The 144,179-nt window shown below is 43.8% G+C and overlaps 1 protein-coding gene and 1 long non-coding RNA gene across 5 annotated transcripts; one reads left to right on the forward strand and one right to left on the reverse strand.

Annotated features, from left to right (window-relative positions):
* Positions 1 to 12,653: 12,653 nt before the first annotated feature.
* On the reverse strand, positions 12,654 to 43,839 carry HAO2 (hydroxyacid oxidase 2). Of its 4 annotated transcripts, XM_027535616.1 has the most exons (9): positions 43,728 to 43,837; positions 38,437 to 38,643; positions 28,702 to 28,840; positions 26,601 to 26,752; positions 24,459 to 24,742; positions 22,824 to 23,033; positions 18,360 to 18,518; positions 17,722 to 17,791; positions 12,654 to 13,981 (listed from the first exon to the last, which is right to left on the reverse strand). In XM_027535616.1, exons 3-9 carry the CDS (start codon positions 28,830 to 28,832, stop codon positions 13,926 to 13,928), a joined length of 1,062 nt encoding a protein of 353 aa, XP_027391417.1. In that variant the 5' UTR covers positions 28,833 to 28,840; positions 38,437 to 38,643; positions 43,728 to 43,837; the 3' UTR covers positions 12,654 to 13,925. The 4 variants fall into 4 exon arrangements, with proteins under 4 accessions (XP_027391417.1, XP_027391413.1, XP_027391428.1 ...); XM_027535612.1 differs by lacking the exon at positions 38,437 to 38,643 and having other exon boundaries at positions 43,728 to 43,839; XM_027535627.1 differs by lacking the exons at positions 28,702 to 28,840; positions 38,437 to 38,643 and having other exon boundaries at positions 26,601 to 26,757; positions 43,728 to 43,835.
* On the forward strand, positions 28,847 to 90,547 carry LOC113888571. The gene is made up of 3 exons (XR_003510015.1): positions 28,847 to 32,744; positions 57,545 to 57,744; positions 90,284 to 90,547. It is a non-coding gene; the product is annotated as an uncharacterized LOC113888571 (long non-coding RNA).
* The last annotated feature ends 53,632 nt before the right edge of the window (positions 90,548 to 144,179 follow it).

Raw genomic sequence — 144,179 nt, forward strand, 5'->3', positions numbered from 1 at the left:
GAGTACTGAAGCAGGTAGCCTTTCCCGTCTCCAGGGGATCTTCCCAACCCAGGGACTGAATGTCTCTCACATTGCAGGTGAATTCTTTACCCCAGCTGCAGACACCCTTTAATTAACTTTCTGACTCTATAGATTTGCCTTTTCTGAACACCCTATAGGTAGAGTCATACAGTGAGTGCATGGTCTTTTGTGTCTGGCTTCTTTTTCTTACCACGACACACTTTTGAGGCTCATCAATGTTGCAGCATGTATCAGTATTTCTTTCCTTTTAGGTGTCGAGTACTATTTCATTGTATTGATCTCCCATATTCTGTTTATTCTTTCACCAATTGATAGTTGGGGTGTTTCCACTTTTTGTACTATTATGGATAAAGCTGTTAGGAACATTCCCATACAAGTGTTTGTGGGGATGTATGTTTTCATTTCTTTTGGGTGGATAGCTAGGAGTGAAGTTGTTGGGTCATATGGTAAATTTATCTTTAACTTAAGACATTGCCTAACTGTTTTCCAAAGTGGTTGTGCTCTCTACCAGTACTGGGTGAATATTTCAGTTTTTCCACATTATTGTTTCTTCATATTCTTCAACTGATATTCTCTATTTTTTAAAAAAATTATTTACTTCCGGTTGCGCTGGGTCTTCACTGCCTTGCACAGGCCTTGTCTAGTGGTGGCAGTGGGGGTTACTCCTGTGGTGCATGGGCTTCTCCTTGCGGTGACTTCTCTTGTTGGCGAGCATAAGCTCTAGGCGCACAGGCTTCGGTAGTTGTAGCACGTGGGCTCCGAAGCTGCGGCTCACGGGTTCTAGAGCGTGGGCTGGGTAGTTGCAGACATGCGTTTAGTTGCTCCGCAGCATGTGGAATCTTCCTAGACCAGGGATTGAACCCAGGTTCCCTGCATTGGCAGATGGGCTTTTATCCACGGTGCCACCAACGAAGTCCAGCGTTGTCTATTTTTAAAATCATAGCCATTCTTGTGGGTAAGAAGTGGTATCTCATCTTGGTTTTGATTTGTATTTCACTAATAATGAGTGATGCTAAGCATGTTTTCATATGCTTATTAAACATTCCTATAGCTTTTCGGTGAAAAATCTATGTGATTCTTTGACCATTTTAAAATTGGGTTATTTATCTTTTTGTTTTGATTTGTAAAATATTTTATATTCTATATCAAGTTCTTTCATAGATACACGATTTGAAAATATTTTTCCAAGTCTATAATTTATCTTATCATGTTATTGATAATGTCTTTTGTTTTAATACTTAAAGCATTTTTTTTTTTTACAATTTTGTGTTGGTTCCTGCCATATAACAGTGCAAATCATGCATAATGACACATACACCCCTTCCCTCCCTAGTCTCCCCCCTCCCCCGATCCCATCCCTCCAGGTCGTCACAGAGTGTCAGACTGTGCTCCCTGTGCTCTACAGAAACTTCTCACCAGTTGTCTGTCTTACACCTGATAGTGTGTATGTTGATGCTGCTTTCTCCGCTCTTGTCGCTCTCTCCCTCCCAACTGTGTCCACAGTCCATTCTCTACATCTAAGTCTCCTTTCCTTCCCTGCAAATGCTGGAGAGAATATGGGGAAAACGGAACCCTTCTACACTGTCAGTGGAAATGTAAACTGAGACAGCCATTATGGAGAAATGTATGGAGATTCCTTAAAAAACTAGGAATAAATCTACCGTATGACACAGCAACTCCACTACTGGGCATATACTCTGAGAAAACCATAATCCAAAAAGACACATGTGCCCCAGTGTTTATAGCAGCACTGTTTACAATAGCCAGGACACAGAAGCAACCTAGATGTCCATTGACTGATGAATGGATAAGGAAGATGTGGTACATATATACAATGGAATATTACTCAGCCATAAAAAAGAATGAATTTGAGTCAGTTCTAGTGAGGTGGGTGAACCTAGAACCTGTAATTCAGAGTGAAGTCAGAAAGAGAAAAGCAAATATAGTATATTAATGCATATGTATGGAATCTAGAAAAATGATATTGATAATGTCTTTTGAAGAATAAATATTTTTAATTTTGATTAAGTCCCATTTTTCCATTTTTTTTCTTTTACCACTCGTGTTTTTGTCTAACTCAATGTCGGGAGGTCATGAAGATTTTTAATCTATTTTTTCTTCTAAGAAGTGTATGGTTTTAGCCTTTACATTTATGTCTATGATCGATTTTGAGGGGGTTTTTGCATGTGGTGTGAGTTAATGGTCTAGTTCAGATGGTCAGTTGAAAAGATGTCGAGTAACTTCAGTGGGAGAAAATGATAGCCTTTAAACAAATGACTCTGGGACAACTGGACTGTCCTCCATCCCCTTCAAGACTGAGATTTGTACCTGTTCAGGGAAGGTCAGAGCCTGTTAAGTAAGGCCAGGCCCATCTGGGTTACCCCCAGTTGGCATTGGAGTTTGGGAAGAACTCCTCAATATGACGCAGCATGGGTTGAATAATATGCTGTATCAGGGACACTCACAAAGGCCTAAGGTCAGCAAAGGAACAGAGGGCATGAGTCCCCCATCCTTCTACCCTACACTGATTGATGCATGAATGTTCAGGAAACTGCCAGGCCTGCAGTATGGGTCTGTATTCTAGTGTGGGGACACAAGCTTCCTTTATTCGATTTTTTTTTTTTTGATATCCCATTAGCACAAGAAAGCAGGCTAATCAGTAGAGGAAAATACATCCTGTTGGTGCCAAGCAGTCTGAATTTGGAGTGCCAGCTATTTATAAGTTATATGAGGGGACTTCCCTGATGGTCCAGTGGCTAAGACCCTGTGCTCCCAATACAGGGGGCCTGGGTTCGGTCCCTGATCAGGAAACTAGATCCCACATGCTGCAACTAAAGATCCTGCCTGCCACAAGGAAGACAGAAGATCCCATATGCAGCAACTAAGATATGGTGTAGACAAATAAAATAAATAAATAAATATTTAAAAAATAAAAAAATACCAATTAAAAATAATAAATTTTGAAAAAGAGTTGTATGGGAAAGACAACTGCCCAGCACCTGGAGTCCGTGGGGCTCATAGGAAGTGTTTCTCTCTCTTTGGGAAGAAGTCACTGTTTCCAAGGGATCTATTCATGGTACAGTCTCTCATGCTGGGAAGAGGGAATTCCTTTACCTGGATAAGTTGTGAAAGTCCTGGGCCACTTAGGACAATTAAGTTCCTTGTGCCACAGTTCTAGAGAGGCAAATTTGGAAAGAGAAAGCATATGATAATTTTTTAAGCCACAGGGTTAGGTGAGATACTATACGGAAAGAATGCTTGTGGATACAAGGAAAAGCCTCAGAACTGAAACCCGGGAAAAACTTAACAACATATAGAGGTTGAACAGAGGAGGACGAGCCAGCTAAGGTGATGGAGCAGGAGTGGAGTAAGGCAGGAGGAAAATCAGGAGAGTATGACATTAGGAAAATGACATGAGGGAAGTACTTAAAGAAGGAAAATGTGGTCGACTGTGTTGGATGTTGCTGAAGCATCAAGTGCAATGAAGAAAACAATTGACCATTGGTTTTGACAACGTGGAGTTCATAAGTAAGTTGGTAAGATCAATTTCCATGGATTTCGAAATTCTAATTGGAGTATGTTGCAAAACAGATGACGTCAATAGAGCGACTACAAAAAAACACTGGGTCTTGTTTTTAGATCCACTCTGACAGTCTCTGTTTTTTAAATCTTATTTGGTGTATTTAGACCATTGATGCTTAAAGGAAGTATTTATATAGCTGGGTTAATATCTATCATATCATAAGAAATAACAAGTGTTGGTAAGGATATGGAGAACAGGGAACCCTCCACTGTGTATTATTTGTGGGCATGTAAATTGCACCCACTACAGAAAACAGTATGGAGGCTCCTTGAAAAACTAAAAATAGAACTACCATATGATCCATCAGTTCCACTTTTGGGTGTTTATCCAAAGAAAATGAAAACACTAACTTGAAAAGATTTATGCATTCCCCCATGTTCATTGCACCATTATCTACAATAAACAAGATACGCAAATAATCTAAATGTCCATCAGTGGGTAAATAGAAAAAGGAATGGAGAGTTAGTATATATGGAGAGTTAGTTCAAGGAACTGAACAATACAAGTGTGTGTCTGAAACACAAGAATCTGGGAGAGGGTGGAATTAGATGAGGTTGTCAAGGTGAGCTGGGCCTTGACATGCATAGTCTTGAAGTCGTGATAATGATTTTGGCTTTCTCCTAAGAGCAATGTGAAGTCAAAAAAGAAATCTGAGTCATGCAGTGGCATGATGAGAATTACATTTTTAAAAGGTCACTTTGGCTCCTGTGTGTAGAACAGATTAGTGTAAGCTAAGAAGACTCAGAGAAATCCATTGGGAAAGGAGTTTGGAAGTGTAAGACAAAGGATGGTAACTCACTCTCAAGTAGTGATATGGAGACAGAGAAAAGGTGACAGGCGCATTAGCAATAGAAGGAAACATTGCAGTCCTTCTAAACCACATGCCAGGTACACATGTTATGGTCTGTCTGAGTATAGCCACTGGCTGGTGTGTGATACTCCCTGGAAATCCACGATTTTAAGTAGAATGTGCTAGTTCAGATTCATACCCCATGTTCTATGCTGTGTTGGTTGATTTTGTAAGAGGCAGGAGATGGACAGTTTGTAATAATGTCGCAAGGTATGTGTTTTGCCTCCTGGAGCCAGCAGAGGGTAGGCAGCGTAAGGAGTGTAAACAGGTCAAGAGTGCAGAGGAAAGGCTCACCCACTCCCTGCAGGCCCATTGATTTAAAAGGTTAAGCGTCTGCCAAACCTGTAGCCTTATCTAGTCTAGCTGAGCCACTCTTTCTAGACACTTGACAGGACTGTTAACAATCATTAAACATATTTGATTAGTGAAAACTTTCCTCTAAACAGTCCCATGAAATGTACCACATCATTGAAAAAATGCATTAACCCTTCTAAATTCAGTACCAATAGCTCAACACAGAACCCAGTGTAAATATACCCTAAGTATATGATAACAAGGAGGGGTACCAGATAGGCAAAGGGAGAAGGAGTATGAGAACAGTTTGTCTGCTCTACTTAATATCCGATACTTGTAGCTTTCATGCTATGACATCAGACTTAAGTAGATGCAACAGACTGTATGGTCTGCAGTGCTTAAATTTTACCATCTGGCCCTTTAGAGAGAAAAGCGGTCTGTCTCTAAATAGAACCTGTTCAAGAGAGTAGTAGGCTTCTTTTTTATTATTCGTTTATTTACTTCTGGCTGTGCTGGGTCTTCGTTCCTGCGCGGGCTTCTCATTGCAGTGGCTTCTGTTGTTGTGGAGCACAGGCTCTAGGGCACCTGGGCTTCTGTAGTTGTAGGCACATGGGCTCAGTAGCTTTGGCTCTCAGGCTCTAGAGCACAGGCTTGGTAGTTGTGGCATATGGGCTTAGTTGCTCCGAGGCATGTGGAACCTTCCCGAACCAGGCATCAAACTGGCATCCCTTGCACTGCAAGGGAGATTCTTATCCATTGGACCACCAATGGGAAGCCCTGCCAGTTCTTGATGTCCATGCATATATGTAGTTACTCCTGTTTACAGAAACCTTTGAATTTGGCATTAGTGACAAATGGAAATGGAATTGTTCATTGTTATTCAAGAGTAAAGCCAGACATGATGTACTGGGTAAGAGGAACTCCAGTCAATAGGCCTATAGTGATGTGCTGGTAAGGTCTGTGATAGGGAAAGTGTTTTCTAGTCCTATGGTTAGTCTTAGTCTTTTGGTGAGCCTGTAACCATGGACTGTGAATTTCACCAGTGCTTCTTGGTCCCTCCTTGCCCCCTTAAGTGGGACCGGGTGGCTAGAGGGGGCTGGAGTTGGGTATTTCCCATCTCCCAAATTGGTTTCAAAAAACTAAGATCATGGCATCCGGTCCTATCACTTCATGGCAAATATATAAGGAAACAGTGGAAACAGTGACACACTTTATTTTCTTGGGCTCCAAAATCACTGCAGATGGTGACTGCAGCCATGAAATTAAAAGACACTTGCTCCTCGGAAGAAAAGCTATGGCAAACCTAGATAGCATATTAAAAAGCAGAGACATTACTTTGCCAATAAAGGTCCACCTAGTCAAAGCTACGGTTTTTCCAGTAATCCTGTATGGGTGTGAGAGTTGGACCATAAAGAAGACTGAGTGCCAAAGAATTGATGCTTTTGAGTTGTGTTGTTGGAGAAGACTCTTGAGAGTCCCTTGGACTGCAAGGAGATCAAACCAGTTCGTCCTAAAGGAAATCATCCCTGAATATTCATTGGAAGGACTGATGCTGAAGCTGAAGTGCCAATACTTTGGCCACCTGATGCGAAGAGCTGACTCATTAGAAAAGACTCTGGTGCTGGGAAAGGTTGAAGGCAGGAGGAGAAGGGGACGACAGAGAATGAGATGGTTGGATGGCATCACCAACTCAATGGACATGAGTTTGAGCAAGCTCTGAGAGATGGTGTTGGACAGGGAAGTCTGGTGTGCTGCAGTCCATGAGGTCACCAAGAGTCAGACATGACTGAGAGATTGAACAACAACAACAATTTGGTTAGGTTGTGATAAAATCCTAGTCCGTGAGGGTCTGGTAAAGTGGTTTCTCTTGAGGGCATGCTCATGTTCAGTCACCCAGTCATGTCCAACTCTTTGCGACCCCCATGGACTATAGTCTGCCAGGCTCCTCTGTCTGTGGGATTAAATCAGCAAGAATACTGGAGTGTTTTGCCATTTCTTCCTCCAGGGTATCTTCCTGACCTAGGGATCCAGCCGCATCTCCTGGGCTCCTCCATTGGCAGGTTCTTTACCACTGCGCCATCTGGGAAGTCCCTCTTGAGGGCAGGCCTAGATAAGAACAGAACATACTATTGGGACTTCCCTGGTGGTCTAGTGGCTAAGACTCCAGGCTCCCAATGAAAGGGGCCCAGGTTTGATCCCTGGTCAGGGAACTAGATCCTACATGCCGCAACTACGACCCACTGCAGCCAAATAAATAAATAATAAATATTAAAAAAAAAAAAAAAAAGAACAGAATTCACCGGAGTACTTCAAAATGGTTACTCCCCCCTCCCAGTGGAAGCTCTGTGGGATTTTTCTCTGGTATTCACTGTGAGAACCTAGTAGAGCTCCTGTTGGTAAAACAAAAGTATGGGGCAGAGTCTCCCCTGACTGTTTCCGCCTGGATTTTGAATTCTCAGATTTGTCCACTATGAGCCTCCAGCTATTCATCAGTTACAGTTCAGGTTTTCTAATGTCAGGGCTGGTTTTCATGGAGGCTTCTGCTCATGGATTTCTGCTCAGACAAATTATAGTTCTCTGTATCTGTTAGTTCTTCCAATCTGAGGGGCAGTGGTGTGCCCTGTGACTTCATTTTTCTGAAGGAACTAGAGGAGCTGTCGATGTTTCAGTTTGTTCAACATTTTGCTTGTTTTTGGGATGGACTAGCAACTTCCAAGCTCCCTATATCTTATATTGGGAATCAGAAGTCCCCTATAGTGTTTAATTTTCACAGTGAGAATCCAAGGAGATTGGTATTATTATTTAGTAGAAGAAGCAAAAGATGTTTTGGGTCTTGCTAAGAGTCTTGAAGATAGTAGAGTCAGAATCTGAATCCAGATAGCCTGACCTTGGAGTGACTCAAAAGCTTATCCTCTTTATCAGAACACATTTCTTTTACATACTCAGTGTTCTGTTCAATTGTTGAAACTTTCTAGTGGGGAGGATTTCTCTGCCTTCTTTACAAATGCATTCTAGTGTGTGACATCTTTGGGCTTCCCAAGTAGCGCTCATGGGAAAGAACCCACCTGCAATGCAGGAAACATAAGAGATGCAGATTCAGTCCTTGGGTTGGGAAGATCCACTGAAGGAGGGCATGGCAACCCACTCCAGTATTCTTGCCTGGAGAATTCCATGGACAGAGGAGTCTGGTGGGCTACGTCTGTAGGGTCGCAAAGAGTTGGACACAACTGAAGAGAGTGAATACGCAGGCACATGGGACATCTTTAGAGGCCAAGAAGTGCCTTCTGATGTTTCATATGTATCCCTCCATGTAACTGAGGCCATTCTGTTGTCCACACTTCTGGTTCATTGGACACTCTCTTTATAACATCTTTGCCCATATCCCTTTGAATCTTAGATCCATCCCTCTGAGTCCAGAAGGAAAAGCAACTCAAAAAATAACACATACATGTGTCCAGGACCAAAAAAGAGTACAGTTATCACCCAAGTAGAAGTGCCCAGGGAGAACTTACATCAGATTCTCTCATAAAGTAAGCTAACTCCATTATCTGCACACCAAATTACCTTCATGCCATATGCTATTATGATTTATTTCTCTCTTACCCCAAACTGGATGACTCAGTCAAGATCCCAGCGGTGATTTCAGGACAGAAGAGACTTCCTGGCCATCATGCCTACTTAGAAGGGGTAGTAGACAGCATACCCTGTAATAAGTACAGTTATTACAGAGAAACTTGGCTAATTTTACTGCATGTTCATCAGCCAGCAAGATAATCTTAGCATGAAAATAAAAAATTTGATTTATGAGATTGTGGTGAGGTGGCTAGGGAAGTGGATGTTCTCTTACCAGTGATTTCTCTGGTGTCAAACCTTACTGTCAAGGCTGCCTATTTATTCTTTTAGACCACAAAGGACAGTGTGGTACTGTGATATTCTCATTTGGTTTCTGACATAAGAGAATCATGAGACCAGAGTCACAGACTTAACACAAATTGGAAGAGACTTCAACAAGTGGTATCTGAGGCATAGTTCTGTGATCTATAAGTGGAATTCTAGAGAGTGAATTTCTAGAAAGTGCACTAAGCCCCAGGGGATGCGATGCCGAGTCGTAATGGGCAACAGGGATATGAGGGCTGAGGAACAGGGCAGAGAAGAGCAAAGTCCATCTAGACATGATGTGGCTGGGCTGTCCAGTTCTCTCAGGAGTCTGTCCAAAGCCTATCTACTGTCAGAGTCCATGTTCTTCGGGACCCTTGTGTAAGAAATTATTTTTTAGACTTTAATCTCTTTAGTTGGTTGAGCACTTAATGGAGAAAGCCTACATCTATCTAGTAAAACTAAAATATGAGTGCAGTAAAGGCCTCTCCTTTCTCATTTATTGGTCAAGAACTGATGCCTATGAGCATGCTTGGTTTCTCAGTCACGTTCAACACTTTGCAACCCCAGGTTCCTCTGTCCATGGGATTATCCCGGCAAGAATACTGGAGTGGGTTGCCATTTCCCCCTCCTGGGGATATTCCCAAACCAGGGATAGAACGCTCATCTCCTGCATTGGCAGGTGGATTCTTTACAACTGAGCCACCCGGGAAGCCCCGCAAGGACTGATACAGTCAATTTTAATTTGTGTTCAGAGTCCCCGAAGCTCTTGACTGAAAACTCTCTCTTTACTACCTGTCCTGGAGGTCAGTGTGCTACACAGAACAGGCATACTTAATGGGCCATTAGGTCCTGTAGCATCCTAGGTCACAAGCACAAATGTTTTACGCTTTCTCTTGCTTTTCTGTTCTCTCATGTCTTTGGTCTTGGCTCTGTGAACTAAAGTAAAAAAAATTCCGGAAGATTCCCACAGCAGTGTGTGAATTAGTCTACACTGTGACCACCCCTGCACCATAAAACCCTTTTAGGTCCTGTGAACCTTCCACATGTTTCTTCTCCAATCTGTGTGTTGAGGGCCTTCTTCAAACCCATGGTCATTTAGGCCTCCTGTCCCACCGCTGTGCAACGGTGATTGCTGTGTCAGCCAGGCAGGTGCCCTTGGACATGGACTTTACTTGGTATGTCCCTAAACTTTGAGCACAAGCACCTATTCTTGCTGCCAAATTAAGACCCCTCCTTGGCCTCAAACTGACCATGAGCCTGACAGTGTAGGAGCCAATTTTAACTTTTAATTGAATAAAAAGATAGGGTCTAGCACAAGGGTCACAGTCAATTACCTTTTTCCTTTTAAAACCCATTAACAATGCCATCTAACTCACTCTCCTGGGCCTCTTTTCAAAGACCACAATTCTATAAAGAGGTTACTGCTCTTTCAGTATTCTAACTACAGTAACTTTCCTTTCCTTCTTTATTCTGGTTCATCTGTTCTGCCCTGTCTGATAGATAGGGAGTATGATTTTTGTTGGGGAATATTTTATGTGGATAGCTCTCTGTCCAGAGTCCAAATTTCCACAGTTATGTCATAAAGATATAGCAGATGTACAAAAAATAGAGCTATTTCAGTCATTGCTGATCTGCCCTTTAAAGATCTTTTATTCAGAGAAGAATCAAAGGAATCGATGATTTGGGAGTCTGGGTGTTCACATCTCCTGTATTCTGGGTTCTAAATAAACCCCAGTATAAGCAAACAAGATTCTCTAATGCCACCATAGTTTAATTTCTCTTTACAAATATGTAGGTGGCATATACTCCATACCTTTGGGTAGGCAGATGGTTAGGGCATCAAGAGTTATGATCAGGGAGGCTACCACAGGACTGCTTTCTCTTTCTGTGTTTTCCATGCTATCTAATGTTCCCTTGATCTTGCTTATATGCAATAAGCTGGGCAACAGAGGACTTTTATTAAGGCAGGAGTTCATGCAGAAAAGTGTCAGCCTAGGAATGATAGGAGACTTTCCGAGTCTGTTGGCTTAGATTGTGATTGATTCAGCTTCTTTCTGTTGCTAACTAACTGTGTTCCCTCTGGGACCACTATATTTCTCCGTATGTGGCAACGCAATTTGATCCAGCTTTTTCTTTTTGGATTAATTCATTTAACACATATTTACTGAAAGCTTTCCATGGAGCTGGGCCTGGTTCATGCTCTGGGAATGAAGAGGTGACCACAGCTGATAAGGGTGCTGTGGTAGTGCAGATGAGCAATAAACAAAGGATAAGTTAATTGCCAATGGTATTAAGTGCTGGGAGGGGAAAACACAGGGTGATGTGATGAGTAAAGGAGAGACTATTCTAGATGGGATTGTCAGGGAACTCTCATCTGATTGGGGTGGTGACACTTAAGTGTAGTTAGTCGCTCAGTCTTGTCTGACTCTTTACAACCCCATGGACTGTAGCCTACCAGACTTCTCAGTCCATGGGATTCTCCAGGCAAGAGTACTGGAGTGGGTTGCCATTCACTTCTTCAGGGAAATCTTCCCAACTTGAATCTTGCCAACCCAAGGATTGAACTCAGATCTCCTGGACTGAAGGCAGATTACCGTCTGAGCTAAGCTGAGATCTAACTATAGGGAAAGAGCCATTCATGGGAAGAGGATGGGGAAGGACATTTTATGTAGAGGGAATAATAAGGATGAAAGTCCAGAGTTTTACTTATTTAAGAAACAGAGATGCAGATGTAGAGAACGGACTTGTGGGCACAGAGGGGGAAGAAGGTGGGATGAACTGAGAGAGCAGCACTGAAATATATACATTACCATGTGTAAAATAGACAGCTAGTGGGAAGTTGCTATATAGCACAGGGAGCTCAGCCTTGTGCTCAGTGATGACCTAGATGAGTGGGATGGGGTGGGAGTGGGTGGGAGGGAGATTCAAGAGGGAGGGGATATGAGTATATTTATAGCTGATTCACTTTGTCATAGAGCAGAAACCAACCATTGTAAAGTGATTATCCTCCAATTAGAAATAATAAAAAGAAAGGAATAGAAAGGACGCATTTTGGCTAAGGCATGATGAGGGAAGGGGAGAGTGAAGGCTGAGGGAAGAACCAGATCATGCAATCTCCTGGAGAGCTGATGCTCAGTGTAGAATTGATACTGAATGGAATAGGAAGCCATAGAAAAGCCTTAAGCAGGTGAGGTATAGCATTTGCCTATTAGAGATCATGGCATCCAGTCCCATCATTTCATGACAGATAGATAGGGAAACAATGGAAACAGTGACACACTTTATTTTCTTGGGCTCCAAAATCACTGCAGGTGGTGACTGCAGCCATGAAATTAAAAGACACTTGCTCCTTGAAAGAAAAGCTATGACAAACCTAGACGGTGTATTAAAAAGCAGAGACATTACTTTGCCAACAAAGTTTTGTCTAGTCAAAGCTATGGTTTTTCCAGTAGTCACGTATGGGTATGAGAGTTGGGCCATAAAGAAACCTGAGCACCAAAGAACTGATGCTTTCAAACTATGTTGTTGGAGAAAACTCTTGAGTGTCCCTTGGACTGCAAGGAAATCAAACCAGTCATTCCTAAAGGAAATCAGTCCTGAATAATCATTAGAGGGACTGATGCTGAGGCTGAAGCTCCAATACTTTGGCCACCTGATACGAAGAGCCCATTCATTAGAAAAGACCCCGATGCTGGGAAAGATTGAAAGCATGAGAAGGGGACAACAGAGAATGAGATGGTTGGATGGCATCACCAACTTAATGGACACCAACTCAATGGACACAAACTTAATGGACATCATCAACTCAATGGACTCCAACTCAATGGAGTTTGAGCAAGCTCTGGGAGTTGGTGATGGACAAGGAAGGCTGGGATGCTGCAGTCCATGGGGTTGCAAAGAGTAAGGCATGACTGAGCGACTGAATTAGGCTCTAAACTAGCAGGATTTGCTTGTACTTAAAAAAGTCAATGACTGTTGTATAGAAAACAGTCTATAACAAGGACCAAGATAGAACATGAACACCAGTTATGAAATTATCAATATTTATTTAGGATATCGGGAATTTATCCTTAACTTCCTTAATGTCTTCAAGTGTCAGATCTTATTTAGCCAAGCGCCCCTGCTCTAGAAGTCTATTCTTGCTGACTGCTGGTCTGGGGAGTTTTTACTCTGATAGGGCATTTATTCATTTTCCCATCTCTCCTTTCACCCTTTTCAGTCCATCCACTCATCTATCCATCCTACAAATGTTTATTGAGATGCTGCTATATGCCAAACCCAGTACCAAGCATATAGTTTCTTGCTCAGAGACATGTAAAGTCTATTTATGGAGAGAGACCAATAAACATAACACATTATAATAAGGATTGTAATAGTATAATGTGCAAAGCACAATAGGAAACCTTTAGCAAGTAGCCAGGTAAGAATAGGTGATATTTGAACAAGATCTTAAAAGATAAATAGGAATTTGCCCAATAATAATCATAAAAGCTAATAGCTCTTTATTTTTTAAGAGGGATTTTTTCAAGTTTTATTTATGTATTTTAATTTTTGGCCACATCCTGCAGCATGTGGGAACTTAATTCCCCCACCATAGCTTGAATCCACACCCCCTATATTAGAAGGTGAAGTCTTAACCACTGGACCACCATGGAAGTCCAAAAACTACTCTTTCTTAAACTTAGGGGCTAAGCATTGTGCTCTGAACTTTATGTATGGTATCTCCCTCAATCTTTCTCCCAACCTAATAGGGTAGGTATTATAAACCTCATTTTATACACAAAGACATGGAAGAACAGAGATCAAAAAACATTCCCAAGTCTCACAGCTTGTCAGTAACAGACCTGGCAATCCTGTGTCTGTATGACTCCAAAGCTTATGTTTTTAACTATATTATTTCTCTGTTGTCTACAGATAGGAGTATGATTTTTGTTGAGGAATATTTTATAGGTATAGCTCTTCTGTTCTTGGGTACAGATTTCCATAGTTATTTCATAGAAACATAGTATATTCAAATAGTTGTAATCACTAGTTATTTCAGCCATTGCTGATCTGCTCTTTTAAGATCTCTGCTTTCAGAGGAGGATTTCAGGCAAGACAGCAACATATACAAGGCGGTGAGGCAAAGAAGGGCATTGGCATATTTGAGGAAGATGAGGGATTTGGGGTGGAGTGGTTGAGGGTGCAGGGATAAACTGCTGGCCAGGATGGGACTGAGGCAAGAGGGCATCACACACCCTATGATTTTGTCTTCCTCCTATGGGCAAACTCTGCAGTCAGGCCATCGGCTGTCTTTCTTTACAACCTGGAGAACTGGATCAGGTCCTGATTGATCTCAGCAACCGATCGGCAACCTAAAAAAAACAAAAAAAACAAAATGTAGTTTAAAAGCTCATTTCTCTGAAACCCCAGTCACCACCCCACCATGGGGATAGAAACAAGCCTTGACCCTTGCCCTCACCCTGATAAAATGTTATATATACAGAACATATCACGTAATTCTGATTACATTGGGAATTGTTTTGTGAGCCTGTGCTTGTGTCCTCTTTGAAAACAGCCATGGCAAAATGGGATGGTAAAAAACATAAAAGCAGTATTTCAGCCTTTTGAAAAGTCAGTTTGTGTGCAGTGAATACCCCTGACTACTGAACCACCAGGGAAGCCCCTGGTGTTGATGATAGGTGACAGGAACGGCAGGTGAGGGATGCGTAAATAACTCATAAAATGAACTAAGTCAGCAGAAGCAGGAATTTGGAGCCAGAGGTGCTCTCATCAGAAGTGACAATGATTTTGACAGCTCTGGGTTTCCACGGGGCAGACAGAATTGTGCAGCTTTGGAGAGGGTAGACTTCCTCAAGGAGTGCAGAGATGCCAGAATAGAAACTGCTGATACACTGTAGTAGAAATAAATATTTAAACTATGCAAAAATGTCTCAGTAGTTGCATCGAAGTGTGTGATACCATTTTGAGACACTTTGAAGCATCCCATGTAAGCCCTTGTTCTACTTATCAGCATGAGCTCAGCAGATGGAGTCTTGGTCCACATGGTACCAGGGACACTGCCTTGTTCTTGGTAGAGGTTCACTAAAGGTTTAACAATGAATTCATAATTACAAGGTACTCATGTTTTTTTCATTACTGTAAATTAGGAGGATATTCACACTAAAACACTTTGGCTAAATTAAAACAGAGTGGGTAGTTTCGAGCAATAAAACTCAAGAAGATTCAGCCCCTATTGAATCTTCTGTTTCAGCCCCTGTCCCTTACAAGAGATGAGACCTAAGTGAGGTCTGTGTACACATGATTTATATGTGCACAGTTTTGTTTTCCAAGACAAATTGGGATTGTAACGTTCCTATATGTACAGTTTTGGCATGTGGTCTCACAATTAGGAAAAGATGATTTCTAAGCTTATTTTGATTTCACATGCAAATAGGGTTCTCTTCTCAGGGCTGAGATGTCACAAGGTTACAGAGGAAAAATGTCACACATCTCCACGAGGTTTAGGAGAGAGAAGTCATATTGACTGATCACCTCCTGGGTGCTGGTTTTGTGTCAAGCATCTTACATGCATTGTGCAGGGAAGGGCTGATCTTGGACTGCAAGGAGATCCAACCAGTCCATCCTAAAGGAGATCAGTCCTGGGTGTTCATTGGAAGGACTGATGTTGAAGCTGAAACTCCAATACTTTGGCCACCTGATGTGAAGAGCTGACTCATTTGAAAAGACCCTGATACTGGGGAAGATTGAGGGCAGGAGGAGAAGGGGACAGCAGAGGATAAGATGGTTGGATGGTATCACTGACTCAATGGACATGGGTGTGGGTGGACTGTGGGAGTTGGTGATGGACAGGGAGGCCTGGCATGCTGTGGTTCATGGGGTCGCAAAGAGTCGGATGCGACTGAGCGACTGAACTGAACTGAATGTGAAACTCTATGGAGTTTCACATTATGATTTTCTATTTGAGTGAGTTCCACTGAAAACACAGCCCTCCTCACCTGAGACCCCCTTCTCCCCAGGGATCAGCTTGGGGAGTCTTTCCTGCGGGACCGATACCCACAGAGAATGCTGAGGGATGTCCTTCAGCCTAGATTTTCTCTTCTTTCCCTTCTTCCCCAAACCCTCCTGCCTATCCCACATTTAGTTGTTGATTAGTCATTTTTCTCTGCATTTAAACAATACATTCTCATTGGAGAACAATTAGAAGGAAAGAAATATAAAAAGTTAGGCATAAAAGTATTCATCATCCTGTTTTCTCTTTCTTTTTTTCCTGACCCCATTTAAGAAGAGGGCTCTCTACCCTTTATTTCAGAAAAAGATTTTCCAGTCTCTATTTCCATCCCAGTGGTTGTTAAGTATAAACTTTTGGTGGAATAAAAAAGCTTTGTTATTGTGAATTCCCCCTCCAGGCTTCTGTTTTAAAAGGTCAGACATAATGTCACAAAGACAGGAGAAAATATTTGGGGGAGCAACAGAAGTCACCTCAATCTCTCGGAACCTGCAGAAACTCATAGATCTTTCCATCTCTCTCTCCCTCCCAAGGGCAAAAGACATCAACATGATATCTGTTCACACTTGTGCCCTCCTCGCCCTCATGGGAGAGACTTGGTAACCTTGGGTTATTTATTGACTTATCTTCATAGGCTTTGGCCCCAGATGGAGAGTCCTGGTCCATGATGCCTTAATCCACTCCCCCAGTTTTTTTTCCTATTAATCTACTCAGTTGAAAGGGACTGGCATTAATGCTGGTCTAAGTTTTCTAGCTTAAACTACTTAAGCCCAAAAGGCTGAGTTCACAGCCCCAGTGAACACTATGTAGCTTGGATGCTAAGTACAAGATACTTGTCTAGATAGCTGATGAAAACCAGACTAGAAAAGACCTGGACACCTTGCCTTGTGCCTGGCAGATGGCAGACACTTGGTAGCATCATCTGTGGAAATAAGTCAATGGCACAAAAACGACTCCACTTCAGATCTCTGGATTCATTATTTTGTTACTTCTGGAGGAAGTTCCTATTATCACCAAATTTTAGAATTGAGGCATGAATGGAGGTCTTATTTGGGTTTATCTTGTCTGCCTCTCACATTACAATCTATTACCATCTACAGCAGACAAAGACAGTCAGAGACAGAGCTACCGATGACTGGCATTTGGGCAGGCTAATTTTCTATGAGACAGCTCCAAGCATTTTAGAACATTTAGCATCCTTGATCCCTGAGTACTGAACACCTCCAACACCAACCCTGCATCATTGTGCCAGTGAGAAAAAAGGATAAGCCACCCCCCACCCCCAAACTAAATGATTCTGAAGAAGGAAGTTACCATCATTATCTGAGAACCACTATTTCACAGGATCACTGGATTCCAGTGATCACATGGATTTGCTGAACACATGTAAGTTTTTATGAACACTGCTTTATAGTTACCTCGTTTATGCCTGATACCTGCCTGTGTGTAACTCTGAGACGTTCAAGTTTGTCTTGTTGCCTGTGGTTACTCAGGATGATGTTTTTCCTTCTCTCTGTTCTGTCATCCTGCTTGCTTCCACCTTTACAGTTCCTCCATGCTTTCCCTGTGACTTAATTTCCCTACTCTTAACAATCCATGAATCTTACTTAAAGATCACCCCAAGAACTACATCTGACAAGTTTGATGGGATCTGAGCAGGCCAAAGTGAGATGGGACCCTCTTTACCACAATCTGAAATTGCACTTGCTTTTGTGGCAGAGGTATCACATTCTGAATTTGTGCTTAACTGGCTCAGATGGTAGAGAGTCCGCCTGTAATGCAGGAGACCCAGGTTCAATCCCTGGGTCGGGAAGATCCCCTGGAGAAGGAAATAGCTGCCCACTCCAACGTTCTTGCCTGGGAAATCCCACGGACAGAGGAACCTGGCAGGTTTACAGTCCCCAGGGTCACAAAGAGTCAGACACGACTGAGAGACTAACACTTTCATTTCACTTTGTCTCAGGGATTTCCTCTGTGCTCTCTCTGGGTTTGGGAGAGGCAAATGAGAAGGAAGGGCCCGAGCTTCTGTTCTTTAGACAGCCTGCTTTTAGCTCTGAGTTAGGAAAAGCATGGTAAAAAACTTACCTGTCAGGGTCATGGAAGTGTGGAATTCATTTTTTAAAATGTCCAAAACTTCCTTAACACCATGTTCACCCTGCTCACAAGACAGAGAAAAGAGGAGACTCAAAGTGGCATGAAGGAACATCCTGACCACAGGCTGAGTTTCAATACTAAGTGAGGGGACTTCCCTGGCGGTCCATGCTGTCAATGCAGGGGGCCTGGGTTTCATCCTTGGTCAGGAAACTCGATCCCATACACCTTGACTAAGAGTTCGTGTGCCTCCTCTAAAGAACCCATATGTCGCAACAAAACTGAGGATCCTGCGTGATGCAACTAAGGCCTGGTGCAGCAAAGTAAATAAACATTAAAAAATACTTCTAAGTGAGCTCAGAGCTGTGGTGGGGCGGATGGGGGCTATCTGTGAAATTTGAACTATGTTGGGAATAAAGGAAAGCAAAGAGTAAAAAGGTGGGGCTGAGAGCTCTTGAAAATTTACAACATGCTGTGGAAGAAGTGTGGAGGGGCAGGTGAGGTGTCACTGTCCTTCAGGATCTGTGGCACCTCCAAAAACTGGTTAAACTTGGGGGTTAAACCACAGAAGCACGTGGAAACAAATAAGAAGTGGGGTGCCTTCCGGTTGGTTTTCATTTTACCACTCTCACCTTGTAGGCAAGACCCCACAGAATGGGTCTCCCCACAAAAACGCACTTAGCCCCGAGGGCTAGAGCCTTCAGCACATCGTTGCCAGTCCGGATCCCACCATCCAGGTACACTTCAACCTTCCCTTTCACAGCGGCCACCACTTCTGTCAGGGCATCGATCTGAAAACAAGAGACAAGTGTGGCTCAGAGACTTCCTTTTGGACTCTCAGGGTGTCACGGGACAGCACTGCCCCCCAGGTTTGGCTGGCTCCAGGAGGTCTAAGCTGGGGCAATGCCTCAGGCTTCTATGCTTGAGGCTGCAGATGCTGTCAAAGCAGGGTAGCTACATTCCCAAGGCCCAGGGACTCTTTCTAGGCTACCCGCTCCTGCCCTTTCCTGCTCCACCAGAGTTCAGGTGTTTACAGCTTGGAAGAAATTCTTGGTATTTCTTAACATCCCCAAGGGGGCATTTTTCCATTTGTAGTGTTCGCTTTTGTGTGCTGAGTCACTCAGTCGTGTCTGACTCTTTACTGCCCCGTGACTGTAGCCCTCCAGGCTCCTCTGTCCATGGGATTTTCCAGGCAAGAATACTGGAGCAGGTTGCCATGCCCTCCTCCAAGGGATGTTCCCAACCCAGGGACTGAACCCAGGTTCCTTGTTTTTCCTGCATTGGCAGGGAGATTCTTTAGCAGTAGTGCCACCTGTTCTTTTTATTTCATTTTATTTTTTACAAACATTTATATTGGGGTATAGCCAGGTAGCAATGTGGTAGTTTCAAGTAGACAGCAGAAGGATTCAGGCATACATATACATGTATCCACTCACCCCCAAACTCCCCTCCCATCCAGGCTGCACACAATGTTTTAATCTTCTTCTTTTTAAAGGACATTTTGACTTTTGATTCTCTTCCACTTTCTCTGCTTCTAAGGTGGCACAATTAGAAATGTTCTCCATTGCTAAGGCCCTAAGTCTTTTTGGCAAAATAAATGCGATTAACCGTGACCCTAGTGTCTGAACCACAGCCTGTTCCATGTAACTGGGCTGTAACTTATTCCTGACACAACACATCTGAGCAACTTGTTCCTGACTCCCTTACGGGGTATCTGAGACACGGGAGAGAAAGGCAGTGGTAACATTGTAAGAGCTTGGTTGAAGCCTTAGAAAGACAAAACAAAAACACCTGATCACTCTGGCTGCCTCTCTCAACTGGATCTTTTCTCCCACCTTTTTTTCTCTTTCATTCCCAGCTGTGTGGTCAACAGCCCTGTCGAAATAAGGTGCCCCAGACTGAGCTATGTTCCTGGGCACCTCCAAGTCTGTAAGGAGGGGTGATGGCAGAGTCTGGGGGGAGGGTCCTGAAGGAAAAGTTTCTGGAACTGCCTCAGGGCTCCTGTTCTGTCTCTTTGAGGAATAACTGAAGAGGAGGAGTAGAATCTGCAGCGGAAGGAGTCGATTGAATTCTGCCTGAATGAGATCCTTTGGTGAGACCAAGCAGAGTATGAAATCAGGGAGGAAAGAGCTTTGTACTTTCCAAGTGGGTGGGGGAGAATTGAACATTTTGTTAACCTACATGTAAAGACTGGAGAGAATGTGCATCAAAATCGGTATTTTTACAGTCCCACCATGGTACTATGTGAAACATTTCTACAGAAGGCTCAATAGCTGTGGCACTCGGGCTTAGTTGCTTTGTGGCCTGTGGGATCTTCCTGATCCAGGGATCAAACCCACGTCTCCTGAATGGGCATGCTGTGAGAAAGAAAGAAATGTACTCATGCAAACTCTTCTGCCCTGTGCACTCAGTTGCTCAGTTGTGTCCAGCTCTTTGCAACCCCATAAATCGCACCCTGCCAGCCTCCTCTGTCCATGGGGATTCTCCAAGCAAGTATACTGGAATGGGTAGCCATGCCCTTCTCCAGGGGATTTTCCCAACCCAGGGATTCAACCCAGGTCCCCCGCATTGCAGGGGGATTCTTTACTGTCTGGGCTACCAGGAAAGCCCTTCTAGTGAGCCACATTGGACAATGGAACTGAGAGTAGTTTAAGAAGCACAGTAGGGGGTGAATTTCAGCCTGCGGTTCACTCAGTATGGCTTGAGAGTTAACTTTTGATAAGCCACAATAGGGCATTCATTAGAGTCTTCTGGGGCCAAAGCTAGCTTTCCCCTGGTTCTGGAAGGAAGCACAGGAGTGTTAGATATGAAACATTACAGAGATGGACTATCACTGAGACAGTCACACCCCTCACAAGGAGGGACTGGGTTGAGAAGAGTGAGCAACTTACCCCAGGCACAAAATTTAAAGGGTGTCAAAAATATAAATAATATTTGAATACAATGTTTATAAAAATCAAATGGCAAACTTTGACCTGCAAGCTGGGGGCTTGTTTTTATAAATAAAACTTTATTGGAACCAGGGCCAGGTTACAGTGAAATGAGTGAGGCAACATTATGCAAGTGCAGGATCAGATCCTATCTCTGTTAAAACTGTTGCTATTCACTGTGGATTTTTTCTGCATTAATTTTCATCTTTCAAATGGTGCATGAAACTATTATTCCTAATTCAGTTTTTTTTGGCATCTTCTTGAATTTTGAGCCAAGGGTGGGTCTCTCACTAGCCTCCCACTAATCTTGGTACTGTCCCTGGATGATCTTGGGTTTGGCTGTTAGGTCAGATGGCCTGGGAGAACAGCATGTTGATCAGTGTGATGGGGCAGAAGAAACTCTTTTTGTTCTGGCACCTTCCTTCCTCACTGCTCATTCTTTTTTGAGGAAGTGCAGTGTGAAAATTAGTGGGCCATTTATCCCCACTCCTCTCTCAGAACTCCCTGAGGGAGCAAGACTAGCTAAACTGATTAATGAGAGACAGCCAATTATGTAATGTTTTATTAGAGTTATTTCAAAAGTCAGTATTCTACCCTGTTTGCTGCTGGTTGGTGAGGGGCTCTTTGCTTTCTGTTCTTATTGTCAGCACAGTTGGGTCAGCTCAGAACCTGCTATGCTCTGCACACTCTATTTTGTCAATTACTGGATACGTGAGAGATGGCTTTATGGGTATCCTTGATGGAGTTGGGTGAGAGAGCTCAGCGCATGTTCTGAAGACCTACATTCTCCTAAAGTCTTAGGTCAAGAGTTGGGATGGGAAGTAGAAGGCTTGACCATTCCCTGTAGTTCAACCCATGCTTGTTTGCTATGAGGTAGAACCTGGTAGAGAGGAGGAGGCCAGTGATTGGCATTTGAAACCTCCAAGTTTCATAAACCTTGAAATGTATAAACTGGCTGGTTAGCTTTTTCTATTTCCTGTAATTCTTTTTAAAGGAGAAATTGAGAATGTGCTAAAGATTTCAGGATGGTCACTGATGTATTGTTTAAAAGAGTGAACCCTTGGAAGCAATCCAGATGTTAAACAATAGGAAGGTGGTCATATAAATTGTCCATTCATACTATACACCATTAAAAACAAAAGCGAATTTATTGAAGTAAAATGATGCTCTTGATATATTGATAAATGAAGAGAAGAAAATTGCACAATATCATATATAGTTTTCAAACCTAAAATGTTACATTTACATTAAGTTGATTACCAAACTATTGTCATTAATAATAATGATTTTTATCTTAATTCTTTTTGTTTAGATATATTTTACAATTTACTTGCAGTGAATATGTCCTACTTAAAAGACCAAAAAAAAAAAAAAAAAAAACCCTTAAGAGGAAAAAAACTCACTTCCATTTCTCAGAATGAGTCAAGCAGCATAGAAGAATCCCTTGAAAAATACAAGCTATCAGTCTCCATGAAATCAATGAACTTCCTTTAAAAATTCTTTCTCTGCCTCCCTCCTTTTCATTTTCTTTCCCCAGACTCCATCTCTAATGGACAAATTCATAAGCTAGGGGAAAATTTAGACTGTCTTGGATTTTTAGCAAAAGATTCATAGAGCATTTTAAGTTTTACTGTGAAAGTTATTTATTAGCTTAAGTGAGGCACCATTTCTTCCTGGGATGTGTCATATGAGAAAATATGAGGTTCCAATCCATGCAGACAGGCAAGCTTCCAGCTGAATGCTTCTTCCAGAAGGCAGGTGACCACTATGCCTTGGGAACAACTCTTCTATCAAATTTCACCTTAACCACTTATTAACTGTGTAAACTCACAAGTTACTTAACGTCTCTACATCTTACAGTATCCTCATCTGTTAAGTAGGGATAATAATGCAGGACTGTTGTGCGCTTTAGAGATGACATATGTTGAGTTTGTAAGAATAGCCTGGCACACACTAGACTATTATTAATGATTAAAAGTCCTTCATATATATATACACGCATATAACCTTCATATATATATACACACATATAACCAACATAGTCGGTTAGGGAGAGGGGAACGAGCACCAAATATCACAGAGTGCCTTGCTGTGGACACACATACAAATGCATGTGCACACACACAGCACTTACAGACACACCCACTCTGAAGTCATTCTACTTACTGAAGCAGGAACCTCATCAAGCTGCCTCCCACCATGGTTGGAAACAATGATGCCATGGACATTGTGCTTCACAGCTAACTCTGCGTCCTCTTTTGTCAAGATCCCCTTAAGGATGATGGGCAATCGAGTCATGCTTTGAAACCAGGAGAGATCTTCCCAGCAGATGGATGGGTCAATTGGGGACATTTGGAAATAAGGCATTACATTTCCCTGTGGGGAATAAGAGAACCTTAGCCTTGAATTCCTTTGAGACTCTCATTCCAAAGACGAGGCACATTTGAAAAGCCGCCATTTGTAAGCTTGAAAAGAGGAACCATAAAAGCCAACACTACGTCTAGCTCCTTTCCAAACAAAACTTTTGTTAAAGAATTTCTACTCCCATTGCTTATTTGTTAACCATTACTTGTGTCCCTGCTCAATAATTTTTCTAAGACCTGGGAACACAAAAACAAATGAGACACAGTCCTTACTTTCAACCCCCCCCCCCCCCACATCTCAGAGTTTATTAAGTGAGATAGATAAGCAAAAACATTTATAGGCCAATGTGATTGTTGTGACTGAGATATGTACAAGGTAACAATAACTAAGCAAGACTTCAATAATCTTAAGTCAGTATTGCGTGCCTGCTCAGTCATGTCAATTCTTTGTGACCCTCTGAACTGTAGCCTGCCAGGCTCCTCTCTCCATGGAATTTCCCAGGCAAGAATACTGGAGTGGGTTGTCATTCCCTTTTCCAGTGGCTCTTCCCCATCCAAGTATCAAACTCATATCTCCTGTGTCTCCTGCATTGGCAGGCAGATTCTTTACCACTGAGTCATTTGGGAAGCCCATATTTATCTTTGCTCACCATGTGAATCAAATATCTATAGGCCCCAAGGTATCCCTGGAATCTGAGCTAAGATACCAGAAACCCTCAAGGCCAATTTGTGGCTAAAGGGTAGAACTATTGAGTCACTTGGCTGGATATCGCAGCTGCTCATTGGCTGAAAAGGCTGGTATCATTATTTCTAATGCAGTCAAGGGATTCCAACTTTACCACAGCTTTCTCTCTCTGGGACACTTCATCCCATTGGACTAAAGGATTTTAATGGAGGAAGTGCCTTTGTAGTCACCTTGTTCAAAAAACTACACTGTAGCTCTCTGGTGCCCCATGGATGAGTTCCAGGTGTGCAGAGATACTGCTGCCCAGTTTTCAAGGCAGTCCTGCTCCATAGGCATTCACCTTGAATAGGAGCATCTTTTTCACATGGTCCATTTATCTATGTATGATCGTTTTCTAAGTGTGCCATAAAGTAGAAAATGTTGGAAGAAACTTTTACTCTTCTGTCTCATGAAAAAAAAAACCAAAAAACTTCTTTCCCTAGCTTTCTTATTTCCTAACATCCAGACCTGCCCAGAACACTTCTGGGGACAGGCTGGCCAGCTCCAGAGGTGAGAACAATTTGTCTTATATTCTGCTTATCTGGAAGTTCTGAGCAGCAGGAACTCCATCTGCTTTTTGAACTGCTGCATCCTTAGTGCCTGGCACAGAACAGGTACAGAACAATGACTTCTTGAGGAAAGAAAGAAGAGAGGAAAGAGGGATGGAAATCTGCCTCGTTACACCTGCCCTCCCGGCTCTGGTATCTTTCCTACCATCTCAGGTGATCCGAGATCTTTCAACAATAACTTCTTCATCAAGTCCACTTGGTTCGTAATGTCATTTCGTCTGTTGCCAACTTTGGGTACATCCACAGTGATGACCAGAGCTTTGAAACCCAGGGATTCCACCTTTTGGATCATCTGTTTGTTTATCTGCCGGTTCGGGTGCACATACAGTTGGAACCACCTCAGGCCCCTGGGGGCAGCAGCAACGATATCTTCAAGGCTACAGCTGGCATATGTGCTGGTGATGTAGCAGATACTGGCTGCCTGTGCAGCTGTAAAGCAAATGATACAGCTCAGGTTGGAGGGCAGTGACATTCTGAACTGGGGTGAAATGCCCTATAGGTCTGTGTTCCCTCTGGCCAGCTTGCCTGTGAGTGAAGATAAAGCTTGACCTCATTCTTCTTCCCTATCGGGCAGGCATCAGAGGTGTTTGATCAGACTGCCTGGGTCCTCCACTGTATAACTGGTCTTATAAACTCTGTATTCCATTAAAATATTTCAGGCTAGAAATGACATTGAGTCCCCAAAACCATTTCCCAAAACCATTTGAACATGTTGCAGCTTTCAGATAGGAAATGGACATCTTATGAATCCATTAATGAAGCAGAAAGAAACTAAAGAAGGTGAAGGTTGAGAACATAATTCCAAGGAGAAGACAGCTTTGCAGTAGAAAAAGCATGCTATCTGGAGGTAGAAGAAAACTAGTTCTACAACTTCTTAGCTGTGTGGCCTTGAGTCTCTTTTTCTTTATCTGTAAAGGGGGAAAATGATAATATCACTCTTATAGGGTTGTTGCAAGATTAAATAGGATACCAGCTATGGTATCCTTTTTTTTTTTTAAAGCTATGAAGTGAGGTACTGTACAAATGCTGGTAATAATGTTGTTGATGATGGTGACGATGCTGACGATGGTGACAATGATGTGCCAATTGCACCTTTCTCATTTCTCATTTTAATCATTTTCAGGGAGGGGATTCCCCAAGAGGTTAATGTCACTACCATTCTACAACTCACAGGTAGAGACTTTGACCTAATCACAATTAATATTTCAGTTCCTAACATCAACAGGAGATAATGCTTTCTCCTGCCTAAAACAACCCAACACCCTCAACCATGAAGATTTAGTAGAGCAGTCATATTCATACAGGGTATTCATATTTTAACTCAGCCAAATTTGTTCCTAACCAGATGGATGTCACTTTAGCTCTAGTATCCTTGGATTCATCACTTCCTATATCACAGAGTCAAAGGAAAAGACCCCAGGGAACCCTTGGGCAACTTGAGAAAAAAAGATTTGGTTTCAGTTGAAGATGACAAATGAATCCCAGGAATATTTTTGCCCCCTGCTCTTCCCTTCTCCTCCCTTCTTGTTTTTTGGTGGTGGCAAATGAGGGAAGAGACTGAGATGGGACTAGGAAGAAGACAAAAGCCAATGGAAAACTTTTTCTCAAATAAGATGATCAAATCAACTGTGGTTTTTCGGTCATTAAGTTGTGTCCAGTTCTTTGCAACCCATGGACTGCAGCACACCAGGTTTCCCTGTTCTTCACTATCATCCTGAGTTTGCTCAAACTCATGTCCACTGAGTCAGTGATACCATCCAACCATCTCATCCTCTGTCATTCCCTTCTCCTCCTGCCTTCAACCTTTCCCAGAGGATAAGAGAAATGGAACATTTGGACGAGAGCACCTGCTAGGACCTCATGTTAGGAGCAAGGTCATGACTTTCTCCTCGTCCTGAATTAAGAGACTCGGCATTTAGCCCCAGCCCTGGCCCACGAGGGCTCAAAGAAAGGCCTCCCCCTGCTGGCCACACTAAGCAGCCCTTACCCCACAGGGCCAGTGCCCCTTTCTTGGCATGGCTTGGTGGGGTTTTCATACTCTCCTATTCATCTGTAGCTCCCTCCCACCCTAACCATTCTTTATAATGGAAAACTGGTATTTCCTCAATCTTAGGTGAAATGATAGGCAAATGTAGCTTTAACTGTTCCTTTTCCTATCCTTGATTCCAACCAGGTTCATGTCCATAAGCGTCTTCCATAGAGAAGCTGGTTGCCCCTGCCCTGAAGGACATGTCTGCACACCTAAAGGGCCTTGGGAGGGGAGCCTCAAGGTGGGGGCAGCTCATACCTCTGGCTGTGCTCATTTCTCCATCAGGCCAGGCGAGGCGGTGGAAACCTGTGGGTGCAATACAAATGGGAGCGCTGATCTCTGCTCCTTGGATGGTGGTCCGCATGTCCACCTTAGACACATCTTTCAGGTACCGGGGACGGAGGCGGATTCTGTGCTGGACAACAAAGAGATGTTCTGTTGGTGGGATCATTCTCCAGCATGAAGGTGCTGCTGGGACCTCTAGATTCCTGGCACAGGTCTAGGACCTCATTGGGTCCCAAGAAATCACTTGTGGGGTCAGTTGGCTGGTGAGGCAGTATAGACAAGCAGGAGGCGCCTTTCTTCTGGAAAGCCTCTCCCAACCCCCTATTCCACATTGACCTGGCCTTCCCTGAACTCCCACTGCACATATAGTCTTTCTGTTCTCTGCCTGCTCAATCAGAGTCTGTGTCTTGGAGCCATGCCTCCATGACCAGACTCTCAGCATGTGGAGGCTTTGATTGATGCATCATAACAAGAACTAGAATGGATATAAATGAGCAGGGCATAGGCTCTTCTCTCTTAGGTTAAACACAAATCTGTGTGTGTGTGTGTGTGTTGCTCAGTAATGTCCAACTCTGTGTGACCCCATGGATATAGCATGCCAAGCTCCTCTGGAAATCTTGCCAAGATTTCCCAGGCAGGAATACTCTGGGGTGGGGGGGTTGCCATTTCCTCCTCCAGGGATCATCATGACCCAGGAAACAAACCCAGGTCTCCTGCATTATAGGCAGATTCTTTACTACCTGAGCCACTAGGGAAGCCCAGACACAAGTCTCTTTAAGGCAAGAAAAGGTCATTGCAAGAGGACAAATCCCAGAGAATTATCACTTTTTTTTTTTTTTGGTTAGAGGCTAATTCATTGAAGATCTGACTTAAACACTACTTTATAAGAAGGTAGGGAAATTAACAAGTGTTAATTATATGAAACACATTTGTAAGTCCCAACAGAGACTTAGTTAGCTTCGGGGTCCAAAAGTGCTTGTTTTCCACAAAATACTATTATTCCTGTACATAAACTGAGAAAAATTTTTCTGGAAATGCTGATTGTGCGAACTTCCGTCAGAGAGCCTCAGTTACTTTATCTGTGAAATAGGAGTAATAATTCGACTTTCCTAATAGTCTTGTGAAGACACATGAGAGGAAGCAATTAAAGTGCTTAATATAGTGCTCAATAAATATGAAAACACAGAAGATAGGGTTCACCTTGTGTCCCATTTTCCAGTTTTTTTCTGGCCTCAGTATCACAGAGGTCAGCAAACATTTTCTGTAAAGGGTTAGATGGTATATATTTTAGGCTTAGTGCCATGAGGTCTTTGTCACAATTACTTGGCTCTGCTGTTGTAACATCACAGCAACCACTGATAAGATGTAGATGACTGAGCATGGCTGTGTTCTAATAAAATTTTATTTATGGACATTGAAATGGAAATTTCTTATAATTTTGACATTTTGTAATTCCTCTTTTGGTTTTTGTCAATGATTTAAAAATGAAAAAAAGCACAGCCTTAGCTTGTGGACCATCCAGAAGCAGTGGGCCCGACCTGACCATCCAGAAATAGGCAGTGGGCCTGGCCTGACCTGTTTACTGACCCCTACTTTACCACTGTTGTGGCAGCCCAGCCCTTCTCTCTTGAATCAATCTCCTGCTCTCCCCAAGACTCCTTGGGTCTCCATATTTCCTCCAGCATTGAGCCCTCTCTCCTGTTATACCGCCAAGCTGGAAGTTCAGGCATTCAGGAGGTTTAGGCTTACCCAGCTGGCTTCTCCTCCCCGCCCTGGGGGCTGGAGACCCGGAGACTGTTGCGCTATCTTTTCAAGTGGCAGAGTCAGCATGATCGGCAGAGGGTGGCTAGCTTGTGCTAGTTGTGCAGAGATTAAAGGTCTCTCCACCCATCCTATCCTCAGTTACCCACTCACCTGTGGAGAGAACCCCCCAAATCCCCACCACCAACAAAAGCCCATTACGATGTTTTGAATACTCTGTTCTTTGGAGGCAGAAACCAGGACTGCTACCTTCCAAGGAGCTTTCAACCTGGGCACCTTAGCTTAGCAATAGAAAGGATACGGAAGACCAGACTTTTTAAACGCTGCCATGTTTTCATCCCGCGTGCAGCAGTCATCAGCTCCTCCTTCGATAAAATCCCAGGTGGACTTAGATAGGTGCTCCCGAGCATGCTCCCGAAAGTCTGTCAAACACACCAAGGGCATTTCTGGACCTTTAAAGGAAAAACCAAAACCAACCAAACAAAACTCAATGCGAATTCTTCAGATAGTTGAGGCGGGTGAAGGGGTAGGTGTGGACTATAGCACAGAGCTGTTTGGATTCAACGTGAACCCCCGTGTAATCTTCATCCACAAGGAGGGGCTGCCAGACAGGCTGATTCCCAGACTGAGAGCAGGGAGTCGTGCTGCCCTCCTCTGCTCTCCCAGCCCCGGCTCCCACTCCTGGTTGTTGGGTCTCCTCACTATCCCTCAGGTCTGTCCCCTTGTTTCTAGGCCTGCTGCCTCAGATCTTATTGAGGCCCCACCACCTCTTATAAGAATATTATGAAAATTTCTTATCTCTTAGTTTCCATCTGGTCTCCCTCCAGCTGCCGGGGACCTTTCTAAAATGCAAGTCTGGCCATGGCTGTTGGCTTTCGAGTGCCCAGAGCGTGGCATTTGCACCTTTCTAGGACCTGGCTCCTGACACCAGCTTAATTTCTTGGTGGCTTTTTCTCATCAGCTGAGTCACTATAAACAATTTCTGAACATTCTGGAAGGCTATTTCGTATCTCTGCCTTTTGGGAAGGAGATCCATCAGGCCAAGAAAACTGGGTCTGAACAGAAATCAATATCTGGGAGTTCCTAGGAACCTCTGGGTATATGAATACATGAGGCAGTTAGTTCATTATCTGGTAGGAAGTTGACTTTTTGCAACTCTTTGGCTGGGTCATTGAGCATGGTGCTAATTTTGAGCCAAAGAAAATGATACATGCTCTCTCCATTCATTCCTATCCCCTTATTTGAACCTCATAAATACGTGGAGCTTGGTACTTCTGCTATGACCATACCTGAAAGAGGAAAAAGGGCAGGATTAGGTGGCAAATTTCTCTAGTAGGAGCAAGTATCTACAGAAATTCTGAAGGCACCGGTTACGGTCAGTCTCAGCATGTAGAGCTTCTGCATAAGAAGGTTCTACTATGAAGGGTGATGAAATCTGTAGTACGTAGCTCAGCACATCTCCCCAGCAGTTGGCCATGGGGTGAGTTACCCAAAGCCTGTGGGTAGAAACTAAGTGCCTACCAAGTTATCATCTGAAGGATGCAGATAAGACCCAGGGACTAGGGCTTCTAATGAGGCAGCTCCCTTAATGAATGATGGGACCAGAGAGGCCAGATGAAATGTGGGGTGTTGGGAATCTTGGTGGAGGTGAGGCTGTGCCAGAATCCAGTTAAGTCAGAGGAAAGTAGCCTAAACACCCGCTTGAAGGGCTAAGCAGAAAGAAGTTATACAACAGACAGGAAGCACCCCTGGGATGTGCCATGAGTTCTGCAAGGAGGCCTGGAGGTGGAGTTTGGAGCACAATCACAGAGCTTTTTGTGGACAGCACAACCTGTCATGGGCAGAGAGCAATTGGGGTGCTAAGTTGAGTTTGGCAAAGTGCAGGAACAATGTCTAATTTATCTCATTCCTATCTGACCCTTAAAGGCTCAGTGACTTTCAGTGAATGAATTCATCATTGTATTTATCCAGCTGTATTGCAATCAATTATTTAAACCTCTCTGTGCATAAAAGGGTTAATAAAGCAGACCTGAGAATGCTAGACCTCGGAAAGCTTGCATAAAGTTTGGACCTTGGCTGAAGTCTGGGAACTTGGATTTCAAGCGGGTTCCCACCATCTCCTGATAAGAATGTCTCTCTGTGTCTAAATTATTTGTGCAAACAATGTGCTCTATGCTGAACATCTGCTTTCTCTCTGAGAGTCCAGAATTTTGGTACGGGCTAGGCAGACAGTGTCCCTGTGACCAGCTCCCAGCAAAAAACCTTGGGCATCAACTTTCTAAAACAAGCTTCTCGGGTAGACAGCATCTCACAAAGTGCCGTCACAGCTCATTTTGGGAGGAATTAACTGCATCGTCTGTGATTCTACTGGGAGAGGGCTCTTGGGAGCTTATGCCTGTTTTCCTCTAGATTTTGCCCTTTGTCCCTTGCTGATTTTGCTTTGCATTCTTTCACTGTAATGAATCATAGCCTCAACTGTCTACTGTGTCCTGTAGATCTTCCTCGTGAATCACTGAACCTGAGACCCCCAACACACTTTGCCTCCCCAAGCAGTGGGACGTTATGTGACACTGAGCTGCTGTTCATAAGTGTTCGTTCCTTGAATTTACCATTCCCCTGTGTATCATCTCTCTGCTTTGTGGGCTGAGAATTCATCATCAAGTTTCAGCTCCCAGTGTCTCAACAAATCCCCATATCCTAAACATTACCCGCTCACAGAAATGTTCTTCTGCAGACTTTTAGCATAAAAACTTAACAGTATTTGCTTCTAATCTAAAGGAAATGGTACAGCCTCACTCAGAATCACTCACCTGGGATAATGTGAATAAAGCTGCTTGGAAATAAATAACGCACCATCTTTACGTATAGCAAACACAATTTTATCTAATGTCTGTCTACTATTTCCTTTTTCACCTACTATTTCCTTTTTCTTCCTAGTGAAGGAGATGGAGAAGGTGTTAGTTTCCTCTGAAGAGAATGGAGCCTGGGAAACAAATACTTTATGAAGGATTAGACAGTCAATTATTACAGGGGAAAGCTCAGACTCATGTCTTCTAGTAGTTTCTAAAGGTAGACAGTTTCCATTTTCAATTTCATGGTACAGAGCAAAGTAGTTGGTTTACCTAAATTACTTGTTATACTGAGTTTAAAAGAATTTTGTAGGGGGAAAGTATAATGATGATGCTTCTTTATTTTCTTTTCATAGCATATGTAAAATTTAGTAGAGTCCTGAGCCCATAATTTTTACTAGAGGTCTAACATAAGGTTCATAATTGAAGAGAAGGACAATTGTGTTGTTTCAAGTTTTCCCTATTTGGGAAGGAAACTAAGGACTATATGTTTTTATGTATTTCAGTTTGACCCATATTGGCTTTAAAGCCCCAGAAATTAAAGGGAGGGTCCAAGTTGTCTAACGGGTATGTTTTGTATTCCCATTTCATTTGACCTTCATTCCAGCATTTTTTTTTTCTTCTTTTCTCCTCTACCCCAGTTATGCAAGAGGAAGAGAAAAGGGAGAAAAGGATGAAAGTCTTTTGCTCGCTGATCAACAGCTTAGCTCATTTTAGCTCATTTCATCTGTTTAGCTTTTTTTTTTGTCTAGGGTAAAAAAAAAGATAAGGTGCAACTTACATACCAGTAATAAGGAAACTAAAACCTAAGTGTAAAGACACTCAGTGGTACCTGTTGCTAACGACCTGAAGTTCAAATCTTCCCGAGTGAGGGAAAGGGGAAGTTCATAGACTGGGGCTGGTTAGCATTTCAAGGCAGATTTTGCTTTCTTCAAAATTGCTAAGTACCTACCAAATTAGGCTAGATAACAACCTGTCTTCCACTGGGGTTTCATATGGCTCATATGTTGATGTCTCTTTAGGAATGCTTTGACTTGTATGCACTCTGTAATAAATCTCGGGGTGAGGGGACATCATGGTGCAGGTGGCTGAGATTCAAGGGAGAATCTCAGGGCTATCTCAGATGACCTGCCTCCAGGATCAAATGCTTGGTGTCCTTTAAGTCCATGCGGCCTTGTCCCCTGGGAGCTTATGCCAAGTTTCCCAATGGAGTGGTAGAGATAACATCAAGGCTACATGTTGGCAGCCTTGTTTGAGACATTACTCTGTTCAAGGTTGGCTGACAGTGCTTTAATCTCTTTGTGAGTGACTATCTTAAGGACAGTGGCTGCAAAGCCTGGAGCCATTGCCATAGCAACAGTGGCCTTGGAACCAGAGAAGCTGTAGCAGGAGGAGGCCCTGGGAGTGGAAGGTGTAGACAGGGGAAGGAGGGGTCCTGGTATTGCTGGAGCCACAGGCAGTGTCAGGACCAGGAGATGGGAGTCAACAACACCCATAACTGAGGCAGGTGAGCCCCCAGGGAATCCTGAAATGAGGAGGGAAGGTCAAGGTCAGGGACTTGGATTCCTCTGTTGATGGACATCAGATGAATGGATAAGTGAATTGTGGTACATTTAACACAATGGAATATTACTTGTCACAAAAAAAAAAAAAAGGAACGGAACTGGGTCATTTGCAGAGATGTGGGTGGACCTTGGGATTATCATACCTAGTGAAGTAAGTCAGAAAGAGAAAAACAAATACCATAAATTAACGCATGTATGTGGAATCTAGAAATATGGTATAGATGATATTATTTGCAAAACAGAAATAGAGACATAGACATCTCTATGTCTCTCTAGCAAACATATGGATGCCAAGGGGGAAAGTGGGGGTGGGATGAATTGGGAGATTGGGATTAACATGTATACTCTATTAATACTATGTATAAAATAGATAACTGGAGAGAACCTACTGTATAGCTCGGGGAACCCTATTCAGTGCTCTGCGGTAACCTAAATGGAAGGGAAATCCAAAAAGGAGAGGATATGTGTACGCGAATAGCAGACTCTGCTGGACACCAGAAATTAACACCATGCTGTAAAGCAACTAAACTCCAATAAAACGTAAAAACAGAGACAGGACTTGGACTCTCGGGAACATAAGGTCAGATGTCAGTAAAGATGGGATGGGAGTGTCCCTAACACTGGTGTGCCCTGAGGAACCACGGATGGCATTTATATGGGGGCCTGGAGGCAGAGGGCCCAGGGTGGGTCTGACAGGTGCCGGTAGTCTAATGCTGCAAGAATGTACCCAGGGCTCTATCAGCCCAGGGTCAGCTCTGGCCTTTTCCCTGAGGCTTCCCACACTGAGCCGAGGACTCAGGACCCCTTCCAGGACAAGAGGGCCGTGGTTTTGTTTTATTCTGTTTGTGCAATAATAATCTGTCCTCTCCAGCCACCACCCCACCATCCTTTCTCATGAGCTGGTTTTTCTCCCCAGTCATTAAAATTCCCCTCTTGAGCTGTGGGCACATCTTCCTATGAAGAGTAGTACATGTGGGCTCTTCAGAACCTATTCTGCCACTAACTATGGAGACTGTCTTTGTCTTACTCTAGGAGCTCTGTTTAAGGAGAGTGTGAGGTTGTGAGGGGAGGTACATTTATATTAATGCTCATTCTGGAGCTGTTGTGACCTAACTAGGTTATTAGTGACCCAGTGTTCCACCTCTGCGGATGGTAATGATTGCAAATCCTGCCTGGTGAGAATGAGAAGACAGAGCGGCTGTGCTTGATGGAGCTGAGAGGGACTTTAGAGAGATGGAGAGATGTCCACAAGTTCACAGCACAGCGGAATTAAAAAATGAGCCTAGGTCTCCTGTCTGCATGCTCAGTGCTCTTTCTGATGCAGTATGTGACTCAGAATTTCTCTGAAGAGCCTGGCGAAATTACCTGGAATTTGTTTATCCTTACGTGGGCATTAGTTTCTAGTGTAGACCTGAGGTTTCTAGAGACTGAACTTATCTACACTGGATTTTATCACTCCAACTCCTCCTGACCCTGCTTGGTTAGCCAATATTAGCAAAAAGGGGCTGAAGCTGGAGGAACAGACTAGATTCTTGCCTGTGTAGTCAGTGGACCCACACTTGTGGGGGATGGAGAAGCAGTCTGCTTCAGAGGAGGTTACTGACACTTAGCCCTATGAGCAGAGACACGTTACTTCCGCTCTTTGGACCTCAGTTCCTCATTGGAGAAACTATGGTTTTACATATTTAGGTGTAATCTCCACCAGATTTGGGGGGCTTTCCAGATGGCACTGGGGCTTCCCAGGTGGTACTAGTGGTAAAGAACCCTGCCAATACAGGTGGCATAAGAGACGCAGGTTCCATCCCTGGTTTGGGAAGATTCCCTGGAGTAGGAAACGGCAACCCACTCCAGTACTCTTGCCTGGACAATCCCACGGACAGAAGAGCCTGGCAGGCTACAGTCCATGGGGTTGCAAAGAGTCAGACACGACTGGGTGACTAAACAACAACAATACCAGATTCGAAGCCACTAGAGAAATTAAAGGTTGGGCTGATGTTTTATGAGGTCCTCATTCTATGCTTCCTTTGCCCATAAAAATGCAAAGACCTCTGTTTAGATGGATCACATTAGCATTCTTGTTCAGCACTTACTTCACGGTGATAAAGTGCAGAGCAGGGAACAAGCCCCTTATCTAGGCTGGTTCCTGACACCAATCAGCTGGGAGCTCACAGACATCCTTTGCTCTTCCTCACCAACCTTGAGGCTGGTTTTTACAATCTCTTCTGACCCTGTGGTGCAACCAAAGGCTTCAGCAGGGAACACTTCCACCAGTCAGGGCACTGTTTCCCTTTTACAGGTGGGTTCTCACCCCACCTGGGTTCCCAGATGGCCCACCAGCTAATTCATCATCCTACACACGTATTCTCTTCTTTCCCTGATTTCTCCAAACTATTGGTTGATTTTTCTTTCAGGAAACCTTTCTCACTTTTTCCCTTTCCCTAGTTTCTCCCATATCCTTCCCTTTTCCATTTGCAAACCAAAAATAACCCCCTTGTGGTGGATGAGACTGGTGTTGTGGAGTTCCTTGGATTATGAACAAAGTGAAAAAGTTCTGAAGTCACGTTGCTGCTGCTGCTGCTAAGTCAGTCGTGTCCGACTCTGTGCGACCCCGTACATGGCAGCCCAACAGGCTCCTCTGTCCCTGGGATTCACCAGGCAAGAATACTGGAGTGGGTTGCCATTTCCTTCTCCAATGCATGCATACATGTTAAGTCGCTTCAGTCATGTCCGACTCTGTGCCACCCCATAGAGGGCAGCCCACCAGGCTCCTCTGTCCACAGGATTCTCCAGGCAAGAATACTGGAGTGGGTTGCCATTTAGACTTGGTTAAAGAAAACCTCCAAAGCCTTTGAATACACCCTCAGGGGCACAAGACTTCTACCCTCTGTCACCACAGAATTCTTTCTTTGTCTAATTAAGCCTGCTTGTCCTCTTCATCAGCATTTATAAAAACAAAAGAAACTATTTAGTAAGCAACTTCTTCGTTTTCAGTTTTAGCCTATTTCTAGCGTACAGGACTCTATACTCATTTGCATTGCAAATATGCTAATTTTCTGCTACTCTGGAAATCAAGTGGGTATTTTCAGTAACCTAGGAATCCAGCCACTATCTTAATAGCTTTCTTTCTATGGGAAAATATGCGCTGAGTTCCCAACAAATGACCTCCTAGTAGAGCTTTGGAGCACAAGCCTCGTTGTGAATAGTGTGCTTTCCATGGGCTGTTGGCTATCGTTTAGGACGTACTGGGAGACCTTGATCCAAGGGTTCACAGGGTGTTTGCAGAGACTGGGAATTTTCTTCTCTTGAGCAGTGGAATCATTTGATTACACAAAGGCCCTTGGAGACAGCGTGGTGGCTCCTTAATAACAAGAATAGTGACGATAAATTCGCAACCATTTATGGAATGCTTCGTGACGTGTCACGTAGCTTATTTTAGGTGCATTAATGTGCAATCTCCAAACACAAATATCATTATCCTCATTTTGCAGATGAGAAACCGCAGGTTCAGAGAGATTAAAATATTTTGCCCAGCATCACATATCTAGTCATATACTCTGACTCCTGTGGCTTGGCTCTTAAGCATCACGAAAAGAAGCAATAATCTGAAGCCAAGTGTGGTTTGTAGGGTGAGAGCTGGCATCGAAAATGGTGAGAGTCCCATTTTATAAATGAAAAAATTAAAACTCAGAAAATTCAAATAAGTCGTCTCTATTCACATGATGAGGATGGCAGGGCCTGCCTAGGAATTTTCTGGTTTGCTCTGAATATTGTTTAGTCGGCCAGTACATGGTCTTAGTGGTTTGCTAGGCTTCCCAGATGGCACTAGTGGCAGAGAACCCGTCTGCCAATGCAGGAGACATGAGACGTGGATTCAATCAGGAAGATTCCCTGGTGGAGGGAATGGCAACCCACTCCAGTATTCTTGCCTGGAGAATCCCATGGATAGCGGAGCCTGATGGGCTACAGTCCACGGGGTGGCAAAAGAGTTGGACACGGCTGAAGCGAATTAGCACACACACGTACAAGATCAGTTCAGGTCTCTGCTCTATAGGGTCAGAAGAGTTGCACAGGGACTTGCCTGGTGATCCAGTGGTTAAGACTCTGAGCTTCCAACACACGGGTTGTGGGTTCAATCCCTGGTCAGGGAATTAAGATCCCACATGCCTTGTGGCATGGCAGAAAATAAAAGAGCTGCACAAAGTGAGCTTGATCAGTTCCCACAAGATCTAGGCCACTGGGAAAGGTGTCCTGTGTGGAGATCACAGCCCTGCACCTTCGTTTGCTCAGAAAGGGTGAAGTGCACTAAACAGATCTCAGAAACTACACAAAGGTTCAGAACAAGCTCTGAACTCTACTATTTTCACTCCTGACTTGAGGTCTCATAGGCATAGCTCTACGCAGGAGTGGCAGCTCCTGAGAGGCAGCAGGAGAGGAGTGAGAAGACAGAGAAGCTGCTCACGATGCTCCATGAGACATCAGTAGCTGAGGGAGTGCATGGAGCCAGGAGGACAGGATCTCATAAGTATTATGTCTTGGGAAACATGGGCTCAAACTCAGCTCTGCTGCTTGTTCACCAGGTGCCATGAACAGGTTATTTGTAAAAGAAGATTATTAATGCCTGTCCCACAGGGCCTCATGAGGACTAAACACTGCTGCTGCTGCTAAGTCGCTTCAGTCGTGTCCGACTCTGTGCGACCCCATAGACGGCAGCCCACCAGGCTCCACCGTCCCTGGCATTCTCAACACTACAGTTCACATAATGTTCCTAGAGCAGTGCCTTATATAGATTAAAGTGCCAGTGGAAGTGTTAGTCGCTCAGCCACATCTGACTCTGTGACTTCATGGACTGTGATCCATCCTTCAGAGGACCAGGCTCCTCTGTCCATGGGATTCTCCAGGCAAGAATACTGGAGTGGGTTGCCATTCTCTTCTCCAGGGGATCTTCCTGATTGAATCCACGTCTCTTATGTCTCCTGCATTGGCAGACGGGTTCTCTGCCACTAGCGCCATCTGGGAAGCCTAGCAAACCAGGGATTGAACCCAGGCCCCTGCTTTGCAGGCAGATTTTTTTACTGTCTGAGCCTCCAGGGAAGCTCTTGTATAGACTAGACTATCCTTAAACGGTAGAACCATTGGCATTCTTTCTCTTGTTGATGACATTCTCCTCTGAGGCTCTGGAGGTTGAAAGTGGATTTCACCTTCGAGTAATTCTGTGATGGTAGAATTTATTTTTTTTCCTTTTTTATTGGAATATAATTGCCTTACAATGTTATGTTAGTTTCTGCTGTACAAGAAAGTGAATCAGCTGTATGCATACAAATATCCCCTCCCTCTTGGACCTCTTCCCCCTACCCCTCACCATCCCACCCCTCTAGGTCATCACAGAGCACCGAGCTGAGCTTCCTGTGCTAAACAGTAGCTTCCCACCAGCTAGCTATTTTACAAATGGTAGTTTATATTTGTCAGTCCTAATTTCCTATTTATCCCAACCTCCTCTTCCCCTCCTATGTCTGCATGTCCATTCTCTAAGTCTGCCTCTCTATTCCTGCCTTGGAAATAGGTTCATCTGTACCATTTTTCTAGATTCCATGTATATGCATTAACATACAATATTTGTTTTTCTTTCTGACTTACTTTACTCTGTATGACAGACTCCAGGTCCTGGTGATGGTATAATTCAAACTGTGTCGGATTTACTCGTTGGTTAATCCCACAAGGCTTGTCTAGTGCACACTCTCAGCCAGGACGAGCAGAGGCAGTCACTGTTCCGCACGTGCTCCTCGATGGTTCCCAGCTGCTTATAGGTAGGCAGGCTTTATATGACTAGTTCTGGTCAATGGGCTAGAAGTGGAAGTGACTTGTGTTCATTTTGGGCCAAGAATTTAAGAGCTTCTATGTGACTCTCTTTTTTTCCCTCCTGTTACAACATCCAGGGGCCATGTCCATCAGGAGGCATTGCTATAGGATAAAGGTAGCTTAGATCCCTGAATCATCACCTGAAAAGGAGGAGCCCTGGGGATCAGCTGGTTTTTTTGAATAAGAAATAGATGTTTGAATGTTAAACCACGAAGAATTCAGGGTTTATTCCTTACCACAGCAAAGCCAAACCCAACCTATTATATCTAGGCATCATGCCAAACACTACAGGTTAAAAAAAGAGCTACATGATGTTAGTCTCTATTCCCAAGAAGCTTACAGTCAAAAGAGAAGGTGGATTTCAACAGCTGACTCTCCTTTAGTCGATATGATGTTGCCTATAACAGAAATCCTTTTCTAGGAAGGGTTACCCAGAAATGTGGGAATATTCCCATTGCTTCTCAAATGGTAGCCCATAAGTGATGTTCCACTCCATCTAGTCTAGACAAGCTCCAATTCTCATCTACCTATAAAGTTAGGTTATGGCTGTCTGTCCCACAGAGCTCTTATGAGAATCAAAGGATCTTGTCAAATGCAGAATAGCCTAATGATAATAGTAAGTTATCATTTAAATAATAGTAATGATCATAGTAAATTATCATAATAAATTATTACTATTACTTCAATAGTAAAGGCTTTGGAGTTTTGCTTCCTGTTAGGAGGTAGGATATCACAAAAAGCCATTTCTCCCTTGATCCTGTTTCCAGACTGTCTATTACAATCCACTGATCTGGGTATCTTTCTACTAATACCACCCTGACTGATCACTGTTGGGGGAAGTTCTTCCCGGACTGATCCATAGATTCAACTTGAGTGCATGCATGCTCAGTCTTTGGGAACTTACAAATTATAGCCTGCCAGGCTTCTCTGTCTATGGGATTCTTCAAGCAAGAATACTGGAGTGGGTTGCCATGCTCTTCTCCAGGGGATCTTCCTGACCCAGGGGTCGAACCTGTGCCCCCTGCATTGCAGGCAGATTTTTTTTACTGCTGAGCCACTGGGGAAGCCAGATTCAGCTTGACCCAATTATAATTTCAGGAGGCTATACACCAGAAGGAATTGTTACCCGGATCCAAGTAAACGTACTCCCCAAAGAAACTACACCAGCCTGACTGTCTGACAACATTAACTTTTTTGCTTTTTAGGAGCAGTCGCTGCATCACTGTTATCCTCTGTGGCCACGAAGCAGTGGTCAAGTGACAAAGTAGATCCCCGGGGGCAGGAACTGTGACTTTTAGATTTTCCAGAACCCTTTCAAGTGGACATCTTTTAAGCTATCTCCCCTCCTAAGGACATCCATAAATACTCCCTCGGGGCTATTCCTTGGTGGCCTAGCAGTTAGGATTTCAGGCTTTCATTGCTAGGGCCAGGGTTCAATCCCAGGCCTGAGAACTGAGATCCTGCAGGTTGCTTGATATGGCTCACCCCAACCCTCCAAAAAAAAAAAAAAAAATTACTCCCTCAGGTGGTTCTAAAACTTAACTTCCCTAGACATAGCCTCTCTATCTATAGTTTTTTTTTTTTTTTTTTGAGTATGATTGTATCACAATGTTGTGTCAGTTTCTGTTGTACAGCATAGTGAATCAGCTATTTATGTACATATATCCCCTCTTTTTTGATTTTCTTCCCATTTAGGTCATCACACAGCGTTGGGTAGATTTCTCTTGTTATACAGTAGGTTCTCATGAGTTACCTACTTTATATATACTACTATGTATAAAATGGGACTTCCCTGGTGGCTCAGATAGTAAAGAATCTGCCTGCAATGCAGGAGACATGAGTTGGATCCCTGGGTCAGGAAGATCCCCTGCAGAAGGGAATGGCTACCTCCTCCAGTATTCTTGCCTGGAGAATTCCATGGACAGAGGAGCCTGGTGGGCTAAAGCCCATGGGGTTGCAAAGACTTGGACACGACTAAATGACTAACACTTTCACTTTTTAACTTTTTTGTATATAATAGATAACTCATGGGAACCATCGGAGTGACTCTGCGGCAAAGCCTTCCTTTGCCAGGCCCCTCAGTGTCCTACTCCCTGTGTCCACATGGTGTCTTTCTGCCGAGACTCTTTCTTTGAAGACTCACATTTGAGCACCTCCAGTGCCTCCAAGGCAAATTGGAAGTGGTCAGACAAGAGATGGCAAACTGAATGTCGACATTCTAGGAATCAGCGAACTGAAATGGACTGGAATGGGTGAATTTAACTCAGATGACCACTATATCTATTACTGCGGGCAGGAATCCCTCAGAAGGAATGGAGTGGCCATCATGGTCAACAAAAGAGTCCGAAATGCAGCACTTGGATGCAATCTCAAACACGACAGAATAATCTCTCTTCGTTTCCAAGGCAAACCATTCAATATCACAGTAATCCAAGTCTATGCCCCAACCAGTAACATTGAAGAAGCTGAAGTTGAATGGTTCTATGAAGACCTACAAGACCTTTTAGAACTAACACCCCAAAAAGATGTCCTTCTCATTATAGGGGACTGGAATGCAAAAGTAGGAAGTCAAGAAACACCTGGAGTAACAGGCAAATTTGGCCTTGGAATACGGAATGAAGCAGGGCAAAGACTAATAGAGTTTTGCCAAGAAAATGCACTGGTCATGACAAACACCCTCTTCCAACAACACAAGAGAAGACTCTATACATGGACATCACCAGATGGTCAACACTGAAATCAGATTGATTATATTCTTTGCAGCCAAAGGTGGAGAAGCTCTATACAGTCAGCAAAAACAAGACCAGGAGCTGACTGTGGCTCAGACCATGAACTCTTTATTGCCAAATTCAGACTTAAATTGAAGAAAGTAGGGAAAACCACTAGACCATTCAGGGATGACCTAAATCAAATCCCTTATGATTATACAGTGGAAGTGAGGAATAGATTTAAGGGCCTAGATCTGATAGATAGAGTGCCTGATGAACTATGGACTGAGGTTCGTGACATTGTACAGGAGACAGGGATCAAGACCATTCCCATAGAAAAGAAATGCAAAAAAGCAAAATGGCTGTCTGGGGAGGCCTTACAAATAGCTGTGAAAAGAAAAGAAGCGAAAAGCAAAGGAGAAAAGGAAAGATATAAACATCTGAATGCAGAGTTCCAAAGAATAGCAAGAAGAGATAAGAAAGCCTTCTTCAGCGATCAATGCAAAGAAATAGAGGAAAACAACAGAATGGGAAAGACTAGAGATCTCTTCAAGAAAATCAGAGATACCAAAGGAACATTTCATGCAAAGATGGGCTCGATAAAGGACAGAAATGGTATGGACCTAACAGAAGCAGAAGATATTAAGAAGAAATGGCAAGAATACACAGAAGAACTGTACAAAAAAGATCTTCACAACCCAGATAATCACTATGGTGTGATCACTGACCTAGAGCCAGACATCCTGGAATGTGAAGTCAAGTGGGCCTTAGAAAGCATCACTATGAACAAAGCTAGTGGAGATGATGGAATTCCAGTTGAACTATTCCAAATCCTGAAAGATGATGCTGTGAAAGTGCTGCACTCAACATGCCAGCAAATTTGGAAAACTCAGCAGTGGCCACAGGACTGGAAAAGGTCAGTTTTCATTCCAATCCCAAAGAAAGGCAATGCCAAAGAATGCTCAAACTACTGCACAATTGCACTCATCTCACAGGCTAGTAAAGTAATGCTCAAAATTCTCCAAGCCAGGCTTCAGCAATATGTGAACTGTAAAATTCCTGATGTTCAAGCTGGTTTTAAAAAAGGCAGAGGAACCAGAGATCAAATTGCCAACATCCGCTGGATCATAGAAAAAGCAAGAGCGTTCCAGAAAAACATCTATTTCTGCTTTATTGACTATGCCAAAGCCTTTGACTGTGTGGATCACAATAAACTGTGGAAAATTCTGAAAGAGATGGGAATACCAGACCACCTGATCTGCCTCTTGAGAAATTTGTATGCAGGTCAGGAAGCAACAGTTAGAACTGGACATGGAACAACAGACTGGTTCCAAATAGGAAAAGGAGTTCGTCAAGGCTGTATATTGTCACCCTGTTTATTTAACTTATATGCAGAGTACATCATGAGAAACGCTGGACTGGAAGAAACACAAGCTGGAATCAAGATTGCCGGGAGAAATATCAATAACCTCAGATATGCAGATGACACCACCCTTATGGCAGAAAGTGAAGAGGAACTCAAAAGCCTCTTGATAAAAGTGAAAGTGGAGAGTGAAAAAGTTGGCTTAAAGCTCAACATTCAGAAAACGAAGATCATGGCATCTGGTCCCACCACTTCATGGGAAATAGATGGGGAAACAGTGGAAACAGTGTCAGACTTTATTTTTCTGGGCTCCAAAATCACTACAGATGGTGACTGCAGTCATGAAATTAAAAGACGCTTACTCCTTGGAAGGAAGGTTATGACCAACCTAGATAGCATATTGAAAAGCAGAGACATTACTTTGCCAACAAAGGTTCGTCTAGTCAAGGCTATGGTTTTTCCAGTGATCATGTATGGATGTGAGAGTTGGACTGTGAAGAAGGCTGAGTGCTGAAGAATTGATGCTTTTGAACTGTGGTGTTGGAGAAGACTCTTGAGAGTCCCTTGAACTGCAAGGAGATCCAACCAGTCCATTCTGAAGGAGATCAGCCCTGGGATTTCTTTGGAAGGAATGATGCTAAAGCTGAAACTCCAGTACTTTGGCCACCTCATGTGAAGAGTTGACTCATTGGAAAAGACTCTGATGCTTGGAGGGATTGGGGGCAGGAGGAGAAGGGGATGACAGAGGATGAGATGGCTGGATGGCATCACTGACTCGATGGACGTGAGTCTGAGTGAACTCCGGGAGTTGGTGATGGACAGGGAGGCCTGGTGTGCTGGGATTCATGGGGTCGCAAAGAGTCGGACACGACTGAGCAACTGATCTGATCTGATCTGATCTGAGTGCCTCCTGAAGTCTCTAGCCTCTCTTCTCGTCCCACCTGCCACCTGCTCTCCCACCCCAGTTCCAAATACACGGTAGACAACCATCAACACACCTGGTATTAGCCTCTTCCAGTGCCTGGGGATAGTGGTGTCCGGCAGCAGCCACCCCGATCTTGGCTCACAGCTGGCTGTGGTGGGAATGGCAGGTCTCTATCCACAGCCCACTGAAGACAGAAGAGGTTCAAAGTTACAAGTTAATCTTTAATGGGAACAGCATGTAGCTTGGAAGCCAGTGAGCAAGTGGGCCAAAGCATGTTAACCATGAAATGAACTTTGCCAAGTTACATCACATTCAAGTGACATTCATTACCAAATTCAACCTCAAAATAAAATAGCTGTTAATTTGCTCAAGCCATATATTTCTCCCCTTGGGCAGCAAGGAGATCAAACCAGTCAATCCTAAAGGAAATCAACCCTGAATATTAATTGGAAGGACTAGGGCTGAAGCTGAAGCTCCAATACTTAGGCCACCTGATGTGAAGAGCTAACTCACTGGAAGAGAGTTGTCTGGGAAAGATTGAGGGCAGGAGGAGAAGGGGGTGACAGAGGATGAGATAGTTGGATGGTATCACTGACTCAGTGGACGTGAGTTTGAGCAAACTCCTGGAGATGGTGAAGGACAGGGAAGCTTGGTGTGCTGCAGTCCATGGGGTTGCAAAGAGTCGGACATGGCTTAGTGACTGAACAACAATTTATTTTCCCAATCCTTCAAAGATGGCTAAAGGAAGAGAATCAGTGATTTCAGTGGAGAATTACAAAAACCCCCATGTTGTAAAGGAAAGGCTTGTCTGGGGAAGTGCTGAGGGGATGGGTACGGAGCAGTCACACCTGGGAACTGGAACACAGGCAGCAGTGACCCAGCCAGGTTGTTCTGAGGGCTGTGCTATGTCAAGTCCTCCAGGCCTGACCAGAGACGAATAAGGGAAGCAGGGGGAACCACTAACACTTCTGAGTGGGAGAATGACTCAGTAATCAGGTGTAAGTCTGAGGAAGCCAATGCAAATGTTATTGTTGTTGTTCAGTCGCTCAGACTCTGCAACCCCATGGATTGCTGCATGCCAGGCTTCCCTGTCCTTCACCATCTCCCAGAGCTTCCTCAAACCCATGTCCATTGAGTCGATGATGCCATCCAACCATCTCATTCTCTGTCACCTCCTTCTCCTCCTACCTTCAATCTTTCCCAGCATCAGGGTCTTTTCCAATGCGTTGGCTCTTCGAATCAGGTGGCCAATGTATTTCACAATAGTACATGTTAAGAAAAAAAAAAAAAGAATTCCCCAAGAGCAGTCCTGTGGGGCTCACTAATGTCACTAATTAATGTCTAATTTGTCCAGGCCCTTCCCGCTGTGCTCCTGAGCCAGCCCCTCATTCTGCACCAACCACGTTATGAGTTGCTGACAATAGGCCTGACATGTGACACACATTATTTCACTTGATTTTCACAGCAACCATATGGGGCAATATTATTTTCCCATTTTTCAGAAAAGAAAATGAAGTTAGCTGGCTCAAGCTTTCCATCAGTAATGAGAAGAGTTGGGATTTGCATCTAGCCTGTAGCCCATTCAATGGCAGGTGAAAATTCTAGGCTATTTCAAGGACCATGGCAGCGGGATTTCCCTATCGTTTAGAATCTGCAGCTGAACTGAAAAACAACTTTGCTGCTGATGTATTTACCTTCCCCATTCAAGGCTCATTCTACATTCACTTGAGGGTAATTGCTACCTGCTGTTTTACCACTAGATGGCAGGCTTACCTCAGAAATACTTTCAAAGTGACCCTCCGGCAGGATCTGAAAAGTCCTTTGCCACGGTGATTTTTACCCCTCCATAATCAGCCTCCAGGGCATGCCCACAGTCAGCTCTCACACCACCGGACCTCCTAGCTATCCAGGAGACATTATGTTATGGTCAGGAACACAGACCCTGGAGCCTTGTGAGCGCCTGAGTGCCCGTCTGTTGCCACTTCTAACTTCTGAGTTCTGCAGTTTCTCCCAATGTCTCCTACACTTTAATGAGAATTAAAGAGTTAATACTTACAACGTTCAGGTAGTCGGTGGAACAGTGGAGGTTCTATAGCTCTTATAGCTAGATTCATAGTTTGAATCAACTTCAAATTAGGTTCTCAAGTTTGAATCTAATGTGAAGTCCTGGGGATCTTTCAAATCTGGTCACTGAGCTAAGGAACATTTTCTCTTCTTTAGTATCAGCCTTCACTGCTGTAGCCTAAGTGAATTAATCCCCACAGGGGCACAGAGGGACACAAGCAGAGCTCTCTTGAGGTGGTTTGTAGCATCTCTTGAATTCCAGAGACTGGAACCATCTGGTGTTCATGATGGGTTCAGCTTTGGATTTGACATTGGGTTGGACAGGACAGCACCAGTGTGCTGGGAGCATGTTTCAGGGAGGCTGTAAAGAGATGTTGTTTTTCAGGTAGCCCTGGGGCTTCCCAGGTAGTGCTAGTGGTAAAGAACCTGTCTGCCAATGCAGGAGAGAAAGGAGAAGTGTATTTGATCCCTGGATGGGGAAGATCCCCTGGAGGAGGTCATGGCAGCCCACTCCAGTATTCTTGTCTGGAGAATCCTATGGACAGAGGAGCCTGGTGGGCTACAGTCCGTAGGGTCACTAAGAGTCGGACTTGACTAAAAAGTGACCTAGCATGCATGCACGCATGGGGTACCTATTAATCATTGTATGTGTATGTGCTAAGTCACTTCAGTCATGTGGCTATAGTCCCTGAGGTTCATCTGTCCATGGGATTCTCCAGGCAAGAATACTGGAGTGGGTTGCCATTTCCTTCTCCAGGGGATCTTCCCTACCCAAGAATTGAACCCATGTTTTTTATGTCTCCTGCATTGGCAGGCGGGTTCTTTACCACTAGCACCACCTGGGAATGTGCCTGCTTAATTTGGGTGAAGGGAAATGATAGGTTATTCTTGGGCAGTCATGGCCCAGCTCTTAGAGAACAAACGTAGTTCTGCAAGCATAAAGGCACCCCCCAATCCCCTATGATGGGGGGCACCTAGGCCCTCCTGGTCCCAGCTGTGCCATGCAGCCATCTGTCTTGCTTAAGCTGATTCCAGAAATCAGACGAACCTGGAACTTTGAGGTCTGGGCTCAAGCCCACCACATGCCTGACCCTAAGGAGGTGCAGGCAAGTTAATATTGAATTATTGAAGCCTGAAGCCAACCAGTTGTGGATGGGGTCAAACGAGGGACAGTTTGATCTTTCTGCAGCTACTGAACCTCTCAGAGGCTAAGAGGCCAGCAGTGTGGTTGTTCCCCTGGGTGGGAGCAATTGTGCAGTGAGTCACAGGGAAGGATGGGGACACAGCCTGAAGAAGGGCTTTTGGGGGAATATGGTTATATGCCAGTGATGTTTGTCACAGGGCTGCATTGTCTGTCCTTGTTTTACAGGGTCTGAAGGGGGAAGGAAAATTCTTTCTCCATTTGCTAAGTTTGCTACATAGATCAGGTCTGATAGGAAGTAGAGAGAGCTTCTGAATATGAAGGTGAGCTAGGTAGCAAGAGCTGGGATTATAAAGCTTCCCAAGATCTTGGAGAAATTTGGGTGCGGGGTGCAGACAAGAGTTCAGGATCTCAGATTCTGCCGGGTGTCTGGGGTCACGGGCACGGCTATCCCCATGGGAGACAATGAGGGAGCCGCCATCAACAGCCCATTGATATGAGAGCCGCTGGCATCTTGGAGATGATTTGTATCCTTCAGAAGGTTTATGCTGATTCAGGATCAAGCATAGCTTATATATGAGTTAGGTGACAGGGAAGGACAGTTGGTACAGGAGAGGAAGCAGTGGTTTCCTCCCTAAAGACACCTCATTTGTGACTTGGTCTTGCTCAGACACCAGGGGGTCTCACAGCTGCCCCATGATGAGGTGTGTAAAAGTCCTCACACTGTGCTCATAGTAAGTGAGTGCTCAATAAATGGTAGTGTTATCCTTAACAATAGTCAATAACACTTAAAGGACATTTACAATGTGCCAGGCAGTGTTCTAAGGGCTTTGCATGTATTAATTCATAGGGATCAACTTTATCCCCATTTTACAGATAAGGAAATTGAAGCACACAGCAGAAAGTAACTTTTTCCAGATCACACAGCTGGCAAACACAGAGCTGGGATTCAAAGCCAGAAAATCTGGCTCCAGAGTCGACGCTGTTAGACAAAGTGACAAAGTGTTAGTTGCTTAGTCTTGTCTGACTCTTTGTGACCCCATGGATTGTAGCCCACCAGGCTCCTCTGTCCATAGAATTCTCCAGGCAAGAATACTGGAGTGGGTTGCCATGCCCTCCTCCAGGGGATCTTCCTGACCCAGGGATTGAATCCTGGTTGCCCACATTGCAGGCAGATTTTTTACTGTCTGAGCCACTAGGGAAGCCTGACACTGTTAACTATTATGCTATTAATTCATATTTCAGAGTAGCTTATGGGAGACCAGAGGAGGAAGAGGTTGCTTCTGGCTGGGGTGACCAAGGAAGTGGGGGACCTGAACTAACAGATGTTCATCTGGCGCTTTCACATAAATTTAATTCTATTTCCTGTTTTCAATCCCAGTCCGTGGGTCTGAAGTTGAGCCTACAAGTCTTGCTCCTATGTGGACGGAGCTAGGGTGTTCAGCTGAGGCCCCAGACCTGCTGAACCCAGAGCCAGTGGGCCAGTTAAGGAAGGACTCCTAGAGATCAGGAACTCCGGAAGACTCAGCGAGGGCCTTTGAGGCTCGCTGGCTGACTTTTGTCCCCGCTTGCAACCAAAACATGATGTTTCCATGTCTCTGCCTGTACTTGCTATTCCTTCTTCCTCAAATTTTCCCTTTTTTTTTTTTTAGTTTTTAAAATTAAACTTAAAAAAATTTTTTTGAGATAATTGTAGATTCACATGCATGCTTCCTGGAATATTCTTACACTCCTACTTGTCCTTATGATCCAGTCGATGTGTCTTCCCAACCGTGAAGGCCTCCCCAGGGCTGTCAGGCAGAGCTGGCACTCTGTCTGTGTGTATGTGAGTGAGTGAGTGTGTGTGAAACATGTCACACTGTATTCCAATTGGTCCATTATGGCTTTGCAGGATTTGGAGTTCCTTGAGGCCAGGAACCCTGTTGTATTCATTCTTGAAACTGAGCCCACCAGAGCCTGACATGTGACGAGTATTTGTTGTAGAATTAGAGAATAGGTGAAGAAGCAAGCATAGATGCTGTCAGCATCTTCCCTTTACATTTCTACCCAACCTCTCCCTCCTCTCTCCTTTCCATCATCTGTCTTACTGGAAGAGCACAGCCAGCTTAATGCAAAGGTCAGGATAACTTTGGTTCGTGAACTGTTGACTGATGTTCACATTTCTGAACGTGCAATGACCTCAGCAGATCTAGGGCCAAACTCCATGTAAACACGCTGGGTTATGTAGGGACAATCAGCTTCGTGAGGTGGTAGCTTTATTAAAGTCTTTAGATTCTGATCAGCCCCAGCCCTTTGCCCACAAACATCGCCATTGACTCCCACTGGAGCCCAGCCCTGTGGTTGTTGCATAAGCTGCACCAGGCCCCAGTGGGCTAACTAGCCTGCGATGTCACTATGGATAAGAGGAGGCCCTAGAGTCTCCGAAAGCAGATGCTAGAATCTGCCTTCTCCTTCCCTCTTCATGCACTGACTTTGCATGGTCTCCTTCCCTGAAAGTCTCCTGCATGTGCTCAGGGCTCATTCCTTGAACAAGGCGTATTCAGGACAGGCATATTCAAGTCGCATGAACAGGCTACCTGGCTATTCTTGTATTTTGCAGGGAGGTGACTGCAAGCATTTAATGTGCTTCAAAAATATTTGATATTTGAATTGATAAAGAAGATGGGGTACATACATACAATGGAATATTACTCAGCCATATAAAAGACTGAAATAATGCCATTTGAAGCAACATGGAGGCAACTAGAGATTATCATACTAAGTGAAATAAATAAGAAAAAGACAAATATCATATGATATCACTTAAATGTAGAATCTAAAAAAATGATACAAACAAACATATTTACAAAAAAGAAAAAGACTCCCAGACATGAAAAACAAACTTGTGATTGATTACCAAAGGGGAAATTTGGGGGAGGGATAAATTAGGAGTTTGGGATTAACATATACACACTACTATATATAAAATGGTGGCTTAGATGATAATGAATCTGCCTGCAATGTGGGAGACCCAGGTTCAATCCCCGGGTCAGGAAGATCCCCTAGAGGAGGGCATGGCAACCTGCTCCAGTATTCTTGCCTGGAGAATCCCATAGACAGAGGATCCTGGTGGGCTACAGTCCATAGAGTCGCAAGGAGTTGGACATGACTGAGCAACTAATATATATAAAATAGATAACCAATAAAGACCTACTGTATAGCACTATACTCAATATTTTATAATAACCTATAAGGGAAAAGAATCTGAAAAAGAATATTATACATAATATAAAAGGATATTATATATGTGTGTGTGCTGCTGTTGCTGCTTCTTAGTCACTTCAGTGGTATCAGACTCTGTACAACCCTATGGACTGTAGCCCACCAGGCTCCTCTGTCTATGGAATTCCCCATGCAAGAGTAGTGGAGTGAGTTGCCATGCTCTCTCCCAGGGGATCTTCCCAACTCAGGGCTCAAACCCAGGTCTCTTGCATTGCAGGCAAATTCTTTACCACTGAGCTACCAGGGAAGCTATATATATATATATATATATATATATATGGAAGCCATATTCCAATATATATTGAAATATATATATTCAGATATATATATGAATCACTCTGTTGAAACTAACACCTGAAACTAACACAACATTATAAATCAACTATACTCTAATAAAAAATCTGGGGACTTCCCAGATGGTGGGCCAATGGTTAAGACTCTGCACTCCCAATGCAGGAAACCCAGGTTGGATCCCTGGTCAGGGAACTAGATCCTGCATACCATAACCAACAACCAACTGAGTGCAAAAAAAAAAATGATCCATAAGCTGCTGAATCTAATTCCTAGAACCATGGGTTGACTATCATTTAACTACTAGACTACAATGGATCCCACTGTCCCAGCCCCCAACTCACAGTTATTTCCACTAAGGATTGACTGTATGATTCCTGACGGTTTAAGGCCTAAGGCATGGAAAACAAAGTGGAAGAGAAGGCAGAAATAGAAACAGAACACAGTTATGTTCCCCCAGTAGCTGAAACAATCTTAGGTTTCATTTTAAAAATTAGAATGTAATTTTTACACAATAAAACAAACTCACTCTAAGTGTACAGTCTGATGAATTTTGGCATAAATGGTATAACCACTGCCAGTGTCAAGATACTGAACATTTTCCTTGCCACAGAAAATATCCTTGTTTCTTTCCAGTCAGTGGCTTCCCACCCACAGCAGAGATCACTGTTCTGATTCCTATCACTATAACTTAGTTCTGCCTGTCCTAGAACTTTACATTATTGGAGTCAATTAGATGGTTATTTATGTATGGATAGGTCCTTTTACTCAACAAATGCTATAGAGATACATTTCTGTTGTTACTTGTATGAGTGAAAGTGAAGCCGCTCAGTCGTGTCTCACTCTTTGCAACCCCGTGGACTGCTTCTTAGTCACTTCAGTGGTGTCAGACTCTGTGCAAACTCTATGAATTGTAGCCCACCATGCTCCTCCATCCATGGGATTCTCCAGGCAAGAATACTGGAGTGGGTTGCCATTTCCTTCTCCAGGGGATCTTCCCAACCCAGGGATCGAACCCAGGTCTCCCGCATTGCAGGCAGATGCTTTTAACCTCTGAGCCGACAGGGAAGCCTTGTATGAGTAGTTTATTTCTTTTTTTAACTGTTGAGTATTGCTCTATGGAAGAAGAGTAAGACGGTTGGATAGCATCACTGATTCAATGGACATGAAATTGGGCAAACTCTGGGATATAGTGAGGGACAGGGAGGCCTGGCATGCTGAGCCCATAGGGTCGCAAAGAGTCGGACATGACTTAGCGACTGAACAACAACAACATCATTGCTCTATTATATTAATATAACACAAATATGTTTCTCCATTCACCTGTTGGTAGGCATTCAAGTTGCTCCCAGTTTGGGGGGTTATTATGAAAGTTTATTATGAAGCTTGGAGAAGCATTTCATAATTTCTGTGAAATTTCTTTTACAATTCTTTTTGTGAATGTGTTTTTTGTTTTTTGTTTTCTCTTGGATAGATGCCCAGGAGTAAAGTTGCTGAGTAACAGAGTGAGAACATTTTTAACTTTGTAAGAAAAGTTCTCCAGAACTTTGAAATAATTGTGCCATCTCACACTCCCAACCATCAGAGTACTCCCACCATTCTCGGAGTAGGAGAATTTGGTTACCACCTAGGCTTCATTGTATTATCTCATAGTTGCTACTTAGAGAAACAGGTCAAAGAACCTTAACATTGGTTCTTATAGATTTCAGAGAGCGGTCTGTCCCTATGAAATGCCTCATTCTTGTGTATCCTTGATAGGAAAAAGATTTTCCATTCCTTGGGACCTAAGACCCAGCATGCAAACTTAGGAAGGATGCTTGAGGATTGGTGAAGGGGGACGGCACTATAGCTCAGCCCACCATGCAGGATCAAACCCAGCTATCAATTTGATGACAGATGTTCAAGCCAGATCACCCTCATCTCCAAGAGTGGCTTTGTAACAAGTCACTATCCCAGGCCTAAGTAATCAGAGAATTTATTTGCAGTCTGTTAGCTAATTGTTCCCATACTGAGCACAGATCTTAACTAAATGCCAAAGTGACATTTACATTTCTGGTCTCCATTATGAAACAGCTGATAAATTACCATGCTTATATCCTGCCAGTAGAGTTTAATTTGCTTAAGATCACAGCTGATTTCTGAGATCCCTAAACAAGATAGGATAAATATCCCAGGATATGATGGAAAAGTTAGAGAAGACACAGATTTGCAGCCAGGACAAGGACATTACACTCCAGCTGTAAGACATTTAGCAAGTCACATCACTTCTCTCGGCTTCAGGTCCCTCAAAAGCAAAGTGGAAACAATTCCTATTTCTATCCACCTACCTGCTAGGGTGGGTATGAAATTCAAATCAGATGCAGCTGCATTCAAATCTTGGCTCTGCCAATTTCTACCAAAAGTTTGACTGTGTTACTTATTTAATTTCCCAAATCTGGGGTTTCACCTCTGTTAATGAAGATCATAAATGAATGCTTTGTGTGTGTGTTAGTAGCTCAGTTGTGTTCGACTCTGTGTGACCCCATGGACTATAGCTCACCAGGCTCCTCTGTCCATGGGGCTTCTCCAGGCAAGAATACTGGAGTGCCATTCCCTCCTCCAGGGGACCTTCCTGACCTAGGGACTGAACCTGAGTCTCCAAGATTGCAGGTAGATTCTTTACTGTCTGAACTGCCAGGGAAGCACAAATGAATTCCTCGCACAGTTATAAGAATTAAGTAATGTACATAAAGTGCCTACTGGTAATGAAAGCCTCAATTTTAAGCAGACTACTTGAGTTATACATCAATCAGATGGCAGTTTTCTCAATCAAATGGCATTTACTCACTTGCCAACCAACCTTTGTTGAACTAGGCACCATGTCCTGCTGATAAAGCTCATACAGTGACAGCAACACTGCCTGGGGGGTGTTTTGCAACCCAAATTTCAACTGTTTTTCTTGTTTTTATTCTTCATTGGCCCAAATGTAAAACACATCTTTCCTCTTTCAGTAAGGTCATTTCCTCTTTTCTCCTATCATGTACTAATAATTAGGGTGCTCTGTTATTAATTATTCAAATAAAAGGATTTATTCTAGCCCCTACCCATATTTCTCCTCTTTTATTTTCCTGCACTTCTTGTATAGAATGGCTTCTGACAGTTATACTTTTCTTAAATTCACACTTAATCATTTTGTGTAAGTGCAAACATGTGACCCAATTGCCTGTCCTAATTTGTTCATGTGTGAATATCTACATATTGAAACACATTAAAAAAAAAACATATGCTACTATATTTTCACCTTTGTATTATATTAATCATTATGACATTACATTAATTTTCATAATAATGCGCATAACTGATTTTATTGTCAATGAATTTAATTTTAGAGTAGTAGAGGAGACAAAAGGCTTCCCAGATGGTGCTAGTGGTAAAGAAACTGCATGTAAGCTGTAAGAGATGCAGGCTTGATCCCTGGGTTGGGAAGATACCCTGGAAGAGGGCATGGCAACCCACTCCAGTTTTCTTGTCTGGAGAATCCCATGGATGTAGGAGCCTGGTGGGCTACAGTCCGTAGGGTCGCAGAGTTGGACATGACTGAAGCGTCTTAGCACAGCGTGACACAAAGGGGACAAAAACTAAGGATACACAGTACAAAGAGGGTGTTGGGTCTGATGGTGTTGAGAACGGTCCTTGCGGGTGAATTGGAGCGGCATCTTTCCATTCCTTTGGCTCCTCGTTTTGCTAGTACCACTCTTGCTAGAGCACGGGCTGTTGAATGTAAACCTGCAGTAGAGGATGGAGTCTCCTTGGGACCCTCCTTTGTCTGTGAGTGCTGTGTCTGTATGCCATCTGCCCCCCTGTCTTTCCACTAGATGCCAGCAACGTCCCAGGAGACTGCCTGGCTGTGCTGGGCCTCCCCGATGGTAATGGTTATGGTTTAGTCGCTAAGTCATGTTCAATTTTTGTGACCTCGTGGCCTGTAGCCTGCCAGACTCCTCTGTCCTTGGGATTTCCCAGGCAAGAATACTGGAGTGGGTTGCCGTTTCCTTCTCCAGGAGATCTTCCTGACCCAGGGATCGAACCCATGTCTCCCGTGTCTCCTGCATTGCAGGTGGATTCTTTACCCACTGAGTCATCAGGGAAGACCTGGGAATTTTCAGAACAACACAAGGGCAGTTGTTCCAGCTCCAAGCATACAGCAGTGCTCCTGGAGTTGCTGATGGTATCTTAAGTGTGTGGTTTCCTACCTGCCCTGGTGTCAGAACAACAAAAGGGTCAAGTTTAGGCACACAGCGAAGTATCGGGTGAGATCCATGGCATAACCACGGGTGAGATCCCAGCTTCTGTGCTGATGCCCTCACTGACCCACTCACTCACCCACTGACCCACCCACCCACCGAGTACATCTGCTGGAGACTGACCATAAATATTTACCTTTCATTAAACATGTCATCACTGCCGTTCACCCAGAGTCTCAAGAGTACCAGCACAGAAGCCAGGGGGGACTGGAGCTCAAGGCGGCCAAGAGTGAACCTGTGATTTTTCCAATCCCTGGAAAACAGTGCTCTGCATTCTGCCCTGGTCCAGGAGCCTAGGATAAGGCTCTGCCTGTGCTGACAACTATCTAGCTCTTAGATTTTGCTGAACAGAATTGAAAATGAATGAAAGGCCTCTCAAAGGAAAACTATATCTTCTCTGGATGATTTTATAAAGCTGAATTTTTGGTTAATTTTCTTTCAGCCAATAGGTTTTTGCGAATTTCCTTTTGGCAAGCTGGTTTTGCTTCTGGGTTCCTAACAGTTTTCCTCTTCCCTTAAAAATCTCCTTGCTTCCCCTCAACCTAACCATCCCCCTACCCCTTATGCCACCACCAGAAATGAGCTGTATCTGGAAATATGCATTCCTTGTTCTTCTCCAGGGACACCCCTTCCGGCCTGAGGAGGAAGCATTTCATTGTCAGACTAGCTGTCTGGGACTGTGACAGTGGTGGGCTGTCACTGGTGTCATCCTGGTGAGGCTGGACCAAAGATTTGGCTTCAGTTCTGATTGGCTGGGGCTTGTATCATAATATCTATCAAATATTTTGAGTATCATCTCTGGCAACCATTATGTGGGTAGCACATCCGTTTTAAAGAGATAATCCCTGATGTTGGTAAAGGGATACTATGTCCAGAAGCTTCCTACATTTTGCTCTCGTCAGCCTATGAGAGCCTTAGGGCAAACCCCATGTCTGTATTTTCCTTGTTTGCATCTCTAATGACTGACCTGTGTCAGACACTCAGAGGCCTAGTGGTTAAAAGCGAATGAGGACTGGTCTGGATTCAGAGCCCGTGAGATATGTGACGCTGGTGAATCCTTCCACCTCTCGGAGGTGTCTGTCCACTGGGGAAAATGACAACAGCCTTCTGTCTCATCAGGATGCAGGGAGGAAGGGGTGTCAAGGGCTTTGAACAGAGTGTGACACGTAGTGAGCACCCAGGAAGTGCTAAGGATCGCTGATGAATGAATGAGAGAGAGCTGGTTTGATCCTCACAGCTATCCCGCCAGTTCGGCATTATTATATGCAGATAACCCACATGTCCCTTGGGCCTCCATGCCCTTTGGGGAGGCGCTAGTGGTAAAGAACCCACTTGCCAATGCAGGAGACGTGAGAGATGAGGGTTCGATCCCTAGGTCGGGAAGATCTCCTGGAGAAGGGCATGGCAACCCACTCCAGTATTCTTGCCCGGAAAATTCCACAGACAGAGGAGCCTGGCAGGTTACAGTCCATAGAGTCACAAAAAGTCAGACATGACTGAAGCAACTCAGTACACACAGGCCCTTTGGAGATTTAAGTGAAATGTACTCACACCTCAATTCCAGGACTGAGTAAGCCTGATTTCTCCATAGAAATCCTTGCTTCTTACCCTTATGTTCTTACTGTTTTCTCTTCCTGACCCTCTTGATTCTCCTCCAAGAACCTCATATCAGATCCATATTTCCACAAGAATCCAACCATACTTAGCCTTTTCTGAAGTGGGTCATTTTACTGAAATTTTTACAGCAGGTCAATAGCACCCATTCATCTCCCCCCACCCCCACCCCGCCCCTCCCCAACAAGTCTCCACATGCTCTCTGGACTTTTTGGGCTCTAATACTTTCTCCGTTTGACCTTCTGCCTGACCCCACAGCCCTGGAAAGTGCTGTCCAGTTCTGGTTCTCCGGCTGTGCCATTTCTCATGAGGAGAGGTCTTGCTGGGCCAATTTGCTACTCCTCAGCCTTCCTCTCCCCAGTGTCTTACCTTCCACCCAGAATTCTGGTCAAAAACATCCTCAATATCAAGTACATCTTGTTTTGAGAAAAAGGTTTCTAGCTTGTTTCAAATCATGCAGACAATCTCCTCATGCAGACCTTAGTGAGAAGAAAGTATCTGGCTTTATCGTGTCTGTTAGTTTTTAATTTTTTATTGAAGTATAGTTGATTTATTGGGTTGGCCAAAAAGTTTGTTCAAGTTTTTCCATAAGATCTTATGAATCTTTTGGCCAACCCAATAAAATGTTGTATTAGTTTCTGCTGTACAGCAATGTGAGTCAGTTACACATATACATCTATCCATTCTTTTTAGATTCTTTGTGCATACAGGTCATTACAGAGTATTGGATAGAGTTCCCTGTGCTACACAGTAGATCCAGTCAGTTATCTATTTTATAGTATATACGTGTGTGTGTGCTCAGTCACTTCAGTTTTGTCCAGCTCTTTGCAACCCTATGGACTGAAGCCCACCAGGTTCCTCTGTCCATGGGATTCCCCAGAAAAGAATATCAGAGTGAGTAGCCATGCCCTCCTCCAGCTTCCTGATCTAGGGACTGAACCCATGTCTCCTGGGTCTCCTGCATTGCAGGAGCCACTAGGGAAGCCCTTATAATATATATAGTAATGTGTGTATGTTCTCTCCAATCTCTCAATTTATCCCTGCCCCACACTCTCCCTGCCACCCCTGCCCTGGGTGGGTAAGTTTGTTTTCTACATCTGTGATGCTATTTCTGTGTTGTAAATAAGTTCATTCATACCATTATTTTAGATTCCACGTATAAATGATATCATATGATATTTGTCTTTCTCAGTATCTGTTTACTTGTGGCATCCAGCTTGTCAACCCATTCCTCCACAGAGGTTGCTGATATGGAGAGGGTCCCTTTCACTGCTGGCTAAGCCGACCTCATTCCCCACTGGCTTCATCCATCCCAATGAAGCAGCCATCCCAGGAGGATCAAAAGTGGAAGCATAGAGGTGAAAGGTGACCTGGATGGTGGGCAGAATTCTCAGCCACATCTGCTGCTCGTCTTGTCTCCCCATGGGGAACCCAAGTAGGTAGGGTGGCATGTTCTCTCTTCCCCACTTCTAAGGTTTTCTGTATTTTGTAGAGAAGAGAAATGGTACATTTTCAAGTTGTTTTGCTCTAGGCTCGGACAGTCCCTCACTCTGGCTTATTTTCCACCTGGAACTTGGGAAGGCTCCTGGAGGCAGGCAGTCAGTCACAAGGAGCCCATCTTACTGCAATTAAAACCAATGGGTAGACATTTCCATCTCAGAGTTTTGAGCAATTCTTTGCTTTTCTGGAATCCACCCACCTCTACCGGGGCTAGGTAGTGAGGCTGGGTGGTGGGTGGGCCTATTTGAATGGTCACATGCAGACTGAGGGCTCTCCCAGCCAGAGTTGAGCAACCTGGGTAGACCCCAGGTCAGATAGACTTTGAGGAGGAGAGGGAAGACAACATGGAGGAAAGCCTACTGGGACCCCCAGAACTCAGTCTCTGGAGGCTGAGCCCTGCAGGCCACCAGCTGTTGAGTCTTCCCTGGCTCCTCTGGACTCCAATCATTCTCATACTGACAACTTCTCCTTTCTTCTAGTCTCTGGTGAAGACTGAACCACTTCCAGAAGCTCACACCCCACTAGATCTTGCTCCAGTAGGCCCAATTTTCCAAGGTGATCTCTCGTACCATGGCTTACTCTTTTAGCTCGTTCATGAAAATCTTCTCTTCTTTCTAGTATTGCTTCTGTTCTGCATTTTCTCCTTTTCTGAAGTTGGGTCTGGGTGAGGAGGCTGCTCTCGCTCTTTGCCCCATGAAGTCATAGGCCAGTTAGCAGTGAGGTGAAGGGGAGCTTTCCAGGATCTTCCCCAGCCTCGCTGACTTGCAGAAGTCTGCTTTGTATCAGCACAGATCTCTTGTGATTACAACCCTAACCTGTGTCCCCCTTCTCTGCCATTGGACGTACCTCAGTAGAAACATTTGAGAAGCACTGGCTCTGGACAAAGGGGCTCAACTGGGCTGCTTTTCTCCTAAGCCTTAGGCTAGAAGCCTGAACAAGCCTTTGGGGCTCACACATGGTCTACCTCACCAGGAAACTTCACAGACATGTGGGTTCCAAAGCCTCAGATCATAACAAGGTATTTGCTCACCTGGGGCTCTGTCCCTATAAATCCCTTGGAGACTTGAGCCTTGTGGGAAGGTAGTCACAAGCCAAGGAACCCATGACAAGTTACCCAAGTTCTCTGAGCCTTGATTGATTTATCTGTAATAGGAGAGCTATAGTTTGTATTTTATGAAGGACTTTGATGAGAATTAAATAGGATGATGTGTGTGGGAACCTAATATGATGCTTCCTATGTGGTGGGTCTTCTGGATTGGCTTCTTGTTCATCCCTTGTTAGACGTCATACTGCATTGTAGGCAGCAGGGCAATGCCTCATGCTCCCAATTTCTACATGTTCCCTTCCCTTTCATCATCAGAGTCTGTCTGACCTTAGTCCTATCCCCTCACCGCTTTGTTTGCAGAACTGATGAAATAAGTCAAGCTAGGGTGGGATGAAATTCAGTAGACATCACTATCATGCGTTATTTGATCAGACACTGTAGGCTGCATTCACCAAATTGATCCTCACACCTCCCCCACTCCCAACTTCTTTCTTGCTAGTAGAATCTGATTTTTTTCCAGGTGTATACACTCTTCCATGTAGCAATGTCCCCAGAAAACTCCATCCAATTTCCAACTCAAGGGTTAAAGCTGATGGGAAGTCCATTCTCTAAGCCAGTACTTAGTTTGGAAGTGGGCATATAACCCTGTTTCTGTCAAGGATGGGGAGGAAATGTTTGCTCTGGGAGCTTTCGATAAAGGTTTCCTCATTTTTTTCAGAGTTGCCACTGGAAGCTGCCATGTCTGTGAGTGTCATGTACAGCTTCTGTGCATGCTTGTCACCTTGAGGAGGGTATGTGTCTGTGAGTAATAGCATGCCTGTCACCTTGAGGAGGGTCAACCCAGGTTGTGAGCCAACATGCTGAGGCTGGCAGAGGACAAAGACAGAGAGACCTTGGGACATTGCTGATGTCCTTGAGCTGTGTCATTCCTCAGCCCTGAGACATTCTAACTTCTTGTTATGGGAAGATAACAAACTGTCCATTAGTTTAGATCTATTTGAGTGTTTTTCTGTTACTTTAGCTGAGACATTCTGAATGATACAGTGAGATACCAGATATGGGTGTGGAAGATGGAGAGAGGAACATGGCAGAATGTTAATTCCCAGGGAGTGTAAAATCTACCGGGAAAGGCAGTGTGTGTGTGTGTGTGCCTAGTTGCTCAGTGGTCTCCTACTCTGCGACCCATGGACTGTAGCCTGCCAGGCTCCTCTGTCCATGGGGATTCTCCAGGCAAGAATACTGGAGTGGATTGCCATGCCCTCCTCCAGGGCATTTTCCCAAGCCAGGGACTGAACCCAGGTCTCCCACATTGCAGGCGGATTCTTTACTGTCTGAGCCACCAGGGAAGCCCATGGACACTGGAGTAGGTAGCCTATCCCTTCTCCAGGGGATCTTCCCAACCCAGGAGTCAAACCAAGGTCTCCTGCATTGCAGGCGGATTCTTTACCAGCTGAGCTATCAGAGAAGTCCCAGGGAAGGCAGAGGAGGACACAAAAATTTCTGAGAAGGGCTTAAGTAAAGGCATGGAAAACAGAGTGGGAAGAGAAAGGAGGGCTGGTTGTAATTCAACCACAAAACAATCTGTAGATCCACAGTCCTCTTTCTCAAAGTGAGACAGCTTGGCTTGTTTTTCTGACTAGCTAAGCAGTGGCCTGATAACATGAATCTTTAAGTGTTTTTGTTTGTTTGTTTGTTTTTCCGCTGTGCTGGGTCTCCGTTGCTGCGTGAGGGCTTTCTCTAGTTGTGGTGAGCGGGCTCCTCTCTAGCTGCAGGGCACGGGCTTCTCATTGTGGTGGCTTCTCTTGTTGTGGAGCACAGGCTCTAGGGTGCATGGGCTTCAGGAGCTGTGGTGTGTGGGCTTAGTTGCTCTTCAGACTGTGGGATCCTAGTTCTCAGACCAGGGATTGAACCTGTGTCCTCTGGATTGGCAGGCAGATTCCTAACCACTAGACCACCAGGGAAGTCCCGGTATTGAAGCTCTTAAACATGCAGGTGGTCAGTGGTGGGGCAGGTGGAGCAGGATGAAGGTAAGACAAACTTTTCTAGAGGGGTTTTTCTAGCCAGTTCTTGCTAGGCAGAACCCACTCCATGCTCTCAAAGACCTTCCCTGACCCCAAGACCTAGGTCTTCTTTTCCTGGTTCAGTTTTATCCTGGGGCAGGTAAAGCAGGAAGAGCAGGAGGAATAGTGGCCTTGGAGCCTAGATCCAGTTCCAACAAAGGGCTTTGTTGCTAGAAACATGAGGCTCAAGGGACATTGCCCGTTTTCTTCCAGCAGCCTGACTCCGCCTCAGGCCTTCCCAGGCTCCTCTTACCTTGCCCACTACCATCACTCCAGCTTTCCACCCATCACAGGTGGTGGTGGCTGTGGTCTAGGAAGTTCAGTAGAAGAGACAGACAGCAGGAGACCAAGGTGTGAGATTCCTGAATGCTGAGGGCACGGTAAAGTGGGGCTCTGGCCAGCTTCCTGTTCCCTCTGTCCTGGAATGCTGAGTGCTGGAATTGAGTGGTGGCCAGCAAAACAAGAACTGGAAGAAAGAGCCCAGGGTTTCAAATTCTGGTGCTACCCAAGGACCGAGTCTGGCAACAGGGTAATACATGGGCTACAGCTTGGGCAGGTCCAGCTGTATTGAGTTCTAGGTCCACCTCTTCCCAGCCATACTGTTTTTGCTGACCTACTGAAGCTCTCTGTGCTCCCATTTCCTCATCTGTGTAAGGCTTTACTGATTAGCAGTTACTTAAACAAAAGGGTGTCAACTGAAAAAAGATGCCCAATGTGAGAGTTGTGAGTTAAGTTTTATTTGGAGCAAAATGAGGACTGCAGCCCGGGAGACAGCATCTTAGATAGCTCTGAGAGACTGCTCCAAAGAGGTGGTGGTGGGAGGTCAATATATAAAATTTGGTGAAGGGGGAGTTCAGTGCAATCAAGCACTTATTTTATGAAAGGTTTTCTGCTACTCATGAGAAGCTGATGCCACCATGCAAGGATATACTGCTTTTCAAGATATGAAGAGATGCAAGGATTGGGGTCATGAAATCAGTGTCTGAGAATGTTTAACTATGTAAAGACCTGTTCCATCAGTTTCCCTGGAGCACGGGCTGCCTCACGCTCCACCCTGAACTCTCTTCAGGGTGGGTTAAGGGTCAATAGCTGTGGCAGCACAGGGTTCAATCTCCACAGAGGTAGATGGCAAATGCCCTTGGCAAGTGCCAATTTGTAGTTGACAAGGGCTAGAAGGATTCAATAAATGAAAAAAATGTGTATACAAGGTTATAAGGGTGCCTGGCCCTGAGCTGAAGTGCAACCAATGTTAACCACTGTTGTTCTAGAAAACTGCAAACCTATAGGCCTGGAGGGAGGCGATTATTCTGTGGCATTAAAATGATCAGGTAATTGAGAACTTAACCTTTCAAACAATGAATGTCTTCTTTATGTTCAAAGGTTTCTTTTCAAAAGGGATGTCTATAATCATTGTCTTTACTTTCTTTTATTTTCCAGTCAGGCTTTGGTTTCTTGCCTTAACAATTGAATCCAAGCTTGATTCTCAGGTCTCCTCTTGAGCTGTCAGCGCCATTAAAGTGGTGGTGGTTTAGTCATTCAGCCCTGTCCGACTTTTGTGACCCTGGGGACTGTAACCCACCAGGCTCCTCTGTCCATGGGATTTCCTAGGTTAAAACACTGGAGTGCTCTGCTGTTTCCTTCTCCAGGAGATCTGCCTGACCCAGGGATTGAACCTCTATCTCCTGCATTGCAGGTTGCCTCCTGCCTTGTGGGTAGATTCTTTACTGACTGAGCCACCAGGGAAGCTGGCATTAAGCTAGGAGGTCACTATTTCTTTTAACTCTTTCTTCCTTTGGCCTTTAGGACATAATTATATCACATATTTCCTCTTACCTCTTGCTGGTTCATCCCCATTTTCCTGATTTTTTCATGTTGAAGCATCCCAGGACTCAACCTCACAAATTTCTTCATCCCAGAGATGGAAACTCCATGTTTCTAGCTTCTCAGGTCACTTTCATCAGGTCTCTCCCAACACTCAGTCCAAACAAGAGGAAGTGATCACTGACCATGCCCACACACCCTCCAGATCTGTGGGGAGTTTTTGTGGCTCTTCATTCTGATAGTGCTTCATCTGGCTACAGTGCTAAAAGAGAAATAGCTAGGAATTATGACAACCTGTGAAGAAAGAGTCAACTAAACCAAAGACAATGAGATCAACATCACAAAGTTTAGTTCAGTTCAGTCACTCAGTCGTGTCTGACTCCTTGCGACCCCACAAACTGCAGCCCGCCAGGCCTTGCTGTCCATCACCAACTGCCGGAGTCCACCCAAACCCATGTCCATTGAGTCGGTGATGCCATCCAACCATTTCATCCTCTGTCATCCCCTTATCCTCCTGCCCTCAATCTTTCCCAGCATCAGGGTCTTTTCAAATGAGTCAGCTCTTCGCATGAGGTGACCCAAGTATTGGAGCTTCAGCTTCAACATCAATCCTTCCAACGAACACCCAAGACTGATCTGCTTTAAGATGGACTGGTTGGATCTCCTTGTAGTCCAATGGACTCTCAAGAGTCTTCTCCAACACCATAGTTCAAAAGCATCAATTCTTTGGTGCTCAGCTTTCTTTAGAGTCCAACTCTCACATCCATACATGACTACTGGAAAAACTATAGCCTTGACTAGACAGATCTTTGTGGACAAAGTAACATCACAAAAAGGCATGTTTAATCTCCCTTCTTCTCCCACCTTTTCTACTTCTTTTTCTGTTTCATATTTGTCCATATAGTCAAAGCTATGGTTTTTCCAGTAGTCATGTACAGATGTAAGAGGTGGATCATAAAGAAGGCTGAGCACCAAAGAACTGGTGCTTTCAAATTGTGATGCTGGAGAAGACTCTTGAGAGTCCACTGGACAAGAAGGAGATCAAACCAGTAAATCCTAAAGGAAATCAACCCTGAATATTCATTGGAAGGACTGATGCTAAAGCTTAAGTTGCAATACTTTGGCCACCTGATGCAAAGAGCTGACTCATTGAAAAAGATCTTGATACTGGGAAAGATTGTGGGTGAGAAGAGAAGGGGATGACAGAGGATGAGATAGTTGATTGCTCACTGACTCAATGGACATGAGTTTGAGCAAACAAGTGGAGGACAGAGGAGCCTGCATGTTGCAGTCCATGGGGTCACAAAGAGTTGGACACGACTTAGTGACTGAACAACAACAATCTGTCCTTTCCTGTCTTGTGGATGGACACCTTACATATGCACTGTGAGCCCATCCTTGAATCCCTACAACACTCTCACTCACTGCCTTGAGCAGAACAGTGTCTGCTGAATAAATAGGTGGAGAATTTTCTTCAAGGATCCATTCTTACCTAGGGAATCCAGCCTGAAAGTTTTATTTTGGTGGGAATAAAAAAAGAGGTTTGGGTAGAATGACTAAACCACATTGGTTGTCTTTCAAGAAGGCATACATGGTGGCTTGGTGGTAAAGAATCCGTTTGCCAGGGCAGATGACATGCGTTCAATCTCTGGTCTGGGAAGATCCCACATGCCACAGAGCAACTAAGCCCATGAGCCACAACTTCTGAGGCTGTGCTCTAGAGCCCGGGAGCAGCAACCCCTGAGTCCACATGTTCTAGAGCCTATGCTCCATAACAAGAGAAATCTGTGCACCAAAACTAGAGAGGAGCCCCTCCTTGCCGAAACTAGAGGAAAAAAATCCCATACAGCATCAACGACCCAGCACAGCCAAATATAAAATAATAATTTTTTTTTTAAAAAAGAAGGCATACCTGTGAAATGGAAAGGAGATTTGAGAAGGAAGACATATGGCTTCTCTTCCTGACTCTCTTAGGTTCCACATTCTGGAAAATAACCCCAAAGTTCCCTGCCTTTATTTTTGTTTATCATGAAAAATGAGACTGAGTTTAAGTGGGTCAGGACCTCACATACCAAGAAAATGGGGAATCAGAAATGCTTGGCATCTGGGGGGAGCGGGGTGGTGGAGGGGTAGAGTAAGAGATTTAATGCTTACCTTGTTTTTCTTTTTCATTATGAAAATCACAAAGTCAGATAAAAATCCTTGCTTCTGTTTTCCCGAGGACTTATGGCTGCTTGCTTGAGCTCTGCAGAGAGAAAGAAGTCTTATAAACAGATACAATGCCCACTATTCTATATGAAAATGAATTTAAGGACCAACCAGGACAGGTCCCAACCTGTACAGAGCCCAGTGAATGAATAGAACCACATTATAAGGTTCTCCAGAGAGTGGGGTAAAAGGAACCGATTGTCTTCCTAAAATATACCAGCAAGAATGCAAGCCTTAATTAACAAAGCCCAAGGTTGATTTTTCTTGCTGCCTTTTTCTCTGAGAGACAAATCATAAGAAATGAATGAGGCTGAAAACAAATGAGAACCATATTTGGAAAGCAAAGCATAGTCTAACTCTTGGCTGAGCTGGTTGCAAAGAGCTAAAGTTCTTTAATCATCTCACTGGAGATGTAGCCAAAAAATGCAATTTGAAACACACACACACACACACACACACATACACACACGCACACACACACATTTCCACACCATGCCCTCCTCCTTTTTCACTGTAGATGAATCAAGATGGTGGAGACAGGATATGATCAGAACCATTCCTGCTCTCCATGACTTTATAAAAGGCTTTGGCAATAGGTAATCTTTGCTGCCATGGTCTGGGGAATTCATCTATCAATTCCTATTCTTTAAATGTTCACTGTGCGTGGTGCATTAGCTGCAAGGAGCAAACAAGCAGTTGGAATAGGTAACGGATTGTGAATATGCTAAGATGGCAACCTGTTTAAGATTCAGATTCTTCTAACAGATGATTTTTTTCTAGAAGAAGATGAATTAGTTTGGCTTAAAAGAAGAACATTACTACATCTGAAGGTGGGGATGGGGTGGGAGGGGAAATGACAACTTTATGAGAATTAAAATAGTCTCTTATTAGCTAATAAATTGAGGAAGCACAGAAGGTTTTCCTTGCATCTGGGTTAGCCACGTCAACTTCGCACAGAGGCAGAACTGGTGGCTGAATATGGTGGTGTGATTTCAAGATGGTTCAGTATACAGTCCATTTCACTCCACCCCACAGTACCTGACAGTTTGCTTAAGGCTTGAAAAATTACTGTCTTTGTTAACATAGAGACAGAAGACATATCTATCTTGCTCTATGGAAGTGGGTTAAATTAAATATGGGCTTTTCTAATGAAGCCTAACTTAAAATGATATTAAATAAATCTAGCTTATTGTAGGAGAAGGCAATGGCACCCCACTCCAGTACTGTTGCCTGGAAAATCCCATGGACGGAGGAGCCTGGTAGGCTGCAGTCCATGGGGTCGCTAAGAGTTAGACACGACTGAGTGACTTCACTTTCATTTTCCACTTTCATGCATTGGAGAAGGAAATGGCAACCCACTCCAGTGTTCTTGCCTGGAGAATCCCAGGGACGGAGAAGCCTGGTAGGCTGCAGTCCATGGGGTCGCACAGAGTCGGACATGACTGAAGCAACTTGGCAGCAGCAGCAGGCAGCTTATTGTAGGAACATTTTTACCCAACTCATGATGTTTCTGTTTGTTAAAGGGAGCTCATTTAGTCTAACTCCTGGCCCCCATTCTCTCTATTACTCTCATTTCCCTAGGGGAGGATGGAGTATCTTAACTGACTGAAATATCTGGGTGTGCTCAGCTCTGCTCCACCCTTCTTCCTCTTGGGAGAAGCAGCTCAGAGAGAGGAAGGATTCTATCCTGCTCTTCTGGGGGAGGGATCTTTCTCCTCAGTGGGGTCCAGTGTTGGCAGATCTACTTGGCTGACAGACAACCATATCCCCCATCCTGGTCTCTGTTACAAACGAAGGAGATTTATGTCTCGACTTGACCAGGCTTTTGTTTTACTGTCAGTTTGTACAGAACACGGGCACAAAAGAGGAGTGTTATATACTGGGCTCCTTCAGACGCCCCAGCATGGTTTAAATATAAAGAAATCTGAATAGAGAACTTGAAAATGTTAGTTCTGATCCTGTCCTGGCTCTGTCTTACTTTCAGTTCAGTTCAGTCGCTCAGTCGTGTCCGACTCCTTGCAACCCCATGGACTGCAGCACACCAGGCCTCCCTGTCCATCACCAACTCCCGGAGTTCACCCAAACTCATGTCCATCGAGTCGGTGATGCCATCCCGCCATCTCATCCTCTGTCACCCCCTTCTCCTCCTGCCCCCAACCCCTCCCAGAATCAGGGTCTTTTCCAATGAGTCAACTCTTCACATGAGGTGGCCAAAGTATTGGAGTTTCAGCTTCAGCATCAGTCTTTCCAAAGAACACCCAGGACTGATCTCCTTTGGGATGGACTGGTTGGATCTCCTTGCAGTCCAAGGGACTCTCAAGAGTCTTATCCAACACCACAGTTCAAAAGCATCAATTCTTCGGCGCTCAGCCTCCTTCACAGTCCAACTCTCACATCCATACATGACCACTGGAAAAACGATAGCCTTGACTAGATGGACCTTTGTTGGCAAAGTAATGTCTCTGCTTTTGAATATGCTATCTAGGTTGGTCATAACTTTCCTTCCAAGGAGTAAGCGTCTTTTAATTTCACAGCTGTAATCACCATCTGCAGTGATTTTGGAGCCCAAAAAACGTAAAATCTGACACTGTTTCCACTGTTTCCCCATTTATTTCCCATGAAGTGATGGGATCAGATGCCATGATCTTAGCTTTCTGAATGTTGAGCTTTAAGCCAACTTTTTCACTCTCCTCTTTCATTTTCATCAAGAGGCATTTTAGTTCCTCTTCACTTTCTGCCATAAGGGTGGTGTCATCTGCATATCTGAGGTTACTGATATTTCTCCCGGCAGTCTTGATTCCAGCTTGTGCTTCTTCCAGCCCAGTGTTTCTCATGATGTACTCCGCATATAAATTAAATAAGCAAGTTGACAATATACAGCCTTGACGTACTCCTTTTCCTATTTGGAACCAGTCTGTTGTTCCATGTCCAGTTCTAACTGTTGCTCCCTGACCTGCATATAGGTTTCTCAAGAGTCAGGTCAGGTGGTCTGGTATTCCTATCTCTTTCAGAATTTTCCACAGTTTATTGTAATCGACACACTTAAAGGCATTGGCATAGTCAATAAAGCAGAAATAGATGTTTTTCTGGAACTCTCTTGCTTTTTCCATGATCCAGCAGATGTTGGCAATTTGATCTCTGGTTCCTCTGCCTTTTCTAAAACCAGCTTGAACATCTGGAAGTTCACAGTTCACATATTGCTGAAGCCTGGCTTGGAGAATTTTGAGCATTACTTTACTAGCGTAAGATGAGTGCAATTTTGCGGTAGTTTGAGCATTCTTTGGCATTGCCTTCTTTGGGATTGGAACGAAAACTGACCTTTTCCAGTCCAGTGGCCACTGCTGAGTTTTCCAAATTTGCTGGCATATTGATTGAGTGAAGCACTTTCACAGCATCATCTTCCAGGATTTGAAATAGCTCAACTGGAATTCCATCACCTCCACTAGCTTTGTTCATAGTGATGCTTTCTAAGGCCCACTTGACTTCACATTCCAGGATGTCTGGCTCTAGGTGAGTGATCACAAATCATGATTATCTGGGTCATGAAGATTTTTTTTGTACAGTTCTCCTGTGTATTCTTTCCACCTCTTCTTAATATCTTCTGCTTCTGTTAGGTCCATACCATTTCTGTCCTTTATCGAGCCCATCTTTGCATGAAATATTCCCTTGGTATCTCTAATTTTCTTGAAGAGATCTCTAGTCTTTCCCATTCCGTTGTTTTCCTCTATTACTTTAGGTGTTTAAAATTAGGGGGAAAGCAACTTCTCAAGGGGCTTCCCTCGCAGTTCAGTTGGTAAAGAGTCTGTCTGCAATGCAGGACAGAGGAGACCCGGGTTCGATTCCTGGGTTGGGAAGATCCCCTGGAGAAGGAAATGGCAACCCACTCCAGTATCGTTGCCTGGAGAATCCCATGGATAGTGGAACCTGGCAGGCTACAGTCTTAGGGTCTCAAGAGTCGGACACGACTGAGCAACTAAGCACACACACACAACTTGTCAATATTTCAGTTTTCTTGAATGTAAAAGTAGTTCCTAAGATCATTACCTTATAATTATACATGTAATAGAATGTCACCCCAAGACTTATGTTTATATAATAATGTGTTCTGTTAGAGACCTTTTCCCAGCCAGAGAAGATTTCAGGGCTTTGTAAAGACAGAGCCCGAGGAGTCTCTATTATTTACATAAGAGTTTGCGGATCAAGTTGTAATTTTCCAGAGAAGAATATAATTGGACCTTCTAGGTTTTGAGCCTTTGTAAAACTGACTACCTCCTTGAGAAGGGGAAGTCTTGCAAGAGGTTAAGAATTATTCGCAAAAGGATCCCCAGTGTCTTCTGGGAAAACAGGGTCTGAGATCTCAACCTTGTGTCCCAATAATCAAAGTTATGATGATACACTGGAGGTGGATGAGGCTAACCCTAAGCAAGACCAGGGATGTGGAAGATTGATGAAGTCCCTGAAAATGAAATTATCTTGAGAAAGGGGGGGAATTGAAGTTGATAGCTGGAGCTCAACACAGAGCTGATGGCACACAGATCAGTTAACAATGAGCACACTAGTACTGCCTAAAAAACAACCACATAACACATATGGGTTGTTGGCAAATTAATAGAAATACAGCTGTAAATGTGCCCCAAGTTGATGACACAAGTAATTTCACATACAAATGGAAACCATTCACACGTGGATCTCTGACACTCTCCTCTTCTTCCCTTCACTTTCCTGTTTATTCTTAGTTTTCCTGAGTTTATAGTTATAGATACTGAGGAAGGGGAAATCTTGATTCCTATGGGAAATGGTCAGTGTTGTGGACCAGAGGAATAAGTATCATTCTGTTTCTTCTCTTCCTGAAAATCAGTTTTGGAATAATCCTTTCACACCCATTTCCAACAACTGAGTGTGTGATGTAAATTTAGCCTCCAAGACTTCACTCAACCAGGGCAATAATTTCATGTTCCCTGTCTCTTGTTCTGGAGAAGGCGATGGCACCTCACTCTAGTACTCTTGCCTGGAAAATCCCATGGACGGAAGAGCCTGGTGGGCTGCTGTCCATGGGGTCGCTAAGAGTCGGACATGACTGAGCGACTTCACTTTCACTTTTCACTTTCATGCATTGGAGAAGGAAATGGCAACCCACTCCAGTGTTCTTGCCTGGAGAATCCCAGGGACGGCAGAGCCTGATGGGCTGCCGTCTATGGGGTCGCACAGAGTCCGACATGACTGAAGTGACTTAGTAGTAGTAGTCTCTTGTTCAGAGGAAGAATCCTTTCTTCCAACAAGGCCATGGGTCCTCTGACAAGAGACCACTGGTTCTGGCTGCTACATGTTTATAAAAGAGCAGAGGTTTGAGATCAGAGGATACTATTCTGCCTGCACTGGCCCCTCCTCCCTTGGTCTGTGGGACCTTCCAGCATATCCTTCCTGTGGTACCACGCTGTCCAAATAGGGAGTCACGCAGATTAATGAGCAAACATTTTAAATGAACAAATAAAAATTACAGATCTTGTCTGCTGACCAGGGCCTGAGGCCATCTCAGTCTACACTGCCTATTTACAGCTTTTAAAGGAAAGGACAGGTCTGCTGCTCAGTTGAAGTCTGGTTCTCTGCGGTCAGTGCTTCACGGACATTTACAAAGAAGAAATGGGAAAAGAATTAAATGGTTTGTGAATGTCAATGTACTTTTGTATGGGGAGGATATGAAGACTGGGATAAGGTATTGTAAAAACATTAGCTTTATATGGACACAGAGGAATGACTTGTGGTTGCCAATGGGGGAGGGGTTGGGGAAGGGTTGGGGTTAGCAGATGTAAGTTATTATATATATAGAATCGATATACAATCAGGTCCTACTGTATAGCACAGGGAACTATATTCAATCTCCTGTGATAAACCATAATGGAAAAGAATATAAAAAAAGAATGTACACATGCATAATTAAATCACTTAGCTGTACAGCAGAAATTAACACAGCATTTTGTAAAACAACTATATACTTCAATTAAAAAATCATTGAAAGACAACAGCTTTTGCTTTTTTGTTTCAATTATATTTATTGTTACAAACCCTGGAGGAAGGCATGGCAAGCTACTCCAGTATGCTTGCCTGGAGAATGCCATGGACCGAGGAGCCTGGTGGGCTACAGTCCATGGGGTTGCAAAAAGTCGGACATGACTGAAGCAACTTAGCAGCAGCAGCAGCACTGTTATAAAGGTTAACAATATATAGTTACATGATTTAAAATTCAAAGGTACAGATGTTATCCTTGATAAATTCTTCCCTCTAATCCCAAGAATGTATGTTTTCAAGTGATCAATACAGATATAAATCCTGGTCTAACTGATGATTAGCAAGGTGAGCTGGGTAGTTAACTTAATCTCTCCAGTCTTGTGTAGTGGGAATAGTAATACATCATAAAGTTGTTATGATTAAATGAGATGATATGTATAAAGTACTTGACATAACATTGACACTGGATAATGATAGACAATAGCTAATGTTAACAACTATTCACTTCACAAAACAGACTCAGGTGGGCAAACAAACAAACAAAAAAATGACTTCTATCTTTCCTATTTATAGCCTTACTTTCTTTCTTGAGTCTCAATCAAACCGTTGGAGAAAAGTTAACGTAAATATTTGTGATTTCTGAGTCATCCTGGGTTACATGGTTGTTGTGTGGGCGGGTATCATGGTTAAGATTTCCTTCTTCTCTTTTACCTTCTCCCAGCTTGGTCTTTGTTCCACTGGGGAAAGGGCTACCCACCCCTTCTCTGGCTGCTGTCATACTTGCCAACTTGGTGTTGAGGGCTGGGATGGGTTCTGGGCATCTACTTCTCAGTATTGGTTTGCCTTGGTGCTCTGATGGGAGGACCCTGTCCCATATCCATCTGAGATACCCACCCACACAACAACCACCCTCTGAAATGCAACTGCAGTTCTTCAGAACTTCAGTAGTCCTGTTCAGGGGCTGCAAGATTCCGATGTGGCATTCCCTCATGCTGGTCCCAAGGCCCCATGGGCTTCCTCTCTCCCAGCTATCTTCTGTATCTCACTCAAGAGCCTTGGGTATTTTCAGATGGTCATGCATACCCCTTCAGGGATGCAGAAAACTCAGGGTAGCCTCTGGCTCCATTATGGTATGCCACCATTTTTACTCCATTGTTGATACACAGCACTGTGTCATGCCTGCAGTCTTTCTAGACTTCATGCAGGAGGTAAGAAACAGATCCTCTCCATCTTCAGACCCCCAGTAGAAAGCATGCTGTCCAGTAATCCTCGTGAAAGTGAAAGGCACTCAGTCATGTCCAACTCTTTGCGACCCCATGGACTATAGAGTCCATGGAATTCTCCAGGCCAGAATACTGGTGTGGGTAGCCTTTCCCTTCTCCAGGGGATTTTCCCAACCCAGGGATTGAACCCAGGTCTCCAGAATTATAGGCAGATTCTTTACCAGTGAGCCACAAGGGAAGCCTAAGAATACTGGAGTGGGTAGCCTATCCCTTTTCCAGGGATTTTCCCAACCCAGGAATCAAACCAGAGTCTCCTGCATTGCAGGCAGATTATTTACCAACTGAGCTATCAGGGAATCCTGGTGTGGAGAAGTTTGTTTGCTTGTTTGTGCTAAAAAGGCATCTATGGATTAAGGAGAGGGGCTTCCCAGGTGGCTCAGTGGTAAAGAATCTACCTGCCAATGCAGGAGATGCAGGAGATACGTGTTCGAACCTTGAGTCAGGAAGATCCCCCAGAGGAAGAAATGGCAACCCACTCCAGTATTCTTGCCTGGAGAATCCCATAGACAGAGAAGCATGGTGGGTTACAATCCATGGGGTCACGAAGAGTTGGACAAAATGGAGCAGGCAAAGAGAAGAGCATTGGCCTTGATATGAGAGGACCTGGGTGAAATCCAGACACTGCCTCTTCATTGCTTGGTCACCTTGAGCACTAAATTCTGTTGAATCAGGGTTTTCTCATTTCAAATTATGAACAAGGATCACAACACCTTCTCTCAAGTTTGCTGCAAAAATTTTCAGGTAATGTTTTGAAAGTGGTTTAATATCTGTAAAGTTGACTAAAATCTCAACTATGGTTTTCCCCAGTCTTTCATACAACTAAACCATCTTACTATTGAAAGTCAAGCAAAGAAAATGAGAAGAGAAAAGTTACCAGATAGGCTGACAAGATTACTCTTGATTAAAGATGCTGAAACAAAAGCTGGTTGGTAATGAAGCCAACACAAATAGGTAATTTACAAGAAGAGTTTATGAATTTCTGATTTAAAATCCTATTTTAAATAAAATAGGATTTCAATAATAATATCAATCCCTTAAAGAAATTTAGAGGCACTTAGCTGTGATCTGATATTTGACAAAATAATTTTATATATCTGCTGTGAACTTAATTGCATCATTCTGAAACCCATGTGTTGAAAGCCTAGCCTTCCTGTGATAACCTTTGGAGATGGGGCCCTTGGGAGATAGTCAGCTTTAGATAAGGTCATGAGGGGTGGGAACTAGTGCCCTTACAAGAAAAGATGTCAGAGAGCCAGTACAGTTATTATACAGTTATTTCTAGAAAGAATGTAGGAAAGTTTCTGGCAGTTTTCAAATATGTATATAGTGAAGAGTTATTTTTCTTCATCTTTGTTTTTTGTGTGTGAGAAACTCAACCAGTTCTTCTCTTGTCTTCTCTAGTAAGTCGTAAACTCATTGAAAACGGTAACAATGTCATGCTTGCTTTTGAATGATATGCAAACCCTAGATGAGACCTACTTAGGCTTCTGTTCTCATCTTGCAGCTGTCATTGTGTCACTCAGTAGCTGTGTGACTTCAGTTTTTACCTAACCTCCCTGAATCACCCAGTTTTCTCATTTGTAAAGCAGGGAACATGCCTGCCACACAGAGTTGCTATGAGTATCAAAGTGAATGGGGGAACATCTTTTCCATACTGCTTGATTCTCAGCACGTGCATAAGCAGAAGGTATTGCTAATTTAGCCAAAAGAAAATGGAGCCCAAAGAAGTTGATCATCTGTAGCTGATGAGAGGAAGCTGGGCTCTCACAGGGTCTGGGAGGTTCAGAAGCTATGCAGACACAGGCCTAAGTCTCCTAGGAACACAACCTTTCCCAGGGGAGCACAGAGGAGCTCAGAGATGCTCAAAGACCAGTGGGACCTTGAATCAGGGAGATAAGCAGGAAGTTGCCTTGAAGCCATGAGTCAGTTCTCCTCTAAGGCCTCGTTAGTAATAATGGATGTGCCCTCATATCAAGACTATGACTTCAGAGCTTGGGGTTCCCTCTCCTGTCCCCAGTTCTGGGCACCCAGACAAAAGGGTCAATGCTAGGGCATGACCATGAGGGAGGAAAATGAAGGCACAGATTTCTAGGAAGGAGTGTGTGTGTGTGTGTGTGTGTGTGTGTGTGTGTGTGTGTTGGCAGCAGGAGTGAGTCCAAACCCAAGACCTTGAGAACAGAAAGCAGGGAAACCCAGGATGAACACCAACACCAAGGCCAAGGGCAGAAGCAGCCTGAAATAAGGAGAGGTTTGAAGCTGGAGGGGAGTAGGAACTGTTCTCGAATGAGGACAGGAAGTTCCTACCAGCTGCTGAAGGTAGCACGACAGCCCCCCAGGCTTCCCAAGAGGGCAGCTGGAGCACGGGACACACACGTGCAGGGCTAGTTCACACACAGGCTGGGGCCAAAATTTCATCTCGTGAGCTATCCTCATGCTGTTCCTTCTCATTTTGATTCCTTTCTAAAATTTCCAGCAAAGCAGTGCCCTGCACATCACAGGGATTAAACCTTTGCTGACGTGAACTGAAAGTCATTTTCCATGGGGCTGGGATTCACCTGGGGCCTCCTTGGAAGATCCGCTTTATCTTAAATTACATTCAGAACAGTAAATAATCCTTAGAATGTGTTTCACAGGAGCAGGACACTCATTTTAGTGTCCTGGACATGGTCCAAGGGATTGTAGTCTAAATTCTCCATTTCATACGTTCATGTTTCTAGCGTGGCTCAGAAAGTTCATTCCTGGGTTGCAATGGATTGTGAAGGAGGAAGTAAGAACTCATTTTCAGCCCTACCACAGACTCTTTCTGTTGCTCTGAGTCCCCGAGCAAGCGATCTCCTAACTCTGCTCTCAGTTACTCCATCTGGGAAATGGGAATAATAAACTCCCTCTTGAAAACATGAAAATGGATTAGAGATAATATTTTCAAAGTGATTTCCCAACTAGGTAAAAGAATGCTGCATATTTCATAGATACTCCCAGGGACAAGCTCACACACATGTAAAACCCATCTTCTTTCCTCTGGAATTGAGAAAAATTATAGAACTGGAACTGGGCAATTTATCCTTATCAGGTTTGAGAGGGTGTGGCTGAGTAATCTAACAGTTCGTCATTCCCAGCTAACTTCCAGAGGGGGTGAAACTAGTGGCTTTATAAGGAAGCAGTAAATCGAAACTAGTTCACTCAACTCTAGTCTTGGCTCTGGTTTGAATCCTCCCAGTAGGGCTTTAAGGTTTGGTGTGAAGCTTTTTTATTTTGCCAGGCACCCACACCTGGCTCTAGTGGTAAAGAACCCACCTGCCAATGCAGGAGACGTAAGAGACATGGGTTCAATTCCTGGGTTGGGAAGATCCCTTGGAGAAGGGCATGGCAACCCACTCCAGGATTCTTGCCTAGAGAATGTCATGGACAGAGAAGCCCGGTGGGCTATAATCCATGGGGTCACAAAGAGTCAGACAGGATTTAGCGACTTGGCACAGCACAGTATCACCCTGGGGTCCAGCAGGCCTTATAAGACTTTCAACTGTGCATGAACCTGCTTCTGCTCACCAAGCAGGGGAGGTATCCACGATGCGCTCTTCTAGTGAGCCCAGGACTGCGGCTAGCTGGAGGCTCCATGTAAAACAGTCTCTCCAAAGCCTAGCTCAAGGCCTGGCACATTGTGGGTACACAATGATAGCTGTTGAATGAATGAATGAATGAATGAATATCCCTGCTTTGTGTAGCTGAAGGTCAGGGCAGCTTCACTTACTCTGCCCTGAGAAAAGACACGACTGAGGGCATACTAAAGGGACACTTGGTGGGGGAAAAGGGGCCCTTGATGATACTACTAACACATTTAGCAATGCCGAAAGTACCATGATTATAAGCTTTTTTTTTTTTTTTTAATTTCACACACAATCCTATGAGGTAGGTTCTGTGATTATGACTTCTACTTTATAGATGAGGTCAATGAGGCCCAAAGGAGGTTTGTATCTTGCCTGATGGTTCAGTTGCTGGAGGAGTTTACCTGATTGTGAGCATTGGTCTCTCAGTTGTGTCCGACACTTTGTAGCCAACCAGGCTCCTCTGTCCACAGAATTCTCTAGGCAAGAATACTGGAGTGGGTTGTCATTTCCTTACCAGACTGTAGACAGCCTCAATCCAGACCCTGCCCCCATAACCGCTCAGTTAACGTGAACATGACCCACAGCTCCAACCAGGGAGCAGACTGCTGAGCACACGTGCAAATCACTGTCCTCTCCGGCCAGCTAGCATGAGACCAGAACTGCGGGCCACCACTGCTCAGCATCAGGACGCCGCAGAGTAAGCTGGACTTGGTGTTTCTGTTTTCAAACGGGGACCCGAGGCTGCAGAGCAATCAGGTGTCTTGCTCAGTCACTGGGCTCCACACAGGAGAGCTGTGATCAGAAAGCAAGTCTCCTGTCCTCTGATGTGCAGCTCAGATCTCTGCAGTCCGGGCCCTGGCATCAGAGACGCCCACCTGGTGCACCTCCCAGTCCCACCATCAGCGGTGACAGTTGCTGCCACACTTGGGAATCAATCGATAAACACCTGCTATGACGGAAGGACCTCAGGCACCAGAATAAAGAGCCAGACATGGAAGAGACTTTAAGGAATGTTGAATCCAACCCTTCATTTTACAAAAAAACAAAAACAAAAAAACCCCTGCAAAAACAGAGGCACCTTGCTTAAGGTCCCAAACTAGCTGCTAGCAGTGTGAGGAGCAGGTCTCCCAAGATGCCTCCTGTCCATTTACTACTCTGCTATACTGTGCTGGGGCTTCCCTGGTGGCTCAGATGGTAAAGAATCTGCCTGCAAAGCAAGAGACCCTGGTTTGATCCCTGGGTCAGGAAGATCCACCGGAGAAGGAAATGGCTACCCACTCCAGTAATCTTGCCTGGAGAATCCCATGGACAGAGGACCTTATGTGCTACAGTCCAGGGGTCACAAAGAGTCGGACACTACTGAGCGACTAACACTTTCACTTTCATTTTATGCTGTGCTCAGAGGTAGCAATGAACTTGACCAAGAGCCTCTCCTTACTGCCTGCAGTGCCTCTCTGGCCTGGGCGCAAACCCTCACCACACCTTGCACAGAATGTAAGCCCTGCCTTGTGGAGCAAAGCACCCATCCTCAGAGATTCTCTCCTGTGTATAAAAGCGATCTTCAGTAAAGGCCATCAGTTCTGACCATCCCCCTCCTGCTCCTCGCCCAAAACTTAATTAATCATGTTTGCATCTGGATCTAGACAAGACAATAGCAGGGATGTGTTTTTGGTTAGGAACTGAAGCTGCATTCACAAAGGAATGTTGATTAGTTAGTGGTCGGTATCATTTTTCATGCCTTTTTAAGTTACAAAAAATTTTAATATCAAAGCATTTCTCCCTGCACCGCACATATCTATTTCTCATAAGTGCATTCTGCTGGCATAATTTTCTTTTCCTTCCTGCGGGCTCTGTTTATGAGATGATCCATCAGGTTGTCTGAGTCTCCATCTAGCCCTTCAGCAACCAAAGGCGTTCCAGGTGAGCTGTGAGCTACAGCCCACGGCCTCCCCCCATGTCAAAGGGGAAGGAGAAAGGCAGAGTTGCTTAGGGAGATGACTGGCTGGGACAGTAAGCTCTCCTTCTAGTCTGTTGGGGTCAGACTGAGGCCTCGTGATAAACGCTGCTGCTCTTTAGAACAGAGATGGACCCCTAAAGGGGAGATGGCATCCCGAACTTACTCTAGACTCAAAGATGCTGAGGTCCATCTGAATACCTCAATCTAGTCTTCACTTCTGCACCAGGAAAATGTCCTCAATCTGGGGAAATCTCCTAATGCAGGAAGCATGTAGTAATGTGTACGACAAGCCCATATGTGTAGAACATGTCCAGTCACAGATGATAAGTCATGGGAGCAAGTAATGTTGGAAATTTTTGGCAGAACCAGAAATCTGCCTACCCCACCAGTCCTCAAGCTAGATGTGCTTTTCGTGCAAAGGTGATGCAGCAGTCACGGGGGACGGTGAGGTACTTCCTCTTGTTCAGTGGATTTTTCTGCTCAGTTCCAAACCTGGCTCAGGCACCAAGAATATAGCTGTGACAGGACTGACCAGAGAGGGCAAAAAGAATAAGATGTCCTAAGATGCTCAGGTGCAGGCAGACCCTCTGTTTTAGAAGCCATCAGCATCACAAGGTCACTGATTCCTCAAACACCACTGGCTCCTGGGAATGGGAGAGGGCTTGTTATAGGAAAGGTTCATGACAGGAAACTCAGAGAACCCAGCTGAAGCAAATGGTCCCCAGAGCAGTTGGGGTTTACCATTTGAATTGATCAGATAATATGTTGTCATTGTTGTTCAGTCACTAAGTCGTGTCTGACTCTGCGACCTCATGGACTGCAGCACGCCAGGCTTCCCTATCCTTCACTATTTCCCGGAGTTTGTTCAGAATCATGTCCATTGAGCTGGTGATGCTATCTGACCATCTCATCCTCTGTCACCCCTCCTCTCCTTTTGCCCTCAACCCTTCCCAGCATCAGGGTCCTTTCCAATGAGTCGGCTCTTTGCATCCTGTGGCCAAAGTATTGGCGCGTCAGCTTCAGCCTCAGTCCTTCCAGTGAATATTCAGGGTTAATTTCCTTTAGGATATATATCAGTTAATGGCCCCAGATAACTGTTCTCACTACTGATTTTGGCCAAAAAAACATTGATTGTGGGCTTGGACATTGAAGCTGGTGACTGACCTGGAGACCAAGAGTAGTCTGGGATAACCAAACAACAAACTCACATTCCCAGAAATCAACCAACTAATTAAATGGCTACTTATTCAGAAAATAAATTAGGTGCCACGTATGTGCCAGGTACTGTGCTAGAGGTGGACCGCACTGGTCCCATCTATCCCCCAGCTGTTTCCTAAGGCATAACCTTGGGGTTGGACAGGGACAAGGCTGGGTGTGGAGTTGCAGCCAGCCTCAGCCAAAGGAAATATTTCAGGATGTCTGTTTTTATACTCAGAGGCATGGATGGTACAAAGCAGAGGTCTGTAAACTATTGCCCTCGGGCCAGATCAGGCCGGCTGCCTATTTCGGTAATTAGCCTTATTGGAACAGGCTGCATCATTTACTGTTGTACCATCCACGGCTGCCTTTACACTACCCCAACTGAGTTGAGTAGTTGAGACAGAGACTCTGTGACCTACAGGCTCTAAAATATTTACAATCTGGCTCTTTATAGAAAAATATCTGCTGTTTCCATGTAGAGAATCAATGGTCAAAGAGGAAGTATGCTCAGCTTTCCTGGTTTCTTCCCCAAGACCCAAACCAAAAACTGGCCTCCTCATTAGAAAGTCCTTTTGTTCAGGAATTGTGATCATCTAGAACTGTCTGTAGGGCTTCTTTGGTGGCTCAGTGGTAGAGAATCTGCCTGCCAATGCAGCAGACAGAAGACATGCGAGTTTGATCTCTGGATTGGGAAAATCCCCTGGAGGAGGAAGTGGCAACCCACTCCTGTGTTCCTGCTGGGAAAATCCCATGGACAGAGGAGCCTGGTGGGCCACAGGCCATGGGGTCATGAAAGAGGGAGATGTGATTTAGCAACTAGACAACAACAACAAAACTGTCCTGGCAGTAAAATTAAATACTCAGTTTTATTAGCATCTGGGTAAATAACAGGTATATGTGGTCCTTTTTGGAGAAAGAAATGGCAACCCACTCCAGTGTTCTTGCCTGGAGAATCCCAGGGACTGGGAGCCTGGTGGGCTGCCGTCCATGGGGTCGCACAGAGTCGGACGCGACTGAAGCGACTCGGCAGCAGCAGCAGCAGCGGTCCTTTTGGGCCTCTGGGGCAGGTGAATAAATGAGGAACAAAGGTCAGAGTTGTTCAGGTTCTTCTACAGGGCCACAACACTGTCAGTCTGGCTAACCCAAGTCAGCCTTACTTAAACACTCACATGTCAGAAGCTCTCGACTTTGCTTTTTGTGGGGAAGCTTGGTGCCCTGGAAAGTTGGGCTCACAAGGCAGCCCTGGGATGATCCTCACAGCCGGGCTTGTGCAGGCTCTCCCAGGCCATGCTCCCAGACACCTGTGTCCTCAGATGACACATGAGGCCATTCCCAGACACCTCTCTGGCCCCTAGATCTTTTTCCATTCTTTTTGAGATGCTAAGTCAGAGTTTCAGAGTGTCCAAGAACTTGCTAGAACCGTGTGTGCCTTGGCACCTTCTTCTGGATCTCTGTCTTCTTGGGCTATACGGGCCATGGTCCAGGAAGGGTGGGATGGACAAAGAGGAGGAGGGTGGCAGTGTTCACACAATTCATGAATGTCAAAGAAGAGACAACATCTAAAGCTTCTGGGAAGGTTTTCAAGCTGCCAGTGGGATCCGCAGTGGAATGGAGGGCCGTGAGGGGACACTGATAGTTCCCAAGTCTCCAGATCTGCTCAGCCCAGCCCAGCACACATTAATGGGGGCCTGCTTGCTGACAAACCCATCTGAGTGCTGACTCGGGGAATTGGGGAGGAACAAGGCCCATGCCTTGCTTCAGAGGCTCTCCGTGGGAACTGTTGGCCTGGCCCTGCCAGTGGAGGGGCGGATGCTGCAGTGAAACCTGGGGCAGGAGTACACGAGGCGACACCAGGGCTCTGGAGGGCACCTGCAGAGAAGTCCTGCTATTGGCAAGGCCTGACTACTTGGCGTCCAGCCATCCCTTTCTTGCACTTAAAGCCCCTTCCAGCTCAAAGGTTTGGAATTTATCTCCTTACCACCAATTTTGTAAAATGAGATTGTCATTAGAAACATGAGGGGGTGGGCCTCGAACATCTAGATTATCTCTCTGTGGGAACAAAAACCAGAGAGAGAGGCAACGCTATGCCTGTTTTATGAAAGGGGAAAGTACCTCAGGTATGCTCAGTGTCCCATATCACAGATTAAAAAATGGAGGAGCTGGGACTCCCACGAGTCTGGACTTCAGATGCCCACCAGGAGCCCTAACGGAGGCCAGGAAGGGGCAGGCCAATCACAGAAGAGCACCTTGAGGGCGGGTCTCCCTCACAGTTGTGCAGGTTGACCCCTGTAGAAAGAGCCCCCAGCAGAGGGAACCTGTGGGCTGAAAGTCAGTCTGTGTTCTAAATAACGACTCTCAGTGATCTGGGCCCTCTGGAGAAGGGCCTCTTCTCTACTATCCACAAGAGGGGGCACTGGGGGATGGTGCTGGTCCCTGCTTGTGAGTGGATAGGTAGTGAGGTTGGGTGTGGGGAGGGATGGTAGATTCACCCCAGTGGGTCATTCGGGGAGGGCTGTGGACTGATCTGGTGCAAACCTATTTCATTTTAGAACTTTCACTGTTGTGGCTTCATTTGCTTCAGTCACTTCCTCTCTTCATCAAATACCTATGTGAAGTCATTCAGCAGAACATTCACCCATAAAGTACTTTTCCCGAGACCAAGACAGGAGATTAAAAAGAGAGAGAAGATGAGTGACAAGAACAAAGCATGCTGTCAACTGAGACATTCAAAGAAGTTGTTCCAAACACAATTTAGAGTTATTCCTTTTCTACAATTGAGGGCAAAATGGAGTTCTAGGAAAGAAGCAGAGACAAGTATTCCTTGAGTATTGTGGACTGAGTATTCATGAAACCTGTTTCCTAACTGAAGACGCAACAATTAGTGATAAAAGCATTGCCAGGACTTCCTGCCAATAATGTAGCCATTGGTGGTTCAGCCATTGGTGGTCCAGTGGCTAAGACCCCATGCTCTCAATGCAGAGGGCCTAGGTTTGATCCCTGCTCAGGGAACTAGATCCCATATACCACACCTAAGATTTGGCATGCCATAGCAAAGATCAAAGACCCTGGATACCACAGCTAAGGCTTGATGCAGTGAAATAAATTAATATTTTAAAAAAATACTGGAATTCATCAAAATCATAAAAAGTTTTTCACCAACTTGGGGTCCAAATGAAGTTTAATATCTTTTGTTTTTCCAGCCCCTCCCACCTGCTCTGTGAACAGTAAAATCCAAGGTCCTTTTCTGTGCTGTGACAAACAGTTGATTCTGGAGGAGCTTCTAGCATCAGCCACACCATGCCATGTCAGCACCAGACCTCCTCTGTAATTCTTTTGGCTATTGTATCGAGCAGGCTTCCCTTTTCCTTAAGTTATTTCTGCAGCCCAAGTGTGTCTCTCTGTCCCTGGACTTTAGTTGGGGGTACCCCAGTGCTTCTCTCCCAGAAGGTTCTCAAGCTCCTTTTACAAGTGGATACCACTCCACTTCAGAGATTGGATTGGCATGCCAGTAGGTGGAAGGACTTGCAGCTCCACCATAGTAACAGGAAGTTCTCTTATCTCTCAAGGCCAGAATATGGTGGGCCTCCAGGTTTACATAACCAAGGAAGACCTTCAGATTTTTTTCCCCCCCAGAAAAACTAAATCCCCTAGATGACCTAGAGTCTTTACTTTCCGAAATGAGAAAGTAGATTTTATCTCTGCCTTAAGAGAAGCCCTGCTACACACACTAATAGAACACTGTGGCAAATGGGGAGACGGGTGATTGGGTGACAGTCAAATCCATACCCTGGGTTCCCAGTCGCAACTTCACTTTCTGTGGTCCAGTCTCACCCACACTGTCCTTCTTGCCCCCTTTCCTGGCGTCTTCCTAGTAATATCATCCTTCAGAGCCGGGTTGGAAACTTGACCTCCTAAATAAATCATTGACCCACCATGCTCAGCGTGTGTTTTCATCATTCCCATTTTACAGATGAGGGAGCAGATCCAGGGGAATTCGTCACTTGGTTTCTTTATCTAATATTGTCATAGGGCCAGAACGCCCACGCAGCTCTGAGGTCTTAAGTCTCCAGCGCCAGACGTAATGGTGAGAGATTTCAGACCGGTGTGAGGACCAGTGCGACCAGGGGCCGCCGCGAGACCCCATCCCACCCTCGCACTGGGAGAAGCGGACGGTGGGGTGTGCTGCAAAGGGACCGCCCGGTCCTCAGGATCGCTGGGCACCCGGCGGAATAAAGCCTGGGCTAAGGCGGCTGACGACACCCTCACCCGGCTCAGGCTGCCAGCCACGGGAGAGAAGGCACTGGCAAGAGCCCAGAGAGGATTCCCCGCGAGAAATATATCGCGTGCTGACATTTTTATGACCCGGGCCCGCTTACAAAACACAGGCCAGTGCACAGCTCCTCTCTCCCTGCCCAGCTTGAGATCACATGCTCGGCCTGCGGCTGCCACTTGGAGTCAGAAGAGCCCATATATTTCCCTCCTCAGATAGGCCTAGTGGTTCTCGTCAGGTGCAGAAAGCCAATAAATCACCAGCGAGGTCTCCGCGTATCTATCAGTCAGGAGGCTTGTCATCTTCTCGGCCTCGATTCACTTGAAAGCCGCCGGCGGGCGGGGCGGGGCCGGGGGCGGCGGGGGCGGGGCCAGCCGGCGCGGACACCTGGCGGGAGCGGGCGGGGCCGCGAATGTTCACAGCTCCGAGGGAAGCGGAGATTTACACCTCCTCCCCTCCGTACGCGCCGCCCTTGGCTTTGAAGTTCCGCGGCTCCGGTTTGGGGGACGGGAGGTCGGTTTCCCCCTGCCCGTTGGGGCGGGGTGGGGCGGGGGGGTTTAATATTCCCGTCACGTCCTCAGTGCAGCTACGGCTGGGAGGGATGGAAGCCGTGGGGGAAAGTTCTGGGCAACATCCCCCAAGGCCGGGGGAGGCAGGGAGGCGTCTCACGCCCAACTGTCCTGTCTTGACATCCGTAGCCGGACTCAGCTCAGCTTGGCCGAAAACACACTGAAACCGGAGTGAGAAGTTGGGGCGTCAGGTCCCCCCAACCCCTCTGCTCGGGAAACTCCGTTTCCTGTGTTTCAGTTCAGTCGCTCAGTCGCGTCCGACTCTTTGCGACCCCATGAATCGCAGCACGCCAGGCCTCCCTGTCCATCATCAACTCCCGGAGTTCACTCAGACTCATATCCATCAAGTCAGTGATGCCATCCAGCCATCTCATCCTCTGTCGTCCCCTTCTCCTCTTGCCCCCAATCCCTCCCAGCATCAGAGTCTTTTCCAATGAGTCAACTCTTCGCATGAGGTGGCCAAAGTCCTGGAGTTTCAGCTTTAGCATCAATCTTTCCAAAGAACACCCAGGGCTGATCTCCTTCAGAATGGACTGGTTGGATCTCTTTGCAGTCCAAGGGACTCTCAAGAGTCTTCTCCAACACCACAGTTCAAAAGCATCAATTCTTCGGCGCTCAGCCTTCTTCACAGTCCAACTCTCACACCCATACATGACCACTGGAAAAACCATAGCCTTGACTAGACAGACCTTTGTTGGCAAAGTAATGTCTCTGCTATTGAATATGCTATCTAGGTTGTTCATAACTTTCCTTCCAAGGAGTAAGTGTCTTTTAATTTCATGGCTGCAATCACCATCTGCAGTGATTTTGGAGCCCCCCAAAATAAAGTCTGACACTGCTTCCACTGTTTCCCCATCTATTTCCCATGAAGTGATGGGACCAGATGTCATGAGCTTAGTTTTCTGAATGTTGAGCTTTAAGCCAACTTTTTCACTCTCCTCTTTCACTTTCCTCAAGAGGCTTTTGAGTTTCTCTTCACTTCTGCCATAAGGGTGGTGTCATCTGCATATCTGAGGTTATTGATATTTCTCCCAGCAATCTTGATTCCAGCTTGTGCTTCTGCATATAAGTTAAATAAGCAGGGTGACAATATACAGCCTTCTTTCAAATACCATAAAGTGGCTGCGGAATCTGAGAGACCTTGATTCAAATCCCACCTTTGCCTTTGGGATTCCCTAGTGGTTCAGACCGTTAAGAATTTGCCTGCCAATGCAGGAGACCTACATTCAATCCCTGGGTCGGGAAGATTCCCTAGAGAAGGGAATGGCAACCCATCCAGTATTCTTGCCTGGAAAATCCCCCTGGACAGAGGAGCCTGGTGGGCTATAGTCCATGGGGTTACAAAGAGTCCAACATGACTGAAGGACTAAAGACTTTCATTTTCTTTGGGATTTGAGTGATGGGCTAGATTTACTGATGGGCTTCCCTGGTGGCTCAGACGGTAAAGAATCCACCTGTAATGCCGGAGATCAGGGTTGGATCCCTCCCTCTGGTCCGGAAGATCTCCTGGAGAAGGGAATGGCTGCCCACTCCAGTATACTTGCCTGGAGAATTCGCTGGACAGAGAAGTCTGGTGGGCTACTGTGCATGGGCTTCACAAAGAGTTGGACAGGACAGAGAGACTAACACTTTACACTGATGTGCTGTATTTCCACTTTCCTCAGTGTGTGAGGGGGAATACAAACACCCATCTCACAGAGTTGCCATGGGAGTTAAATGGGGCTGTACGTGCCAACTGCTTAGTCTGTGACCACATGTAGTAGAATCATAAAAGATGATAGCTGCCTTTTTATTATTTTCTTTACCTGTAAGATTTTGGTTTTGGACTACAAACACTTTAAGGCCACTTCTAGCTGGAAGTTGCACACCTGGTGCTGCTCAAGCAAGAGCGGGCAGGGGTGGAGCTGCTGACTACTCCCAGCCAGCCAGGAGTTCTGCTCAGGCCCTGGGATCCCCAGTTCTCAGCTCTCTCTACCTTTAGGATTTCAGAGCCTTAGGCCTGGGAAGTCTGACTAGGTTTGATAAATGCTTCCTTACTTGGGAAGCATTTGGAAGGCTCCTTCTATGCCCTCATCACATCTGGGCTAGGGGCATCACCCGGTTCTGGGTGGGCGACCTATGTCTGGGGGGTTAACAGGAACTGCTCTTGGAGACACAGTCAACTGTGCACCACAGGCTGGTGGAATCCAGTGGCCCTTTTCCTCCCACAGTCATACCAACGTGTTCAGGGACCACATTCACCAGGCAGAGGGGTAAAAGCAGTTTTTGATCTTATCCCATGGGAAAGCCAAGGAGAACCTGTAATCTAACCATTCTTGGTCTCAAATTTTTCAACTGAAAATCAAGGCTGGAATACCAGTGTTTTTCAATGGGGAGCTGTTGGCATCTGGGTCCAGGCCCATCCTGCACTTAGGGAATATTTAGCACTCTGGGCCAGGCATTAGATGCCAGCTGGACCTCCTGGTATTGGGACAATCAAAATGTCCTCATGTTTCCAAATGCTTTTCATTGAGGATCACTGGTTGATCCCATCTCCCCTCTAGTCCTAATGTTGTGTCAGTTTAGGAGTCCTGCTTCAGGCAGTAACCAATTATTCTCACTGTGACTTTGGCCAAACTGGTCAATGTTTTTATTTAATTAATTAATTTATTTATTTTACTTTACAATATTGTATTGGTTTTGCCATACATGGACTTGAGTGTACATGTGTTCCCCATCCTGAACCTCCCTCCCACCTTCCTCCCCATCCCATCCCTCTGGGTCATCCCAGTGCACCAGCCCCAAGCACCCTGTATCATGCATCAAACCTGGACTGGCGATTCGTTTCACATATGATATTTTACTTGTTTCAGTGCCAGTCTCCCATATCATCCCACCCTCACCCTCTTGGTCAATGTTTTTAAAGAAATCAGTATTAAAGGAATAATCAAACTCACCCTGTACTTTCTATACGTCACATAGCTTTGGTGAGGATATATACGTTTTTTTTTAAAGGATGTGAAAACACTAAACTGATTTCTGAAGGTAAGGCACTACTATTAGTATGAGAAAATAATGATAATAGTACCTTATTATCAGGTTCTAGGCACTGCATGGGCATCTATTTAATTCTAAAAGGAGCCTCTCATGTAGGTTTTACTATTTTCATTTTACATATAAAGAAAATGGATTAAAAGAGTAAGTGATTTGCCCAAGACCATGTAGCTAGAATTTGAAGCCAGAACACGGACTGTCTGAATTCATGTACTAAATAATGTCCTCTTCTTCTTGTTCTGCATGGGTCATGGATTTGATCCCTGGTCAGGGAACTAAAATCCTTCATGCCATGCATGGTGTTCAGCCAAGAAAAATAAAATTAAAGTTAAAAAAATAATAAAAGGAAAGCATGTGGGAAAAAAAGAAAAAGGGGCCAGTGATCTTAAGGTCTGTCTTATTAGTCTCTATGCCTTCCAGCCTCCCTTAGTATGACTCTCCATTTTCCTTGCTTCCTCTGTGAAAATGAAGCTTCCTTAAGGTCACTTTCTTTTGTACAATATTTCATATTATCCCACACATCCAGCTGTGGGAACCTGGACCCCCAGACTCAGATAGTCTCAGTATTCTCCTCTCTAAAATGGAAATAGTCCTAAGCACTCCTGCGTCTCCTGTTCCACAGCACTCTTCTGAGGATCAAAAGAACAAGAGTATGTGAGATTGCTTTGTAAATTGTAAAGTGCCATACAAATATGAGTTGTTATTATTTCCAGCTGCGGTTGTCTAAGGACTACTTCAATAAGGGCATTATAAGTGATTGATAAGACTTTATGTGGTATTTGTGCTTTAAGGGGGAACAAGTCTTAAGTCAAAGGACTGAAACTCTGGTTTGGAATGTTGGTTGCAGTATCTAGACCAAGGGATTCAGGCAAGTGAATGAGGGGTTTGGGCCCAAGTCCAAAATACCAGTGGGCTTAACTTAGGTTAGGAATGACTATTAAATTTTGATTATTATTTGTTCATTGAACAAGTCAAAGAAAGTTAGTAATAATATTAGCAAATATTAATTTGAGAGCTTACTTTATATCAGGCATTATTCTAAATATTTTGTATCTCTGTTTGTGCTCATGCTCAGGTGTGTCTGACTCTTTGCGATCCCATGGACTGTAGCCCACCAGACTCCTCTGTCCATGGGATTTCCCAGGCAAGAACAGTGGAGTGGGTTGCCATTTCCTCCTCCAGGGGATCTTCCCAACCTCGGAATCGAACCTGCATCTCTTGTACTGCCAGTAGGATTCTTTGCCACTTGAGCCTCTTGGGAATCCGTTTTTTATCTGCTGCTGCTGCTGCTAAGTCACTTCAGTCGTGTCCGACTCTGTGCGACCCCATAGATGGCAGGTCACCAGGCTCCCCCATCTACATATATTTAATTCTTAAGAGAATCCAGTGAGACGAATATCTCTATGGGGAATATGACTATCTTCATTTTCCAAATGAGGAAAATAAGGCTCAGAGAAGGTATGAGGCTTTTTCTAGGGTCACACAGCTAATAAGTGATGGAGCTTGGGTTTGAACCCAGTCTTTCTGACCCCTTAGCCAAAAAGGAACAAAGAAGGGATGGAAAGAGGGAAGAAAAAAAGGAAAGGAAACTCGAAAGAAAGGTAGGCTGGAGAGAAGGACATCTATGTACTGAACACTCCTCAGATATATTATTCTGAGACTCTACGAGACAGAGATCTAGAACCCAGTGATGTCTAAATGAAATGTGTCCTGAAGGAGTCAAAGAAAGATCTTTGGGTCTATCTTTCCCATAAGGTAGAGCACATTCATCTTCACATCTGTGGACTATAAAGGAGCCACTACCACTGAGATGAAAATCTAGCCTGAGTGTGTGGAAACACATAAGGAGGGGCAGACAAGAGTTGGTAGAGGGGTTGTCTGGGTGAATCTTTGGGAATTCATAGGATCCAGCCAGGCAGAGTTGGGGGAGGAGGCAGGAAGCCACACACAGTGGGTGAAGCTACAAGTAATCTTTACCACGCAAAGACCGTGTGCAAGAGACAGGTGTGAGGCTGAAAGTGCAGTAAGATCCAGCTCGTTTGTGCCAGGAAGTTTCTCAGACAAGCCAAGAAGCTTGGGCTCCATCCTGTAAATGACAGAGGGCCATCAATGGTCTTAAGCAGAGTTAGGTTTATGATGTAGCTATTCATTCTGGCTCGAGTAGGGAAGCTGGATTTGATGGGTTGAGGACATGGCAAGAGATAGAGAGTGTTCAAAGTTCTGACAAGAGACTATGAGCTCCATAACTAAGGAACTCACCCTAGAGCTGATGAAGAGACGGAAGAGATATTTAGGAGATATTTTTAGAGGCATTTCATGACTGGATTGAAGTGGAATGGCTGGCACTGGAGATGTCTTGGTTGATACCTATATTTCTTGATTTAGTGACTGGAAAACTAGGGTGCTACCAGCAGAGGTTTAGAGTGCCAGAAGAGAGGTCAATTCAGAGAAATGGATTTGCCCAGCAGCAGACTGGAAAGAATAAATATGAAACCCTGGGAGGCAGTCCGGGTTAGAGATATTTATTTGATTTGTTAAAAAATAATTTATTAACTGTGGGGTGTTGACATTAGGCTAGGTGTGAGACTAGGAAATCAGGCTAGAACAGGTTATGTCACAGTAACAATTTCCAGATCTCAGTGACTTAAGACCAAAACAAAAGTTTATTTCTCATTTATACTGCATGTCAAATTTAAGTGCTATTCAGGGGCTGTGTTCCACTTTGTCACCCAGGGACCCAAATTGACGAGGTTGCATCATCTTGTGACTTCAGCATTTAGCACATGAGTCCTCCTCAGTCACCTTGGCAAGAGAAGAGAGAGGCTAAAGAGCCACACAAGGCCTTTTACCCCCTGAGCTGGAATTGACATGCATCATATCTGCTCACATATCACTGCTAGAGTTGGCCTAATGGTCTCACCAACTGCAGGGGTTGGGAAGTGTAGAGGAGCCAATATTGTATTATATAATCTTTGCTATTATAACTATAATATTAGTTAGCAAATATTATTGCTAACTAACAATCCTTTGATTTAATTGGGAGCTCACATTTGTGGTTTCCTATCATCTCGGGAGAAGAGGGTCTCATTACTTCCTTTTTCATTTTTTTCTCTTGAGAAAATTGACCTGGGGAATAAATGACTAGTCCATGATATTTTGACCACACAGTTGTTGAGCACTCCTGGGAGAAAGGAGCATGGAAGAGACATTTGTTGAGTACCTGTTACATGCCAGACAGTTCCCATATATAATTTCCTTCAATCTTCACAACCACTCAGGAAAAAAGATTTCTTCTATCCTTATTTTACAGAAGTGGCAAAATTAAATAGAAGGCCCAAGTTTGCAGACTCCAGGGGCTCTGTCCCACTTGCTATCAGCTGAATAGAGCCTAAAATTGAGCCTCCATTTCTATTTCTCACAGGATGGCTGTGAATTTCTCAGTTCCTATTGGCCCAAAGCTGAAAAGAGGCAGATGAAAGGCGTCCTGGACCTGTGGACTGCTGCTATGCCTTCCGAGGGATGGACTTCCAGCTTTTAGCCACATGTATGAAAGGGGCTGTTTCCATCTGCTGACCTGTCAGGCTCCCCCTCTCTCGAGCTTCTTTCCTCCCTCCTTGGAGTTTCTTCAATAAAACATTTCACTCCCCTGAAAAGCATCTCTGCTGAGTGGCATGGGGAGGGCCCAATATGGTTCCATTTAGCTCTCTGGGGATGCGGAGGCATCCTCCGCTCACATAACTCTAACAGCAAGTGGTATGTGTTTCCTTTCCCTCAAAACTATGAAAAAAAAAAAAAGTCTGGTTAACCTAGTCTTCCAGCCCACAGATCTCAGAAGTCCCACTCCCCACAGTCTCTGCATCACTCTGGATCCTGAGACTCCTGACTCTCAGAAAGACTCACGGGAGGGACATGACTGAGCAACTGAACAACAAGAATTTACATCTTACTGAATTTTCATTGGTTTTTAACCCCTGTTGCAAATCTGAATCACTATTTAAAAACACATGTATATATGTGTTGTAATATATATATATATATATGTATATATATATATATATGCATACATATATATATCAGTCAGTTTAGTTGCTCAGTTGTGTCTGGCTCTTTGTGACCCCGTGGACTGCAGCACACCAGACTTCCCTGTCCATCAACAACTCCCAGAGCTTGCTTCAACTCATGTCCATCAAGTCGGTGATGCCATCCAACCAGCTTATCCTCTGTCATCCCCTTCTCCTTCTGCCTTCAGTCTTTCCCAGCATCAGGGTCTTTTCAAATGAGTCAGTCCTTTGCATCAGATGGCCAAAGTATTGGAGTTTCATCTTCAACATCAGCCCTTCCAATGAATATTCAAGACTGATTTCCTTTAGGATTGACTGATTTGATCTCCTTGTAAGTCCAAAGGGCTCTCAAGAGTCTTTTCCAACACCACAGTTCAAAAGCATCAATTCTTCGGTGCTCAGCTTTCTTTATAGTCCAACTCTTAACATCCATACATGACTACTGGAAAAACCACAGCTTTAACTAGATGGACCTTTATTGGCAAAGTAATGTCTCTGCTTTTTAATATGCTGTCTAGGCTGGTCATAGCTTTTCTTCCAAGGAGCAAGTGTCTTTTTATTTCTTGGCTGCAGTGACCATCTGCAGTGATTTTGGAGCCCAGTCAAAATAAAGTTTGTCACTGTTTCCATTGTTTCCCCATTTATTTGCCATGAAGTGATGGGACTAGATGCCATGTATATACACACACACATATATATGGTATCTGTGTGTTGTGGGTGTTTTCAGAGATCAGTCCCCGAACCTGGGGTGATTCTAATGTGCAATCAGACTGAGCACCTTTGTAAATTCAGACCAGGTCTTCAACTCTCAGAGGTTTTTCAACCTGAATAAAAAGATTGGAGAAAATTTTCTTCATGAACCAGTTAGACCCTAAGAAATACATTTCTAAAATTAAACTTCAGGCACTGTGCAGACTGGCAGAAAGGGTAGACATTTATTGAAAGAAACCAGCCTCCCTGGTATCCTTCTATTTCATTGCTTGCTTAAGTTTTCGGAATCATGAATGGTAGCCAGCACGAAGACAGGTTCCAACTCCACCCCTTCACTCACTGTGTGATCTGGGCCAGCTACTTAACTTCTCTACATCTCAGTTTTCACATCTGTGAAATGGAGAAAATAAGCACACTATTATATATGGTTGTTATGAGGAATATATGAAACAATTGAGGCCTTCACACATAACTAGAATTTCATTAAAGACAACTACTATATTACTGCTGAGCTTCCCTGGTGGCTCAGATGTTTACGAATTTACCTGCAATGCAAGAGACCTGGGTTCGATCCCTGAGTCGGGAAGATACCCTGGAGAAGGGAATGGCAACCCACCCCAATATTCTTGCCTGGAAAATCCCATGGACAGAGGAGCCTGGTGGGCTATAGTCCATGGGGTTGCAAAGAGTTGGACATGACTGAATGACTAACACTTTCACTGTATTACTGTTACTATTCTTATTACTATTGTTCTTTTTAGAACTCTTTGGATCAGCAATGGGAGAACTAGTGGATTCTTATTCTGACTTTAAGCTTGAGGATCTCTCCTCTGTGAGTCATAAGAGATAGATATACCTTTGGTTCCTGAGAACCTTTCCACATCCTATTTCACCTCCATAACTTGTTACTGGTCTGTAATCCATCCCAACTACCATCCTTGCCAGAATGTCCACAATACTCCTTAAATGTTACCTGTCCAGACCTAACACTTGACCTCGCTCCCTGACCTGCCCTCATATCCTGTGGGACTCTCTCTAGGAATGGTACCTCCATCCACCACCTACTCAACCGCCCAAGCTAAACACCTGGAGTCATTCTAGACTCCTTCCTCTTGTTCACCACCCCGACTCACTACTAAAACACCAACCAACCAAACAAAACAAACCCATAAGCAATTGCTTACTGGGTCCTGTTCTTCTCTTTCTTATTATAAAGAATAAATTAATTCTTCTCTTTCTTAAATTAATCTTATGTGCATGCCCTCTGCTGCTGCCCCTTTCAGGCTCTCACATCTGGACTATTCTAACTGTCTCTTACTTGTCTTCATCACTAAGTCTTAGTTCTCCTATCTCATGGACCACATTACCATTAGGGAGACACAAAGATAATCATGCTGTGCCCCTGCTCAAAACTCTCCAGCGGTTTTCTGTCATCCATCAGGTAGAACTGGGCTTTCAACATGGACTCAGGGTATGGACCATTAGTAAAACAATATGCACTCAGGTGTTGGCACTGTGACCTGTCTAGGTATGTGGTCTTTCAAAACCCTGTACAAACCAAACACAACATCTCTTAGCCACGAAGCCCCCAGGCCACCAGTCTGAGCCACTCCTGGTCTACCATAAAAATTCTAATTTCTTTGGTAAATCCTACAAGGCCTTTCCTGATGGATCTCATTACCTTTCTAGTCTCATCCCAACTTCTCTTTCCTAGCACTTTATACTTGCGTAATCCTGAACTACTGAATAGGTCATGTGCTCTTGCACCTCATGGTTTTGCTCATAATGAACCCTCTAATAGAATGTCCTTCTTCTTGGTATCCTGGGAAAATCTAGTTTATATTTGGTAGTTCAGTTCAAAGGTTAGCTATGCATGGTTCCCCAGAATAACTTAATTCTCCCTCTCCTACTGCTATCTGCTAATCTGACAATGATCACATGCATTGAAATTATTTATTTCATTTCATATTTATTCCCTCCTCTAGTCTCATAAACTCCTTAAAGCCAGGAGCTGTCTTTTAATTTAAGCATCCCCAACTGTCATTATGGTGCCTGGCCATAGAGAGTCTAGTGGAATACACAAGTGGAGGAATGGCATTAGCTAACATTTCAAGTGCTTCCTGATTTTCAGGCAATGACCTAAACACTTTACATATATTGTTTTTAAATCACTATATCAGGATTTTCCTGGTGGCTCAGATGGTAAAGAATTTGCCTCTAATGCAGGAGACCTTGGTTTGTTCCCTGGGCCAGGAAGATTCCCTGGAGAAGGGAATAGCAACCCACTCCAATATTCTTGTCTGGAGAATTCCATAGACTGAGGAGCATGGTGGGCTACAGTCCACGGAATCACAAAGAGTCAGACGTGACTGAGCGACTAACACACAACACAACAATCCCTATACTGAATATACCTAAAATTAAGATAAAACAGGTAAGTACAGAATGGGTTCCTCTATAAAACACACACACACACAGGTTGTTCCTAAGAGCTTCATTCTCAGCTGAAAGTGATTCTGAAATCTGTAGGATTTGAGCATTTGGAATGCTCCAGAGTGACCTATTATGCCCTTACTATACAGAAATTATTAATTTTATATCCTTTAAGGTAGTAAAGTCCATGAAGGCAAGTAGTGCAGTTTCTGTTTCAAAATTCTCAGCACCTGACATCATCCTTGGACACAGTGGGACCTGTGTAGATGTTAGATAAATGAATGAATGGACGTTCTGGTAGATCTCTTACTACATGAGTTTGGGAAACTCTGAAATCCTGGATACAGGACTCTGGCAGGCTCAGTGTTTTCTCTGACTTTTCCCTTCAGAAATGTACTGGGTACCTTGGATATAAATAAATAAACCACAAATAAATGTGTCTGAGAAAAAGGGAAAACGAGAAAGATGGGGTCCAGAAAATGATACTAAATATGAAAAAGTGAGTAATAAATAGAAGACTGAGAAAATTAAAAGGCCAATATTACTACAGATATTACTTGCAAATATTACTCCATGATGTGAAGGTCAATCTTCACATTTTACTTGTGACGCTAAAAAATATTCCTGCAATTAAGCTACATGGCCACCAGATGTCAGTAAAGTAACAACGTGGTCCATCGAGATTTATCAGCCTCTGGAATTCTAGGCTACAACGTTTCTCTCAACCTATACAGAGATTTATAATTATGTAGTTCCATTGTTATAGTGGTGGGAAAAAAGTTTATTAAAACAGATGACATTAAGTAAACAAGGTAAGAATGAAACACATACTTTTTATGGAAAATATAAATGTCCACCAGACTCCTCTGTCCATGGGGTTTTCCCAGGCAAGAATATTGGAACAGGTTGCCATTCCCTTCTCCAGGAGATCTTCCTGACCCAAGATCAAACCCGAGTCTCCTGTATTGCATGTGGTTTCCTTATTGACTGGGCCACCAGGGAAACCTCTACCCAAATTCTGTAAATACCTAAATGTATTTCTTGATTACTGTATAATAGCTAAAATTCCTAGCTTGAACTTCAACTGTTATGATCCTTTTAACAATTTCTGTGTAAAAGTAAATGCGATATTTACCTAGTCAAACTATTATCAATTCCTTCCATCCCAATTATCATCCAGGCCCCTTATCCCCAACCTCATCTTATCCCTCCCTACACACACACACAGCCACCTGTCATTCAGTGTTTGCTGCAGAATCTTCTGAGTAGAACATAGTAAATTAATGCTTACTTCCATAGCTAATTCTCATACAATTCCCTGAGTGAATTTCTAAGTATCTCTAACTTTCATCTTCTTCACATGAGGAACATAAGCTAATCCGGGTAACATGTTATAATTTCATCCCCCAGTTCTTTGAGCAATCATATTAGGATCCCTCTCTGTTCTCCCCCATTTCCATTATGTTTTTTAAACCTTTGTCATTTTATTTATTTTTACTTTTGGTTGCACTGGGTCTTCACTGATGTGCACAGGCTTTCTCTAGTTGCGGCGCATGGGCGTCTCATGGTGGTGATTTCTCTTGCTGCAGAGAATGCGCTCTAGGGCACGTGGGCTTCAGCAGTTGCAGCACACGGGCTCTGGTAATTGTGGTGCGTGGGTTTAGTTGCCCCATGGCTGTGCAATGTTCCTGGCCAGGGATTGAATCCTTGTCCTTTGCATTGGCAGGTGGATTCTTAACCACTAAACTATGAGGTAGGTTTTTGGAAGCTGTTTTTGGAAGCTGTGCTGAATTTTACTCATCAGCCCTAATTCAAGGATTGGCTGACAGGGTGCTGGTGGCTAATCCTTGACCTCGGAACCAGAGAGAAGTGAATTTACATCTTAGCTCTACCTCTTTTTTCTGCTTTTGCAAAAAGTAAGTGTATCCCTCAGAACATGAAAGGCTATGTTGCAGAATAAGCAGCTGTAAAACTTCAGTGGCTTGAAACAAAAGTGTATTTTTCACTGCCTGTCTAGATCAGGTTGGCAGAAAACCTCTGCTCTTTCCAGTCACTCAGGGACCCAGGTTTAGCAGCCTCCTTCTACATGGAGTAAGATGTCTCAAAGTCATCCAGAGTCATCTCAGTTGGCTAGAAACTGAGTCAGAGAGTCTTGTACTGTCATTTAAACACCCTAGCTCACCTCTCTTTTGGTCACAATTCATTGACCAGAGTGGATCATATGGCCCCATCTAGCTTCAAGAGTGTGAGCAAGTACACTTATCTATGTTCTTCATAGGAGAGGTGAGCTGAATATTGGCCAATAGTAGAAATATCTGCTATTGCCTAGCTTCAATCTCCAAAATTTAGTGCTGTGTTCTTAAGACATGTGGAACATGCTCATCCCCTCCCCAAGGAGACAACTTAAATATCCCAGTTCAGTTTAGTTCAGTTGGGACAACTTAAATATCCCAGTTCAGTTTAGTTCAGTTGAGACAACTTAAATATCCCAGGTCAGTTCAGTTCAGTTCAGTTGAGACAACTTAAATATCCCAGTTCAGTTCAGTTCAGTTCAGTTGCTCAGTCGTTTCCGACTCTTTGCGACCCCATGAATCACAGCACACCAGGCCTCCCTGTCCATCACCAACTCCTGGAGTTCACTCAGACTCACGTCCATCAAGTCAGTGATTCCATCCAGTCATCTCATCCTCTGTTGTCCCCTTCTCCTCCTGCCCCCAATCCCTCCCAGCATCAGAGTCTTTTCCATGAGGTGGCCAAAGTATTGGAGTTTCAGCTTTAGCATCAGTCCTTCCAATGAACACCCAGGACTGATCTTCTTTAGAATGGACCAGTTGGATCTCCTTGCAGTCCAAGGGACTCTCAAGAGTCTCCAACACCACAGTTTAAAAGCATCCATTCTTCGGTGCTTAGCTTTCTTTACAGTCCAACTCTCACATCCATACATGACCACTGGAAACACCATAGCCTTGACTAGATGGACCTTTGTTGGCAAAGTAAATCTCTGCTTTTGAATATGCTATCTAGGTTGGTCATAACTTTCCTTCCAAGGAGTAAGTGTCTTTTAATTTAATGGCTGCAATCACCATCTACAGTGATTTTGGAGCCCCCCAAAAATAAAGTCTGACACTGTTTCCACCATTTCCCCATCTATTTCCCATGAAGTGATGGGACCAGATGCCATGATCTTAAATATCCCAAGTCAGGTATTAAAGTTTAGGATATCTGAATGAAGCATAGACATTCCTTCCTCATAATAACTTGGGTTGTAATTTGTATATCAGGTCTGGATGTGGCATCTTTTTATCTCAAGAGCTATGAACCAAAAATCCAAGTGGTCTGTTCCCACTTCCCAATTCACAGTGGGGATGGTAACTCCACATAGTAACCGCAATAAGCACACCTATTCAGTAAAGAGGAAGAATGAAGACATGGAGCAAACACTGGCCTGCTAAAGTTCTGAACCCTACTGGGTTAACTTCTTGAGGCCCCCTGCTTGGAGTGGAAATGTACTTTAATTAATCTCTGATTCATCAAGTTGAAAGAGCTCCCTCATCCGTTCTTCTCTTTCACTGCTTTATCCACCCTATGGGATGTTCTTCCTGTTCTTTCATCCCACTGACAACCTCTAAAATAAGCATTAGGGAATATGATTTCCTAGGGCACTGGGAATTTATGCCAGTCTACTTCCTGCCCTAGATGATTAGAAGCTCAGGTCGTAACAGTCACCATCTTTTTAGTCAAAGCCTATGATTCCTTGGTGTATGACTCTCAAACACTCATGAACCAGAGCGGAGGTGTTGTGGGAGGGATGGAGTGGGAGGTTGGGGTTAGCAGATGTAAGCTTTTATCTACAGAATGGATAAACAATTAGGTCCTTCTATACAGCATAGAGAACTATATTCAATATCCTATGATAAACCATAATGGAAAAGAATAGATTTTAAAGAATACATATGCGTGTGTGTGTGTGTGTGTATATATATGTATATATATTTGTTGTACAGTTGCTTCAGTCATGTCCGACGCTTTGTGGCCCCTTGGACTATATAGTTGGCCAGGCTTCTCTGTCCATGGGATTACCCAGGCAAGAATACTCAAGTGGGTTGCCATTTCCTTCTCCAGGGGCTCTTCCCAATCCAGGGATCAAACCTGAGTCCCCTGCATTGCAGGCAGATTGTTTTCCATCTGAGCCACCAGGGATGTATTCCTTTGCTATACAGAAGTAATTAACACAACCTTGTAAATCAGCTATACTTCAATACAAAAAAATGAAAGTCCTCATATATTGGATTTCAGTTAGCTTAATATGCTGCTAACCACACCCTCAGTCCTTTCTGAAACGTGGCTTCCATATTTGCTATTTCTCACCTCCTTTGCTTTCTTTCTCTCTCTTAATTCAAGTGTCACATCTTTATTTTTATTTACTGGATATCCCACCCTTCACTGGATCTTCAAGACACGTTACTTCGTTCAGAGGTTTTAACACTCTGTACAATGGTATACCCTCAATTTGATCCTCCCCCCAGGGCTGAATTTTAATTAGCCTTTGTTGCTCACAGCCTTTCTTATTCCTATTTTTTATAGTTTAGAACTGAGAAGCAGTTGACTTTGCAACTCTTCTAGTTCCTGAATTTTTAAATCTTCTCTATTTGCTTTCATTCCTGCTTGTAAATAAACAAATTCTTTCTGATTGCATCTCCTTCTAATCGCACCTTGCTACATATAACCAACTAAGACCAGTGCACACTACAATATTCTGCTTCCCAAACTCTTCTCATAGATCTGTATGTTAATTAGATGCATGATATGCCTCCAAAATGACTGGTGGTGACAGTTTTATCAAATGCTTTATCTATAACATGGATCATCAACTTTCCAGCCTCCAACATCAGTTTTCTTACCACCCACCACCTGGCCTATTAGCCAATGTCATTTATTTTGGGGGTCACATTGGGGTTTCTTTGTTGTTACAATATCATCTTTCTTCCTGCTCTGACATCTTTATCAGTCAGAATAGGCTATGCTTTGGTAAACAACAACCCTAGAAATTTAGTGGTTTGAAACAAGGTTGTGGTTACTCCTATCCGTTCAATGCAGAGTGGCAGGAAAGCTCTGCTCATTGCAGTCCCACAGAAAACCAGCTGATGGAGGCTGTCACCACACCCTAAATGTGGGAAGCCCCACCCTGGGTCATAAATGCTCCAGCCTAGAACTAACTTACTTGATTCCCCCCTGCAACTCATTGGACAGAAATAGGCACGTGGCCAAGCTACATGCAAAGGCTCATAGTGTTAATCCATTCAGTGGTTTTTACTTTCTTACCATATACACAAAGCAGGGCAGTGCTGATAATGTTTGCCTTACTATTTGTCTGGTATCTATTTGTGTTTTAGAGAGGTTCCCGCTGACTACAGTAAGGAGAAGGGGTTGGGTGTCTTCATAATGGGGAGTGGAGCACAGGATGGACGTAAGGAGGCCAGTTAGCTAGGAAGCTGGTGCAGTAGTCCAGCTGAGCGAGGATAATACTTGTGAATCAATGGATTTGATGAATATGAAGATCAGTCAAGATCAACAGTGAATAGAACAGGATGAGCTCCAAGTCATAAAACAATTCCAACTGTAGGTCAACAGAAGAAGCTTATATTTTTCAGCAATGGTAAGGATATCATACTCTGACACTCAGGCTAAAACTGAACCACCAGCCCAGAAAAAAGCAGTTTGACAACACTTCTAAGACCAAAGAGTGAATATTTCAGAATGTGGAGAAGAACAGCTAAATTTTTTTGTCAACTGCTCCTCCATTTAGCCTTGCTCACTGAGTTCCCACTTAAACCATTGTTTGTAACCTCAGACCTCTGAACCTTGCATCTACTCAGGGCTAGAATTTTTACCCTGAATTTCCAGGAATAGGTGCTGGGTATATTTCTCTCTCTCTCTGTCCTTACACAGTGGTTCTTTCATTTTCCTCTCAAGGTCTCCCTTTGGGATTGATGAAAACTCCGAGTGCTGGGAAAGGAGGCCCTTTCCATGTTCTCACTCAAATTCCTCCTCTGTCAAGTTCCCTAGTTTCCTGTGAAAGAGTTATTGCCACAGACTCTTCAGACTTCATTATTAGGTTTGGTTTTGGTTAATGTCTGATAATGATCTCGAGAGAGGTGATAACTGCATATTAATGAGATTCACAAAGGAGCCAGATTGAAAACTGTTGCAAACTCCAGTGGTGACAGCAATAAACTGGAGAGAACTGAATAACACCCAGGGACAACACACCGTGGTGGAATCAGCACATATGATACTGACACTTCTGGTGAAAGAAACAGGAGTTTAGGCACTTTTTCTGTAAAGGAAAGGAGCAATGTAGAAAACAGTAGTCAACAGAAGGTGTTAAGGATAAAATGAAAAAACAAATGCAAACAGAGTTGCAAAACTTGTCCCTGAGAGAGGAAGTTGAGAAGGTTGCAGTGATTCCATCGATCTCCATCTCTGCCCTCCACCTCCATTTCCCCCACTTCAATGATGCTCACATGACCGAGGTCTAGCAAGTCAGTGTATGCTAGAACACAGTTTCTGGTTCTGGTGTAGATATGTGACGTCACTTAGTCCATTGACACTCATTTCTGGGATAATTTTTGTTTCACTGAAACTAATGTGAAAATAAGAAGATTTCTTTCTACAAAGATGGCAAGTTATACAAGTAACATAAGCCTGTAGCTGTCAGGGTACACCTAATGGAGAAGCCCTGGTTGTAACTGAAACCACATAGTAAGAAGCAGGGCTGACAATGGGCAGGGAGTGGGGAAGAGAATGAATGAGCTTTCTGGAACCAGCCATGCCTGAAGCTGTAAACCTTTGAATTGTTCAGTACTTTGTATTAACAAATTCCTTTCTGTACAGAAACCAGAAGTCAGTTTCAATTCATTTCTTCATTTGCAAATGAAAGGGTACTAACCCCAGTTATGTTTTCTAACATGCTGCTCTTTCTTTATGTCCTTTATTCTCTAGCCATACTGGACAACTCCAATTTCCAGAGTATTTCGGGAAAATTATTCTTCTGAGGGTTTGTTCAAACAGTTTCCTTCTCTTGAAATGGAATAGCACCCATCCTACTAGGTTTATTTGTAAAAACTTCATGGTCCAACTTAGACCCTATCTTTCTGTACAGCCTTCTTGAACACTAAGCAGAATGTCAAACTTTTTCTTTCTTTGCTTTACTGTATGAACAAACTAAGATTTTGAAAGAGAAGGTCAAAGTTGGAGAATTAAAATCATTTGATTGGAAGATTTACTGTAAAGCTATAGTAATCGTCAGGGTTCTCTAGGGAAACAAAGCCAATAGGCAGAGATAGATAGATACACATAGATATTAATGGATAGATTTATATAAGAGAGAACCCTGACTGATATGCATGTGTGTATACATATCAGTTCATTTCAGTTCAGTCACTCAGTTATGTCTGACTCTTTGTGACCCCATGAATCACAGCACGTTGGGCCTCCCTGTCCATCACCAACTCCCGGAGTTCACTCAAACTTACATACATCGAGTCGGTGATGCCGTCCAGCCATCTCATCCTCTGTCATCCCCTTCTCCTCCTGCCCCCAATCCCTCCCAGCATCAGGGTCTTTTCCAATGAGTCAACTCTTCACATGAGGTGGCCAAAGTACTGGAGTTTCAGCTTCAACATCAGTCCTTCCAATAAACACCCAGGACTGATCTTCTTTAGGATGGACTGGTTGGTCCTCCTTGGAGTCCAAGGGACTCTCAAGAGTCTCCTCCAACACCACAGTTCAAAAGCATCAGTTCTCCGGCGCTCAGCTTTCTTCACAGTCCAACTCTCACATCCATACATGACCACTGGAAAAACCGTAGCCTTGACTAGACAGACCTTCGTTGGCAAAGTAATGTCTCTGCTTTTGAATGTGCTATCTAGGTTGGTCATAACTTTCCTTCCAAGGAGTAAGTGTCTTTTAATTTCATTGCTGCAGTCACCATCTGCAGTGATTTTGGAGCCCAAAAAATAAAGTCAGACACTGTTTCCACTGTTTCCCCATCTATTTGCCATGAAGTGATGGGACCAGATGCCATGATCTTCGTTTTCTGAATGTTGAGCTTTAAGCCAACTTTTTCACTCTCCTCTTTCATTTTCATCAAGAGGTTTTTTAGTTCTTCTTCACTTTCTGCCAAAGGGTGGTGTCATCTGCATACCTGAGGTTATTGATATTTCTCCTGGCAATCTTGATTCCAGCTTGTGCTTCTTCCAGCCCAGTGTTTCTCATGATGTACTCTGCATATAAGTTAAATAAGCAGGGTGACAATATACAGCCTTGACGTACTCCTTTTCCTATCTGGAACCAGTCTGTTGTTCCATGTCGAGTTCTAACTGTTGCTTCCTGACCTGCATACAGGTTTCTCAAGAGGCAGGTCAGGTGGTCTGGTATTCCCATCTCTTTCAGAATTTTCCACAGTTTATTGTGATCCACACAGTCAAAGGCTTTGGCATAGTCTATAAAGCAGAAATCGGAGAAGGCAATGGCACCCCACTCCAGTACTCTTGCCTGGAAAATCCCATGGACAGAGGAGCCTGGAAGGCTGCAGTCCATGCGGTCGCTGAGGGTCAGACATGACTGAGCGACTTCACTTTCACTTTTCACTTTCATGCATTGGAGAAGGAAATGGCAACCCACTCCAGTGTTCTTGCCTGGAGAATCCCAGGGACGGCAGAGCCTGGTGGGCTGCCGTCTATGGGGTCACACAGAGTCGGACACGACTGAAGTGACTTAGCAATAGCAATAGCAATAAAGCAGAAATAGATGTTTTTCTGGAACTCTCTTGCTTTTTCAATGATCCAGCAGGTGTTGGCAATTTGATCTCTGGTTCCTCTGCCCTTTCTAAAACCAGCTTGAACATCCGGAAGTTCACGGTTCATGTATTGCTGAAACCTCGCTTGGAGAATTTTGAGCAGTACTTTACTAGCGTGTGAGATGAGTGCAATTGTGTGGTAGTTTGAGCATTCTTTGGCATTGCCTTTCTTTGGGATTGGAATGAAAACTGACCTTTTCCAGTCCTGTGGCCACTGCTGAGTTTTCCAAATTTGCTGGCATATTGAGTGCAGCACTTGCACAGCATCATTTTTCAGGATTTGAAATAGCTCAACTGGAATTCCATCATCTCCACTAGCTTTGTTCATAGTGATGCTTTCTAAGGCTCACTTGACTTCACTTTCCAGGATGTCTGGCTCTAGGTAAGTAATCACACAATCATGGTTATCTGGGTCGTGAAGATCTTTTTTGTACAGTTCTTTTGTGTATTCTTGCCACCTCTTCTTAATATCTTCTGCTTCTGTTAGGTCCCTACCATTTCTGTCCTTTATCGAGCCCACCTTTGCATGAAATGTTCCTTTGGTATCTCTGATTTTCTTGAAGAGATCTCTAGTCTTTCCCATTCTGTGTTTTCCTCTCTTTCTTTGCATTGACCACTGAGGAAGGCTTTCTTATCTCTCCTTGCTATTCTTTGGAACTCTGCATTCAGATGCTTTTATCTTTCCTTTCCTCCTTTGCTTTTAACTTCTCTTCTCTTCACAGCTATTTGTAAGGCCTCCTCAGACAGCCATTTTGCTTTTTTGCATTTCTTTTCCATGGGGATGGTCTTGATCCCTGTCTCCTGTACAATGTCACAAACCTCCGTCCATAGTTCATCAGGCACTCTATCTATCAGATCTAGTCCCTTAAATCTATTTCTCATTTCCACTGTATAATCATAAGGGATCTGATTTAGGTCATACCTGAATGGTCTAGTGGTTTTCCCTACTTTCTTCAATTTCAGTCTGAATTTGGCAATAAGGAGTTCATGATCTGAGCCACAGTCAGCTCCCAGTCTTGTTTTTGCTGATTGTATAGAGCTTCTCCATCTTTGGCTGCAAAGAATATAATCAATCTGATTTTGGTGTTGACCATCTGGTGATGTCCATGTGTAGAGTCTTCTCTTGTGTTGTTGGAAGAGGGTTTTGCTATGACCAGTACATTCTCTTGGAAAAACTCTATTAGCCTTTGCCCCGATAGAATGTGGTCCACTGAAGAAAGGAATGGCAAACCACTTCAATATCCTTGCCTTGAGAACCCCATGAATAGTATGAAAAGGCAAAATGATAGGATACTGAAAGAGGAACTCCTGAGTCGGTAGGTGCCCAATATGCTACTGGAGATCAGTGGAGAAATAACTCCAGAAAGAATGAAGGGATGGAGCCAAAGCAAAAACAATGCCCAGCTGTGGATGTGACTGGTGATAGAAGCCAGGTCCGATGCTGTAAAGAGCAATATTGCATAGGAACCTGGAATGTCAGGTCCATGAATCAAGGCAAATTGGAAGTGGTCAAACAGGAGATGGCAAGAGTGAACGTTGACATTCTAGGAATCAGCGAACTAAAATGGACTGGAATGGGTAAATTTAACTCAGATGACCATTATAACTACTACTGTGGGCAGGAATCTCTTAGAAGAAATGGATTAGCCATCATGGTCAACAAAAGAGTCCGAAATGCAGTACTTGGATGCAATCTCAAAAATGACAGAATGATCTCTGTTCATTTCGAAGGCAAACCATTCAATATCATGGTAATCCAAGCCTATGGCCCAACCAGTAACACTGAAGAAGCTGAAGTTGAACGGTTCTATGAAGACCTACAAGACGTTTTAGAAAAAACACCCAAAAAAGATGTCATTTCATTATAGGGGACTGGAATGCAAAAGTAGGAAGTCAAGAAACACCAGGCTTCACTAGTGGCTCAGACAATAAAGAATCTGTCTGGAATGCAGGAGATCCATGTTCTACCCCTGGGTCAGGAAGATCCCCTGAAATGGCAACCCACTCCAGTATTTTTGCCTGGAGAATTCCATGGATGGAGGTGAGTGGTGGGCTAAAGTCCATGGGGCTGCAAAAAGTCAAACTTGACTAAGTGACGTGTGTGTGTGTGTGTGTGTGTGTGTGTGTGTGTATGTTAAGGAATTAGCTCACATAACTGAGGGGCCTGCAAGAATGAAATTTATAGGGCAGGCTGGCAATTTGGGCAAGAGTTACTATTAGGTTTTGAGGTAGAATTTCTTATTCAGGAAACCTGTTTTTGCTCTTCAGGCCTTTCAAATGATTGGATGAGATCCACCCACATGATTAAGGGTAATCTCCTTTACTTAAAGTCAGCTGATTGTAGATGTTAACCACATCTACAAAATATCTTCACAGACACAAAAATATAAAAAAACAAACAAACAAACAAAAAGTCTTCACAGTAACATCTAAATTAGGGCTTGCTTATATAACTTGGTATATACCCAAATTGGCATGTAAAAGTAACCATCGCAGTAATCCAGACAATGTGCTATTGACATGAAGACAAACAGATTCATGGAATAAAAAAGAGAGCCTTGAAACAGATGTATACACAAATGGATAAGTGATTTCAACTGAGGTACAATGGCAGACAATGGTGAAAAATAGTTTTTTACACAGTAGATCAATTGGATATTGATATGCAAAAAATGAGCCATTATCCATCTCTTTTACCATATAAAAATTTAACTCAAAATAGATCATGGACCTAAATGTAAATTCTAAAACTATAAAACCATAAGAGAAAACCTTTGTTACCTTGAGTTGGGTAAAGATTTCTCAGATATATTACCAAAAGAGCAATCTATAAAAGAATAAATAGATAAATTAGATTTAATTTAAAAAATTTAAAAGACCCTGTTAAGAGAATGAAAAGCTAAGTCACAGACTACAACTATTTGTAAAGTGCAAATCTGAAAGTAATTTGGGTCTAGTACTCATGGACTGTGGGGCTTCCCTAGTGGCTCAGCAGTAAAGAATCCCCCTGCAGTGCAAGAGACATGGGTTTGATCCCTGGGTTGGGAAGATCTCCCGAGAAGGAAATGGCAAACCACTCCAGTATTCTTGCCCGGGAAATTCCATGGTCAGAGGAGCTTGGTGGGTGTTAGTCCATGGGGTCTCAAGAGTTAGACATGATTTAGCGACTAATCCACTATCACTACCACCACTCATTGAAAAAAAAAGGTCCTGATGCTGGGAAAGACTGAAAGCAAAATGAGAAGGAAGCAGAGGAAGAGATAGATAAAATCACCAACTCCATGGCCATGAATTTGAGCAAATTCTGGAAGATTGTGGAGGACAGAGGAGCCTGGTGTGCTACAGTCCATGGGTTGCAAAGAGCCGGACACGAAAAACAACAACAAGTACTTAGAAAGAATAGTCAAATTTAACAATAAGAAAACAACAAATACAATAAAAAATAGGCAAAAGGTGTTAACTGACACTTTGCCAAAGAAGACAATTAGATGGCAAATAAGCAAATGAAAAGACATTCAACATTGTTAGTCCTTAAGGAAATGCAAATTAATCCCATAATGAGATATTACTACATACCTCTCAGATTGAGGAAATAAAAGGACTGATCACACCAGTGTTAGAAAGGATGGAGAGGAACTGGAACACTCCTACACTGCTGCTGGGATGTTAATATGACTCCATCCTCTGGGGAAAAAAACTTAGGTGTTTCATAGATTGTTAAAGACACACCTACCATATAACGTAAACATTCTACTCTTACCTACTGGCCAGGGAGAAGTGAAGACATTTGTCTAAACAAAGAGTTGTCATGAACATTCTCAGGAGCTTCACCTGTAGTAGCCAAATACTCAAACAACTCAAATATTCATTCAGTACAGTGAATGGGTAAACAAACTGTGATGTAACCATAGAATAGACTTCTATTGAGAAAAAAAAAAAAAAAAAAAACTGATAGATGCCACAACATGAATGAATCTTATGTCAAATTTGAAAAGAGCTCATTCTGTATAATTCTATTTATATAAAATTCCTAACAAATGCAGACTAACAGATTGTGACAGAAAACAGATCACTGGTTGCCTGGGAGTGGCAGGGAGGAGTGAGGAGGGGTAGTTACAGTCAAGCCCAAAGAAACTTTTGTCTGGTAGAGGGGGTGATGAATAAGTTCATTATCTTAATTACAGTGCTGATTTCATGGGTATACACACATGTCAAAACTTATCAAGTCGTACACTTTAAATATGTGCAGTTTATTGTGTGTTGATTATACCTCAATAAAGACGTTAAATAAAAAGTCAGTGCAGACTAAGGACAGAGAATTTGAAGCGAAGTAACTAAAGAACACTTGGAGCTAAAGTCGCATATTTTTCAGCCTGCAAGTTCTTTACTGGAACCTGTGATCTCGAATTCTGACGATGCCATTTTTAACTCCTCTGAGTCCCATATCTATCATTTGTAAAGTGGTGTAACAAGGTTTTTTACTCTGCTACCTACCTCAAGGGGGTCACGTGAGGGCCAAAAGCGATAACGCACGTTAAAGTGCTTTGTGAAGGACAGCACACAACACAAATGTTAGCTATTTGTTTCGTTACTAGGTAGCATCTGCATGCTATTCTTGCCCAATATATACGCTTCACGCCAGCTCAAACCCTAATCGCCTGTATAGAAACTGCAATTAATTGTACAAGTTCCTGGAATAGCACTGAAACCCAGTATTCAGGGCACGTCACACCCTAAATACACAACAGATTTTGGAAAAAATCAGTTTCAGCCTAAACTAGGATGGGGGAAACAGATGCTTTCACACATATGACAGGCAAGGGAGACCCACCCAAACGGGATGGAGTCCAGGGCAAGGGAACACAGCCAGTCTGCAAGCTTTTTGTGTTTCCTTCCAGAGGTTGTTACAGGGAGCAGTGACCCTGTAACATGGCTGGCCCTGATTGCTAAGAGGCTCTCTACATTTTGAGCCAAGTTTACATGGAAATTAACTGCTTTTTCTTGGCCTCTTATAGTAATCAATGGACTTCCCTGGTGGCTCAGACGGTAAAGAATCTGTCTGCAATGCAGGAGACCCAGTTTCGATCCCTGGGTCAGGAAGATCCCCTGGAGAAGAGCATGGCAACCCGCTCCACTTTTCTTCCCTGGGAAATCCCATGGATAGAGGAGCCTGGCAGGCTATAGTCTATAGGGTTGTAAGAGTCAGACATGATTTAGTGACTAACACACACACACACACACACAAAAGATGACTACAGAAACAGATAAATATCCTCAGTGCGACCCTCCTTTTCTCTCACTTGGCATTGTCATTTATCTGATCTGAAATAAAGCTGGTACATTCCCCATAATTAGAATTCATTTGCAATTACTGAAAATTTCCTCCTAATCCTCTCCAGGGACTGTGAACGTGCCAGATCCAGCTTCCCACTGCTGACTGAGGGAAAGCACTATGGGGCTGGACTACTCCTGAGCAGGGCTGCATAGGATCTTGCACAAAGCAGGGTGAGCATTTCCTGTGTGAGCTATGCCTGAAAGGAGCCCCTGGGAAATAAATCAAGAAGTCTGAGACATGACTCAGATTGGAGGAAAGATGGCAAGGTGGAGGATGGTGTGTGTAGAGGGGACAAGGGCAGAATTAGAGAAAAAAGTGGGAAGAAGTTAGAGAAGTAAGTGGCCTCAAAAACTGGGTGGCCAGTAATAAGTCAAGGAACAGACCTATGAGGCATCTTACCCCACAAATGTCTCAGATTGGCCTACTCCTGTTTTGTATGTGGGACTCCACACATCTCACTGACTGGGGCTGGTTTCCTAGGAGACCAAGTGCATCCATCACCGAGGACCCCAGAGGTCCTGCAGCAGAGGCCCCTGTGACTGGGGATCACCTCACCCAACACTGAGACTGGGATGCGTGGGAAGCAGCATGTATCTTTACAAGCTCTTGTCATTGCAGCAAAGACTGCATCTGGAAGGAATAGAACTTGGCCCAAGGGGTCCCTTCTGCAATTTGGAAGTACATTTCTCCATCTCCTGAACTATTACCCTGATTCAACAGAGCAACACTGCTAGTTCAGAGTGCCTGAGCAGATTTTGCTCTCAGGAAGTCCTAAAGCCTACTGAAGGGCTTTCTGGTAGGACTTGCCTTTTCCCCGAGAAGGCCCACTGTAAAAACAAAACTCCTCTGTAGGTCCTTCAGTGTTCATCATTAAAGACTTATTTATTAGTGTTAAGTTTGCCATCTTTCTGAAGTCTTCTTCTAGAATATTTCTTTTTTATTTTTTAAGTAATTCTGTGGGTTTAAAATTATGTGGGTTTGTTTATTTTTGGCTGTGCCGGGTCTTTGTTGCTCTGCAGTCTTTTCTCTCGTGGCGGCGAGCAGGGGCTACTCTATAGCTGCGGTGCATGGACTTCTTGTGTTGGCCTCTCTTGTTGTGGAGCAGGGGCTCTAGAGTGCAAGGGCTTCAGTACTTGTGGCACGTGGGCTCAGTAGTTGCGGTTCCTGAGCTCCAGAGCACAGGCTCAGTAGTTGTGGTGCACGGGCTTAGTTGCTCTGTGGCATGTGGGATCTTCCTGGACAAGGGATCGAACCTATGTCTCCTGCATTGGCAGGTGCATTCTGTACCCCTCAGCCACCGGGGAAGCACTGGAGTACTTCTAAGAGGACTAAGCCACCAAGTCTGAGGCCCTCAGTATACATTCGCTATGGTTGGAGGGGTGACTGTAAGTCTGAATCACCAGAGCCCTGTGTCCAAAGGAGAGGGAACTCCTGTGGAAGACAAAAACATAAATGGTAGTGGGCACAGGGAAGGAGTCAAGAAAGAGTCAAAGGCCAAGCCCATTTAGGTACCTTTTTGCTCAGTGTCAGGAGTCTTCATTAATCAGAAGTTGTTATTGTTTGGTAAATGCGATATTATTAAGCTTCAGACAAAGGAGCACAGAGAAGAAGGATACACTTGACTAGATGCGAGGCTCCTTCTGTGATGACTGATGAAGGCACAGATTCCAGGCTTCGGCAAGGAGGAGCACTCCCCTGGCTAAGACAGCACCTTCAGCACCCTCAAAGGGCAAACCCAGCTCAGGCAAGCCAGGCGCACCTCTGATGTCAACAAACACCCTTCCCAGTGTTTCCAAGGAGCCACTCACACAGCCACCCTGTACTGAGGATGCTCCTTCTTCCAAATGTGTGTGCGGTTAAGGGGGCTGGCTTAGAAGCCCAGCCCCGAAGGACTGCAACTGGAAACATAGAAAGCATGAACCCTTCCAGATACCAAAGATTCCCTTTTTTCCTATGCTGTGAGGAGGCCTTCTTTCGAGCCAAAGGTGCTCCTGCAAACCCCATGATAAATGAGTGAAAGTGGGCTTCTTCAGCTGGGGTACGTGGCCTATGTGACAGATGGCTAAGTGGTGTGGGAACCATATAATCACCTGTGTCCTCCTACGGGGACAAGTTTACTCAATAGGACATAGTTGAAAACATTCTTCTGTGTGGAATATAATCAACACTGTCTATGAGCTTTCAAAAAAGTAACTGCAAGGCTTCTTCTTGCTGTTTCAGGTGGTGCCTCTCAGACTCCCAGGGTCAGCACTCACAGAGAGACAGCCTAACCCTCAAGCCCTCCATGGCTTTAGGGGGCTTCCCAGATTTCCTGTGAAAGCCATCAGCTCATATGGAATCCATCCCTAGGAATCCCTACTTGCCATTTCGGAAATTAACTCTATTGGTAGAAGAGAATTCTTTAAGGCTTTGAATTCCAGTAACATGAAGACAGTGACCTCCATCCCCAAATACCTTGGGTCAATAATCTATTTTGGTGTGAACATAATCCATGCTCTAAAACCAAAGGCAAGATTTAGTGAAGGGGGAGAGAAGAATACCACACGAGAGGCTCACCATCAGAAAGGTTGGTGGTGTTAGAATGTACTGCCTTAATTTCATGACTTTGCTGAAGACCCATCTTAGAGTCGTGTGATGCCCTAGTTCTGCCAGCACACGCTCAATCCAGCATTTGCCCACAGCCTTGCCCAGAGGTGTGCACTGAAAGGGTCTGAGCCTAACTTCATTATATAAGGCTTGAAGAGACTATTCCAACAGAGCTGTACGAGGTAGGAAGAGAGATTCTTACTTAGCAGAGTGATCACCAACACTGTCACTGATTTCAGACTGCCCAAACATTTCAGACTGCCCAAGGGCAGATCCAGGTTCTGTGTGGCATGAAGCTTGTACAATTTGGGGGAGAGGGGTCCTATCTAAATTAAGAAAAGAATGCAAAAGTAGCTTACTTTTGCAACCTTACAAAAACTTATGAAGAAGTGTATTGCTAGGCTCTCCCAAGGCCTTGGAAGAGGTCTGTGCAATTGAGGGACTGTTTGACAATAATCTACTCTGCTCCCAGGCTTGCATATACTTATGTATTTGCTGGGATTGGGGTGGGGAGGTGGTGGCAATACAGGGATTGTTGGTAATGTATTATTTTCTCTCCCAGTTGTAACAATCTGTATTTTTTCAAGCTGTATCTCATTTTATAGCTTCCTGCCCCAATTTTCCAGTCTCCTTGGGTTTGTATCTATTTCTCCTTCTGGCCGGGCTTGAGAGCAGCTCCTTGGGAGACTTTCAGGGGCATTCAAACAATGAGCTTGGCCCAGGAGCGTGGAATTTCCTGAAAGACGGCAGGCGTCTCTGGTGGGTTGCTGGGACAGACTGATCAACAATGTTCAACACTGGAGATGGAGCTGTACCAGTCCATGCCAAGAAGCTTTCAGCTCATATGGAAGCCATCAGTTCCCATCCATTAGCTAACTTGAAGGTGGCCAAGCCAGGGGACCAGAGCTGCCATGGCCAAGAACAAAACTACCCCATGCCCTGAAACAGCTGAGAGTACTGATGGGAGTTTCACAACGCCAAAGATTCTCTATTCTCCCATCCAGTTAGCCAAAAATGCGTATAATAAAAGTGGCTGCACTGGTTAGCACTCACACACATGACACTGCAGTCAAGATGGAACTTAATCACAAATCGTTTACACTACTTCAGGTTTCCTTGAATATTCATCAGAAGGACTGGTGCTGAAGCTCCAATACTTTGGCCACTTGATGCAAAGAGCCAACTCATTGGAAAAGACCCTGATGCTGGAAAGATTGAGGGCAGGAAGAGAAAGGGTCGACAGAGGATGACGATGACTGGATGGCATCGTCGACTCAATGGACATGAGTTTGAGCAAACTCTGGGAGATGGTGAAGGACAAGGAAGCCTGGCATGCTGCAGTCCGTGGGGTCACAAAGACTCGGATATGACTGAGCGACAGAACAACAGCTTTGGGTTTACAATCCTTTGAAGGCCTCCCTGCTGACAGATTTCCAAATTCTAAACACTACTGCCTTCCTCTCGTCTTATTCCTCCTCATGCCCCAAGATCAGGTTGCATGAAAATTATGTGGGTTTCTCTTTCTTTTCTCACCTTCACACATGACTTTGCCTCTCTCCAGAACATTCATCTCTCCTTTTCAGTTAGTTAACTTTTACTCATCCTAAGCTCTCAACCTGGGGACACACTCTACACTCGATAGTTCCCTGCATACTCATCACATTTTACTATTATCTCCTATTTAATAATACCTGTCATCTTCACTCAACTAGAAGCTTAATGTTTCTGCTACCTTCTCCAGTATAACAAGCCACCCAAAACTCAGTGGCTTAAAACTGCAGTGGTTTTAATTAACTCTCATGGTGCCACAGGATGACAGATCTCAGCTGGGTGATACTTTTGCTCTAGATGGTGTCAACTGAGCTTCAGTTACCTGGGGCCTGGACTAGGCAGTGGCGTCTAAGGGAGCTTATCCACATGGCTATAGTAGTTGGTGCAGGCTGTTGGCTGAAACTCAGCTGGAGATGTTGGTGAGAGTGCCCATGTATGGCCTCTCTATGGGACTTGGACTTCTCCCAGCATAGTTATGGATTCTATGAGGAAGAAAGGAGAAATGGCAAACCTTCTCCAAGTCTGAGCTCCAAAGCCCCAGAATACTGCTTCTGCAGCATTCTATTGGTCTATGCAGACAAAAATTCAAGAGGAGAGAAAATAAATACTCATCAATAAAGGAGTGGTATGCTCATATAGAAGGGTTTCCCAAGTGGTGCTTGTGGTAAAGAACCTGCCTGTCAGTGCAGGAGACATAAGAGATGTGGGTTCAATCCTTGGGTTGGGAAGATCCCTGGAGGAGGGCATGGTGACCCACTCCAGTATTCTTGTCTGGAGAATCCCATGGAGAGAGAAGCCTGGAAGACTACAGTTCATAGGGTTGCAAAGAGTTGGACACGACTGAAGCGACTTAGCACACACGCATGCATATATAGAAAGCAGGAAAAATCAGCGGTAGCCATTTTTGGAAATTCTCTAGTATACTCTGAGAGCAGTGACTAGGCCTTTCTTGGTCTCCAGCACCTGGCCCAGAGTCTAACCACTGAGAGGCAACATTTTGTCCATTTGGTCTAAGCCTGTCTTCTTTGCTAATGCTTGCATTCAGTCTTTGCTTTTGATGTATGCCCTACTCTCCCGACCATGTGGGTTGACTTTTCCACTTCATGGTTTATCAAAAGTCAAAGCAACAACCTTAATGATCTATTGGTTAAATAAGAGATTTATTACTTATAACCAAAAGGGCACTTGATGCAACAGGAATACCATATGCATTAACTGAAAGTAAAAGGTTCTGATTTCTGTTTAGCAGATTATTATGGCCCCAGGAACAAATCTTCCTCCACCATCACCCCATTTCTTTTTTTTTTTTTAATTATTTATTTTTGCCTATGCTTGGTCTTCATTGCAGTGCATGGACATTCTCCAGTTGTGATGAGAGGGTGCTACTCTCTAGTTGGTGAGCCAAGGTTTCTCACCGCAGTGGCTTCTTTTGTTGCAGAGCATGGGCTCTAGAGCACAGGCTCAGTAGTGGTGGTGCATGGGCTTAGTTGCCCCATAGCATGTTGGATATTCTCGGACTAGGAATCAAACCCATGTCTCCTGCATTGTCAGGCAGATTCTTAACTATTGGGCCACCAGGGAAGTCCCCCCGACTCATTCCTCTTCCTATTATATCTGACTACCAGAGTATAGCCAAGAATGAGGAACCAGAAACTGAGGTTCTGCAGCCAGGTGACATATACCTGGAAGCTGGTCACTGTTGGTTTCTTTGGACCAACTTCATGGTTTCTAAGAACTTGGCAAGCATGATTAGAAATGTCTCCTGTCCTCTGATTGGTTGTAAGGACACGAGATGCCATTGCTCCTCCAGTCACGAGGAAGGAGCAGGGAGTGGTGAAGAAGTCAGGCATTGGTAGAACTGGTCCCACAGCTGGCACAGGAGCAGAAAGGAACTGCTGTCAGTTCACATATGTCATATGGTCACGTATGTCATCCTAGGAACAGAGTGTCTGGAGGGACAGGACTTCACTCTTCCTCATACCTTCTACTGCCATACTGACTCAGGCTTACATTTTTCACCCAACTCAAGACACACAAATGAGGTGAACACATTCCTCAGGATACCTTCAGGACACCCTCCTCAGATCATGACAGACCAAACATTTCAGGTTCAAAGTTCTTTCCATCCTTCCACGGTTTGAAGATGTAAATTACCCCTTTGGTTTCTCGTTTTCAGTGTTGAAGAGTCTGATACCAATTAGATACTTGTTCTTTCATTGACAATCTTCCTTTTTTCTCTAGAAGGTGATTTGGGTATTGTTAATTTACACTGTGAAGTGTTTCCCCTTGTTAATTCTGTTTAGAGTTCGAGGCATTTACCAATTCACAAAGACCCACTAACTGGTACAGAGGGCAGATGGACATAACACCCTGTGTATTCAAAATTGCAAGTGCTAAACTATTCAGAATACATACATATGGTAAGCATTTTTTAAAAACAGACTTTACAGACTAATACAGGTACTCAATAAACATTTGCGAGTAAAAAAATGGAATGAATGAATGAGGAGCACATTGCCTAGCACACAATAAATTCAGTGTAGCTATTATTATTAACAGCAGTGCTACATAAGTAAAGAAAGACACAAAAGACTTGGCCTCTGCCTTGGGGAGTGCTTAGCCTAGTTGAAACAGGTAGATATGCATGCAGTACTTACGATATTATAATATATTCTTGAAATTCTAGAGCATCACAGAAGACAATGCTACTAACTCTCAGGAAAGTCCTCTAAGAGAAAATAGAGCTCAGTTTCGAGGATAGAATAGGATAGAGAGGGAGGGAGGAAAGTGTATTCCAGCCAAAGAGAAAAGCTTAATCCAAGGCCCAAATAGGGCATACCATCTTCAGTTTGTTGTGAGTAGAAAGGAGGTTAGAGGGAGAGAGGAAAAAGAGAAAGAGGAGGGAGAGGTTATCTTCAGAAGGGAAGTGAAGGCTGCCTTGGCTCTCTGAATCCCCACACAGTGCTCTGTGTAGATTTTATAGGTGAGAAGTCTGGGCTGAAAATGGTTTAGAGAGCTGCTGAAGTCACCTGCATGTGTCGGGATGAGCCTGACATCCAACTGAATGGTGTTAAGGATAACTTCCTCATTTTGCAGACAGGATGAGTTTAGTCATGGGGAAGATGAATCCGGTTGTGGACTGAAAAAAAAAAAAAAGCACAATGTAAAACCTGAGTTATGTTTTATTTGGCGGACATACTGAGGACTTCAAGACCAGGAGACATCTCAAGTAATGCTGAGAAACTGCTCTAAAGAGGCAAAGTAGGGAGCCAAGATACATAAGAGATTTTGCAACAAAGACCAGGTAGCCGGGACATCAAAAGATTATTGTTAATTAAAGAAAACCAGATATCTTGCATGTGTGCTAAGTTGCTTCAGTCATGTCTGACTATGACCCTATGGATGGTAACCCACCAGGCTCCTCTGTCCATGACATTCTCCAGGTGAGAATACTGAAGTGGGTTGCCATGTCCTCCTCTAGGGGATCTTCTTGACCCAGGGATTGAACCCGCATCTCTTATGTCTCCTGCATAGGCAGGCAGGTTCTATACCACTACTGCCACCCGTGAGGCCCCCCATGGGAAGATGCAAGAATCAAGGCTCACTGAAATCATTCCTTTGATATGCACCTCAGCTATCTGGGAGCTTCCCTGGTGGCTCAGTTTGGTAAAGAATCTGCCTGCAAGGCAAGAGACCTGGGTTTGATCCCTGGGTCAGGAAGAGCCCCTGGAGAGGGAAATGGCAACCCACTCCAGTATTTTGGCCTTGAGAATCCCATGGACAGAGGAGCCTGGAGGGTTACAGCGCATGGGGTCGCGAAGAATCAGACACGACTAAGCAACTACACTCACTTTTCAGTTATCTGGGGCTGGTATACCGTGTTTTCTTATCCTGAGTCTCCTCAGGTGCACCATGGGGTTGGGGTGGGGGGCAGCGGCTGCTTGATGGCGGGCATTGTTTCCTCCCTGAGTTCTCTCGGGGCTCACCGTCAGGGTGGCTGTAACGTGGTGGCTTAACGGCTGCAGCACCTTTTGTTTCCTGATACGCCAGGCTGCATTCTTAATCCACATACAGGTTTGCCCCAGTCCTCAGTCTGACCTGGGAAGTGAGCAGATCTAACTCATGAAAATTCTTGGCTTTTCCATTAAAAGGGCTTTCCCGTGGCAAATTCTGAACGCAGCCTGAAATCAAGGTGTGCTCATGTTAAGGAACCGCGGACCGAAACTGCCCGCCCTGGCCAGGCACTATAACAACTGGTTGCATAAGTTGTCTCACAACAGGAGGTTCTGCTAAGGAGCATGGTGCTGCTGCTGAAAACTAACTGGGGAGGATTTGGGAGGAGCCAAATGGTGGGACGAGATGCCAGCCCAGGAGATGGCAAGGCAAAGACAACCTGGAAACTAACCCTTTTACCACAAAACCTGAGACTTTAAGCCACGTGGCAGAGCAGTTCTCCTGGGTTCCCTCACCCTGTTGCTCTCTGCCGAGGTGCGTGCTGTGAGCTAAGTCACTTCGGCTGTGTCTGACTCTTTGAGATTCTATGGACTGGAGCCCTCCAGGCTCCTCTGTGGATGGGATTCTCCAGGCAAGAATATTGGAATGTGTTCCCATTTCCTTCTCCAGGGTATCTTCCTGACCCAGGGATTGATCCCATGTCTTTCTTTGCTATGAGTGCCATCTGGGAAGCCGCCCAGGTGACCTGTCCCAATTAAAATCTTTCGTTTTGTCATCATGTGTCTTCTTGGACAATTCATTTCTGAGTGTTAAACAAGAGCCCACTCTTGGGCCCTGGAAGGAGTCCCCCTCCTGGTAACATTAAAAGACCTGCTCCTTTGGAGGTACAGCTTGTGCAGCTTAAACCATTTGTCTTAAAAATAGGAAAAAGCACGGTTAAGTTTTCTTCTCTGGAGAGAAGTTAACTGGAGCTTGTACTCTGGTTCTTTCCATACTGGTAGCAAATCCAGTGCCATTAGTCAGAGCTCACCTGACTTGGCCTGAAAAAAACACAGAACTTGCAATCAGCTGAGGTTGCAGAAGTCATTTTAGAGAGAGAGGACTCTCTCAGCTGAAAATGATGTTTCAACCCAAAACATGCCCCTTTTCATACCTGCTTGAAACTCCAAAACTTGACATGAGGAAGGCATATGAAGTTAGAATGCAGAATCAGGCCTGTTTGGGCAGAAAATTGAGCTTGAAGAGGGGCCTCATAATGCAAAGCAGTTTACAGCAAGACAAAATATTTACACGGCAACTTCTTTACCTGTATCATTTCCTAATGGCACCTTAAGAGAGCTGAAGATCACTGCTATTTTCAGACAAATGAAAGCTGTTTTTAGCCAGGTTAAAGTGGCTCCATCACCCTGACCTCTAGGAAGCTTAATATCAGGTCTAATGAAATGCAACACGCCTCTGACATCAGAGCCTGTCTGACTGCACATCAAAGGGGAGGAAATGAATGCTTTGATCTTCTCACTCACTGCTCTCTACAGAGCCTTCTAACGAAAGGAGGAGGGGGCTGTGAGTGGGAATGGGGCTCAGGGATTCTGTGTTTTCTTTCTGCTGTTAGTTCTTCCAGTTATGGAGAACTGGGCGGGCAGGGTGAAGAGAATGCGAAAATCAAGCTTTGAAGGATTCTCCAAGTGTGATTTCTATGGTTGTTGTTGTCTAGTTGCTAAGTCATGTCCGACTCTTTTGCGACCCCATGGACTGTACCCTGCCAGTCTCCTCTGTCTATGGGATTTCCCAGGCAAGAAAACTGGAGGCGGTTGCCATTTCATTCTCCAGAGGATCTTCCCAACCCAGGGATCAAACCTGAGTCTCCTGATTTGGCAGGTGGATTCTTTACCACTGAGCCACCAGGGAAGCCCTGATTTCTATGAACAGAAGTCTCAATCTATCTTCTCCAAATCCCTCCCCTTCCTGTACTGTGTGACTCCTGAGTTCTAATATTAATGAGTTTCATTGATGTAGCTTGAGTCTTAACTTCCAAAAGAATATAAACCTCTCCTGGGAAAGGCAATAATATGAGCCATGTTATCCTTTTAAAAAGTGTCATTTTTATAAGGCATTTCAGATCTGGTCACTGTACTAGTTACAACTGTTCTGACTCCTGGTGATCACAGGGGGACGTCTGAATGCCTGACGGTGGGGCACAGGTTCCCTCCCTGACCTGACCCTTGTCTAGCCCCTGGTCTCGGTGTCTACCTCTCTGTGCCCAACACATTAATCTTCGGCAGTCTCGAACTGCCTTGTGGCATTTCACCCACATCTGTGTGACTTTGGGCCCCTGACTTAGGACGGGCCATTCTACATCCCCATGGATTCAACCAGTCACGGACGGTATACAGTTGACCTTTGAACAATGTGTCTTTGAACTTCAGGGGAAGGTGAAGGGGTGGGGTGGTGGTGGTGGAAGAAGACCCTTTGCAGTTTAAATCTGTGTTGTTCAAGTGTCAACTGTATAAATGAATGAATCCTTAAAATTTACATCATTATGTATCTGCTTTCTTCTTGTTCTGCATTTTCAGTGAAGGGGGGAATGTGAAGAAAAGAGAAGAGAAGAGAAGAGAAGTGTGAGGGCCTCCCAGAGGGGAAAGGGCAGCTGAAAGAGGCAAGTCATGGTATTTTCAGGCACATTGGCTGGTGCTGGGCTCACTCAGGATGATACCAGCTCTGCAAGGTGGCGGGGGTGACTCAGGGCTGATGTCCTAATGTTCTGAGGGACAAGACTGGCACATTTAGTTGGGGTGGAGAGGAGAGAAAGGAATGGCAGGAGCCAGAAGAGGGAGTTAAGGCTGAAGAGGCAGAACACAGCTTAGGAAGCCTGGGCCGGGGATGGGTAAGAAGGGGTGGAAGGGCATTGCCTACCTACAGTGGTATCAAAGGCAGAGGACAGATGCCTATGAACTTACTAGAATCGAAGATGTTGAGTGAGTTTCCCTTCAGTAATTAGAGTCTACACGAAATAGGAGAAAGTAATCTCACAAAAGAGTTGCATGCAACTTAGCAACTAAACAACAACAGATTTGCCTAAACTATGAAACACGAGGAGGTGGAAGGTTCGATTCTGGCTGAAGGTGGAGAAGCTTTGCATGGACACCTTGGATTTTGGCTTCTCTGTATTGCCCATAGTAATAAAGACTGAATGCATGTTTTCACCATAAAAAAGTGCAGAGAAATATTTCAAAATTACTAAAAGTTTATCTCTGAAAAAATAAAAGTATCCTATATATCTTTCTTTGGGCTTTTCTTAGTTCGGCATTGTGGCTTCCATGAAAAAGAGGGTCAGAACTATGATTTTTATCTTGTTGAAGTCTTACTCATGGTCATTGAAGTCTATATAATAAGAATCCTTCAGAGGTAATATTCTCCCTTCTGAGACAAGGATGTGGTAATACCATTTGAAATGCATCTGTGGGACTCTTCTGGTGGTCCAGCGATTGAGAATCTGCCTTCCAATGCAGGGCCATGGGTCTGATCCCTGGTCAGGGAACTAAGATTCCTCATGCCTTGGGGCATCTAAGACTGCAGACTGCAACTAGAGAGAAGCCCGTGCACTGGAAGGAAGACCGAGTGTGGCCAAAATTAATTAACTAATTAGTTAAATAAAATGCATATGTATTTTCTCTTCAAATCTCTAGGAAGGGGGCTAGGTCATTAGCAGAAAGAAGGAGAGAGAGACAGAGAAAGAGTTTTTTTTAGAAGATAGGGCCTAAGGCACAACCCCATGTGCCAGGGCAACAAGACTGAGGCAGAAGTGATGCCAGGCTGGAAAAGTTGGCATGGAAATTCAAGATGCTTTATTAACCAATGAATCACTCTTTTCTGAATAGTCAGAGTTGGTTGCACATGGCTCTGCCGTGGACAGTGCCTCAGAACAGACCATAAGAGATGGAAATGGAGAGGAAATTTATCTGCTGGTCTCTCTCCATCCTGTCTCTAGTTGGTTAATTTCCTCCCTGTGGAAGTAATTCCTCAGCACTTTTGGGTTGTGTGACCTGATCCTTTGGGTATTCCAAAAGCTGTGGTGTGGTATTTCATCTGAATTTGGAACAGCTGGGAGGATTTTGAGACTCTGGCCAGTACAGAGCTGGCAACTCTGAGAGCAGAGAAAGCAAGTAAGGGCCTGGGAGAGGATAGGGAGACTGATACAGAAAGTTAATTATTTAAGATGGGAATTGGTTCATCCTAAGCAATCATTCATTAACACTGAATATATTTCTCTTGCTTCTGGAAATTTTGGTTTTGAAGAAACCTCTTTGTCACTGATAAATGAACAACCTTGAGCATAGTCTACCGACCATCATCTTAATGGTTTATTTGTGGTATCATGTAAAAGATTTCTGGAAATAAATCCTTCATTGGAACTCTAGCATTATTATCAGTTTCTTTTTAAGATTTTTTTTTAAAGGTTTAAGAATTATCTCATGTATTTTTAGTTTCATGTCATTTGTTACTGTATTTCTAACTGAGAGAGCCTCTGTGTGGTTGGTTTTAGCAGAAGCTTTATCAGAGAACTGGGTCCTGATCCTGTTTGGGTCAAGGTCAATGTCACCTCGCCTTTCTCTTGGGCTAGAAGAGTCGTTCTTAATTTGGGGGGATTTTAGGCACACTAGGAGTTCTGATAGCACACCTGAAGGGATGAAAAGCCTCCAAATCCCACTAATGACACCATAATCACCATATCATCACAGCAATGTTTCAGAATGCCTGTAACACTGCCTGTGAGGGCTCTCAGCACACAACCCCCCTTTAGTTCTTGGGTGGCCAATAACAGAAGCAAGTACTGTCCTGGTCTTGACTTCTCCTATCTACCAGCAACACTCTGTGTGTTCTGAAGGTCATAGTCTTAGCTCTTGGTCCAAAGATCCCTTCTTACTAGATCACATGCCCCGCTCAATTCAGTATTCTGTTGGAGAGCATTGCCATAAAAACCACTCAGATACAGAAAAGAAAATCCACACCTCAGTGAACACTGGCAGCCCATCTTTGAAGGGTGTGCATGTCCTTGTTGAACTATGACACATTGTTGAAAAAATACCAGACTAAACAGAGGACCAACTATCTTCTAGACCTAACATCTATTTTTACAATTGCAATAGCAGAGAGTATGACGAAGGAAGCTCATGAAGAGCAACCCTAAAATCCAGAGGCCTCCTATTCATGGCTTAATCTTGTGGAAACCCTGTCTCCTATTTGAGGAACACATGTTTCAATGAACAGTTGGGTTCAGTTGCTACATGTCCTTGTCTGAGAAATGCATCTGTTGACATTACCTATTCTTGACATGCCCAGGTTGTCTTTTTTGGGGAAAAAAAAAAAATGGGATGACTACTAGACTATAATTTAGTTTTGATCCTGCTTCCCATACTCCCTCTGCTATCAACTGATCATGATTTTGAGCAAGTCATACAGATTCCTTCCCCTTCAGGCTATCAGTCATCCAATGAGACAGATACAGTAGCTGCTCCAGCTTCCTCTCTGGTCCATTCTGAAGCTATGATTCATCACCGTCATGGTCTTGGATTTGGCCCTCATCATCTCACACTTCTACCTGCATTGCAGGAGACACATGAGACTTGTGGGTTTGATCTCTGGGTTTGGAAGATACCCTGGGAGAGGGAATGGCAGAAAAGCCTGGTGAGCTGCAGTCCATGGGGTCACAAAGAGTCTGACATGACTGAAGGAACTGAGCATGCATGCACGCACCTCATGTTTAGTCGATTCTACTCCCTCACCACCAGTCTCTCCCTGTGCCAGGTATGTACCTGGTCCAACCTCCACCACCTGCTGCCACTGTATCTCTCTAATCATGGATCTAACCATGTCTCTTACTGCAAAGACCTTATGATAATATTCCTTCAACATTTTCTAGCTGATCATAGGATAAACATTAAACTGCTAGTTTGGCTTTCTAGGTCCCCTAATCTTCACTCTTACCCTCCCCTCGGACCTCCAGGCCCCTCAGCATTCTCTCAGTTTCTCTACTTTAGGACCTTTGTACAAGCTATTCCCTCTGTCTGTAAAGCTCTCCTCCACTTGACCCCACCTGCTTTCTCTTTACCTAGTCTTTAACTTCTTTTCCTTAAGATATCATTTGAAATGGTCCTTTCTCCAGGGAAGTCTTCCCTGACCATCCCTTCTCCAGATCATATCTCCAGTTACTTATATTTCTGCACAGGTGCCTATGCTTACTGCCTATAACTCACTTCCATTTATATTTATATGATTTTATTCATTAATGTCTAGAATGCATATTGCTTAAGGGCAAGGACTATTTCTGTTTTGTTCACTATATGCTTCCCAGTTACTCAGGAGACATTTGTTAGTTTAATAAAGCAAAGATGGATGGGTGACCTATGAGGAGGAATATTTGACTTTTCCCAACCTGGCCTGGTTCACCTTCCCCACCTCCGTTTCCATGTCTTTTACATTCCAGTTACTTAACACTACTCACTGTTATAAGATGATGCTGTGTTTATGAACTCTACAGCTGTTTAAGATCAAAATCCTTTCTATGTTGCATCAGTTGGTTGCTAGAAAGATGATTCTAATATTACAATGAAAAGACCACAGTCTGTCTCAGGTAATGAGGTAATAAACCTTATTAGGAAGAGGTTTTGGTTGGGAAAAGTGAAGACACTCAAGAAGCATGTTAGTTCTTTACAAATACATGAAAGACTCTCATGATGATTTATGCTCATTCCCCACAACTTTAGAGACAAGAATCAGAAATAAAAGGTGAAGTTCATAGGGGAACAAATTCTGGCTCAATATAAAGAAAGAATTTTACGATAAATATATGTGGCAGAAAGGAAATATGCTTGTGTCCATGAGCTCTTTATCACTAGAAGTGTATAAGCCAAGGTTAGAAGACCACTGTGAGATGGTTGGATTTGATGACCTCCCAGGCTGCTGCTCTATTTCCTGTGGAGTAATGTTCCTATTAAACCAGTGTCTGAATGGGACCTCCAAGAACACTATGGGTTTAATGGAGACCAATCCGTGACTTAAATATTTAAGCCTTTTATTTCAAATTTTGACAAAGGACTGAGGTGGCTTGGAGAAATGACTTCTCAATTCAAGTGATCTTTTTGCAGGCAGAGAACAATATAGACATGTAATCTCCCACAATGCCACTCCATTATTTTTTCCCTTTTTAGTCTCCCAAGGAACCTAGTTCTCATGCAAGGTGTGCACTGTCTTCTGGAGCCCACAACACTCTTCCTTCTGCTAAGATCCTGGCTCCACCTAGTGGTGTGACTTGATGTTTTGTACACAATGGGTGCAAGGTTGGGACTGAAACAGTGACCGATTTGGGGGGGGGGGGGGGCTCCTGTCACTTGAATGGGTTTCCTTGCTCTCTGACTTAATGTCTCTCTCTAGTCTTGTTTTGTTGACTGGGATTTAGTTGACTTGAATTGGTGATGGCATCATTCTACTCTGCACCTTTAAGAGAAGTCTGCCTATACCAACACACATGTTATTAGCAAGGAAAGGACTTACTGCTTCTCAAGCTGTGCATCATGGAACCCAAGGGGTTGCACAGAGGAGTTTTGGGAGTCACTACAGAGAGTGAAGAATATAGGCTGAATTGTCAAGAATCTGCCTCCCTCTGCCACCCTCTTATCCCCCTTTCCTATAAATGTTTCAATGCTGTGTTCATATTACCTTTTCTTTTTTATAAATTTTGTGTAAAGTTTACAAAAGAAAAATGTGTTATTTAAAATAATATGAAATATCCTCAATTTCCCCTAATTTTAGAGCAAATCAAAGCTGGATAATTTGTCCAAGTTTACAGAGTGGACTCTGTTAGAACCATAGCCCACACCTCCTGATGGTCAGACTGAGGCTCTGTCATCCCAAAGGAGTGTAGTCTTAACCCATGGGTACTTTAGTGGTCAGGCCAGAGTTCCCCACCCCATTTCATTTTTACATATGGAAAAAGAGGACTGCAGTGATTCCAGAAATCATATTGTGCATGGTTGCTTCATTCTTATAAAACAGTTATTAATAGTTTTATAAATACGACAACTGAATCCTGGAGAAAGCAAAATATTTGTTAAAAGTACATGATTCGTCCATTGGTGACCAACAAAAAGAAGCATTAGTCACTCTCTTCCCATCTTAAGTTTAGGGTTCTGTGCTTAAGACATGAATGTTATAGGAATATATGATGAGTAGACACTTGAAGAGATGTATACCCTTGATGACTGAGTGATGGCTGCAGTATGATGCTCAAAGATGACAATCTTTTTGTCTTTTTACTAGAATGTAAGTGCTTCAAAGACAGTGACTATGTCTGTTTTGTTTATTACTGTATTCCAACATCTTGCTCATTGTTGGCACAAAGCACACACTCAGTAAGTATTAATTGCTAGAAGAATAAAAATATATTTTTCTACCAGGAACCTTGACTCCTAAAAGTGTCTAATTACATCAATTAATTACTTATAACCACTCTTACCTTCAGCAGCCAACTAGACCAGATATAGCCTAGGTTTTAAAAGCTTGAAGATGATCTTTTGAGGGTAATGATGGTGATGATGATAAGGATGATAACATGCATATAGGTGGTTTTCTGGCTCTACTGCAAAACAAACTGAGCTAAAACATTACTGATCTAATTTGAAAAACTTGTATTAGAGTGAAGAATTTAGGAAATTTTGAAGTAGGCATATCACATCTACTTGCCAGGTTTTGCTTCTTAACAACTGAGGGCGTTATTCTTGTTAATGCGTCAGCTCATAACAAAGATAAAAATAGACAAGAGCAGAAAGGAAGGAGTTGTTCTAGGCCATACTCACTCTATATTGCTTCATTGATGATTGTTAACTCCAGTAATGAAATGCTTTTTCTATTTAATAATAAGCTGTTAACAATTCTCTTTGAGCTTCTGACCTGCTACCCAGGAGGCTTCTAGTCTAAATATATTTCATCAAATGTAACCCAGATTTCCTGAACTAGTGTCCAAATCACCAGCTCAATCTGTCATTTGTAACAGAAAAACAAGCGTGCAGAAGGTGATAACAGTTACTGAAAAGAGCAGTGTAGTGGAAATGTGCACTCCAGTTCCTAATTTATTGACAGTTGGTAGTAAATTGGCATCACTGATACAATGGACATGAACTTGGGCAAACTCTGAGAGATGGTGAGGGGCAGGGAGGCCTGGTGTGCTGCAGTCCACGGGCTTGGAATGAGTCCAGCATGACTTGGCGGCTGAACAACAACTACACTAGTAAATTAGTAACTGCAAGAAGGTACAGAACACAAAGTTCTTGCCTAATGTGTGATAATTCTGATGACATAGGAAATAAGCAGATTTCATGGTTCCCTGAGGAGACTGGGAGAACACAGTTTGTTGGGGGCCAGTGTGAGGCACTCCGCCCGTGGCAAAGGTCATGAGGAAGGAGGCTCGACATACGCAAAGGTGGGATCAAGCCTCAGGAGTCCCCCTGGAAATCCTCGAGCATCTACCCCCATAACCACAACCTGCCTACTTTACTACTTTGTGCTCTCACCTACACCTCTGACCTTATGGGGGGCTGTCCCCCACCACCTCTTTCGGAGAAGGAGTTAACTTAGAGCTCCAGTTAATAAAAACTCTTGGGCATGACAAGAGTGTTTTAACCTATGAACTCCTCTGAAGGTTCTCTAGCCTGCCTGACAGGCTTGTCCGGCCACATGTGATTGCTCACAGCCTCCCAACCGTGAGAGGCACGAGATGCTTTAAACCTTCTAAAAACAGGTTCCTTAGAAAAGTTAGAAAACCATTAGTATAAGTATAGTGGGCTGATTAGAAACTGTATTGATGAAGGGTTTTTCATTTGTTGAGCCAATGTTTGTTGCTGAGTCTCCACATCCCCTGCCCTTATACACACTAATGAATATATAGAAGAAATAAGTATTAACCTTTGATATTAATCACGTTAGACCTTAGGCTAAGTAAATTCTTTCCTTAATTAAAACCCACTACACCCTCACCCTATAGGAATGTAACTTTATCTGGTACCTTCAGAAGGTGGAGTCTTTTTTAAGAATAATCACCCCTGGAGAAATAAGTGTCCTGGTTGACTGATCATTGTCACAAGGAGAGGGTCATATATTGTCAGCAGGCCCCCTGGCCAGAAGATGATGTAACACCCCTAAGACCTCTGTATACATTTGTATGAAGCACCTGACTTTGATAAAAGTCAGGACTGCTGACCCTGCGTGACTTTTGCATAACATCTCAGTGTATAAAAGTAGATCATGGAAAATAAAGAATTGGGATCAGTTTCTCAAAAGACTCTCCCCATGTCTCTCTCTCTCAAACTCTGGCTGAGTCTCCATCTGGAGCATGGAGCCTGCCATGCTTACTAATTTTGCCTGGGCTTCTAAGATCCGACCGGGGAGGCCTCAGTGTCTCCTCTCCTTCGGGAGAACGGAAGGACGCCTGTGGCCTATGTAAGTGATGCAAACTTCTTGTCTTGAAGTTTTATTGGTCTCCCGCATAAACCAAGCTACTCAGCCTCTTTTCTCCACTGATTTTCCCTACTGAGCTATCCTCATTCTATTACTCTTTATATCTCTAATTAATATCTAATTGAAGCTATTGTATCCTGATCCTCGCAGACGCCATCCCCGCTTCGAACTCCCTGGATCAGCTGGGGCTGGACCTCAGCAACAGTTTAAGGACATCACACAGAAACATCTTCTGGTAACCAACATAGCTCCTTAAAGGGAGAGTTATTATTCTTGCGCCATGACCATATGAAGTTAGGAATTAGATACACTTCAGAAAGCCATTCCTAGGGTCTGAAGGAGGATTTCAGACAAGTAGACTCTCTAGTCATTTCCATGATAACTGGATAAAAGTCACCCCCAAATTACCTATAAAAATTTGAAGACTTTAGTCATTAATATATAGGTTACATATAGGTCAAATACCACTGGGCAGTGACTCAGCTCAATCCATGTTGAGCTGGCCTACTTCAAAGTTCATGCTCCTGATTAAAAAGTCCAGTTATGTACTCTTTTTAAAAATCCTGTTCTTTTTTTTAAATTTTTAAATTATGAAAGTACAATAATACTTTTACAGGAGACTTGGAAAATACAGAACAAAGTTACACATAGTTTCACTATATATTAGAATTATTTTTCAAGTAGATAAATTAATATTTTAAGTTGGCAGTCCAGTATCAAATCCTCAAAAATTAATAGAATGAATAGACGTAAAAATAGAAGGATATAGTTGACCTGAAAAGCACTATGAACCAATTCAACATAATTAAGATTTATAGAATTTTCACACAAAAGCAGGGCACAAATTCTATTCAGTTATGTACTTTTAATGTGTATTTTTTTAAGGACTATGATGTCTTGATAACCGTATTCAACTGGATTGTTATTTGGTCTGGTGATGGAATATAACTGAAACCTTGGGACAACTGTACTGATAAGCTGTGGAGTTACCCCATCTCAAATACCTAGGCAAAACTGGATAGTCTCCTTAAGGGTTGATGCTTTTCCAAAATTAGTTATACTGGAAAGAGAAAACGAGAGAGATGGGGAGAGATGGAGAGAGAGAGACAGATATCATCTAATGCTCATGTCAATTCTTAGAGTGATATATTTCAAAGTAACATGGGTGTCGATTTTGTGACCATCTTAGCAACTTGCTTTAGGCACTTTCTCGTGGATACTGTGGACTCAGGGCTACTTAAATCCTATCTTATTCTGCAGTGCACAGAGAGGCACGGTCACATATGGCTGGGAAATATCTACCTGTCAAGTTGGTCCTACATTTGAAGATGAACCTTGTGGCTAATTTCAAGCTGGTCATTCTATCTGATTCTTCCCTGGAAACAAGAAGACAAATCTACCCAGTTGCTTACAGTTAATCTGGATCCTTCTGACTAAAAGTTCCAAAGGCACAGATTGTTGGCTTGAACAGCTTTAACCAAGGAGGGATGAACTGTCCTCCCTAGAGGGTGCTGAATGCTAGTAGTTTGGGCTGGACAAGGGCTCTCCTTTTACACTCATGTTGGAAATTCTTGTCCTTTAAATCTGTACAGATATAGAGTTTTATGGAAAGAAGAGGAATTTTAAAAGAGGCATAATGGTTAAGTGGAAAGACAAAGAGAGAGTTAGTTTCCCAAAATCAGAGAGATTGGAAAGAGAGTGACAGGTCAGTTTTATCGAGGAAATTCTGCTGTGCTAATCTTAGTATAGCTTAGCAAACAACAAACTGATCACAACAAACTGTGGAACATTCTTAAAGAGATGGGAATACCAGACCACCTTACCTGCCTCCTGAGAAATCTGTATGCAGGTCAATAAGCAGTTAGAGCTAGACATGGAACAACAGACTGGTTCCAGATTGAGAAAGGAGTATGTCAAGGCTGTATATTGTCACCCTGCTTATTTAGCTTATATGCAGAGCACACCATGTCAAATGCTGGGCTGGATGAAGCACAAGCTGGAATCAAGATTGAAGTAAGTGAAGTGAAAGTCGCTCAGTCATGTCCGACTTTATGACCCCATGAATTACAGTCCATGGAATTCTCCAGGCCAGAATACTGGAGTGGGTAGCCATTCCCTTCTCCAGGGGATCTTCCCAACCCAGGGATCGAACCCAGGTCTCCCGCATTGCAGGCAGTTTCTTTAGCAATTGAGCCACAAGGGCAGGAATCAAGATAACTGGGAGAATTATCAATAACCTCAGATACATAGATGACACCGACCCTTATGGCAAAAAGCAAAGAAGAACTAAAGAGCCTCTTGATGAAAGTGAAAGAGGAGAGTGAAAAAGTAGGCTTAAAATTCAACATTCAGAAAACTAAGATCACTGCATCTAGTCCCATCACTTCATGGCAAATAGATGGGGAAACAATGGAAACAGTGAGAGACTATTTTGGGGGGCTCCAAAATCGCTGCAGATGGTGACTTCAGCCATGAAATCAAAAGATGCTTGCTCCTTGGAATAAAGGCTTTGACCAACCTAGACAGCATATTAAAAAGCAGAGACATTACTTTTCCAACAAAGATCCGTCTAGTCAAAGCTATGGTTTCTCCAGTAGTTATGTACGGATGTGAGAGTTGGACTATAAAGAAAGCTGAGTGCCAAAGAATTGATGCTTTTGAAATGTGGTGTTGGAGAAGACTCTTAAGAGTCCCTTGGTCTGCAAGAAGATCCAACCAGTCAATCCTAAAGGAAATCAGTCCTGAATATTCATTGGAAGGACTGATGCTGAAGTTGAAACTCCAATACTTTGGCCACCTAATGTGAAGAACTTATTAGAAAAGACTCTGATACTGGGAAAGATTGAAGGCAGGAGGAAAAGTGGATAACAGGGGATGAAATGGTTGGATGGTATCACTGATTCAATGGACATGAGTTTGAGCAAGCTCCAGGAGTTGGTGATAGACAGGGAAGCCTGGTGTGCTGAAATCCATGGAGTCTCAAAGAGTCAGACATGACTGAGTGACTGAACTGAACTAAACTGAAAATATCTATTTTCTTTAATATTATTATTCGTAGTAGCCAAATCTCAGTATTCTTATCCTAAAAATTATAATATCTACCTTGCTGGGATGTTAGGTGGATTGAATTGTGTAATGCACGTGAATTGTGAAACAATCTATAGCTACTTTGTGAGTATTATGTAATCTAACACCTGTCATCAAAAATACTGTTTTGTTAAGATCTAGATTATGATGTAATGATCATGGGAGGGGTGACAACATGTGTATTTCGTATAGATGACAAAATGTTTAATGTGAAAATTCAAATGCACTTAGAATTAAAAATTTCAATTTATAGTGAATATGTCTAATGTATATGAATTACACAGCCTAATTATAATATTTAATTGTATTACCTATCTTAAACTATTTAATATAATTTTATACATGCATGCATGCTAAGTTGCTTCAATTCAGTTCAGTTCTGTTCAGTTGTTCAGTCGTGTCCAACTCTTTGTGACCCCATGAATTGCAGCACGCCAGGCCTCCCTGTCCATCACCAACTCTTGGAGTTCACCCAAACTCATATCCATCAAGTAGGTGATGCCATCCAGCCATCTCATCCTCTGTCATCCCCTTCTCCTCCTGCCCCCAATCCCTCCTAGCATCAGAGTCTTTTCCAATGAGTCAACTCTTCTCATGAGGTGGCCAAAGTATTGGAGTTTCAGCTTCAACATCAGTCCTTCCAAAGAGCACCCAGGACTGATCTCCTTTAGAATGGACTGGTTGGATCTCCTTGCAGTCCATGGGACTCTCAAGAGTCTTCTCCAACACCACAGTTCAAAAGCATCAATTCTTTGGCACTCAGCATTCTTCACAGTCCAACTCTCACATCCATGCATGACCACTGGAAAAACCATAGCCTTGACTAGACGGACCTTTGTTGGCAAAGTAATGTCTCTGCTTTTGAATATGCTATCTAGGTTGGTCATAACTTTCCTTCCAAGGAATAAGCATCTTTTAATTTCATTGCTGCAATTACCATCTGCAGTGATTTTGGAGCCCCCAAAAATAAAGTCTGACACTGTTTCCACTGTTTTCCCATCTATTTCCCATGAAGCGATGGGACCAGATGCCATGATCTTCATTTTCTGAATGTTGAACTTGAAGCCAACTTTTTCACTCTCCTCTTTCACTTTCATCAAGAGGCTTTTGAGTTCCTCTTCACTTTCTGCCATAAGGGTGGTGTCATCTGCATATCTGAGGTTATTGATATTTCTCCCGGCAATCTTGATTCCAGCTTGTGCTTCTTCCAGCCCAGCGTTTTTCATGGTGTACTCTGCATAGAAATTAAATAAGTAGGTTGACAATATGCAGCCTTGATGTACTCCTTTTCCTATTTGGAACCAGTCTGTTGTTCCATGTCCAGTTCTAACTGTTGCTTCCTGACCTGCATATAGGTCTCTCAAGAGGCAGGTCAGGTGGTCTGGTATTCCCATATCTTTCAGAATTTTCCACAGTTTACTGTGATCCACACAGTCAAAGGCTTTGGCATAGTCAATAAAGCAGAAATAGATGTTTTTCTGGAACTCTCTTGCTTTTTCCATGATCCAGCGGATGTTGGCAATTTGATCTCTGGTTTCTCTGCCTTCTCTAAAACCAGCTTGAACATCTGGAAGTTCATGGTTCACATATTGCTGAAGCCTCGGTTGTGTCCAACTCTTTGCGACCCTATGGACTGTAGCCTGCCAGGCTCCTCTGTCCATGGGATTCTCCAGGCAGGAATACTGAAGTGGGTTGCCATGACTTCCTCCAGGGATCTTCCTATCCCAGGGATCAAACCTGTTTCTCTTACATCTCCTGCATTGGCATATGGATTCTTAACCACTAGAGCCACCTGAGAAGCCCAGTTATACACATATACAATTTCAATTTTTTCCCAAGATATCCAAGATCTTAAAGATTATGACTATTGCAGATATCTTTCGACAGTGCTCCTAAAATAAGTATTTCTATATAAACTGTATGTAATAAGTTGCTAATCCCTTCCTTCCAGTGTTTTTTCTGATGATACCTACCATGATTTAATCATAGTTCTGGGATATCTTTGATGAATCTATTTCAATGTTAACTCAAATACTAGCCAATGTTTATGAAAGAAAGTTTGTTAGGCATAGATTGACTTCTTTGACATGTTTTAGCCCTATGAAATAATTCTGGTCAACTACCTTCCCCTCCCAACAATGCTCATAATCACAATTTCTCTGCCTCTCTATAGCAAGGTCTTGTGAGAGAAGGTTCCCCAGGTTATTCCCATCAGAATGACAAATGATGGTTACATCAAAAAAGCTTTTCAGAAAGGGAATTCCAAGCTCTGAACACAGACCACCCATGAGAGGAATTTCCTTGATTCACAAGGACTGGGTGGGTTATGCTACCCAACACATAGTCCCTTGTCAGTGGCAACAGGGTCAGGAAAGAATTCCACTATTAAATGACACTGCATATCTTTTTCATTGCAGCTCATGAAGACAAGATTGTTTTTCTGCTTTGCATTTCACATTTTATACATTTAATGTTTCAGCCTTCTGCCCATGCTATTTATTCATTTTCTTTACAGTCAGTTCTCATTAGTTAGCTATTACATACATTACTTTACCAACAAAGGTTTGTTTAGTCAGAGCTATAGTTTTTCCAGTAGTCATGTATGGATGTGAGAGTTGGAACATAAAGAAGGCTGAGAGGTGAAGAATTGATGCTTTCGAACTGTGGTGTTGTAGAAGACTCATGAGAGTCCTTTGGACTGCAAGGAAATTAAACCAGTTAATCCTAAAGGAAATCAGTCCTGAATATTCACTGGAAGGATTGATGTTGAAGTTGAGGCTCCAGTACTTTAGCCACCTGATGCAAAGAGCCAATTCATTGGAAAAGACCCTGATGCTGGGAAAGATTGAAGGCAGGAGGAGAAGGAGATGAAAGAGGATGAGACGGTTGGATGGCATCACGAACTCAGTGAGGACATGAGTTTAAGCAAGCTCTGGGAAATGGTAAAGAGCAGGAAAGTCTGGCGTGCTGCATGGGGTCAAAAAGAGTTGAACATGACTGAGTAACTGAACAACAAATACATAATATCAATAGTATATTTGTGTCAATCCCAATCTCCCAATCCAACCCAGTTTCCCCCATGTCCCCTCGATATCTATCCATTTAATCTCTATGTATGTGTCTTTATTTCTGCTTTACAAATAGGTTCATCTATACCATTTTTCTAGCCTATACTATTTCATTATCATCATTATTAAGACTTGATAATCCTTCCCCCTTATCATCGTATTTATTATGCATCTATTTTTTTAAATAGAATTTTTAAATGTTGTGTTGGTTTCTCCAATACGACAATGTGAATCACACACTGGTATACATACATCCTGTCCCTTTTGAACCCCCCTCCCACATCTACTCCGTGCCATCCCTCTAAGTTGTCACAGAATACAGGGTTGAGGTCCATGTGTTATGCAGCAACTTCCCAGTAGCTATCTATTTTACATATAGCAATGTATATGTTTCAGTGCTACTCTCTCAAATTGTCCCACTCTCTCTTTCCCCTGCTATTTTTTTTCTGCTATGCTTACTACAGGGCTTCCCAGACGGCAGTAGTGACAAAGAATCTGCCTGCCAACGCAGGAGACCTAAGACATGGGTTCAGTCCCTGGATTGGGAAGATCCCCTGGAGGAGGGCATGGCAACCCACTCCAATATTCTTGCCTGGAGAATCCTATGGATAGAGGAGCCTGGCAGGCTACAGTCCACCAGGTCTCAAAGAGTTGGACATGACTGAGCAACTTAGCACCCACACAGGCTTACCACAGAGTGAGCTGGAGCTCATGACTTTTCATACTATCTGGCCTCCCACCACACAGCAACAAAGCCATTAGGCAGCTATTAGAAATTAAATCAGAGAAGGCAATTGCACTCCACTCCAGTACTCTTGCCTGGAAAGTCCCATGGGCGGAGGAGCCTGGTGGGCTACAGTCTATGGGGTCGCTAGGAGTCGGACACGACTAAGCGACTTCACTTTCACTCTTCACTTTCATGCACTGGAGGAGGAAATGGCAACCCACTCCTGTGTTTTTGCCTGGAGAATCCCAGGGATCGGGGAGGCTGGTGGGCTGCTGTCTATGGGGTCCCATAGACAGTCGGACACGACTGAAGCAACTTAGCAGCAGCAGCAGAAATTAAATAGTTTAGTCACTGGCAGATTTGGGTAGATAAAAATTGGCGTCCAGAGGATGAGCCCTCTAATAAAAAGGTGATACCAAGGGTGTGATTAAAAAATGAGTACTGTGCCCAAATCCTACCGAACTTATAAAGCCCTGTGCCAGTGTAGCCTCCTTACCTTAGAACTTGCTCCGTGAAAAGCAGATTTTTTTAAAACCCTCTGACATCTCTGCCTTTCATGCATATCTTATTTTCCCCCCATATTGCCTACTCTCTGAGCTCATTAAGTTCATTAACAGTCATGTTCCTGACCTGGAATCACACCAAACACCTAGCACAATGCATGGAGCAGTCAGTCAATGCCTGCCAAATGAGAAAACAAATCATAATCTGCCAAGAAAAATGTGTTGAGCATCCAGGCACTGTGAAAAGCACTGAGAGTATAACAATGAATAAGGCATCTGAGATCCTGCCCTTAGGGAGCTCACAGTCTGATGGGGAAGGAAGCCCAAGAACTCAACAGGCAACTGCTGTAACATGGTATGCTCTCTGATCTGATGAAATGACTGTGGAGCAGAAGAAAACTCATGCACAAAGCCCTGTCAAGTACCTTGGGATTCAGGATGAAATTTCCCTTCCTCCATTTAAAGCAAGAATGACAAATTCAAATGTCAACAGAGGCCAGGTGGGTAACATTAATGATCAACAGAGGGGAGCATGGAGAGTATTGACCTGAAGAGTCAACGTTGTATCTCCAGCCTGAGAGCTGCTCAGCTCCCATCAACCATAGTCATGCAGGCCTGAACACTGGCCCAGTGTCACCATATCTATTTCTTTTCTTGGAAGCAGGCAGTTGGACTTTTATGTGAAATCTCCTGATTTTTAAATGTCGATCACTAATTTTCCATTTTGATGGCTCATATCAGGCTTTAGAGCTACCAGTTTGTACTTTTGATTTGGGGCTTCCATTGAAGGCGTGCACAGAGCATGTCATGTGAAATGCTGGGCTGGATGAATCAATATTGGAATCAATATCAAAAGCTGGAACAAATATTGCTGGGAGAAATATCAACAACCTCAGATATGCAGATGATAGCATCCTAATGGCAGAAAGCAAAGAGGAACTTAAGAGCCTCTTGATGAAGTTGAAAGAAGAGAGTGAAAAAGCTGACTTAAAACTCAACATTCATAAAACTAAAATCATGGTATCTGGTCCCTTCACTTCATGGCAAATAGATGGGGAAACAATGGAAACAGTGACAGACTTTATTTTCTTGGGCTCCAAAATCACCACAGATGGTGACTGCAGCCATGAAATTAAAAGACACTTGCTCCTTGGAAGAAAAGCTATGACCAACCTAGACAGCATATTAAAAAGCAGAGACATTACTTTGCCAACATAGGTCCATCTAGTCAAAGCTATGGTTTTTCCAGTAGTCATGCACTGGTGTGAGAGTTGAACTCTAAAGAAAGCTGAGTGCTGAAGAACTGATGCTTTTGAATTGTGGTGCTGGAGAAGACTCCTGAGAGTCCCTTGGATGGCAAGGAGATCAAACCAACCAATCCCCAAAGAAATCAGTCCTTGATATTCACTGGAAGGACTGATGCTGAAGATGTAGCTCCAAAACGTTGGCCACCTGATGCGACTCATTGGAAAAGACCCTGATGCTGGGAAAGATTGAGGGCAGGAGGAGAAGGGGGCAACAGAGAATGAAATGGTTGGATGGCATCATCGACTCAATGGACATGAGTTTGAGCAAACTCTGGGAGATAGAGAAGGACAAGGAAGCCTGACATGCTGCAGTCCATGGGGTCACAAAGAGTCAGAAATGACTTAGTGACTGAGCAACAACAATGAGTGAAAGTATGCTTCTTAGGAGGACCCTGTGGGCCCTGTGTACCATGTTTGAATCCCAGATCCTAGGCCACTATCTCTCCATCTCTCAGCCCAATCTCCTCTCTGCGTTCCTCTCTCACATCCTAGTCCAGTAAGTGTCAAAGGCTTTCAATCAAAACTGGTTGGGGAAGACTTGACACCTATAGCTCATGGTAAAATGGGTTAACCTTTGAGAAAAGTCAGAGGTACAGGGCCCCTGGCCAGGAGGTGGGGGTGTAAGTGGAGTGGGAGAGACCAGTAGGGAAGTCTCTTGAGTTTTACATGATGGGCAAGGCTTTCCTTTAAAGAGCATTAACCAAGGTCAGATTAACAAGTCAACACTGAAACTGTAGCCAAACAAGTCTCCCTAATTGTGGGGAGAAAATCAGAGAAGGGCCCAGAGGAAAGAGACCAGCGGACAAGACTGACTCCAAAGCCTTCCCTTCTCCATTCCCTGGCAGGCTTGGGGCATATTAGATAAGGTGAAGGGAAATTGCAAAATTAGAACTGGCAACTTATATAGAGAGGCCCATTGCAAGGCCATGGGCCTGAGGCGGGCTGGGAAAGTTGAGGAATTGTGGGGGAAAGAGGATTTGGCAGCCTGACTTCCTGTGGCTGTATCCAAGGCTAATTAGTTTGCAGTGTTCTGTGTGCGCCTGAATGGAAACGATCCCAGTACTCAGAGGCACGGGGGTGAGGAAATCAAAACCACATGCACCAAGAAAGAGAGGGGAAGGGGCTGGTGGGAGAGGATGGCGAAGGGGGAAAACCTGTCCTTTGGCTACATTTTCTTTTTTTCAGGAGAGAGCTCTCATCATTCTGTTTCATGACCAGTAAATCACCACCACGGCCCTGTCTATCACATCGCCCATCTGCTGCAGAACTCATTAAACATCAAAAGATGGTCTATCAGTTCTGCTTAGTTAGAAGTCTGACTTACTAGAGGTCTAACCAGGGAGAGGTTTGCATGTTTTCAATAATAGCTTAAGGAACTTCTTAACACCCCATAAATTACTTAATGCAACAAACTCTTCCTGTAGTCCAGCCGGCATCTGCAAGTTGCTGAACCAACCCAGACCAACCCCACGGTGATGGCTTTGGGGCAGACACATTCCAGAAGACAGCAGAGTTAATGCTTTAATGCATAATTCTGAGCCCTCTGTTAAGAACGAGACGATCTTGCTGTGTGTGTCCTCCCTAGAATGTGCAACTCAGTATTCCTTTGTCTTTGTATTTCTGACTCACTATCTAAAAGAGATACCTTGGCTGGGCTCTTGTATGTATGTGCTGTAAATTCACGTTGCCAGGCACCTCACTGCAACGGGAAATGGTCAAGTTGAGAGACAGATTCATAACTAGGGGCAATAAAATTAGAACCCTGCCCCAACCTTTAGGGTACAAGCTCAACAGACACTTAAATCAATAAATGTTTATTGAGTGCCTAACTGAGTTAGAGCTGAGCCATACAAAAGTGATTTCAGACATTTTGACTCCCTTAAAGAGTCCCCAGCATTATAGAAACATTACAGAGACATAAACATTTTCTGTTTTTTCTTTTTTAAAACATGGGAGGATGACATTTCCTCCACCAGCTGCCTTAGAAGTTCCTTGGGTGTTGGGTGCATTTTGCTGTCACTGCTTCACGCCACCTAGACTCCTATGTGCTCAGCCCTGTGAGGGACACAGTTTGAGTAACACACAGCATCTGCTCAAGAGAAACTTCAAAGACGTAACTCAGAACCACGTCTTCTCTAAGAAAACACAGGGTCAGGAACTCAGCCTGCAGCTCCTCATTCCATTTCATTTTCTACGCACTTGACAAGGTCACAAAAGAAATTTCAAGCACATGCCTAAGCATTATTCCCTCTACAGAGGAGTCTGTCTAGCATGAGGTTAATACTGAAACAAATATCAATAGGGACAAATGTCATGCTATTATTTTATTGTTTATGGCATGCCATGCTGGCCAAGATTATTAGGACACAATCCCTCACCTCAGAGAATCCCCTGGCTATGGTGAGACAAAGCCCACCCCAGTAAGAGAAATGACACATGTGTTAAGAAGATTCTATGGTAACAGGAGAAGGTGCTCAACTCAGACATGTGTGTGAGCAGGAAAGGCCTTCTTAGCAAAGATGATGCTTAAGCTGAGTCTTAAAGAACCAACTCACCTATGGTAGGGAATTGGAACATTCTAGTACCAATGGTGTGGCTATTTGCAGTGATCTGTCTCCCAAAGCAGCAGATGATTTCATTATCCTTGTCTTTACAAGACAGTTAATGAGTAATTAGTATGTGAAGACGGAGAAAGCAATGGCACCCCACTCCAGTACTCTTGCCTGGAAAATCCCATGGATGGAGGAGCCTGGCAGGCTGCAGTCCATGGGGTCGCTAAGAGTTGGACACGACTGAGCGACTTCACTTTCACTTTTCACTTTCATGCATTGGAGAAGGAAATGGCAACCCACTCCAATGTTCTTGCCTGGAGAATCCCAGGGACGGGGGAGCCTGGTGGGCTGCCGTCTATGGGGTTGCACAGAGTTGGACACGACTGAAGCGACAGCAGCAGCAGCAGCAGTATGTGAAGAACACCATACTAGGTACCCTAGATTCAAAGATGACCTCTGTTCCTAAGTGACACAACTTAGAAGTGATGAATGGATGGATGGATAGAGACAGATGATGGCAATACCTAGTCTGTACTTTTGCTGCACTGAGTCTTGCTTGCAGGACGTGGGATCTTTAGCTGTGGCATCAGAACTCTTATTTGCAGCATGTGGGATCTAGTTCCCTGACCAGGGATCAAACCTGGGCTCTCTGCGTTAGAGATGTTGAGTCTTGACCGCTGGACCAGCAGGAAAGTCCCTACCCTCACTTTCTTGAGAGGGAGATAAGAAAGATATTACTTCATCCATTTAGAAACTGAAGAGACTTATCATGGTAATGAATACTGTGGACAATGAGTGCACAAGACTGATTACTTGAAGGAAGAGAGAAAGGGAGGATAAATGTGGGTAAAGTGATGGAGAAACAGGCCAGGAGAGTGATGTTTTCAGAGGAAGAAGATGACCTGGCCAAGCTGAGGTGGGAAAAGAAAGCCATCATTCTGAATATTTGGGCCATGTGCAGCTATCAGTCTCAAAGCAAACTCTCACATCTGGCTGAGGCAGCACCTCTGTGAAGGCTTAGAGGCCTGAGTAAGGGGTCAGGGACACATCATTGATAGCCATGTTGAGGGACACAGAGGTAGAAACAATGTAAATAGAAATGATCTGTGGGAGGTTACCCTGGGCTTGCCCTTTACACTGCAACTAACCAGGTTAGCAGCTGCTTGGAGTGGGGTCAGCATGGGCCAGGGGCCAGGACGTCACTGCAGTGACTTTCCTGCCATCTCCTCTCTGCTCTCCTCCATGCCAAGTCCCACAAGGTTTAAGTCTAGACCCTACTTCATGTTCCTCCTCTGGCAAGCCTTCCTTGATTTCACCAGCTGGGTCAGAGGCCCATCTGACAGTCACCAGGGGGTCCTGAAGCTCTGAGTGTCTCTGTCTCTCCCTCTAGACTGTGAGCCTCCTGAGGGCAAGGACCATGTTTCTATAGTCCCAGTACTTTCCACACTGACTGGCAAAGGAGGGGTACTGGATGTCTGTTGAATAACTAAATGAATGAATGAGTTAGTGTACACAAGAAGAATACCACCAGATTCTCCAGACAATGACAATATGCCTTCTACATAAATCATCTAGTTCCTGGAGTCTACAGAGTATCTTTTATTTATTTTTTTTAAATCTAAAAGCTCTTCTCTTTAGAAAGAGCCTAGGTTTTAAAACACAATTTGTGATGGTCTTTTGGGTATGTCATCTTGGCCAGATGACAGTACCTGGTGATTTAACAAAGCAGTGGTGGCTTAGATGGTAAAAAATCCACCTGTAATGCAGGAGACCAGGGTTCAATCCCTCGGTAAGGAAGATTCCCCGGAGAAGGGCATGGCTACCCACTCCAGTATTCTTGCCTGGAGAATTCCACGGACAGAGGAGCCCGGTGGGCTACAGTCCCTGGGGCTGCAAAGAGTTGGACAAAACTGAGCAATGAATACTTTCACTTTTTTCCCCCCACAATATAGGTGTTGCTGTGAAGGTATTTTGTAAATGTAATTAACATTCATAAGGCATGTGGATTTTTAAATAGGGGAGATTGTTTTAGATAATCTCAGTGGGCTTGATTCATTCAGTTAAAAGACCTTAAAAGCACAGCTGAGGCTTTTCCAAAGAAGAAAAAATTCCCTCTGTGGACAGCAGCCTGGCAGCTGCCTTTCTGACAGCTTGCCCTATGGACGTGGGACCTCCCTAGCCAGTCCCCACAGTCAAGTAAGCCAATTCCTTGCAATAAATCTCATAATACACATGTTCTACTTCTGCCGCTTCTCTGATTGAGTTCTGACTGATACACTATAAACTCAAGCTGAAATACACTTGAGCTTATACACTATAAGCTCAAACTGAAAGAGTTTGAGCTTGGAGTTCCCTAATGCATTTCCAGTAACTAAGAAGATGTCAGGCTTTCACAGCTTTAAATCATTCTTGCTGATACAAGAATTCATTGGCACTCTCTTTCTTCTTGCCGATACATTCTGTCAAGTATCTTTTCCTAACATGGATGTGTTTGTTTTATAATAAATCTATGGATCTAACCCATCTTTCTCAATCATTTATGCAGGGGTGGTAAGAAACAGATCTTAACATCAGACTGAGCTGCTCTGCCACCTTGAAGTAGTACAGATTGGAACTGGTTTTAAGACTACAGAACTGACCATGAATCTTTTGAGTTTTCAGGCCCAATTCCAATGCCCATATGCAGAGGGTTTCCTGTACCAATATGCAATTCTGGGACACCAGCAGAGTGTCCAAGAATTCAGCTCAATCCTGACACCATCTACCCAGAGACAGAATCAGAATCCACAGATGAGGGCTTAATCCCACAAGACCACCCTCCATTTCAGACACCAGTCACAAGCCCCGGTTTTTACCTGTACTTCTGACCAACTAGCTATAAATCAGAAGTTCTCATGATCTCCTCCTCAGGTTTGGTTAATTTGCTAGAGTGGCTCACAGAACTCGGAGAAACATTTAATTTACTGGAGCACTGGTTTAATATAAAAGGATATGATAATGGACACAGATAAACATCCATATAGAAGACGAGATGGGCAAGGCAAGAAGAAAAGGTGTGGAGTTTCCATGACCTCTCTAAGGGCTACTGTCCCCAAAGCTCCATGTGTTCACTGACCCAGAAGCTCCCTGAACCCTGTCCTTTTGGGTTTTTATGAAGGTTTCACTACATAGGCATGATGGATTAAACCACTGGCCATTGGCAACTGATTCCGTCTACAGCCCCTCTTCCCTTCCTGAGGTCAGAGGGGTGGGATTGAAAGTTCTAACCCTCTAATGACATGGCTGGTTCTCTTGGCAACTGGCCCCTACCCTTGGGTCAGACGCCAAAATACCCCACCCCAAGGCATTTTCAGAAACTGAGGACAAGAGACCAAATATTATGCCATTGTTCTTATCACTCAGGAAATAGCAAGAGTTTTAGGAGCTGTGAGCCAGGAACATCTGAATGACCCAATATCTGTTTTCTCTATAAATCAAAATATCACAACGACTTATTCCAGAAACTTAAGTAGCAGAACTTTTACCATGTTTAGTTCCAATTTCTGGAAAAAAAAAACCCAGCTTTCCCCAGAATAAAAAGCAACCTAATTGCGATTGCTTGGTTTTGGCCGGCTGCATAAAACTGAAAGGAAAGAAAGAACTTGGATGGTTGGTGGTAAAGATAAAGCATGCACTGAGTACTGTAATCCGTTTCATCAGTCCCAGCATCTCTTGCTTATTATTGTCAATTGCGTAGGCATAACTCCTTTCTCAGGCTTTATGATTCACTCTGCCCTTTGGGATTGTTTCTACTATCTAAAAATTAACTCCATATGTACGTGCAACCTTCCATTTATTTTCTCACCACCTTCTATTTTTAAAAATTATATCTACTTTCCTTTTGTGATATTTATACTTCTTTTCTCAGTAGACGTTTTAATAGTCTCACTATTTTAGCACTTCTAAGGTATATGGAGTCAAAAACGTTTATAAAACATCTGAAAATTATGCCAAAATGCAGCAACTATACTAAAGAATAAATGTTTGGCAGAGACCTAAAGTGTAGGGTATTGGCCAATAGCGCCATCTGTTGGTCCTGGGTAGAGCTGGCTTCTGTTTGGCTTTATTCTTTTTCTTTTTTTTTAAATTAATTAATTTATTTTAATTGGAGGCTAATTACAATATTGTGGTGGTTTTTGCCATACATTCACACGAATCAGCCATGGGTGTACATGTGTTCCCCATTCTGAACTCCCCTCCCGCCTCCCTCCCCATCCCATCCCTCAGGGTCACCCCAGTGCACCAGCCCTGAGCACCCTGTCTCATGCATCAAACCTGGACTGGTGATCTATTTCACATATGGTAATATACATGTTTCAATGCTATTCTCTCAAATCATCCCACCCTTGCCTTCTCCCACCGAGTCCAAAAGTCTGTTCTTTACATCTGTGTCTCTTTTGTTGTCTCATATATAGGGTCATCGTTACCATCTTTCTAAATTCCATATATATGTGTTAATATACTGTATTAGTGTTTTTCTTTCTGACTTCACTCTGTATAATAGGCTCCAGTTTCATCCACCTCATTAGAACTGATTCAAATGCATTCTTTTTAATAGCTGAGTAATATTCCATTGTGTAACCACAACGTTCTTATCCATTTGTCTGCTGATGGACACCTAGGTTGTTTCCATGTCCTGGCTATTGTAAACAGTGCTGTGACGAACATTGGGGTACATGTGTCTCAATTCTGGTTTCCTCAGTGTGTATGCCCAGCAGTGGGATTGCTGGGTGGTATGGCAGTTCTATTTTCAGTTTTTCAAGGAATCTCCATACTGTTCTCCATAGTGGCTGTATGAATTTGCATTCCCACCAACTGTGTAAGAGGGTTCATTTTTCTCCACATCCTCTCCAGCATTTATTGTTTGTAAACTTTTTGATAGCAGCCTTCTGTTTGGCTTGAGATGGTACCTTATTGTGGTTTTGATTTGCATTTCTCTGATAGTGAGTGACATTGAGCATCTTTTCATGTGTTTGTTAGCCATCTGTATGTCTTCTTTGGAGAAATGTCTGTTTAGTTCTTTGGCCCATTTTTTAATTGTGTCATTTATTTTTCTGGAATTGAGCTGCAGGAGTTGCTTGTATATTTTTGAGATCAATTCTTTGTCAGTTGCTTCATTTGCTATGATTTTCTACCACTCTGAAGGCTGTCTTTTCACCTTGCTTATAGTTTCCTTCATTGTGCAAAAGCTTTTAAGTTTAATTAGGTCCCATTTGTTTATTTTTGCTCTTATTTCCATTACTCTGGGAGGTTTCATAGAAGATCCTGCTATGATTTATATCAGAGACTGTTTTGCCTATGTTTTCCTCTAGGAGTTTTATAGTTTCTGGTCTTACATTTAGATCTTTAATCCATTTTGAGTTTATTTTTGTGTATGGTGTTAGAAAGTATTCTAGTTTCATTACTTTACAAGTGATTGACCAGTTTTCCCAGCACCACTTGTTAAAGACATTGTCTTTTCTCCATTGTATATTCTTGCCTCCTTTGTCGAAGATAAGGTATCCATAGGTACGTGGATTTATCTCTGGGCTTTCTATTTTGTTCCATTGATCTATATTTCCATGTCTGTGCCAGTGCCATACTGTCTTGATGACTGTAGCTTTGTCGTATAGTCTAAAGTCAGGCAAGTTAATTCCTCTAGTTCCATTCTTCTTTCTCAAGATTGCTTTGGCTATTCAAGGTTTTTTGTATTTCCATACAAATTGTGAAATTATTTGTTCTAGTTCTCTGAAAAATACTGTTGGTAGCTTGATAGGGATTGCATTGAATCTACAGATTGCTTTGGGTAGTATACTCATTTTCACTATATTGATTCTTCTGATCCATGAACATGGTATATTTCTCCATCTATTTGTGTCATCTTTGATTTTTTTCATCAGTGTTTTATAGTTTTCTACATATAGGTCTTTTGTTTCTTTAGGTAGATTTATTCCTAAGTATTTTATTTTCATTACAATGGTGAATGGAATTGTTTCCTTAATTTCTCTTTCTGTTTTCTCATTGTTAGTGTATAGGAATGCAAGGGATTTCTGTG

The sequence above is a fragment of the Bos indicus x Bos taurus genome, chromosome 3, assembly GCF_003369695.1.
Source record: "Bos indicus x Bos taurus breed Angus x Brahman F1 hybrid chromosome 3, Bos_hybrid_MaternalHap_v2.0, whole genome shotgun sequence".
NCBI lineage: Eukaryota > Metazoa > Chordata > Mammalia > Artiodactyla > Bovidae > Bos > Bos indicus x Bos taurus.

Bases quoted from the DNA above. Each gene is read 5' to 3' on its own strand.
- HAO2 (XM_027535612.1), bottom strand. From the start codon at position 28,832: ATGCCCTTGGTGTGTTTGACAGACTTTCGGGAGCATGCTCGGGAGCAC. The intron at 18,519-22,823 runs GTAAGTAGAATG...TCTTGTTTTCAG, and splicing joins TTGATGAGGTTCCTGCTTCA to ATCGATGCCCTGACAGAAGT. The intron at 17,792-18,359 runs GTGAGAGTGGTA...TCTTGTGAGCAG, and splicing joins TGTGGGGTCTTGCCTACAAG to GGTGAACATGGTGTTAAGGA.